Raw genomic sequence first — 144,179 nt, 5'->3', positions numbered from 1 at the left:
AGATGTGATGTAGCCAAATTACTCACTGCGCTGTGCTGCGCTGATCTTTTATTATATTACATTATATTATTTTATATTCCACAAATCTACTTTATTCCTATTTTATTGAAATGCTACACCGTCTCTTGTTGAGAGCACATGGATTTGAGAGATGGCAAATCAGCACTTCTGTTTTAAAATAACAACAGCAAACTCCTTACATTCCTTCCCCTGAGGTAGGATGATTTGGGATTCCTGGACCCCAAGAAGTTTCAATTTTATCTTCTTAAAAGCAGACATTTTCCCCTGCAGTCTCTTTTTTCATTTCTGGCACTTGTACTACAGTAATTGGAATCTTAAATAAACAGGACAGCGGTGAGGGGAACAGTCAAGGCTCAGCTGCCTTTTTTAGCTTCCAGAGTTTAGCTAGTCCCAGCATTTAAACTAAAATCCATAAACTACAAATGTTTGGGAAATTTTCTTTAAATTCACCTGGGGGTTTTATTAATTTTTATTTATTTATTTGGATCATAGATGTCAGGGTTTGGGTTTGGAGCATAACAAGTTAACACAAAGAGCAACAGTTTCAGCTGTTCTCCTTTCTGAAATGGGGAACAGGTATTCTAGTCGAAATCCTCCATCCAAGACAGAAACGCACCCATCTAGAGATTACAGTCAACCTAATCCTCGCATTCCCACCTTTGTGAAAGTGTCCAGCGAGTCTTCTTTGAACACTGATGGGAAAAGCCTTCTTTTCTGTGGAAATTGAAAGAGAACCTCTCAGGTGCATCTCGAGCCTGGGTGCGGCGGGACCACCCGCCTCTTCTGGGTGGGTATAGATGGTTAATGAATGCATGTGATGATGTCCAAAATACCTGCTGCTGCTGATTTTCTTTTCTAAAAACTGACACTGATTATACAGAATCTGAAGACATTGACAAGAGCAAGACAATGAAATGTGTGTAAGAGCAGAAGAGCAGAGAATAGACACGGGGGAACTGAAACAAGCTAATGACAAAAATCATTGAATGTTGCAATTGATGAATAGCACACCCTACTAATGTTTGCACATATTTGCATAACAACTTGCAATGTGTGTGATGTTAGCAGAATAGTTACTGTATAATCCTTATTGTGTAACAAGAAATATTAAATAGAGTCTGATATGGATAAGCTTTGGAAGGACCACCATAACGGCACAGGGTTTGGCCTGCTATATATACAGTATGTACACAGTGACAGGGAAACACACTTTTTAAAACAACAGTTTTTGACTGCTGCTCTTTTATGGCTGCCTTTTGTATTGTTTTGAGGGGGTATGCAAGATTTGTTTTTGGACATTTTATAAAGGAAAATATTAAAGGGTCTGGACCTGAGAAGGATACAGTCTTCAATTGACCATGGACTGTCTGAAGTGGTGGGAATATCTGGATATGTCAGCTATAACAGCAGCCTGTCACAAGCGTGCGCATGGAGGCAGTTTAAGGGTTCAAGTGATGGGAATTCTCCACCAATCCAGGGAGTGGCGCTGTGTGATTATGCTTACTCTTCTCATCTCTCGGCAAACCAGAAGACTAACCACTCTCCGCCAATGATGTCACTTCCTGTGCCCGCCCACTTGGACCCACCTCTTTCAGCCCGACAGCCATTTAACTGGAAGAACTACCATCTTGGCCAGTCTGATTAGGACACTGGTCTGAGATGACTCGATTTTGCATTTACACGCGATTTATTTTGACAACTCATTTCAGTTATATAGGGCTGGCCTGTGGGTGTCCCAACACTCAAATCCTGCTGTTTCTTTTTGGTCTAATTATAAGCCTCATGAGCAGCATGAAGGGGACACAGACATAGTACTTAAAGAGCACTTTGTACTTTTAGGGTACAACAAAGACAACAATCTAACAATAACAACAATAACAATAAGAATTATTTCTAGAACTTACCAAAGTGAGCAATCATGGGAGAAGGGCCATGATAAGAGAGCTGACCAAGAATCCTGATGGTCACTCTGGCTGAACACTATACAAATAATAGACAGATATGAAAGGTACTATATAATAGATAGATAGATAGATAGATAGATAGATAGATAGATAGATAGATAGATAGATAGATAGATAGATAGATAGATAGATAGATAGATAGATAGATAGATAGATAGATAGATAGATGTTTTTTGCCCCCCCTCCAGGGAAAATTAAGACTGAAGCTCAAGTAATATAAAAAACAACAACTTCCCAAATGTCTTTGGACAATGATGAGAGACCTGTAACTGTCTAATAACAGATTAATAGGTGAGAGTAAAATGGAATAGAATGAGCTCAGATCTGCCCAGTTGTGTCGCAAGTTTACATTTAAAGGCATTTAACATTTAAATAAAGCTGGTCTTTATTTGTCTCTAGGAGAAATTTTAACTTAATAACAGAAGCTCATTCAGTATTCAATCAGTATATATATATATATATATATATATATATATATATATATATATATATATATATATATAGAATAAGGCGCTATATAAGCGTCCGACCCGGCACAGATTCACACTGAGGCACGTATAAATTGTACACAAATCTTTTTATTTTCTCTTCAGCCGTGGGGCACGTCTTCCCCGTGTCCCACAGGCCCAACACAGTCCCAAAGTACCTCTTTATAATGACAGCAATCCTTCCGTTGGCACCACCACTCCTCTCAGGCACCTCGTCCTCTTCCTCCCGATTCTGGCCCTGAGTGGTGGTTGCTGGCTTCTTTTATGGCCCTCCTGGGAGTGCTCCTGTTGCTTGCTCACCTGTTCCCAATTGCACTCCCGTGTGGGCCCAATGATTAGACCAGCTGGGCTTAACTATCTCTGCCTTGCCCCCTGGCGGCCATCCCAGGTCCCCACAGGGTTGAGAAGAACTCCATCTCCCATGAAACCCTGTGGGAAACTGAGGCATCATGATTAACCAGGGAGGCTGCCACCAAGCGTCCCGGGGGAGGTATTGAGGAGTCCATGGCTGCTCCCTGGAATACAAGTAGAAGGGACGTCCTGGCCAGGCATGGACCCTGGCCGTCCTCCACAATAAATATATATATATATATATATATATATATATATATATATATATATATATATATATATATATATATATATATTGTAACTGCGTTTTCCCAAAGTTTCCAAAATTCAGCAGCTCCAACTGAAAAAATGGGATTCAACAAAAGCCTGACGTGCAGAAATGATTCCACAGACAAAATATCTTCATTTTTAAAAGTTTAGTTAAGTTTCAAAGTAAAACAGTTCACACAAAAAAGAAAATTAAAATAGCAAAAAAAAGGAAAAATTATAATAAGAAAAAATTTAGTTCTAAGCTTAATCTTGTTACATCTTAAATCGTTACTAGTCACTTATAATTTCTGAACCATTTCAAAGCGGTCAGAAAACTGTATGCTTATCCCATCTCTGAGTAGAAAATGGGTCTTTCAAGTCCCTGTTTACTGGGACCTGTTCTAAACACAACTGAGCTTATTAACTCACAGTTTCTCAGTTATAGTAAGAAGATTCTATATCTTGCTAACTTATGGGGGGAAAAGACTATACCATTGTCTATGACTATAGAAGATATTATATTCTATTCAAATAAAGCAAACATTAATATGAGTTTAACTCAAAACTTTAACTTTCTAAAATTGGCTCTTACATATATATATATATATATATATATATATATATATATATATATATATATATTCACCATGTTCAAAAAAGAAAAGCTGTGATTTGACCATTAACGTCACAGCGAGGCGCTGTACATGTGTATTCATGTTGGTATAAAGGAGCCCCCCCCCCCCCCCCCCAGTATTTCTTGACACACTTCAGTTGAATAATTCATCAGCTGTAAGTCCTCCGAGTTAGTGGATCCCAGAGAGGATGTGTGACATTGCTCCTAATGGCACTCAGTTTTGTTTTAATTCTCTCCTCCACTACTACCTCCAGGGGGTCCAGAGTGTGTCCCATAACTGAAACTGCCCTTTTACATAGCTTGTGGTGGGTCTCTCTTGAAGTGAGTTTACCAGCCCAGCAAAGGAGCAGTCTGCAATTGTCCTTTCGTTAACCCTGGAGCAACACGCATTGTGACCAGGATTCCCATTGATTTCACTGCCCCATCCAGCATGGTCTCCTTCTGGCCAGGCAAGGTGTGACCTTCTATCCCAGCAGGTAGGACAGTCCACCTAACGTAGCAAAATGAGCAAAAATAAAAAAAAAATGTAGGGTTCTGAGCACCATAGGTAGACCTGGATGGTCATCATCATACTGGCTCATTTAGAGATGACAATGAACTTAAGGTTTTTTGTGAAAACTGTATTAGCCGGGGGGGCGGCACGGTGGCGCAGTGGGTAGCGCTGCTGCCTCGCAGTTGGGTGATCTGGGGACCTGGGTTCGCTTCCCGGGTCCTCCCTGCGTGGAGTTTGCATGTTCTCCCCGTGTCTGCGTGGGTTTCCTCCGGGCGCTCCGGTTTCCTCCCACAGTCCAAAGACATGCAGGTTAGGTGGATTGGCGATTCTAAATTGGCCCTAGTGTGTGCTTGGTGTGTGGGTGTGTTTGTGTGTGTCCTGCGGTGGGTTGGCACTCTGCCCAGGATTGTTTCCTGCCTTGTGCCCTGTGTTGGCTGGGATTGGCTCCAGCAGACCCCCGTGACCCTGTGTTCGGATTCAGCGGGTTGGAAAATGGATGGATGGATGGATGTATTAGCCGGGTGTCTCCCTCCAGAACCCAGAATACCTTCAAATTCTGAATGCTTCTCTGAAATTGCCTTTAAAGCACTCCGTGTTTGATGACTGCAGATTTCAGCGAGTTAGCATACATACACATTTTTTTTAACATGGGGGCTAAGTTGCTATTGCATGTATTAGGCATTTCTGTTCTGCGCCTTTGCGATGATCCTCAATATCCGTCCATGGTTTGCCTGGAGTTTATTCTTGTCACACAACACTAGACGAGGTACCAGTCCATTGCAGGGTATAATTACTGGCATATCCAAATCTTCGCGATGCCAGTTTAGAACGGCCGATTAGCCTAACAAGCTGGAGGAATGTAAAGGTCAGTATTTTCAAGAGGAGCCGGTGGAGTCTGTGGCGGCGCTGTTGTCAGACACACGACTGCGGTATCAGCGCTGCTGTGTCTTTAAATCCCACAGGTCACTTCCGGATTTCCTGGTTTTTGTGATGTTTGCAAACAAACAGGCCGAGGTGCTCGTGGCTTGACAGCGTATCTGCCGTTAATGCCAGCGGTCAGCTGGGCAGCTACTCGCTGAAGTGCACTATTTATTTGTCCGGCAAAGTTTTCTTTTTATTTTCTTTTTTTACTGACACTTTTCCCATCGGTGTCATCAGCTTCTTGAAACTAATTACGTTCTCAGTTGTGTTCAGCTTGCTTTGTGTCGGGCCACAATAGATCAGGGTGAGGAGAGCCACTGTGGGCGATCAGACTTCAAAAAAAGTGCCCAAGGAAACGGACGAAATTAAGACGTTTAAAATTGTTTGATACGTAAAGAGATCAAAGAAGCTCCTGTTTTCTAATTGAAAAAAAAAAAAAATATATATATATATATATAGACGTAAGAAGTCAGAAAGAATGGCCCCGAAGAAACGGCTGATCACGGACACTTTCAAAGTGGTCAAAAAGGCGAAAATCAAGGAGGCGAAAGAAGGAAAGGTGGTCAAGCCGGGTGAGGATGCCTTTTTTTTTAATTCCAGCATTATGACATTACTATAAAATACCACAGTCTTACTTTAGTATAGAATATTGCACTCTCTTGTTTTCTGTAGTCTGCGATCCTCAAATTCACAGCGCGACTACGGATTGGCTCACGGATGTGACGTTTGGCTAACACTTTAGTTTAGGGACTGCAAAAATGCATCAATTACTCGTTTACTTTTGTGTGACGAGACCTTAACAATGGCTTCTGTTGGTCTTTATAACACTTAATAACACAATAGTTGATAGATTATTCATGTCTGGGCAGCGTGGACGATGGCAAAATGGCTTAATATGAAGGATTCAGAGATATCATACTAAATATGTGATATGAAGAGGAATGCGTCTCAGTTGAGCCACCTCAGACCACTCCAAGGTGAAGTTTAGATCACATTGCAAAACTGAATAAACATTTTGCTGATGCTTGGTAAGTGTTACGAAGACCCAAAGATGTGTGTGTTAAGGTCTTGTTACATAAAAGTAAATGTGCGGTCGACACGTTTTTGCAATATTTAAACTGATCCCAGAGAGGATGTGCGACATTGCTCATAATGGCACTCAGTTTTGTTTTAAAATAGCAAAATGAGCAAAATAAAAAAAAATGTAGGGTTCTGAGCACCATAGGTAGACCTGGATGGTCATCATCATACTGACTCATTTAGAGATGACAATGAACTTAATGTTACCCATGTTTGAATAATAAACAGCTATTAACTGCCACATCATCGTTATCAACTCTATAATAAAACACTGTGGCGTGTGTGTCCAGTCTCTAGGAGCGTTCTGATTGGTCAGTTTGGCTTTGGCGATGCAATTGAAAGAGGAAGTGCGAGTGTGAGACGCACAAGGAGGCATAAAGACCTAAGATGCATGGCGACAAAGACTGAGAGCCTCTCATTGTAGATCGTTCATCACCTCATCAAATTCTGCACAAGGAATCTAATGTTTAAATTCGGTACAAAACAGTCGGTTAGCACACTAATAAGCTTGGCCTAGGGCGCAAAACCTAGCACTGGCACTGAGTCCGGCAGAAATGCCCTGTTCTAATTTAGCCTCAGAGAAACCCAGAAAATGTCATCACAAATCCATTAAACATCTTATGATAAGGCTTTGACAAATGGCTTCATTAAAGCAGGTTTCATTTGGGTCATTTGATGGCTTTGTGAGGGGTCTGTTATTGTATTACACTGGTCTCTCTATTATAAAAAAAAATCCTGGAGAGAAACAGTAGGGCGTCGAGACGTGATCTTCATGTTAAGATCACGGAAGACAGTTAAAAGACCCGCAAGGACCTTAAACATGAGACATTGTGCCAAGAGATTGACCCAGGACCGTCTCGCAATGACGTAGAACATGAGATTCTTGCAAGACACACCCTACTTATAGTCAATATCAAATAAGACAACAGGGCAGCAAAACATTCAGTCGTGAAGGATTTGAGCACACACAGATCCAGGGTCTCGGCACATATAAAGTGAATAAGGACAATACGTTATAAATGAAATGTCGACGACTAAGCGAAGAAGAAAGCAGCACGGAGAAAAGGGACTCAAAAGTGTTGGAGAGAAAAAAGAGCAAAAAAGAAAAAATAATCTAGGTGCAAATTCAGAAAATAAGGAAAGTAATTATCAACCTGTAACAAGTGGAACTGAAACAAAGCACGTACAGTCGGACTCAGAATTAAAAGACAAAGTAGAACTTTATAAACACGTTCACAAATGTTGGCGCTATACACATGCAGAGCAGATTATGAAAGCAGTGGAATTCTAAAGGCTCCAAAAAAAAAATGTATGCGCGATACAAATGTGGAGAAAGTTAAAGAATATGAAAGTAGGAAAAGTAGAAAGTATGAAAAAAAGAAAGTAAAGATTGCAGTAGTGCAAACAAATGGAAATTATTACTTGAAAAAGGGAAAATAATCACCACGGACCAGGTGTCATTGGAAAAAAAAGCAGGACAAAGCAAGGTCAGAAATAAAAGACAAAGAGTAGAAATAAAGTAAAACGTCATAAAGAGGTTATAAAACAAAGGGGCCAAACACATGCAGAGCAGGTTAGAGATAATGAAACATGGAATTCAAAAGACTCAAAAAAAAACGGAGGCGCGAAACACATGCAGAGCAAGATACAGAATAGGAAAGCAGAAAAAAAAGAAAATAAACATGGCATTAGCGCAAACAAAGAGAAATTATTACTCGGAGAAATAACTAAAAAGCGAATAGAGATCGAATATATGGACACAGGTGATATGTCAGACGTATGTAAATATTGTAAGGCTTTGAAGTTTAAGTCAGAGAATTTCAAAAACGTGTTTTACCTCGCATGCATTTATTGGTTACTTTGCAAAAACAATTATTAACTGCTGATGATGAAGATCGTTTTGTCTGTGCTGAAATTCCAAACAGAGAAACCTATCCTGAAATTATGGTACAAAGTTATTAAGCACATGTCTCATGGACCTCCTTTAAAAGATTCAGCATATTGGGACTCGAAAGATTCCAGATATTGTTTCCGCATACGTTCTGAAATAAAAGTGAAACTAATGAAATAGCAACAATTCAAAGAGAAAAAAAAAATCTTAAAAGTGTGTATCTGGAAAAACAAACACGGGGGTTGGCAAGCGAAGCGAGCGGGGGGCAAAGCCCCCTAGTCTACAAAAAATTATTTTTTGTTTGCCACTGGGAACTGAATTGACAACCAAAAAAATGCATTTTGTGAAAAAATGTTAGATGATAGAGCTTTCATTTTTAAATTCAGTGCACACAGATATACAGTATTAAAATCACATGAAATAATCAAAACATTTTTTTCGGTATATACCTTTGAGGAAGACAGAACATGTGACACATCAGCTATACAGGAGGAACACCCTGGCCATTATCATTACATCATCAGCTATCATAAAATATATTATTATTCCCCCTGGGAAATAAAAAAACGAACATGTATATTCAGTCAGCCATTTTCCAACCTGCTTTAGGCTAACACAGGGTCACGGGGGTCTGCTGGAGCCAATCCCAGGCAGCACAGGGCGCAAGGCACACACACCAAGCACACACTAGTGAGGATTTAGAATTGCCAATGCACCTAACCTGCATGTCTTTGGACTGTGGGAGGAAACCCATGCAGACATGGGAAGAACATGCAAACTCCACGCATGGATGACCCGGGAAGTGAACGCAGGTCTCCTAACTGCGAGGCAGCAGCGCTACCCACTGCACCACCGTGCCGCCCACATGTATATACAGTAGAAAGATAAAAAAGGTAAGTGTTATTGTCACGCTGGAGAAGAATAAATAAAAAAAAATAAGGGTACGCTCCTGAAAATACAGGTTCTCTCATGGCCCTTGTCTGGGTCGTGCAGTTCCTCATAGCTCCATTGCTTGTCAATGAACCATTTCATTCTGGGAATGGTTCTTTACATATAAAATGTTTTTTTTGGGATTTGAAAATGTTCCTAATATATCTCTTTATTATAAAAAAAAATTGTGGAAGATGACGAGACGTGATTTTCTTGGAGAGACACTTATACATCCTGCGAGAAAGAGCTTTAACCACGCAAGGGGCTAGAAATAGAGGACAAAGAGTAGATGACAAAGTAGAATGTCGTAAAGAATTCAAAAATGTTGGCGCGGTACACATGCAGAGCAGGTTAGAGATGAAGGAAGTACGAAAATTCAAAAGCCTCAAAAAAAGGATAGGAAAGATCGCATTAGCGCAAACAAACGGAAATTATTACTCGGTGAAATAACGAAACAGCAAAAAGAGATTGTATATATTGTTCGGATTTAAACTTTAAGTCGGAGACTTGTAGATCGTCTAATTCGTGTTGCCAGTGAAAATGAATGCGGTATGAAGTCCCATGAGACAAAGACTTTTAACATGAGATTCTTTCAAGTGACACCCTACTTACAGCCATTTTCAAACAAGACCACGGTCATCTAACCTCTCAGTCGTGTGAATGCTTTTGGCAGGCACACTTCCTGCGTTCTCAGCTCTTATTAATTTTATCAGGACAATAATTTTATATGTTCCAGATGACAAGTCAACGACAAAGCGAAGAAGAAAGAGCATGGACAAACATTTGAGAAAGTCGTTTTATTTATTAGAGAGAAAGAAACGATATTCACTCACAGGCAGTTATACGTTGCGTTGTCACGATGTAAGTCCAAACACGGAATCAAAATTCAATGCGATCTTCAAGAAAAGTTCTTTCCAAATATTGTTTTTACTAAAGTAAAAGTGAAAATAATGCATATGTAACAATTCCCATGAAAATAACAATCTCTTTAAATTGTATGTGCGGTTAACCAAACCCGGGGGTAGGTGAGCAAAGCGAGCAGGTGGCGGAGCCCCCAGTGGAAAAATAAGAAAAAAAACCTTCAATGTCTTCAATGGCTGCCTAGCAGGGTACTGACAGATCAAGACAGCCTGAGCTTCACCTGTGCTGTTGTGTGCAGCAAGTGTCCATCATGAAGCCATTTGATTATTATTAATCTGTTTTACCTCTTCATGGTTATCTACGGAGCCTGATGTGGAAGTAATTCTGCACCCTTCATGTTGAAGGTTCTTAGGGAACCACAAATGGCTTTGCTCTGAAGGACCAATTTTTTTTTTTTAAATGGTAGAGACCCAGCGTTTTGGCTTTATTGACTCCCTCAGTATCCCAAATATCGTAAAAGACCTGTGAGGCATCCTCTGTATCTGGTTTAAAAGTTGGAGATGTTTATTTTTATGCAGTGTCTTTCAGTTGTTAATATGTTGTCAAGACACTTTACAGATACATAGCTGGAGTTCAGCTGTTTACATACAGTCATATGAAAACGTTTGGGAACCCCTCTTAATTCTTTGGATTTTTGTTTCTCATTGGCTGAGCTTTTAAAGTAGCAACTTCCTTTTAATATCTGACATGCCGTATGGAAACAGTAGTATTTCAGCAGTGACATTAAGTTTATTGGCTTAACAGAAAATATGCAATATGCATCATAACAAAATTAGACAGGTGCATACATTTGGGCACCGCAACAGAGATATGACATCAATACTTAGCTGAGCCTCCTTTTGCCAATCTAACAGCCTCTAGACGCTGTCCTCCTATAGCCTTAGATGAGTGTCTGGATTCTGGATGGAGGTATTTTTGACCATTCTTCATTACAAAATCTCTCCAGTTCAGTTCAATTTGATGGCTGCCAAGCATGGACAGCCTACTTCAAATCATCCCATAGATTTTCAATGATATTCAAGTCAGGGGACTGTGATAGCCATTCCAGAACATTGTACTTCTCCCTCTGCATGAATGCCTTTGTAGATTTCGAACTGTGTTTTGGCTCATTGTCTTGTTGGAATATCCAACCCCTGCGTAACTTCAACTTTGTGACTGATGCTTGAACATTATCCTGAAGAATTAGTTGATATTGGGTTGAATTCATATGACCCTCGACTTTACCAAGGGCCCCAGTCCCTGAACAAGCCACACAGCCCCACAGCATGATGGAACCTCCACCAAATCTTACAGTAGGTAGCAGGTATTTTTCTTGGAATGCGGTGTTCTTCTTCGGCCATGCAAAGCGCTTTTTGTTCTGACCAAATAACTCAATTTTTGTCTCATCAGTCCAAAGCACTTTGTTCCAAAATGAATCTGGCTTGTCTAAATGAGCATTTGCATACAACAAGTGACTCTGTTTGTGGCGTGAGTGCAGAAAGGGCTTCTTTTTCATCACCCTGCCATACAGATGTTCTTTGTGCAAATTGTGCTGAATTGTAGAATGATGTACAGATACACCATCTGCAGCAAGATGTTCTTGCAGGTCTTTGGAGGTGATCTGTGGTTGTCTGTAGCCATTCTCACAATCCTGCACATATGCCGCTCCTGTATTTTTTTTGGCCTGCCAGACCTGCTGGGTTTAACGGCAACTGTGCCTGTGGCCTTCCATTTCCTGATTCCATTCCTTACAGTTGAAACTGACAGTTTAAACCTCTGAGATGGCTTTTTGTAGCCTTCCCCTAAACCAGGAGACTCAACAATCTTTGTTTTCAGATCTTTGGAGAGTTGCTTTGAGGATCCCATGCTGTCCCTCTTCAGAGGAGAGTCAAAGTGAAGGAAGCACAACTTGTAATTGACCACCTTAAATCCCTTTATATCTCCTGATTGGACACACCTGTCTATGAAGTTCAAGCCTTAACGAGCTCATCCAACCAATTTGGTGTTACAAGTAATCAGCATTGAGCAGTGACAGGCATTCAAATCAGCAAAATGACAAAGGGACCCACATTTGTGCACAGCCAGTTTTTCACATTTGATTTAATTTCATACGACTAAATACTGCTTCACTAAAAATCTCTGTTCGGAAAACACCGCAGTACTCAGATGTTCCTAAGAAATGAAAGACATACCACTGTTATCTTTATTGTTGAAAATAAAGTAAATTATTATGCAGGCTGAGAGGGGCTCCCAAACGTTTTCATATGACTGTATTTATAAAAGGTGAAGTGCCGGCAGGTTGTCTGATCTGCTTTGGCTCCCTTCGTGATTTCTGAAGTCGGAGTCAGTAATCATTAGAATGGCAGAATCATTTTGATCACAACAGGCCATTCAGCCCAGGAAAGCTCATCAGTTCTATCCAACTACTTCATCCAAAACAACATCAACTTGAGTTTTGAAGGTCCTTAAAGTTCTAATGTCTACCACATAACTTAGTACCTTATTCCACACGTCTGTGTGGAAAAAAAAAACTTCTAACATTTGAGTGAATTTTACCCTTAACAAGTTTTAATTTGTGTCCCCATGTTTGCGTTGAACTCATTTCAAAGTAACAGCCTCAATCCACTCTACTAATTCCTTTTAATAATTTTAAACACGTCAATCAATCATGTCACCTCTTAATCCCCATTTGCTTAAAAAGGTTCAACTCCTTTAATCTTTCCCCATAACTCATCCCCTGCAGTCCTGGAATCGGCTTAGTCACTCTTCTCTGGACATTTACTAGCGCTGCTCCATCTTTTCTGGAATCTTAACACCTGGCGAAGTTAGAATGCTAAGGCTTAAATTGATAATTTTGCTTAATGGATTTTTGTATGTCAGGAGGCTCAGGAGTACAGTAGTTAACATTGATTTTTTTTTACAGTATTTGTACCTACAGTGGTGTGAAAAACTATTTGCCCCCTTCCTGATTTCTTATTCTTTTGCATGTTTGTCACACAAAGTATTTCTGATCATCAAACACATTTAACCATTAGTCAAATATAACACAAGTAAACACAAAATGCAGTTTGTAAATGGTGGTTTTTATTATTTAGGGAGAAAAAAAAAATCCAAACCTACATGGCCCTGTGTGAAAAAGTAATTGCCCCCTGAACCTAATAACTGGTTGGGCCACCCTTAGCAGCAATAACTGCAATCAAGCGTCTGCGATAACTTGCAATGAGTCTTTTACAGCGCTCTGGAGGAATTTTGGCCCACTCATCTTTGCAAAATTGTTGTAATTCAGCTTTATTTGAGGGTTTTCTAGCATGAACCGCCTTTTTAAGGTCATGCCATAGCATCTCAATTGGATTCAGGTCAGGACTTTGACTAGGCCACTCCAAAGTCTTCAGTTTGTTTTTCTTCAGCCACTCAGAGGTGGATTTGCTGGTGTGTTTTGGGTCATTGTCCTGTTGCAGCACCCAAGATCGCTTCAGCTTGAGTTGACGAACAGATGGCCGGACATTCTCCTTCAGGATTTTTTGGTAGACAGTAGAATTCATGGTTCCATCTATCACAGCAAGCCTTCCAGGTCCTGAAGCAGCAAAACAACCCCAGACCATCACACTACCACCACCATATTTTACTGTTGGTATGATGTTCTTTTTCTGAAATGCTGTGTTCCTTTTACGCCAGATGTAACGGGACATTTGCCTTCCAAAAAGTTCAACTTATGACTCATCAGTCCACAAGGTATTTTCCCAAAAGTCTTGGCAATCATTGAGATGTTTCTTAGCAAAATTGAGACGAGCCCTAATGTTCTTTTTGCTTAACAGTGGTTTGCGTCTTGGAAATCTGCCATGCAGGCCGTTTTTGCCCAGTCTCTTTCTTATGGTGGAGTCGTGAACACTGACCTTAATTGAGGCAAGCGAGGCCTGCAGTTCTTTAGACGTTGTCCTGGGGTCTTTTGTGACCTCTCGGATGAGTCGTCTCTGCGCACTTGGGGTAATTTTGGTCGGCCGGCCACTCCTGGGAAGGTTCACCACTGTTCCATGTTTTTGCCATTTGTGGATAATGGCTCTCACTGTGGTTCGCTGGAGTCCCAAAGCTTTAGAAATGGCTTTATAATCTTTACCAGACTGATAGATCTCAATTACTTCTGTTCTCATTTGTTCCTGAATTTCTTTGGATCTTGGCATGATGTCTAGCTTTTGAGGTGCTTTTGGTCTACTTCTCTGTGTCAGGCAGCTCCTATTTAAGTGATTTCTTGATTGAAACAGGTGTGGCAGTAATCAGGCCTGGGGGTGGCTACGGAAATTGAACTCAGGTGTGATACACCACAGTTAGGTTATTTTTTAACAAGGGGGCAATTACTTTTTCACACAGGGCCGTGTAGGTTTGGATTTTTTTTCTCCCTAAATAATAAAAACCATCATTTAAAAACTGCATTTTGTGTTTACTTGTGTTATATTTGACTAATGGTTAAATGTGTTTGATGATCAGAAACATTTTGTGTGACAAACATGCAAAAGAATAAGAAATCAGGAAGGGGGCAAATAGTTTTTCACACCACTGTATGCTGGATGTTGCGGTTTGTGAAGTTTGGCTGGGCACCATCTTGGGAGTCAGTTTTTCTTTCATTGGTCAGTTCAATAATTGAATGTTAGGTTAATTCATGAGCCGAAAATGAACTACTGTGCGAGTGTCCTTTCATTAGATATTAGATTAGATGTAGTTCATTAAGGAGAAATTAAGATATATACTGCAGCAAAACAATGAAACACAAAGATAACTTAAGTACAATATAAGGCAACATATATAAAAATATATAGTAGTATTAGTGTGCTCTGCCCCCTGCTCGCTTCGCTCACCAACCCCCGGGCGGGTACTATGCACTAGCCAGTTCGCGGCTCTGCTGCTCGCTTATGGGGAAGCGGATGTACAATTTAAACAGTGTCATAGACGGCCCCGCCGGGACGCCTGGAGGAAGGAGGAACCGGGAGAGCAGCACTTCTTTTCCCTGGGCACCCGGCCAGTCCTTGATCCCTGGAGGACAGCACTTCCGGGACGCCAGGAAGTGCTGACAGACCAGGGATGGTTTATGCCCGGAGTGCTTCCGGGTGCAAGGGCAGCACTTCCAACACACTGGGGAATGCTGCCGGAAGTTCATCGCCAGGCACTTGGAACACATCTGAAACAGGATTAAAGGGGCCGCCTCATTCCAATTCAGAGAGCCAGAGTCGGGTGGAAGAAGGACGGAGCTTGCGAGACAGGAGTGGAGGCGGCTAGAAGAACCAAGGACTGTGCAATCGTGTAAATATTGTTGGGAATAAACGTGTGTGTCGTGGACACTGCGTTGTGTCTGTCTGTGGCCGGGCTAGCTTTTACAACAGATTGTTATTTTCATGGGAATTGTTACATATGCATAATAGACCTAACTATTTTACATTACAGCGAGTAATTAACCATAGTAAAAAATAGTAAAATGTAATAAATTGAAGGAAAATTACGTTTCATGTTGCGTTAGAGGTACTCGTTGTGTTACACGTTTTCGTTCTGTTTGGCTTTGAAATTAACATGCAAATACTTTTTAAACTTTGTAGATGCCACATGTGCTGGACAGACATCCCGGCCAGGAAAGGAAGCAGAACCGGAAGGAAAAGATGGACGGACAATCCCTATAGAAGTAGAGAGATCACTAGGGAACTGTTATTCCCCCAGCACGCTAGATGGCAGCAGCCCCGAATATCCCCACCCAGTGGGAAGCCAGCAGGGCATGCCGGGAAATGTAGTCTGACAGGGCAGCCCTACTGGGGTCACGGGGTGCCGCAAGAGGGTGTTCCAGGGAAACAAGTTCTCTACTCTAATAATGGATTTCCGTGTGACCCGGAAGTACTTCCATCGGGCAGTCACCCTGGCACCGGAAGTACTCCTGGGTCTGTAGTAAAAGGGACTGCACTCCCTTATTCAGGCGAGTCGGAGCTGGGTGGTAGAGAGGCAACACTTGACTGGAGGAGGGCAGTGCGGTGGTGAGAGATTTATTGTAGAAAGGGAGAAAGAAGTGTTTTGTGCATATGTAACACTTTTTGGATGTATTATAAAATAAAACTTTTGTTTATTTTGATAAAGGACTGTGTTTTTCTAATCATGTCGGGGTTTGGGCAGGCTGATGCCTGAGTTTCAATCATAACTTTTACTGTAAAACTTCAATAACAACAATATTTGGAATTAACTTTTCATCAATATCGCTTTGAATTTTGATACCGTGTTTGGAGTTACATCTTGGCAACGCAACGTATAATTGCCCGTGAGTGAATAAGTTTCACGTTCGAATGTTTGTCCCTGTGATTTGTTAATTGTCATAGCAAAAGGTATTCTGACGGGAAACTGTAAATGTTTTAATACGAATGGCACATCAAGATCTCATTTGGTGTCGATCCGTGGAAGATGTACTACATTACCTTTCTTATCGCCTGTTAAAATTTTACATGTCAGAATTGTTCAACCGATTTTGAATACAATTAATCTTGTCCTATTGCATACCCCATCACTCAGACATAAATTACGCAACAACATTACGATACTTCCTTCTTTCAACAGTCATTTGTGCGGTGCAAGATGTGAAAACACTAGAGTGGATGAAGATCATTTTCATTTATAAACGACATAGTAGCGTGGATGTAGGCTGGACATAGTAGCGTGGATGTAGGCTGATCTGCTAGGGTATTGTGAGTGTGAATTGGATTTAGTGTGTTTGAAAATGTTATGCATGTCAGATAAGATTTGAATAATCAGACCCTTCTATCCCCTAGTAACAACACATAACCTGTTGCTCTTTGATCTGATTACACTACAGACAGTCACCTCCTTTGATTATTTTGCTGTTGTTTTATTACAGACCCTGAACAGGAGCCAGAGCTGGTTCCTGTTCCTCAAAGACAGTTGGACCTGGACCTCCTCAAGCAGTTCGATTTGAACTGGGAATTTGGACCCTGTATAGGTAATGTTATTGTTCAACCAGGGGTTATTGCCCTGGTTTAAGTTTCTTTTTCTTGCTTGTTTCATGTCTCTGTTATTTCCATTTTTGGATTGCCTTAATGTAAACCAATGTTTTTCTTTTTTTCTTCTTTTTGTGTAATTATTTCATTTGTCAAGTATTGTGTTTTTATTGTCTTTGCATTCATTTCTTGTGTTTTGTGGGTGAAACCCCAGGAGGTGAAGCCACCCAGACCTCACTGCTAAGGAAGCCGGCCTCAGCCTTAATATTACGGGCTGAGGAGTAGGTCCTTCAGTGGTTCATTGTGTGTTGAAAAGTGCATTTATGTGTAAGTATTGTATTTTTCTGTTTTCTGGATTTTCTGCTTTTGTCTTTGGATTTGTTAGCTGTGGATTGCCTTGTTAGCCATCCCCTTTTGTCTGCTTTTTGCCTGTTTGTCTTTTTCTGTTCTTGTTTTTTTAATTCCAATAAATTCCTTCATGTATAAAGATTCTGCATTTGCCTAGTCCTTCCAAGCCAGAAGTTTCGTTGTGTCCTCTCCCTTGAAAGCAATTTTTGCATATTTTTGTGTTTTGGGGAAATTTAAAGTGTATTTTTGAACTTTGAAAGGCAAGCCACATCTTGGGCCTGTTTAGGCCGAAGCCTACCTGTTGTAAGGGGGGAGGCTGCCTGGGGTGAGGCCCGTGTCTAGGCAGGCGAGTAAATGTCCTGACCTACTTTGTGGATATTTTGCAGGTTTTCACCTTTTTTACTATTTGTTTTGCCTGCACATGCTCTCAACATGTAAGGCCTCTGCGCTTATATATACTGTACATCTATTTAAGTGGACCAATAGATCTATTATGATCACTTGGAATTCTGGGCTTTTTGTTTGAAATTAGTGTAAGAGAGTAGTCCCAGAGAGCTTTCTGATACAGCCCCTAAACCTCAAAGACCAATATTTTTTTAGACTACGATTTTTACACATTCTGCCCATGTCCACATGCGTTTTCTCCAGATAGCATGATTTCCATAAACATCTTTAAGATAAAAAATATTTTATGGTATAATACAAGACAATGGTGACCAATGCTGCACAACAGCAAACAATGGGAAAGACATCCATCCATCCATCCATCCATCCTCTTCCGCTTATCCGAGATCGGGTCGCGGGGGCAGCAGCTTGAGCAGAGATGCCCAGACGTCCCTCTCCCTGGCCACTTCTACTAGCTCTTCCGGGGGAATCCCAAGGCGTTCCCAGGCCAGCCGAAAGACATAGTCTCTCCAGCGTGTCCTGGGTCTTCCCTGGGGCCTCCTCCCAGTTATACGTGCCCGAAACACCTCACCAGGGAGGCGTCCAGGAGGCATCCTGGTCAGATGCCCAAGCCACCTCATCTGACTCCTCTCGATACGAAGGAGCAGTGGCTCTACTCTGAGCTCCTCCCGGATGACCGAGCTTCTCACCCCATCTTTAAGGGAAAGCCCAGACACCCTGCGGAGGAAACTCATTTCAGCCGCTTGTATTCGTGATCTTGTTCTTTCGATCACTACCCACAGCTCATGACCATAGGTGAGAGTAGGAGCATAGATCAACCGGTAAATTAAGAGCTTTGCCTTACGTCTCAGCTCCTTTTTCATCATGACAGACCGATGTACACATGCACATCTCTGCGGACGCCACACCGATCTCACACTCCATTCTTCCCTCACTCGTGAACAAGACCCCGAGATACTTGAACTTCTCCACTTGGGGCAGGATCTTGCTCCCAACCCTGAGAGGGCACTGCACCATATTCTGACTGAGGACCATGGTCTCAGATTTGGAGGTGCTGATTTCCATCCCAGCCGCTTCACACTTGTTTGCGAACCGATCCAGAGAGAGATGAAGATCACAGCCTGATGAAGCAAACAGGACAACATCATCTGCAAAAAGCAGTGACCCAATCCTGAGCTCACCAAACCGGACCACTTCAACGCCCTGGCTGCACCTAGAAATTCTGTCCATAAAAGTTATGAACAGAATCAGTGACAAAGGGCAGCCCTGCAGAGTCCAACTCTCACTGGAAATGGGTTCGACTTACTGCCAGCAATGTGGACCAGGCTCTTTTCAAGGAAAAAGAAATCTGGTGTTATTCATGTTGCAAAATCCACATGTTAGTTATCCAGTTTTATGTTCAAAACATGCAATACGCATTCATTTTTTGCTTAAATATCGTTAAATTGATGCTTCCTGAAAAATTGATGCACATGATAAACCGGAAATGCAATTGGCAAGGGATTGACCTTTTGAAATGAAGATAACATTCCTGACCAGTGAATGAGATCTTCAATTGAAAGTCAGTCCTATGTCAATTGTGTTTTCTTTTTATGAATTGCAAATTTTTTCCTGACGTATCTATCTATATGTATAAAATGCTAAGGTCTGTCCATTTGTCACAAGATTACTCATGAACTACTGGAGCTAGAACCTTGATCTTGGTGTTAATCGAAAGCTAATGACCTGATATATTCTGGAATTTCAAAAATTTGAAGTAACAGAAAAGTGACCTGTGCTTATGGGTTAATAATGGCAACGTGACCATTCAGTGAAGTGACATGGTGGAAGGAAAAAGAAGAGTAGTGACATCTGCTGAGCAATAAACAAACTGTAGAGATTGATTATGTGATGAAGATCACCATAATAGAAAAAAGAGATTAACAGCAACGGCATCTGCTGAGCATCAAATGTGAGATAAACAATGCAAGAGCAACAAAGATGGAGAAATGCACACTGACAGTTTATGGTTGTTTATATCTAGCCTTTGGTTCGGTCACACAGCCCCCACTCATAAGAAGACGAGATGCTGAAACACATCGATAAGCAAGGCATAATCCTGAACAAACCACAAAACTCTGGCGTATGAAGACAAGCCAGACTATAATTTTACAATTCGACAGTTTATTTGACAAGAATACAAAAATCTAACAAAATATTCAAAAGATCAACAAGGTTTTGGACAAAAGTGGCAAACAAGTCTCAATTCACAAATTCTAAAGGCAAATCTAGCAAACAAGCAAGAAAATAAAAAAAACAGCAAAACAAGAAATAACAATACTTATTATAAAATTAAATGCAAACTCAAAGCTCCACGGCCGAGTCTCGATTCTGACTGAGAATATAAAGCCAGGAGGAGGGCCCAGCAGCAGTGATGTCAGGGTGGCCCCACCTCCTAGGGCTCCACTCACAAAAGTACAAGAAATTACAGCACATTTAAAGCTACAGTAAATTATAAACAAATGATTAACAAAGCTAATACAAATAATATAAAAAATGTCATTTTGAATTAATTTTCGCCATCCAGGGAAAAACCCTTGGCTATAACACAGCATAGGAAAACATCACCCTCCGATTCTTTATTTATTGGTCAGTCTACATTCCTTTCCTTACATATCGTCACAAGTACTGGGCAGTGACTGAAATGAGGAGACCATAAGTATGATCAGCTGAAGTGAGTTTGGAGTACAGCGTTGCTAGGCTAATACTCCATGGCAGGATGAAGAGCTTTGGTAACACAGAAGGTCTTCAGAATAGAATCACTGCATCTGAGGTTTGAGAGGAGCCAGATGAGGTGATTTGCAATGAGGGGTAAGGTTGCCCCCTGCAACTCCCATGGGATGTGTGTAAGACAAAGCCCCCCACAAAGTAAAGACCAAAGGTGACACCCAGGACACACTATTTCTTGATTGTCCTTGACCTTGGTGTTCATCAGGAATATCTGGGAGAAATTTGCTTGGGATAGGAAGGTCTGAGCAGCCCAGCCCAACTCAGCATTTTGCAACTGTGAACATAAGAATGAACCATGGAAGGAAAATGATGATTATTATGAGATTCCACATTTTACATGAATAAAAGCGTTTAAGAGAATATGAGCAAAGTGAGCTGTATTTGTTTCCTATATCGATTGTCATTTCCATGGGATTTGCTGTCACTCTGACTCTTGATGAATTACTTGTTTCAAGAGTGGCTTTTAATTGACCTTACTAATGAGACAGCTAACATTATAAAGAGGTGACATCGTGTGGAGGTACAGTAGCTCAGAGAGTGATTTCAAGTAAAGAAAAAACAGCAGTTGATGACCATTGTCTGAAAGCACTGTCCTGTCTTCTCACAGGCATCACCCGCCTGCAAAGGTGGGAGCGAGCAGAAGAATTGGGCCTGAACCCACCACTTGAGGTGTATAACCTTCTTCAGAACTATTTGGAGGACCCAAAGTACTTAAACAGGTACTGTATTTATTTTATTTCTTTGGTCTGCCATTTATTTAGAATGCAGTTTGAAAGTTTATATGGTATATAAAGCCTTAACCTGAAAATTGCACCAGAGATGTTGTACAAAAGCTTACCCTGCGCTCTGACCTCCATAGGTTTTGTGAAAAAACAATTTTCTCTCGGGGATTAACAAAGTAATTCAAATCAAAATCAAATAGTAATAATAATAATAAAAAATGTTTATTTTATATACAGGCGCCTTTCAAAGCACACAAGGACACCTTACAGAGCACATTAATAACAACAGTCACAACATAAAATTAATAAGATATTACAGTACAATAAAACCAGAATAAATACAATAATAAAACTGAATTTAAATTTATCAGCTAAAAGTATCAGACAGAATAAGCCATCTTAAAAAGGTAGGAAGAGAGTCGATATTACGAATGTCTTGTGGGAGAGAGTTCCACAGGTGAGGGGCTACTCGACTGAAAGCTCTAGACCTCATGGTTGTCATGCGAGCAGGAGGTACAATAAGATTTATAGAGGAAGAAGATCTAAGGATACGAGAAGGAATGGAGATGTGATCAGAAAGATAAAGAGATGCCAGATTATGAAGGGTCTTTTAAGTAGTAAGAAGAATCTTAAAATCTGTGTGATATTTAATAGGGAGCCATTGAAGCTGCTGAAGGACTGGAGTAATGTGTTCTTTGGAAGGAGTTCTGGTAATAATACAAGCTGCAGCATTATGAACCAATTGAGAACTGAACCAATTGAAGTTTGTAAAGGAGTTTGTGAGGAAGACCAGGCATGAGAAGGGAAGGACCGGGAGAGGGGCAGTGTCTTCCGTGGGATGCAAGAAGGCAGCCCCCTGGATTGTATGTGGGCCACAGAGCTTGGAAGCTCAACTCTGTGGGGGGCTATGGCCAACGCCAGGGGGTGCCTGCATGGTTCCAAAGCCATGGATTGCAGCACTTTTGCCACACCAGGAAGTGCTGCCGGAACAGGAACCAGGTATACAAGGAGTTCTTCCGGGTGCCCATGCAGCACTTCCGCCACACCAGGAAGTGCTGCAGGAAGGTCATCAGAGAGCACCTGGAGCACATCCGGGTGAATTATAAAAGGGGTCGTCTCACTCCATTCGGAGAGCCAGAGTCGGGAGGCAGAGCTTGTGGGAGAGGAGTGGAGGCGGCAGAAGAAAAGAAAGAGATAAGGATTGAGCTTATTGGGGTTTGTGCACTGTGTGTGTGTTGTGCAGGACTTCTGAGTCTGAGTGTCTGTCTGGGTCAGGCTGATCTTCCACACCAGAAAGGATAGAATTACAATAATCAGTACGAGATGTAATGCGCGGGTTGTGCCCTTGGATGATATGCCACTGTTGTAGAGGACCCTGATTGTGAAGGATCTTCCTGTGATAAGAGTCATTCCCTTGAGGTTGGTCCTCCTGAAGTCTTCCAGGCCCATGGAGATTCTGATTACCCACTTAACTATCATGGGTTCTCTCCTCACCTGAAAGATATGATAGGCGTAATACTGCAAATATAATCAAAATGGTTCCAGACTTCATCTGAGATACTGCCAGTCATGTGACGGACATAAATTCAGCTTTTGAGCTGAACATTTCACATGCTACACTCAACCTGATTCCTGAGATGACAAACTAAGAGTGGTGTTTGCTGTATGCCAAAAAATGGAAATTTGTAGATCAGCTGCCCATATTTATCAGGCATCTTAAAGAAGGAAAATGGTCCTGATTGGTTCAAAACCTCAGAGTAGCACAAATTTGATCCAACTCTTAGGAGTAGGAGTAATGGCATTTTATCTGTTTTCCTAGTTTATGAAGCTACTCCTAACTTCACCAAGATTTAGCAGAGCTGTCGTAACTCACGAGGAGCTGTCAGAAGACGTTCAGGCAGAGTTTGGAATGATTGGCAGAATGCTTTGAAAACACCGGACAAAAATGATGTATAAAAAGATGTCAATTTGAAAGAGATGGAATAATACATGTAACATCTCTTGTATGACATGTGGTCACTCCCATCAACATGGACAAGACATGCACTGTTAGCCAAAATGAAACTGCTGGTAACTTTATGTTTTTGACCACAGGGAAATGCAGCTTTGCAATAGTTATGATTTGGGTATTTCACAACCAACCATTTCTTGAATTTTACACCAAGCTTTGAACACCATTACAATACGTGAGGTGATATACAGATTTATACATTTTTCCCAGCATTCCACGTGAGGTAATGTGGAATATTGCAAATCAGCATGCACATAATGCATATGTGAATCGTAAGCATTACCGCAGTATCAACACACAGGTGGTCATGAAAGCAGACTGTACTGTAGCAGCCAGCGTAACGCCCTGACGATATGTGGGGTTAAATGAGTGACTGACGGCGAAAATATCACACAGGTTTGCTGAGCCTTACATTCCATAAACCCCTGGAATATTTATGTTAAAGTTTACATGCCCGGGAAGACTCAAGAAGGCAACCGGACAATCTGGGGTCAGTGGATCAGTATAAAATTACCAGCGTTAAGAATAATTAAATTGGGTTGTTAGGTTAGGTTAGGTTAGGTTTCTTTATTTAGTCATGTTTACACAGGAAAACATGAAATTTGCCTTCTCAGTTGCATCTAATAACAAGTAACAGACAGAATGAAATAATACATACAAATAGAAATAAGGAAGGTTAAGGTAAGGCAGTTAGATAAAACATATCTATACAAATTGCTTTTTGCCTTAGAGTAGCAGATGCACTTCTGGTAGACAGGGAGAATATTATGGATGTGATCATATTTTGCTGGATAAGATTGGCTGGAATTCCTTTGTAGCTGTGACCCGCTACTATTAGTAATAGACTTGGATTCATTGGGCACTGCTTCATTACCAATGTGTAAAGTACAGTCAGGTTTGCTGGATTAAATTAATGCAATTAGGGGTTGCGTTAAAAAATGTAATTATAGAAATCTGTAATGCATTAATCACAATTATCATTGATGAGCAGCCCCGTTAAATAAAAAAAATGAAATATCACATTGACGCAAGTGTTCAGACCTTTAATTGACATCTGAAGTTTTGGCCAAGGTGTATCCCCTTCTATTGATCATCATTGAGATGTTTCTACGCTTTGTGGTCAATTCATTTGATTGGACTGCTTAGGAAAGACACATCCCTGTCTGTAGAAGGGCCCACAGTTGAGGAAAAACCAAGCCATGAGATGAAAGGAACTGCCTGAGACAGAGGATTATGTCCAGGAACAGATCTGGGAAAAGCTACAGAAATATGTGTAGCATTCAAGATTTCCAAAACCACAGTGGTCTCGGTAATTCTTTAATGGATTAAGTTTGGAACCACCATGACTCTTCCTAGAGCTGACGATTAGGCTATACTGAGCAATCGGAGGGAAAAAGAGCCATGGTGAGAGGGGTGACCAGGAACCCAATTGTCACTCTGGCTGAGCTCAAGAGAATCTGTGAGGAAATGGGAGAAACTTCCAGAAGGACATCCATGACTGTGACACTCCACCAAGCGGGTCTTTATGGCAGAGTAGCCAGACAACACATGAATAGCCTGTTTGGACTTTGCAAAAAGGCAACTAAAGGACTCTCAAGACTGTGAGAAACCAGATTCTCTGATCTGATGAATCCAAGTTTGGATTGTTTGGCCTCGATTCTAAGCATCACTTATGAAGAAAACCAGGCACCCTCATCACCTGAGTAATACCATTCCAATGATCATGGAAGGTGGTGGCAGCATCATGTTGCGAGAACTTGGAGACTAGAAGCTGAATGAAACAAGGTACAGAGATAACCTAAAGGAAAAACATCTTCAGACCACCCTGGACTGGTCTAAAGGTCCATCTTCTAACAGGACAGTGACCCTAAGCAAGGCCGTGTTTAGAGCATTATAGGCCCCCGGGCAAAGCAGTGCATCGGGGCCCCCACCAATACAACCACTCAGCAAATCACAACATACATAGGTGAGCATGGGGCCCCTATGCTCGTGGGGCCCCCGGGCAACTGCCCAGCATGCCCATGCGTTAAAGCAGCCCTGGCCCTAAGCACAAAGCAAACACAACAAAGAAGTGGCATAGGGACAACACCATGTATGTTCTTGAGTGGCACAGACTTGAACCTAATCAAACATCTCTAGTGTGACCTATAAATAACTGTCCATTGATGGTCTCCACCCAACCTAACAGAGCTTGCAAGGACTTGAGGGGAAAAATGGAAGAAAATCCCCAAATCTGATTGTGTAACTCTTGTGGCGTCAAACCCAAGAAGACTCCAAGATAGATTCACGCCAAAGGGGCTTCAACAAAGTACTAAGGAAAGGGTTTGAATACTTGTGTCAATGTGATATTTTTGTTTTTTTTTATTATTATTTGAACTAATCTCTTAAATCCCGCTTTCGCTTTGTCATTCTAAGTTATTGAGTGTTGCCTGATGAGACAAAAAATGAATTCAAAAGATTTTAGTACAATACAGCATAATAAAAATGGGCAAAAAGTGGAGGGGTCTGAATACTTTATGAAGGTACTGTATAATGTATTATTATAAATAATACTGATATACATTACATTGTAATATATATATCATAATTACACATTTAAAAAACACATGATTGATGATTTCTCAAGCTGCATGGATCCTGTTCAGATTTGTTTTCAACTGTCTGTTTCATTTTTTGTTTTCACTTCCTACAAATCAAATTGAACAATCTAAAATCAGGAAACATCTGTACTAATATGCCCCTTAAAGAAGCTGCTAAAACGCTTAGCCTTCTCCAGTCTGTGTGAGGTCCTGATGTATCTATCATTCTGTCTCGCTCCGATGCCCGATAGGTTTTGCATGAATTCTTTCGTAATCTTACTGTCTAACACTATTCAGGGCAGCTGGATGACTCATGATCTCAAGGAGCTCATTTATCCATCAGTCAATCAATCTTCATTTTATATAGCACAAGGGGCGGAACAAGACCCTCCGGGGCCTATTCACGTTTGGAACTGTAAAAAAAAAAGAAAGAAAAAAAGGCAAAAAACAAAAATATAAGAATTTTTCCCCTCCACAAAAAAAAAAACAACATAAATTTATACATTTCTCAAATTTAAATTTGACGTATGGACATGGAACTAGTACATGTTTATATCACTGAAAGTTTGTTTTGTGTATGTTGGCTTCATTTCATTCCTGGCACATCGTTGTCCTCTCAGTTTGTATTTATTTATACATATTAGTGTCAGTGAATATTTATATGATTTTTTGAAAGATTGATAAGATATTCTTTGACAGGTACTACAGTAGATGAGGACTGATCGTGGTTATTTTTTCTCTGGTGTTAAGACTTTCTGACTGAAAGATACTGAACACTTTAAATCAGTTTTTATACACCAATAGCCAAAGTACCTGGTATTTATTTGTAGAATGGGATGAGGAAAGAAAGTAAAGGTTTATGTGTTTTTTTTATTAAATGGTGACCCTGTTGTCCCATCCGTCATCCACACTGCCTCTCTATCAATGTCTCTGCTCTCGTGAGTTGAGAATTTGTTCTTTTTGGTTCCAATTGGATTCCAGAATTGCGGTGACTCCATCCTGGGTTGTAACCATGAATGCTGTCACGGCTGACTGGTTCTGTAAGATGAAGGTGGGTAGTACGAAGTGCTTAAATTATGAAGAAAAGCCGACAAGACAGGAGTTAAACAACAACCCTTCTCCTTTCAGTTGCTCTGCACATCCACTCTCAATCAAACCTCACCCAGCAAACCTCTGTAAAAGCGCACCATACACCTGTTTATATTACAGCAGATAGAATCAGCGGGGAAGGCAACCCGGTGACCATTTCCCGGCCGGCGTGGGACGAAAGGTCCGGGCAGGCACCCGGGAGGGTAGTGCCTACCACCCGGGCCTCTCCAAAGCCACGGGTCCAGGCCGCACCCCGGGGAGGACTACCGCCACCCCCACCTCCCGGAGCATGGGATGGAGGCGAACGGGGTCGGGTGCGGAGGGCGGCGTGGGGTGAGAGGGGAAGGACGTCCAGGGAGGAAGCCCCTTCTGCCCCCTCCACCCTGGCCCCCCCTGCCTCTCCGGAGAGAGGGGGGAAGCGTGCCCGAGAGGTCAGGTCTAGCCATCCACGGGGGATGGCATCGGTAATGATCCTTCCGCAGGTTCACCTAAGGAAACCTTATTACGACTTTTATATCCTTTAGATAGTCAAGTTTGATCGTCTTCTTGGCGCTCCGCCAGAGGCCGCAAGTGACCGCTGCAGGGCCGATCTGAGAACCTCACTAAACCATCTAATTGGTAGTAGCAGTGGGAGTCGAGAGTTTGTTCTTTTTTGAGTCTGATTGGATTCCGGAATTGCGGTAAATCCTTGCTGGATTTTCCATGAATGGTGTCATGCCTGACTCATCCTCTTAGTTCAAGGTGGACAGTTCATAGTGCTTAATTTATAAAGAAAAGCCAACAAAGCAAAAGTTAAACAACAACCCTTTGATTCTCCTTTGTGTTGCACTGCACTTCTAATCTCGATCAAACCTCACCCAACACTCCCCTTCAAAAGCTCATGATTCTCCTGTTTATATTACAGTAAATAGAAGCAGCATGGCACGTTGACCAGGTAAGTGATGTTAAGCTCTGGTCATTTTGTCTGTTGGCTTCAGTCTTTTTGGATGTTCCACTTGCTATGAGCCAGCAGGTGGCACTGGTGTGCATACTGTAATGCACATGGAAAAAAAAAAACACTGGGACTCCCCCAGGGTCGAAAATTTGGCTTCCCGAAGTAGTCTATCTTGTCCATATGGTCCTAGAGAGCAACTATGCAGAGTGTGCTTCAGATCGGTCAAAGGGTGTAGGACTGAATAGGGAACAAACAAATAGACATTCTGTTTTTCTTCAGGGCCTGGCAACCCTGACTATCTATATATACAGTATGCATCCATCCATCCATTTTCCAACCTGCTGAATCCGAACACAGGGTCACCGGGGTCTGCTGGAGCCAATCCCAGCCAACACAGGGCACAAGGCAGGAACCAATCCTGGGCAGGGTGCCAACCCACCGCAGGACAATATATACAGTATATTTATAAAATATAGATAGTCAGGGTTGCCATGCCCTAAAGAATTTCCCAGCCCAAGGACAGCTCAGATCCCACAAGAGACCAGCCCAATACCTGACAAATACAAAATGACACACCAAAAAGCAGGGGGTGAGGTCCCCCTAAGACATTTGAGAGTAAAGGATTGGGTGCATACTATTGAAGAGATTCCCCCACAGAGATTGGAGATCGATAAAGTAGGTTATAAAAGACTGAAAAGCACCCCAGTGGGTGAAAAAGGTGCTAACAGAGTGGAGGAGGGGTTGGAAAAAATAGCCCAAAATAGCCAACACTGAAACACATAAAGGACATTTTTTTCCTACAGGCACTGATCAAAAATAGCCCAATTGTGCAGGAAAACTGCAGACCTGGGGCCTCATGTATAATGCAGTGCGTAGAACTCTAACATGGCGTAAGCACAAAAGTGGCAATGTGCGTACGCACAGAAAAATCCAGATGCACAGATCCAGGTATCACAATCCCTCCTAACCCACTAACAGCTGTGTTCGGTGTTCTTCCAGACAGACTTGAAGTGGAGAAGGACAAGCAAACGGTGATTGCATTCACTACACTTTTGGCACGCAGACTTATTTTGTTAAATTGGAAGAATCCTAACTCTCCTCTGATAAGTCAGTGGGAGACCAATGTTTTATATTATTTGAAATTGGAAAAAATCAAATTCTCAGTTAGAGGATCTGTACAGAATTTTTTCAAAACATGGCAGGATCTAATCATTATTATTTTAGAATAAGAGAAATAACTATTACCGCATTTATTTTCCTTCTCCATTTTTTATTTACCTATATATATTTCTTCCTTTCTTTTGTTTATTGTTGCCTTATTAAAAAGCCCTAAGCAATTCTCCTTTGGCTAAGCTCTCCTTCTCAGGGGTGGGGTTTGATTTGTCTTCAATTTTTTTTTCTTTTTGTTATAAATTGATCTATTTGTATGGAATGATTACAATAAAATTAATAAATAAAATTAATAAAAAAAAAAAAAAAAAGAAAAATCCAAATGCAGGAATCTGTGCGTACACAAACTTCCACGTTCTTCCGCTACATAAATCCCGATCAGCGTGAAAAGTAACGCGCGTGCATGTGCCTTCTGTCCCGCCCCAACTCCTCCCAGAATTACACCTCTTTGAATATGCAAATCAATATAAATAACCCTTAAGCTCAGCCTTCTGTGAAAAGACAATGGGAAAAGCACGGAGGAAAATATAAGAATATGAGCGAATACTAAGTGGAGGCAAAGAAAAACGTACTATTTGTTGGTTTAAACAGTGATATAAACAACAAAATAATAATAATAATAATAATTCATTACATTTATATAGCGCTTTTCTCAGTACTCAAAGCACTATACACACAGGGAGGAACCGGGAAGCGAACCCACAATCTAGGAAGTTGATCAAGTGACAGAGTGTCGGAGAAACTCGAAAGCTCAAGTTCACAAATTCGCACAGTGCCCGAAATAAAAAAGAAATCACATATCAAAGTCGCCGTGAAAAGGCGAGTTGTAGTCCACCGTCTGAGTGTCATATGAAAGCTTATTAGGGTACAGACAAAAAAAATAGGCACACAGTGGGAAAAAAGCACGAAATATCAACTTCATTCTCGAAATTTTCACTTTAATCACGTAGTTTACTTTGCCATTAAAGTAGAACATCATAAACTTCATCTTAAAATCGTTTAATTTACTAGTTTCTCAAATCCCATCGTAACTAAAGTAGCACATTAAATGCTTTGTTCTGTATTTGATCTTCTATGTGCTCTATGTGTGTGAATCACTACCTGCTTCTTAAACGGGCTTTCTCTTTCTCCGACAGGACACATAATCCATTACATTCGTGATATTACAGCTCTCTGAATAATTAAAATACTGAGATGTATACGTGATATCTTTTTCATGATGATAGGAATGAAAGCATGTTAATAAACATGGGAACACGGTGGCGCAGTGCTTGTTCATGTCTCACGCAAGAGGCTTGCTGCGCCATGCGTGACCTTCGATGAAATAATTTATTACAGAAGTACTGTCTCTTTCAAACGTACTAACCTCCAATTCCTGTCCTTACTTTTCTTTCTCCAAATACCCAATCACCACACAATCAGCTCTGTAATAGACGTGAAGCCATCTGTAAGTTTAGAACGCAGATTCTTCAAAACTTTTAAGTAACATTGAAATATCTTCGTAGTATGTGTTTAATTATTCTATCCGTCTATCCTTCCAGTGTCACGTCAGTACCAGCAAGAATACAGCGCAAGGCAGGAACAATCCCTGAATGGGCGCAGCTCCTTGCTAGCGCTGCGACACCATGTCCTCACATGTTTAATTATTAACAATATAGATTATTTAAATGATGCTAACATTTTATCTGTATAATGAAATAAACATATTTTGCTGCATTTCATCTTAAAAATAATATTTTCATCATATGTAAATACATGCTTTATAAAGTGGTGCAGGTTGTGCAATATTAGAACTATCGCAAATTTACAGTGAGGTAATTATACTAATAAGTACAAAGTGTTCTGCAAGGAGAACTTGATGGACTGATTGAGTGCGTTTATAGTTCTTGGCGCAGGTTGTGCAATATTATAACTATAGTGCAAGTTTACAGTGAGGTGATTGTACTTATAAGTACAAACAGTTCTACAAGGAGCGCTTGATGGAGTGATTGAGTGTGTTTATAGTTCTTGGGATGAAACTGTTTCTGAACCGCGAGGTCCGTACAGGAAAGGCTTTTCCTTCTTTAGGGCCCCTTTTGCAATGTACACAAAATAGAAACGGTTAGCCGATGCACACAATGTAAGATGAAATGCTTAGAAAAACATATTGTGCTTATTGATAAGTAAGGGGAAGGGGGAGGAAGGAAAATGATAAAAGTCGGGTGAAACAGGGAAACTTTGCTCTTCTGCTTTGCAAAGCATGAATCCATGTACTCATCTGTGACTGAATAAAGACTGACTGATTGATTGAACTACAGTAATCCCTCGCTATATCGCGCTTCGACTTTCGCGGCTTCACTCTATCGTGGATTTTATATGTAAACATATTTAAATATATATCGCAGATTTTTTGCTGGTTCGCGGATTTCTGCGGACAATGGGTCTTTTAATTTCTGGTACATGCTTCCTCAGTTGGTTTGCCCAGTTGATTTCATACAAAGGACGCTATTGGCAGATGGCTGAGAAGCTACCCAACCAGAGCGCGGATTACCTATTAAATAAAACTCCTCAAATATATTGTGGGCACGGGGGCTGTTCGCACCCCTAGAAGATACGGCTGCTCCTCAAAAAACACTGAAAGATTACCTTCACATTGCTCTCTTCCTTGCTGGGCTTAAATGTGGCTGCTTTGTCAAGCGATATGCTCCCTGCATGGTGCTTCGCATACTTAAAAGCTCAACGGCACGTATTGATTTTTAATTGTTTGTTTTTCTCTGTCTCTCTCTCTCTCACTCTCTCTGACATTCTGTGCTCCTGACGGAGGGGGTGTGAGCAGGGGGGGCTGTTACGATACAGACGCTCCTCTAAAAAAATACTGAAAGGCTACCTTTACATTGCTCCCTTCCTAGCAGCTGTATTGTCCGGTGGTGCTTCGCATACTTAAAAGCCCAAACAGCCCTATTGATTTGTTTGCTTTTCTTTCTCTCTCTGACATTATCTGCTCCTGACGCGCACTCCTTTGAAGAGGAAGATATGTTTGCATTCTTTTAATTGTGAGATGGAACTATCATCTCTTTCATGTCATGGAGCACAGTTAAAACTTTTGAAAAATCGACAAATGTTTGTTTGCAGTGTTTGAATAAAGTTCCTGTCTCTCTACAACCTCCTGTGTGTCTGTGCAAATCTGTGACCCAAGCATGACAATATAAAAATAACCATATAAACATATGGTTTCTACTTCGCAGATTTTCACCTTTCGCGGGGGGGTCTGGAACGCAACCCCCACGATAGAGGAGGGATTACTGTATTCCTGTCTTCCACACTGGCAACACTGGCCATAATGGATAAAGTGTCATACTGATGTGCTTATTCTGAAAAGCTCTGTATAATCATTAATTAATACGAGGGACGTTCAAAATGTTTCCGCACTTTTTTTAACTTTATTTATTAAGAATTTCAAAAACAAAGTACATCACTTTTCTACATAGTCACGTTCGTTTGTGATGCAATTTTCCCAGCGTCATACCCACTTTTTAATGCCCAATTACTGCTCCTCCTGCCTTTACCGTTTCCAAAAGTGCAGAAACTTTTTGAACATCCCTCGTACTGATTCATTTCATTAAAATGTGCAGTTTGCATGTTCAGGTAAGTTTTCTCATAGCATTGTCATTTCTTCCGTTTCGTCTGACACGTCAGGTTGGTTGATTTGTATCTTTAAAGTGGCCCAGGATGAGTGTGTATGCTATACCATGAACTGCTGTCTCATCCAAATCTGGTTCCAGCCTTGTGACCATTAGGCCACATCTCATCAGAAAAGCCTGCATTTGAATAAATGCGTTGAGAACACTGGTAGGTGTCATGGAGACTTGTATATGGGTGTGCTTTTGGATGGACTGGCCTCCCTTAATGTGTTGGTCCACGTCATTTAGCAGTTGATTTCTGGAACTCTCCACACAACGTTAACAAAAGCACAGGTTGGATAGATAAATGGGATTTTTTAGTCAGAAGTTATATACACGGGCAGTATGGTGGCGCGGTGCAGTATGGAGACCAGCTTTTCACGTCTTGGGGTCCCCATTGCATGGAGTTTGCACGTTCTCTTCGTGTCTGCGTGGGTTTTTTCTGGGTGTTCTGGCTTCCTCCCACAGTCCAAGGATATGCAGGTTAGGTGAGTTGGCGATGCTAAATCAGTCTCAGTGTGTGTTTGGTGTGTGGATGTACTGGTGTCCATCCAGTGTTTGTTCCTGGCTTGCACTCTGTGCTTGCTGGAATAGGCTCCAGCCCCCCATGACCCTTAAGCAGGTTAGAAAATAACTTGACATGATATATACTGTGACCAGGGAGCGTTGCATCCCCCCAAACACTTGACACACCTTGTTGAGATCTTGTACACTGGGCTTCAAAACACACAAACTAAACAGTCGGCAATCTTTCCACCTCTCCTGTGCTCCTTCAGGTGAGCTTCGTCTCCCTTCTCCCGACTCTGGCTCCCCATATTGTAGCAGGCTGCTCCTTTTATCCAAAACCTGGGAGTCCTTCTGGTTTCCTGAGAGTGTGGCTTAGGAATACTGTTTGAAACCCCACAAAGTAGCGCTCACTAATCCCCATTAGCGCCCCCTGGCAGCATCCATGGAACCCAACACGGCTGACCCAAAGAACTACAGTTCACATTATGACCTGTGTGGGTATTTGTAGCGTAACCCAGGGGGGCTGCCACTTAGTGTGTTGAGGAAGACAATGACCTGAATAACTTGTCTTCCCCTGTCCTTCCATCATATTGGCGTCACGGCCGGGTAAGTATCCTGGTACAGCTCCGGCTGGGATGCCAGTCCCTGTGTGATATCTGTCACAATACACAGCAAATATAATTAACACATACACATAAAAGAAGGATGGTGAGCATGAGGTAAGTAAAAGGTGCGTCAATAAGGGCTGATTGATTGAGTGATTGAGAGTCTTTACTATTTAGAATATTTAATAAAGACTAACATCAGCCGATATCTTTCCTCATTCAGCCATCATATGGTGTCTCTCCAGTCCAGTCACAGTCTGCTTTAAGTCCACCCACCTGCCCATCAGTCTGGTGGGACCACTGCAAGTCTGTTTAAGGCCTTAAATGCACACGCAGGTTCAAAAGGCATGGAGTCTAAAGGATTCCACTCCAAGTTGGAAATGAGTGAAGGCACTCAAGTGCAACTGGCACATTGCCCTGACAGTGTGGGTGGCAGCAGCTTTCAATCTTGGATTTCTGTTGGCAGTGTATGTGGAAAGTGCAGGGGAAGCCATCAGGTTAGTGTGCTCAAATCAGCGGAGCCCCTCATGCTTAAATCTTGCCGTGCCTGCCCACGTCCCCCTGTCCAGGCCAACTTTTGTTATTATTCAGTTTACAGTTGCACGGCTATTCTCTTCCCCCTAAGAAATGATTGAAGAACGTTTGGAGTTTGCTTTAGTGAAATGCGGATCAAGGCCCTAGCCTTAATCTGAATTAAAAAGCATACAATTTAGTGTTTAGTGAGCCATCGGCTAATCTCTATACTCTATATTTCATGCTGAACACCAACAATCACTAGATCAATCAAATTGTTTTCTTTCAAGTCCAGTTCAGGGTTTTAGAAGTGTGGTGACAATCCGAGTAGAATCCATAATAAGAAAGGAACAAACTCTGGACAGGAAACCAGTCCGTCACAGGAATGGCTGGTAAAATTTAATGCCACCAGTTAAGCTGTGTGTCTTGGCGTTGTAAACATGCGCAGACCCAAGGAGAACATGCAAACTTTATATGGCTGGTGGCTTGGCTGAGATTTAAAGCCAGCCTTTTTGAGGCCTCCATTCATCCTCAGTCCTCTTCACTTTGTGGATTTGGTGCTCCAGGTAGCCCCTTACCTTGATTGCATTGTAGGGTCCTGGAAGATATGATCAGTATTTACAGCCGATGTCACATTATCGACTGTAGTTGCTGATGTCATCTCCAGACCATGTCAGTCTAAACGACTGAAAAACGCTTTGCATGTCAAATTATGCAATGGCATGCCGACGTTCAGACTCACTCCTGTTTGTCCATTCTGTCATGGTACCTAAAACACAAAACATCAGACGGACAAGCTTCTCTTCCGTTTGTGAGTTCCAAAACACCTACATGCCTTATTCATTATAGTGGCATTATATGCATTGTACTAACAGATGAGCAGCCAACGGTTGTCAGCTGTCGTGTACACAGAGCCTGCCGCTACGACTAAAGATACATTAAAACTTGTTTGATTTTGTCAGGGTGAGTCTTCAACTAACTGAAGCGAATCACTGGATAAGTCAGACTAGACGACCGGCCTTCACAGGAGCGTGGCTGCCTGCTTCTGACATGCTAAAATTATGGGAAGGAAGGCTACGACTGAAAATCACTGGACAAGTCATCTAATGTGACATGGCCTTATCTTGGAGAACATGGTACCCCAGAAATTCTTCAGAGTCCTCTATCTCTTTCCATAAGTATGACATGTGCAGAGATTTTCAGTTATGTAAACTGACATAGTCTGACAAAATTAGCAACTGACATGTATGACTAAAAGTCCCATAGCCTGACATCGGCTTATGTCAACTTGGATACTTTAATGACAGGGGGTACAGCACAGAGATGTTATGTTACATCATGAAGAAATGTGCATTGCTGCTGGTGAAGGCCATATTCAGCAGTCATTGAAATAGTCAATAACATTTTCTAACAAAAGTAAAATGACAAAATAACTTTTCAAGTGGAAAATAACATTTGTTACCCTTTCATTTCTAATAAAACTTTTCATGACATTAACACTCAGACCGGAATACTTTTTTAAGTGCCACCCTGTATTTATATGTTAACCTCAGTGAATCGGTGCAAGTCAAAATTTTGAATTGAATGAAATATGATGGAGGACACCCTGATATTACGGAGACCTCAATGTTACATACTTTGTCAATGACATCTCTTCATTTTCTTTCTGAATCTCCTTATTCCATTGTAAGTTTTACAAGCAGAGCAAGGAAGGAAATGACATAGATAGATAGATAGATAGATAGATAGATAGATAGATAGATAGATAGATAGATAGATAGATAGATAGATAGATAGATAGATAGATAGATAGATAGATAGATAGATAGATAGATAGATAGATAGATAGATAGATAGATAGATAGATAGATATTGTTTTTTGCCCCCCAAGGGGAAATCAAGACTTAAAAGTATCACATATAATATTATGAAAACTAGAAGGCTTCGCTCGCCAACCCTTGGGCCTGCGCTACGCGCCAGCAACTTCACGTGTCTGTCGCTTGCGTATGTGGATTTCACTTTCACCAAACAACAAATCTTTTAATTATTGTGGATACAACTCTTCATTGGGAAGAAACACTACTTTTCCCCGATGGCAACACGAATTAGACGATCTACAAGTCTCCGACTTAACGTTTAAATCCGAACAATATATTCGATCTCTTTTCGCTGATCAGTTATTTCACCAAGTAATAATTTCTGTTTGTTTGCGCTAATGCGATCTTTACTATCATTTTTTTGAGACTTTCGAATTTTAGTACTTTCATTATCTCTAACCTTCTCTGCTTGTGTATAGCGCCAACATTTTTTAATTCTTTACGCCGTTCTTCTTTGTCATCTACTCTTTGTCTTTTATTTCCGGCCCCAGGTGTGGTTAAATCTCTTGGCACAAAGTCTTGTCTCGTGGGACGTGAAAGTATCTCTCTGAAAAAGTCACGTCTCGTCCCAGGATTTATTTATTACTAGCCAACCCGTGGCGTATGCCGCATAATTATGTATTGATGGGTGAACACTTCCTGAAAGACACAGTTGTCCAAATGGGGTTGGTTTTGAGAATACGACTGTAGGTGAATGAAAAGATGTAACTCTGGAGAGGGCAACATACAATACAGCGTTTTACACGCTGCATACAGCGATTCACATTGAAGTATAGACACTGCTAAGACCATGGAATACCCCTCGCCAACTGTTTTACACGCTGCATACAGCGATTCACATCCGCGACAATCAAATTGTTTTACACGCTGCATACAGCGATTCACATCCGCGACAAATATGATTCTTCTTAGATGGTGCTGTCGCGTCCACCCTCACTCTCGAAGCATACACACTGCCTGGTCATGTACCCGCTCACAAGAGCAACTAACAGAGACCCGCCCACCAACTGTAAAACCATGGGATACCTCTCGCAAATTGTTCTACACGCCGCATACAGTGATTCACATCTGCGACAAACAAACTTTTACACGCTGCATACAGCGATTCACATCCGCGACATGATTTTTCTTAGATGGTCCTGTCGTGTCCACCCTCGCACTTGAAGCATACACACTGCCTGGTCATGTGCCGGTCGCAAGAGCAACTGACAGAGACCCACCCAACTATAAGACCATGGGATACTCCTCAGAAACTGTTTTACACGCTGCATACAGCGATTCACATCCGTGACAAACATGCCTCTTCTTAGATAGTCCTGCCACGTCCACCCTCGTTCTCGAACCATACACACCGCCATCTCATGTGCCCGCTCGCAAGAGAAACTCACGGAGACCCGCCCACCAACTCTAAGACCATGGTGTGTAAAACAGTTTGCGATGGTGGATGCGGTCGTGCGTCATAACCGAAAAGAATACAGTGGAACTTTGGTTCACGACCATAATTCGTTCCAAAACTCTAGTCGTAAACTGATTTGGTCGTGAACCGAAGCAATTTCTCCCATAGGATTGTATGTAAATACAATTAATCAGTTCCAGACTTTACAAACTGTATGTAAATATATATTTTAAGTTTTTAAGCACAAATATACTTAATTAAACCATAGAATGCACAGCGTAATAGTAAACTAAATGTAAAAACATTGAATAACACTGAGAAAACCTTGAACAACAGAGAAAACTAACTGCAATAGTTTGCGCTATAGCGCTACCAACCGCTGGCTAAAAACTTTTTTTTTTAATGAGTTTTAAGCACAGGGAAAAAAATGAACATTTGAAAAAATCCGTAATTTAATAAACCACCAAGAAAAGTAACATTGCAACAATGCACACTACGAACCATTCGCTGTAAACAGAAGTGAAAACAAAATCAAGCCCAGTGCATTCTTTAACTGCCTTCCTACCTTATGAGTCCAGCCCTCTCTCTCTGGCGCTGCCTGTGTGTATGCGCAGCTCTTTCTCTGGCGCTGCCTGTGTCTGCGCGTGGCTCTCTCTCTCGGGCTGCCTGTGTGTGTGCCTCTGTCTCTCTCTGACGCTGCCTGTGTGTGTGCGCAGCTCTCTCTCTCGCGCTGCCTGTGTGTATGCCTCTGTCTCTCTCTCGCGCTGCCTGTCTGTGTGCCTCTGTCTCTCTCTGGCGCTGCCTGTGTCTGCGCGCGGCTCTCTCTCTCGGGCTGCCTGTGTGTGTGCCTCTGTCTCTCTCTGGCGCTGCCTGTGTGTGTGCGCAGCTCTCTCTCTCGCGCTGCCTGTGTGTATGCCTCTGTCTCACTCTCGCGCTGCCTGTCTGTGTGCCTCTGTCTCTCTCTGGCGCTGCCTGTGTCTGCGCACGGCTCTCTCTCTCCGGGCTGCCTGTGTGTGTGCCTCTGTCTCTCTCTGGCGCTGCCTGTGTGTGTGCCTCTGTCTCTCTCTGGTGCTGCCTGTGTGTGCGTGCGGCTCTCTCTCTCACGCTGCCTGTGTGTGTGCGCCTGTCTCTCTCTGGTGCTGCCTGTGTGTGCGCGCGGCTCTCTCTCGCGCTGCCTGTGTGTGTGCCTCTATCTCTCTCTGACACTGCCTGTGTGTGTGTGCGGCTCTCTCTCGTGCTGCCTGTGTGTGTGCCTCTGTCTCTCTCTGGCGCTGCCTTTGTGTGAACCGAGGTTCCACTGAGGTTGACTAATGAAAAGTCAACGTGGCTCAGAAGTGCATGTGGAGTCTAGCAGAGACGAACGTGAATGACGCCCGGTGTTGTGAGTTGCTGCATCCGAGTTGGTGGGCATGGCTCGGTGAGTTGTCGTCGTATCCAATGACGTCGTGTTTTGTGAGTTGCTGCGTCCGAGTTGGTGGGCATGACTCTGCGAGTTTTCGTCGTATCTAATGGTCTTAGAGTTGGTGGGCGTGGCTGTCTTGCGTGCTTTCCATGGGTGGCTACTTGTAGGCGGCTTAGTGAATTATATATATAGATAATAGAGAGATTATTATGTAGCTGTCTAATAACGGGTTTATAGGTGGGAGTAAAATGGATTAAAATGTGCTCAGATCTGCCCAGTTGTGTCATAGATTTACATGAAAAGGCTGTTAATATTTAAATAAAGCAGGTCTGGTTTAATGACAGTAGTTAGTTCACAGTATCTTAAGGAAGTCTACATGGACATGATGATTCAATCATAGAACGTTCAAGATAGAACGAATATCTTTGAGTCAATGTATTGTACAACTGATTGAGGCAGCAGTACATTTCGTTCCTCTTACATCTATTCACGGTGGAGCCAGATTCCTGTTTAATCAAACAATATTCAAAATTCCTTGCATGACAGGAAGGATGGGACAAAAATGTATAAAAATAAATAAAATTCCAGTCGTGCAGTTTTGTGGATAAATGTAAGCAGATACTAAGGTGGTGACCTACTGTCTACATTTTGTCAAACCTGATGACAGCAAACTCAAACCTATGGGGCCGAAACAGCATACACACAAGTTCAAGGCTGGCCACTGAATCATTTCACCTCTGAAAGTGTTGGCCAGAGGACAGGCCACGCTAGAAAGCAGCGCGGCCGCCAGTCCCTCCTTTGTGCTCCAAACAGGGCTAGGCTTCGGGGTGGTATAACCGGCTTTTTGCGAGGGATTAGGTTTTGAACGGCACTGATTTTTCCATCTCAACAAATCAGCCTTGTGTGACGAGGCATGCAATCCAGTTTATTCTAAAGCAAAAGACCATTTTCCCCCTTTATTTTTTTAAACAAATCAGTAAAAGACTGTTTTTTTAAGAAAGGCTTGTTTTCATAGAACGTTTGACAAGTTTTTTTTCCCAATACTGCAATCACATTTTCAGTGCTATTATTTGTCTATAGTACACTTTAGTTATTTAAACGTACAAACATACATAATACTCTTCCACTTGCTTAATATAATTCAGGGTTGTTTGAGGTTGGAGCCTCTCTTAGCAGCATCAGGTGCAGGGCAGGAGAAGACCCTGCACAGTTTATTGGTCTTCTGAGTCTACCAATGCAGCTTCTGGGGTGGTTTGGGTGCCTAAAGCAGTAGAGTACTTCCCAAACCACACACACTAATACTCTCCGGTCTCATCTCTGTAATCCTTCTTGAACCTCTGCTCTCCTCCTTTGTCTTCCCCTTCTCTTTCTTGCCAGACAGTTTTGTCCTGTGCTCCACAGATCAGTGCTTCCCAAACTCAGTCCTGGGGACCCACCGTGGCTGCAGGTTTTTGTTCCAACCAACTTCTACTTTTCATTGGACTCTTAGCCTAATTAAGTGAGTCATTATTTCCCAGTTTCTGTGTTTTGGAGTCAATTTAGAAATTATAAACTAAGTTTGCTAGATTTTTTTAAATGTAATAAGCAGTTGTATGGGGAATGTGTAGGTTTTAACAGTATTTTCAATGTAATTTTCATTCTGCTTGTCCAGGGGCCTCATGCATAACGCCGTGCGCAGAATTCATACTAAAACATGGCGTACGCACAAAAAATCCAGATGCATAAATCTGTGCGTTCGCCAACTTCCACGTTCTTCCGCTCCATAAATCCCCATCAGCGTGAAAAGCAACGCATTTGCACACGCCTGCTGCCACTCCCCAAACTTCTCCCAGAATTATGCCTCTTTGAATATGCAAATCAATATAAAAAGCCCTTAAGCTCAGCATTCTGTGAAAAGGCAATGGGAAAAGCACGGGGAAAAAAAATAGAACAATATCAGCGAATACCAAGTGGAGGCAAGGAAATACGTACTATTTGTTGGTTTAAACAGTGATATAAACAACAAAAGGAAGTTGATCGAGTGACACAGAGTGTTGGAGAAACTTGAAAGATCAAGTTCACAAAGTTGCATAGTGCCTGAAATAAAAAAGGAGTTGTCAGTTATTAAGGTCGTCGTGAAAGGCGAGTCGTAGCCCACCGTCTGAGTGTCATATGAAAGCTTATTAGGGTACACAGAAAAGAAAAAAAAATAGGGACATATCTCAAAATTTCCACTTTAATCACATAGTTTATTTTGTCATTAAAGTAGAACATCATAAACTTCATCTTTAAATCATTTAATTTACTAGTTTCTCAAATACCATCATAACTATAGTAGCACGTTAAATGCTTTGTTTTGTATTTGACCTTCTATGTGCTCTATGTGTGTGAATCACTACGTGCTTCTTAAACCAGCTTTCTCTTCCTCCGACTGGACACAGAATTCATTACATTCATGATATTACAGCTCTCTGCATAATTAAAATACTGAGATGTATACTTGATATCATTTTCATGATGATAAGCGTTAAAGCATGTTATTAAACATGGGAACATGGTGGTGCATTGATAGTGACGAGCTGGCGCCCTGTCCAGAGATTGTTCCTGCCTCATGCAAGATGCTTGTGTGCGCGACCTTCGATGAAATAACTTATTGCAGCAGTACTGTCTCTTTCAAACTTAGTAACTCCCAATTCCTGTCCTTCCTTTTCTTTCTCCAATTGCCACACAATCAGCTCTGTAATAGATGTTAAGTCATCTGTAAGCTTAAAACGCCGATTCTTCAAAACTTTTAAGGAACATTGAAATATCTTCGTAGTACATGTTTAATTATTATATCCTTCTATCCATCCAGTGTCGCGCCAGTCCCAGCAAGAATACAGCGTGAGGCAGGAACAATCCCTGAATGGGCGCAGCTCCTTGCTAGTGCTGCGACGCTGTGTCCTCACATGTTTAATTATTAATAATATAGATTATTTAAATGATGTTAACATTTTATCTGTATAATGTAATAAACATATTTTGCTGCATTTCATCTTAAAAATGATATCTTCATCATATGTAAATACGCGCTGTATAAAGTGGCGCAGGTTGTGCATTATTATAACTGTATCGCAAGTTTACAGTGAGGTGATTGTACTTATAAGTACAAAGCGTTCTGCAAGGAGAACTTCATGGACTGATTGAGTGCATTTATATTTCTTGGGATGAAACTGTTTCTGAACTGTGAGGTCAGCACAGGAAAGACTCTGAAGCGTTTGCCGTATGAGAGCAGTTCAAATAGACAGCATGGCTGAGGCAGCGTGTGTTTGATGCTGTATACCGATAATTCTCTTTCCGATCAGATTGCACACTCAGATACAGTGGGATAAATACTAAAGCAGCTATGGTATTTGGAATAGTTTGGCCATTCCGTGGACGATTATACTGTTACAGGTTAATTACAATGAGGTGCCTTAAACTAATAAGCAATATGTGGTTAATTTCAGTGTATATGATAAAGCCGCATAGGGGTTGTGGATCTAAAAAAGGAAGGGAAACCACACTGGAACAAAAGCACTGCTTTGACGCGGGGTGCCACCAGTTTGCAAAACCGAGTGGAGAACTTGCATACGCCAAGCATTTAGCTAACGTGAAAATGTGCATGGCTTTACGCCAAGTTTTGGTTTTATACATCGCGATTTGAACGTGGAAATGGGAGTACTCAACAATTTTGTACGTACACACCGTTTATACACGAGGCCCCAGGTGTTCTGGTTATTTAATTGATTATTTACTAATTAGCGGGTCTGACACTGAAGTCGTTGCTGATTTCATTATCTCGGGTGTCTGCTATACTGGCTGTTAATTGTCACTTATAGGGATAAAGGAAGGGAGAAAACTACACAGAAAAAAGGGGAAAATAATAGGAAAAGAACAAAAGAGAGTTAAGCATTTATAGCTTTAGAAAAAAAAAGAAATATTTCTAAATGTCTTATAAATGTAAAAACCACACTGTTTTTCTGAATGTAGAATAAGAGAAGAGTAAAAAAGACGAGTTGAGTAAATGAAATGAGTTGTTATCGATTATTATCACCGATTGTGCATCTGGTTGGAACAAAAACCTGCAGCCACAGGGGGTCCCCAGGCCCGAGTTTGGGAACCACTGCCATAGATAACTCCAAGCTCACATTACTGGTGACCGGAATAGACCTTCTGAACCTTCTGGGATAGTTTCCTGACCAAGTCTGGGCCACTTTTGAGGTCCTCTGGCTGCAGCCTAGTCTGGTGGCCCTAGGTGACCTCACTGCCCGCTTTTTATCTTTTTTTTTTTAACAGTTAATCCTAGTAATATTTTGTGCTCAAGGAGTGAGAATGTCCAGGGGAATTAATAAGCTTGGACATAACACCCTCTTTTGACGTTCCCATTTATGGCCTGACTCTTGTCCTACAGGCACCTCATTTGTGCTGCAGTTCCAGTTCGTCTCAAGCCCTCCATTCACACAACATGACCACTAGAGGGTGCTGGGAAAATCACTAGATGGACGGACGGACGGACGGACGGACGGACAGTTAGATAGATAGATAGATAGATAGATAGATAGATAGATAGATAGATAGATAGATAGATAGATAGATAGATAGATAGATAGATAGATAGATAGATAGATAGATAGATAGATAGATAGATGGGCGAGTGGATGGGCGGGCAGGGTAAATAATTTTGAGCAACTCACCACAGGAGCTATGCTATGTTAGATTTAAAGTAACAGCTCCATCACAGGACTGATTCTGGACAATCTAGAGGCTTACTAACTAACTAATGAACTTACTTTGAACAGAACAGCTCTTTCAATAAATAAATAAGTATACCATTTGGTCTGAACTCACTCCAGAAAGACTAAAAGGCAAGAAAATTAAAGAAGAACAAAAATTCTGAATTGGCTGTCACTGTAAGGCATTATACCAACTTATTGATATTGATATAAAGGAGACCTCTTTGAGTTTCTCAGCACATTTCTGCTGAATGATTTGTTGGCTGAGAGACCCCAGTGTTGGTGTGTCAGAGAGATGATATGCAGCATTGTTCATAATGGCACTCAGTTTTGTTTTCATTCCCTCCTTTGCCCTGACCTCCAGTGGGTCCAGAGTGTGCCCCGTAATTGAGCCTGCCCTTTTAATTAGCTTGTTGATTCCGTGGACCTCTCATGAAGTGATGTTATCAGCTCAGCACACTACAGCATAGAAAGTCACACTGGATATCACAGAGTTATAGAAGATGTGAAGGATGTCACTTCCCACATTAAAGAAACACAATCTCCTAAGAAAATGGAGCCTATTCTGCCCTGTCATCTATAGTTCCTCTGTGTTCCAAGACCAGTCCAATCTTTCATTAATGTGGACCCCCATTTACTTGTAGGACTGGAGCACCTCTGCCTATGCTTCATGAACCGTAACTAGACATAGAGGGTCTATAGTGCTGTGAAAGTCAATAACCAGTTCCTTGGTTTTGCTGTTGTTAAGTTGCTGACGATTCTCTTTGCACCAAGAAACAAAGTTCGCCCCCTAACTCCTCTCCTCTATCTCATCCCCTTTATCAATATGCCCCATAAGTGCAAAATCATCTCAAAATTTCTGAAAGTGACATGAGGTGCTGTTTTATTTATAGTCTGAGGTGGTTTACAAAAACACACGGCCTTTGAGTGTAAGCACACCACCGTGAAATGTTTAAAGGGATAAAGTCTTGAAGTATCTTCAATTAATTTAGATTAAGCCCTAAGGAGTCGAATAAGTACCTAAGATCTAGTAGATCAAGTGCAAGAGTGTATAAACATTTGTTATATTTGGCAAATAAATAGTCAAATTTGTAGATATGGTATTTTTTAATTTTGTTCCTTACAGAGGTTAGAACATTTTTAAAAAATCACGTAATATGATCAGGGGTGTCCACACTATTGCACAAAACTCTACATATTAATAAGTAAATGGTGAACAAGGAATGTATTAAGCTAAAGCCAGCTGGCAATGGAGAAGAGAAAAACAAAATTCCAGCCTACTTGAGTTCCAGAGAAAATAAACCTCTGGGCACATATGGTCATCAGGAGAACAAATAGTTTCAAAAATAAAAATGTGACTTGAAGCTAGCGAAAGAAGAAAGTAATGAAAAGAGAAAACTGAAATTGTCAGTAGCGTCTTTGTGCTGCAGTTTAAAGCTTTGTGAGGTGGTCCGACAATCAAAGATGCTAGATGGGAAAAAAGGCAGATTCATTGGCTGTCATTCTCAAAGTCCCATAATCCAGTTCAGGGTCAGAGGGGCCCTGATCCTGTCTCGACAACACTGTGGGCAAGGCAGGAACCAGACTTGGCAGTGTTCAGTTGTTCCCATTGGATCGGCCACTTCACTTAACCAGCGTGTTTTTGGACATGTGGGATGAAATCCAAAGAGCAAACGTGCAACCTACACATGGGCATCAACCAGACATGGAATTCCAACCCAGGCTTCTTGATTCATGAAGCATTATGCTACCTTGCTTCACCAAAATCCCAACATAAATTCTTATTTTAAAGGCTTTCTACACCTTCCTCGTCTTTCTGCATTTACCTCCAGGTGGTGTCCTGTTATCTTCTTCATTTGTATCCCACATTCTCTTTACTTTTCTTGTTTCCTTACTCTCAGTGGATTTGTAAAGTATTCAGACCCCTTCATTTCCTGCACACCTTGTTTTAAGGTTTGCAAATTTATTAAAAATCAGAAAGCATTTATACCCTTACCTCAGTACTTTACAGAATACTTTTTTGCAGTAGTTAGAACTTTGAGTGCTCTTGGTAACTGTACAAGACTTGCACACCTGGTTTTGGGCAGTTTGTCCCATTTTTCCTGGCAGGTCCTTTTAAGTTCTGTTACATTGGATGGGAAGCTGTATGGAGTTTAAGTCTGGGCTGTTCATTGACACTAAAGAAACTTGTCCCAAAGCCACTCCAGTATTGTCTTGGCTTTATGCTTTTTTTGGGTCATTGTTGTGCATGTGAACTGCCACCCCAATCTGAAGTTGCATGCAGCCTGGAACAGGTTTTCTTCAAGGGCCTCTCTGTATTTGGCTGCATTCCTCCTTTCTTCAATTCTGACAGGTCTCCCTATCCTTGCCACTGAGAAGCACCCCCATGGAATGATGCTGCCACCATCATACTTCAGCGTAGGGATGATTTTAGGCAGGTGATGAGCAGTTCCTGGTCTTTACCAGACATAGTGCTTGGAGTTCTGGTTCCGTATATCCGCTAAATTATAAACGTGGAGTGTCACTTTGAGGCCAAAGATCTGCGCTGTTATCTGGAAGGTTGTCGGTTCAGAGCCTACTCTGTTGGGCCCTTTAGCAAGTTCCTTAACCTGATAATTTCTCCAGGGTGCTGTACAATGGCTGACCATGCGCTCTGACCCCAAAAGGTCATGCGAAAAGACAGTTTCCTCTCAGGGATTAATACAGTGGACCAAAAAAATACTCATTGATGGAGTGCTGCTGAGGTGGTTGTCCTTCCAACAGGTTCTTCTGCCTCAGCAGTGAACTGCTGAAGGACTCTTAGAATGAACATTGGGTTCTTGGTCACCCCCCTTAACCCAGCCTATGCTTACCTGGTTACTCAGTTTGGCCAAATGGCTGACTCTAGACAGAATCCTGGTGTTTCCATACTTCTTCAGTTTCACAAATATTCATGGCCACTGTGCAGCTAGGGACACTCAAAGCTTTAGAAATGTTTTTATCCCATTGCCCTTATCTATGCTGCACCACAATCTGATTATGGAGGTCTACAGAGCATTCCTTGGACTTCATAGTTTGTATTTTGTCCTGCCACGCACTATGCATTGTGAGACCTTATATAAACAGGTACATGTGTGTCTTTCTAAGTGATACTCAATGTATTCAGTTTGTCACAGGTGGACTCCAATCACGTTCTAGACACATCAAGGAGAATTAAAGCACACAGGATGCACCTGAGCACAATTTGGAATGCCAAATATTGCTAAGGAGAGATGTCAGTTTTTGATTTTTAATAAATGTGCAAACCTTTCTGTAAACATGTTTTCACTTTGCTATTATGGATTACTGAGTGCAGATAGGTGGGCAAAAATGTCGGTCCATTTAAAATTAAACGTACTGTGGAAGAAAAAGGAAGACAGGAATAGTTCAATTAGATTTTTATTCAGTCACAAATGAGTACCTGGATTCTACGTTGCAAGGCAAAAGAGCAAAGTTGCATTTTTTCTATTGGCTTTTTATAATTTCTTCTTCCTTCCCCTTTCCCTTATTTATAAAAAAAAAAAAAACATAATTTCGTTTACTTAAGCATTTTATTTTATTACGCTAATGGGCCATCTGTTCTTATGTTTTTTTTTACTTGTCAGATAGACCCTAAAGAAGGAAAGGTCATCTTTCCTGTGTCAAATAGATGCGTTCCTAAAGAAACTGGAAATTTTCCTGGGTCAGCTTACTGCACCCTGTCTTATGACAGACGCCTGTGTGAATAACCTGCCATTAGAGAAAAACGCCTTTGTCAGCTATTAACCCTAAGTAGCTTGCAAGCAGTTAATTTTTCTTTCACAGTACCATGCAGTAAAGTGTGCAGAACGTGATGGGGGCTGAATCCACTGTATTACTGCTAAGTTAGCTCTGGTAACCACCTGGAAGACCCCTAAATCTCTTTTGGCCATTCAGGGTGTGGTGCATAGGTGGGTTCAAAATTGGCTCATAGAAAGCAAAGGGTTATGGGGAGGGTAGCTTTTTGAAAATTAGGTGATGTTAAAAGTCGTGTCCCTCAGGGGTCAGTGCTGGGGCTGCTTCTTTCTTTAACATTATCATTATTAACATACATAAATGTTCGGAGCAAGAATATAATCAATAAGATGGTTAAGTCTGTAGATGGTACCAAACTAGGTGCATGGGCAGATAATGTTGAATCGATTAAATTGTTACACAGGGACTGGATCAGCATTCAGATTTGAGCAGATGAAATTTAATGTAGGTAAATGTAAGATGTTACACATAGGAAGTAGAAACGTCAGATTGTAATGCACAATGCGATTTCTGAAACTTGAAAGTACCCCTAATGAGAAGAACCTAGGAGCCATTGTGGGCTCGTCATTATCACCATCCAGACACTGTTCAGAAGCAATCAAAAAAGGTAATGGTTACGTTATATATCCTAATGTGTGGAGAAGGGTTACACAGTATACCGGTACTGGAAAAGTATTGGAAAAACCCAAATTTTAAAATTGTATGGTACCAGTATTCCTCATTTTTCAGAACTGGAAGTAAATGTCTTTCCTATCAATAACCCCTAGAGTAGATGTGGAAGAACCTCCTTTTTGTAGACTTCACAAAACTGTTTTGTCTTGGTAGAGTTCTATATTACTCTACATTCCCCTTTAGTACTCTTTATTGTGTAGACTTTAACAGAATGCCTCAAATCCCATTGACTTACCACTGTTCATAAGGTATTGTACTTTATGAATTCTCCCCACCTTCCCTTCTACATCTATAACCTTAGGAAATTACATAAAGTAAAAGACAAACAGGAGTTAAGTTACAACTTTTAATAATGTATTATTGATAATGTTCATAAAATAACAGTAATAAGGAAGCAGCGTACATACAGTGCATCCGGAAAGTATTCACAGCACATCACTTTTTCCACCTTTTGTTATGTTACAGCCTTATTCCAAAATGGATTAAATTCATTTTTTTCCTCAGAATTCTACACATAACACCCCATAATGACAACGTGAAAAAAGTTTACTTGAGGTTTTTGCAAATTTATTAAAAATAAAAAAACTGAGAAATCCCATGTACATAAGTATTCACAGCCTTTGCTCAATACTTTGTCGATGCATCTTTGGCAGCAATTACAGCCTCAAGTCTTGTTGAATATGATGCCACAAGCTTGGCACACCTATCCTTGGCCAGTTTCGCCCATTCCTCTTTGCAGCACCTCTCAAGCTCCATCAGGTTGGATGGGAAACGTCGGTGCACAGCCATTTTAAGATCTCTCCAGAGATGTTCAATCGGATTCAAGTCTAGGCTCTGGCTAGGCCACTCAAGGACATTCACAGAGTTGTCCTGAAGCCAGGTTTCCTCCAAATGTGACGCCTGGCATTCACACCAAAGAGTTCAATCTTTGTCTCATCAGACCAGAGAATTTTCTTTCTCATGGTCTGAGAGTCCTTCAGGTGCCTTTTGGCAAACTCCAGGCGGGCTGCCATGTGCCTTTTACTAAGGAGTGGCTTCCGTCTATCCACTCTACCATACAGGCCTGATTGGTGGATTGCTGCAGAGATGCTTGTCCTCCTGGAAGGTTCTCCTCTCTCCACAGAGGACCTCTGGAGCTCTGACAGAGTGACCATCGGGTTCTTGGTCACCTCCCTGACTAAGGCCCTTCTCCCCCGATCGCTCAGTTTAGATGGCCGGCCAGCTCTAGGAAGAGTCCTTGTGGTTTCGAACTTCTTCCACTTACGGATGATGGAGGCCACTGTGCTCATTGGGACCTTCAAATGATTAGGGGAAACAGGATGCACCTGAGCTCAATTTTGAGCTTCATAGCAAAGGCTGTGAATACTTATGTACATGTGCTTATTCAATTTTTTTATTTTTAGAAAATTTGCAAAAATCTCAAGTAAACTTTTTTCACGTTGTCATTATGGGGTGTTGTGTGTAGAATTCTGAGGAAAAAAATGAATTTAATCCATTTTGGAATAAGGCTGTAACATAACAAAATGTGGAAAAAGTGATGCGCTGTGAATACTTTCTGGATCCACTGTATCAATATCGGCAAACTATACAATCTGATAATGCTAGATGTGTAGTTTGTGGTGGCACAAAGACTTACAGTTACTCAGATGTCTCTGGTCAAGCCATGATTTCTAGTCAGCTTTCTTCAGGACAGGCCACATCCCTGTCTCAATATGGCTGCTGAGTCGCGCTCCTCACTGTGTACTCTTCATGGCCACGGTATGTGTGTGAGAGAGAGAGAGAGATAGAGGGGTCGAGGAGGTAAAGTGACCAACTTTATATATTCCTGTCCAAATCTTTAGGCCAATAGGACATTGTGGTACAGAATGGCCTCTGATTCAAAACAAATCCCAAATGAGTGCACACACTGCCTTTTCACACCTGCCCTCAAGTACTGGATACCATTTGTTTAGCTGAAGCTTTCCAGCTTCCTGTGTGGGATGTTTCACAGAAAGCCCTGCGCAGAATCCCCTTTCCAAACCTGAGGTTCCTCCCCAAACCCTGCAATAAATTTAACATCCTGTGCCAGTCCTAAAGACTCGAGGGTTGATTAGTTAGACGTGAAAGTAAACCAAGCTTAATTTAACACTAAATTTACAATTGGTATGCTTAGCTTACAAATAAAGACAAAGTATTTATTAACTTATATACAAAACATCAATCCACCACAGAGATGAAACCACGGGCTTTGAAGTGATCAAAACTTCACGGTGGACTCCTCTCCACTGCTTCGACAAAAACTGAACTTCATGGGGGGCACCACACCCTTTGAGACAATCAGGGCATCATGGGTATCAGGATGCAAGTAGCACATAGTGTGTTCCAATGGCAAGGCACACCAGCGAAGCTTGGAGTAATACCGAGGGGGTTTGGAATTAACTTGCATCGGAACTATTTTGGTACCGGTACTGAGCTCTGAAGGCTGCCATCGATACCAAAGTCAAAAGTTTAGTACCAACTCAACACTGGCTTGGAGTACAAGTCAAAGGAGGTTATGCTTAAGTTATATAACACACTAGTGAGGCCTCACCTGGAGAAATCTATACAGTTTTGGTCTCAATATTACAAAAAAAGATAAAGCAGCGGTAGAGAAAGTCCAGAGGAGGACAACTAGACTGAACACAGGCACCCAGTTACAAAACATGTTAAGGGTCAGATTTCACATAAATGTTAGCAAGTTTTTCTTCCAGTGGAAAATCATAGACGTATGGAATAAATTATCAAGCAGTGTGTTGAAGAATTGGACTTTAGGGACCCTCGGATCTTGAACTTGACGTTATCTTGGACAATCTAGATGAATGGGATGGATGAGTTTGTTAGGCTGTCGCCCATTCTTGTTGCAGTTTTGTAAGGATCTAATATACTGCAGTTAAGAGGTACAAGCCTTGAGGAAAAGACTGAACCTTTTCAGCTTAAGCAAATGGAGATTAAAATGTGATGTGATCGAAGCGTTAAATATTATAATTGAAATTAGTACAGTGGGTCCCAGCTGTTGCTTTAAAATTAGTTCTGCAACAAGCAGTACTAGAGAAAGACCAGAGAAGAGCCACTAGGCTGAACATGAGAACATGATTGGAAACTTGTTAGGGGCAGATTTTGTTTTTCTTCACGCAAAGAACCAAAGACACGTGGACTACATCACCGAGTAGCGTGGTGGAGAGCAAGACCTTCAAATCTCGAATGTTAGCAAGTTTTATTTCAAGTGAAAAATCATAGACATATGGAATAAATTATCAAGAAGTGTGTTGAAGAACTGGACGTTAGGAACCCTCGGATCTTGAATTGTTGTTATTTTGGACAATCTAGGTGAATAGGGTGGCTAAGCTTGTTGGGATGAATGACCAGTTCTCATCACAATCTTCTACTATGTAATAAAACACTAAGGTCTGTACGTGTGTATGTGTGATCTGTCCCTTAGAGCAGTCTGATTGGTCAGTTTGACTTTGGTGTGATTGGTCAAGTTGGCTTTGGTGATGCAAGCAAAAGAGGAAGTGTGAGTGTGAGACACATGAGGAGAAGTAAAGGTGTAGGAACCACGCTGAGAGTCGCCTTCAAAGACAGGAACTATAAAAGTGGAGAGGAGGTGAGCAAGACACCTTGAAATGATCCTTTAACCATCTCAGTGATTCTAGTTGTTTAAGTTTTATTTTTCTCTGAACTGTTGCTATTATATCTTTCATTTGCTTGTTATAAGTTGCATTGTATTAATACAGCTGGAGAAATATTTTTTGTGTGTGCCTTCGGTTCAGGCTGCAAAGCAACAAAATGTGAATATTTTGAAGGGGGTGGGTGATTCTTTTCTATACTCACTGTAGGAGTTCCAAAACAAAAGCAATATTTTACTCTATTAAAGAATATTTTTGTATCTTAAAAACAATCAAGGTGAAGAGACAGTGTTTTTAAATACAAAACTCATGCAAGAGTGAAGAACAGAAAGCAAAATTCAAAACAGTTTTGGAACCTGTTTACTCGATTACAGGGTTATGGGGAGATGAAGCCTATCCTTGCAGTGTTGTGCTAATGGGGCCCAGTGGTTAGTACTATTTGTGATAGTTGCCCGGACACCACCAGTCGGAGACCACATCTTTATAAAACACGCACGTTTATTAAACATTAAATAAACAATTCTCACACTGTACACAATGCACTCAGCAATAATCACCACAAAATACTCAGTCCTTTGCCGCCTCTACTCCTCCAGGGAGCTTCGTCCAACTCCCACTCCCGGACTCTGGCTCAATGACTGTAAGGAGTCGGCCCCTTTTATCCCTGCCCGGATGTGCTCCAGGTGGCTGATGACGTCCATCTTGCAGCACTTCCTGGTGTGGCGGAAGTGCTGCCCTTTGACGCGGAAACACTCTGGGCGTCTCTGGCCGATCCCTCCGCCATCTTGCAGAGTGTGGTGGAAGTAACAACATCCGGGTCTCACGAGGTGTGAAGCGCCCCCAGGTGGTGGCCACGGGTCCCAACAAGTCCGACAGTTCGTTCTCCTTTCCCGTGGTCCTCTCCTGCTCCGTGGCAGTTGTGCCCTCGTGGCCCGGAAGTTATTCTTGCCACCTTCCGGTCCTTTTTGGCGTCCCGGCCAGGTAATAATACTGGCCACCTGCGACATATTGTATCACATTTTCAGAGACCTGGTTTCAAATCTCAGCCCGGTCCGTTTTTATGTGGGATTTACAAGTTCTCGCCATCTTCAGATTCACATTCTGTCTGGGTTGTCTGGTTCGCTCCTTCAGTGATATCCCAGTGATTTTGGTAATGAATGACACTAAAGAGGCTTGAAGTGGGATCCTTTGTGAGTGCTACCCATGATTTCAAGAAAAGTGCCACTTCCTTACTCAGGGAAACATGCAGGCATGGAAAATGGATGGACAGATGAAGCATTCTGAGTGAAACATTTTCTAAAGAGTAGCATGTGTGAACTGCGTGGGCCACAAATATGGAAACATCTGTTTAGCCCCAAAAAACTGTCTGTGGCAGTCATGGTCTTCACTACATTATTGCTAAGTCCCAATAGATTGAGAAAATAATAAAAATAAAAAAAAACAAGGACAAAACTGCATTCTCCATGCTGATGGGCGTCCTCACCCAGGTCGCCACAAGCTGGTAAAGGATTAACCAACTCACCTTATCTAAAAAGGAGCCAACAAGTCTCTAGCTGGGCGTCCACAATCTGGGCCAGCCTGTCTCGCTTTTTCTCTGTCTTTGTCTCACATGGGATCAGATCACAAATTCTCACCCAGCCCAATTTCATGCTTAGAGAGCAGGTGGATGTGATCGTGCCCCAGAGCAAGGTGCAGGTTGGGTTGCCTAGTTTGTCTCTGCTGCTAATTTCATTTTTTTTTTTTTTACCTTGCAGCTTATGGCATGAATATCCCCTGTGAAGAGTAAGAAGAAGGAGAAGAAAAAAAATGTTTCTTTGTTTTTGGATGTTCGTTCCCTTTTCTTCTTCACGTTCCTTGGATGGCGCCTGTGGTGTTCTGCCATTCTATTTCCCAGTTTCTCATTAGCAAGTTTTATTAAAGCAATGAATGCAGCTCTTTAGTAAACAAGAAGAAGAAAATGAAGAAGAAAAAAAATTGTCGGCCAATTACAGAGAACTTTATACCGGATTAGCGTCTTGTGTTTGTGAATGTAAGAGAGCTTCTGGTTACAGGGAGATTTCGTGTAAAATTCCAGATACGCTGGTGTGGCATGAGTGCTTTTTTTTTTTTGTATATTAAAATTTGAAACTTATGAGCCTGGAGATTTCAAATGGTGTGTTTGTCACAGGAGCTGACCAAAGGATCGGGTTCATATGTTACTTATATCCTATCTAAGCTTTTATAATGGAATATGCGTCACCTTTCTTTCTTGTACAAATTGATGGTGAGCTGGAATTTTCAGTCTGGCATACACAGTAAGTCTACAATCGATCCTTCTGCCTTGCATATATACGTACAGGGGTAAATCAAAAAGTAAAGGCAATTTAAAAATTACAATTTCAATGGATTCCCGTTTGCAATGACTTATGGGTAGTTCGAACACACAGCGTGAGGTGCGCTGCCGTTAGTCTTGTTTTAGCCCTGATCAAATAAACATGGATGTTCCTGCTTTGGGACAGCAGCATTGTTGAACAATGTGCCATAGTGAGATTTCTTTGGGCAGAGGGGATGAAACCTGCTGAAATTCACCAGCTAGTAATAAGAATCTTTATAAAATAAAAGATTTAATCTTCACAATAAGGATTCCATTCGCCATCAATGCAAAAACTAGACAGAATGGGAATTGTTTTGCTTTTATTTGGCAAAAAAATCTGCTGATGGGGCAAGTAAAATTTGCTTGACCAGATATCTTAAAATAAGCTAAATAATGATAAATGCAATTTTGTTTTGATAAGCCAATGATTCTTACAATAAGGGAAGCAAGATATAATGTCATGATTTAAATACTTTTCACTTGCTTAAATTAAATTTTTTGCAGTGACGAAGCTACATGGAGTGCAAAAGCAAAATGGAATTTTCCAAAACATAAGGCGATCCAAATTGAACAAAATCCCAATACAGAGCAGAAGGTTGAAAAAAAAATACTAAATAATATCAAGGCATAAAAAATTTACAACACACAAGAATTCCCCATTCCAGAGCACATTCAAAATGAGCTGGCGCAAACTGTGGGAGACCCTCCAGGTTTATAGGGCAGAGGGCAGTTCCTGGTGGTGATTGGCAGGTGGCCCCGCCTCTTTGGGGAACACCCACAAAACACATTGGACATATCCAAGGCATTGATACATAGACAAAATGCAAAACCAAGAATACAAATAATAAATACAAGCAAAGTTAATGTACACAAAACAATCATAAGGAGCATTAAACAAAGATATGAACCCCAGCCATGGAAGGAATCCTGGCTGAAATATAACAGATAGAGCCTTCCTTTTTGGGATCAGACTTCTCCAAGCAGGCCTCCCGGGAGCACCCAAGTACCCCAGCAGGGCTGCCCATCAGGCCTACAGCTCACTTGTTGCCCTACAGGTATAGAAACGGAAACTCCGCCAGGAGAATGCTGCCACCCAGAGTGTTGGGACAACACATTGGCCTCCTAGCCAGGAAAAACACCAGCAGTCCCGCCACCCATGTCTATCCATTGTAAAGGCATCCCGGCCTGTTTAAGGAACCATTGATCCTGTCTGGGACACCAGCCGACCTGTGTTCTTATGTTCTAAGAAATGGTTCCATGTTCCTCAGGAATTTTAAGCCTTTTGAAGAAATCTTAAAGCAACATGTGTGTCCCTATGAACCTTCTGTCTGGTGTATAAATGAACATACACTCACTGGTCACTTTATTAGGTACACCTGTTCAACTGCTTGTTAATACAAATATCTAATCAGCCAATCACATTGCAGCTACTCATTGCATTTCACTCTGTAGACATTGTCAAGACGACCTGCTGAAGTTCAAATTGAACATCAGAATGGGGAAGAAAGGGGGCTTAAGTGACTTTGAACGTGGTATTGTTGTTCTTGCCAGATGGGCTAGTGTGAGTATTTCAGAAGCTGCTGATCTCCTGGGATTTTCATACACCACCATCTCTAGAGTTTACAGAGAATAGTCCGAAAAAGGGAAAATATCCAGTGAGCAGCAGTTCTCTGGGTGAAAATGCCTTGTTAATGCCAGAGGTGAGAGGAGACTGGCCAGACTGGTCCGAGATGATAGAAAGGCAGCAGTAACTCAAGCACTCCTTACAACCGAGGTATGCAGAAGAGCATCTCTGAACACACAACACATCATATCTTGAAGCAGCAGCATATCTTGTCAGCTAAGAACAGGCAACTGAGGCTGCAATTCACATGGGCTCGCCAAAATTGGACAGTAGAAGATTGGAAAAATATTGCCAGGTCTGATGAGTCTCAAATTCTGTTGTAACATTCAGAAGGTAGGGTCAGAATTTGGAATCCACAACATGAAAGCATGGATCCATCCTTCCTTGTATCAACAGTTCAGGCTGGTGGTGGTGCTGTAATGGTGTGGGGGATATTTTCTTGGTACACTTTGGGCCCCTTAGTACCAATTAAGCATCATTTAAATGCCTCAGCCTACCTAGATATTGATGCTGACCATGTCCATCCCTTTATGACCACCATCACCTGATGGCAACTTCCAGCAGGATAACGCACCATGTCACAAAGCTAAAATCCTCTCAAACTGGTTTCTTGAACATGACAATGAGTTCAGTGGTCTCAAATGGCCTCCACAGTCACTAGATCTCAATCCAGTAGAGCACCTTTAGGATGTGGTGGAATGGGAGATTCTCATCATGGATGTGCAGCCAACAAATCTGCAGCAACTGTGTGATGCTATCATGTCAATATGGAGCAAAATCCCTGAGGAATGTTTCCAGCACCTTGTTGAATCTTCACCACAAAGGGTTAGGGCAGTTCTGAAGGTAAATGGGGGGTCCAACATGGTACTAGCAAGGTGTACCTAATAATATAAATAAATTTACATGCTTCAGCATGGTATGTCGCAAAGAACATTCACCCCAACACTATTGATCGTGGCATTAAGCACATGAATATGTGACTACAGCATTTCCAGACCAGAACAGAAAGAGTTCCTGTTAGTTTCAGCTTGGCTTGCAGCACTGGCAGGTGTCAAGGCTCCTTAAAGAAGCTTCAATGAAAACTGTCAGCCTGGAATGGAATGGTATCTCATGGTCCCCTGCATCCCTAGATCTGCTGGGGTAACGTGTTAAGACAGGCCTGTCTATTCTGAAGATGTTCTGAGCTGTTGTCACTCCTGGACTCCACCATTTTTCCATGACTGGCACAGCTCATCCGCACTGTTCCATCCCATTTGCTTTCAATGAACAAGTCAGCCCCCCTAAACATACACCCCACACAAGGTGTGTCTACCACCTGTGATGACATCATCCACCTTTTTAACACCATGGAATGGCTTTCGTGTGGAGATGAGCCTAAATTGCCACTTATACCCCAAAAAAGCAACGGCATCTTATATACTGTATGTTAAAACCTGTTGACAGCTAGTTAGAAAAATAAAGATATGGAAAACCTGTAGGGTTTTTTGGGGGAGAATACAGAATTCAAATATTCTTGGTAGATTTCTGGAAGCATTACAGTTTCAGATTATTTCTTTGGAAATGTCACCACCCAGGATGCTCTTACAGAAATCAACTCATTTAAACCAACTGTCAGAAATGTAATGGTTTGGTAAAACTAACACAAATTTGCTTTCTTGAACACTTCAGTGTTTTTCACAGTGTATGTTTTTTTTATTGAATTCATTTATTGTGAATCGCTTCTGTTTGCTGAAGGATCAAACTAATCTTAAGTTTGCAGGTTGCTCCGAATCGCTTTGTTTGAGATTGCAGTGGTTATGAAAAGAGTGTGTGTGTATGTGTTTTAATCACTGACATATTCAGAAAAGGAACGATAGATAGTTTACACACCCCTCCCCCCAAAAGCCGCCACCCCCTTCTCCCTACACTCCGCCCACCCCTGGAGATTTGTAGCCACGCCTTCGCCGCTACAAACGTTCGTCCAGTTACAGCGGCGCATTTTCAGTGAATACCCTCTTTGTAAGGTATGCTACTTAAAAGAATTTAAGCCTATATTGTGTGCAATATGAGTGAGACATAAGTACTTAATTATTACAAAACACTTCAGTGTGGGAGTGAAATGAGACTCTGAAAGACTGGTTATAAAATACAGTATTAACAAAGCTGCAGTCATCAAAGGCTGCCTGCCTTCAATGGGATGAAAAAAAAAAACGCTCCTTCAAAAAAAGTAGAAATGTAAAAACAAGTATGCTGAAATTATGTCTGAGTAAATTCTTTTAATCCTGGTCCAAGAGTATTCTTTACCTTTCTAGATGAGCTCTTAATCCCTCTATCATATATTGAATTAAAATAATGAAGTTCTTTTGTGAAACTTTTTACATCAAGGGCAGAGTTTGTGCTTTAATGGACTAGTAGTGTGATGGATCAGGGATGACCTTATGATCAGCGAGGTAAATTATGATGATTTGACCTAATGGGCAGAAGAATCGTGGCTGATGTTTTATCATGTAATCAGATCATCTGTGATATGCCCTTATGACGAAAGAAGCCTTGTCACGGATGTTCGGGGTCCTAGTCTGGCCGGGACGCCTCTTCACTGAGGGGACTGGGGGAGCAAGCATGGGCAGAACAGTACCTCCACTGGGATGCTAGATGACAGCCCCCATGGGTGGCAGTGGTGCCTCGGAATCCCGCAGGGCTCCATGGGAGATGGAGTTCCCTACAACCGTTTTGGGATCGGGGGGGGGGGGGGAGTGCCAGGGGGGTGCCAGGGGGTGTTGCAGCTGTTCCTGAGCCCGTGTGTGTGGTTCTTCCGCCACATCCGGAAGTGCAGTCGGAAATAGGTCATCAAACATCTGGAACACTTCCGAGTGGGCTATAAAAGGAGCCAGCAGCCACCACTCAGGAAGCCAGAGTCGAGGTGGTACTGGATGAAGCTTGCTGGAGAGGAGTGGTGGAGATAGAGAGAAGAGGAAAGTATTGTGCTTTGGGACTGTGTGTTGTGCACTTGTGGGAACAGGGAGGACGTTCTCAACAAGTGAAGAAAAATAAAAAGCACTTGTGTATTTAGCAATGTGCCTCCCGTGTCTGATTGTACCGGGTTGAGAGTTGGTATAGTGCCAACTACAGTCACAGCCTATATTGTCTCTTAGGTTCACTTCTTAATGTTAGATGAATGTGGAAACCAGCTATATAACTATTATCTGTAACCTCTGACCTGTCACACTGTCCTTATTGTACCCCACGTATTCTGAAAGAACAAGCATCCATCTCCAGTTCAACCTGCCATAGATAGACCTTGTTATCCCAGCTCTCTCTATTAATTAGGCACTGCATTTCTGTTCAGCTTGGCTCATTATCACTAACACCCACCATGTCTGTTGTCATGCATGGGCATCTGCAGATCACCTTCCGGACTCAGCTAAGGTGTGCAATACCACTCTGGGACAAAAGGAGGTGCTGTTGCTGATAGTATCATCTATTTTTCTCTCTGCAGAGCAGAAAAGACACCCAGTGTGGGTAGCCATGGGCACACAACAGAAAATAGGTGCTTCCATTGCTTTTTTTGCCAACTGTAGCTGTGATATCTTTCACTTGGATGTTATACGTTGCATTGAGTAAGTAAAGCTGAGAAGAAATATTTTTTGTGTGTGTTTTCATTTAAGGCTGTAAAGCAAAAAAAAAATGGGAATATTTCGAAAGGGTGTGATTCTTTTCTATACCAACTGTAAGACCTTTAAACGTATCGGTGACATTACGATGGGGAATATGCGATGCTTGTATTGCCTATGTGAGAAATGGATGAAAAAACACCATAAATACATTCACATGTCAGCATTTAAGTCTGATGATTTGCTTCACCATTCATCAAACATCTAAGAACGCAGATTGATCCTTTTAAGGCGCTGCATTGCACCTTACCATCACATGTTGATAGTGAAAAACGATGCTGATGTCACGTACCAAAACTTGAACACACACGCATCACCCATATTTTTGCTGGTACTGCAATGCATGTTGCGTTAATTTCAGATGATATGCTCAGAGGATGCATCAAAACAATGCTGCGAACGCATGGCAGCTGTGATGCGCGTACATACACATTCTGAGTGTGAAGTATAAACTGGCTCTCAGAGATGCCACTGCCCCTACCCCTCCACCCCTCTCACCTAACAACCACCTTATCCTAGCTGAGGATATTCACACTTCCAGTGATTTTTTTTTTTTAAAAAGAAATCCTAATTTAAATTTTAAATGACAGGGAGATGCATGTGGAATTAGTGCATGAAAAACATTTCCAGATTGAAAATAAATGCATTTCTTCTTGTGCAAATGGCACAAACTTTGCTGGAAGTGAAACACAAATTATCTCATGCATTTTTGGAATGCTGCATTTTACTGAAAAATCTTAGTGCTAATCATGTGGCTTAGCTTCATCACTCACTATCTTTTTATCGAGGTGACATGATAAGTGCACATGTCTAGTAATGTATTTTGTAAAACACTGTACATAAAAACATCAAAAACAAATATGGCTCACAAAAATGACCAATCAATGAAATCAAAATAAACAATGACAACCACAGGTATAATTTGAAAAATTAAATAAAACCATACAACACAAATACTGACAAATTCCCAAAGGGCTTATCTTTTTATTCAATACAGATCAGAAAATGAAAGGCCAAAAACAATAGGAAAAGTAGGACAAGGGTCAGTTCAACGGGGAAACACAAGGAAACAAATTGTCAAAGCACCAAACAGAAACTGAAAGCTATTATCCAGTAAACAAAACCTTACATTTGTTAGCCTTTCCCTTGCGAATCCCAAATATTTTATTTTGTTTTTCTACTGTCAATGAAGATAGTGGTCAATACTGTGGGAAACAAGGAGAAAAGGCAAACACGTCCTGTGAAACTGTATCCCTACTTGCAAGCTCACAAGTGTTTTTATTTTTCAAATTGGCACAAAATCACAAGGGAGCCTTGGAAAGGAGTAAAGTCGCTACTCACACTTTGGCCTGATCAGAGTGGTGTATCGACTCCACGTGATTTTTCATGTAAAATCTGACCGCTGTCAGTTTGAGTTTGTCAGGTGTGATCTATCATTTAATACCCATTGACCAATTAGGAAACAACCCCATGTTTATAGTTTTACAAGAATAGCTGTGAAGCACTTCTGGATGCATAAGAAGGATGACAAATTAGTTACTTAGTGGCAAAGAAACCATCAAGTCCGTGATATTCCTTCCAAGAAATAGCATGATCAGAGGCAGTTAACAGAGCACTCGTGTGACCACCAGTGATGTGGTCTGATATCCCCAGCGACTCAGTCCAACTAGTCCACAACTCCAAGTCACAGTCATATGGGGGTGTTCTGTGTGCATGAGAGCTTACAACCAAGGAATGCTCACCTGAGGAACATTGACCAGAATCTACAATATCCTTGGAATAGTTAGGCTTGACTTTTCTTTTTTTTTTTGATTGCAGTCATCCCTCACCTATCACGGGGGGTTACGTTCCAGAGCCCCCCGCGATAGGTGAAAATCCGCGAAGTAGTGAACTTATATTTATTTTATTATTTATGTATATTTTAAGGCTTTATAAACCCTTACAACACTACTATAAGCTTTACCTCCTTATTACGTCCACTTACAACTCATTTTGCGCCCTGGTTAAAGGTCACTGTGGCCGTAGATCTTATATTCTTTTCCTCCTTTTTAAATAAAAAGAATCGTGGACTCATTGATGCCGTAATGGCATCCTACTGCGGTGTAGCTGTTCCCTTCTTTCAACAGATCCAAACCTTTTAACTTTTCGGCAATCGTTAGCATCTTCCATTGGCGCTTGGGCCCCTGAAGCAATAGCAGGAGCAGATCGTTTTGGAGCCATAATGAAGGGCTTGACTATGCACAAAGATAATCACAAAAAAGCACAAAAGTTCTTTACACAGCGAAACATGTTGATGCTGAATGAGCGAGACAAGACTTCCTGGTTAATGCAGCAGAATCGAATTCGGCACACCATCGCTGAGCCAATCAGCACACAGGAACTTAACTGTGTGCTCTGATTGGGTAGCTTCTCAGCCATCCGCCAATAGCATCCCTTGTATGAAATCAATTGGGCAAACCAACTGAGGAAGCATGTACCAGAAGTAAAAAGACCCTTTGTCCGCAGAAACCCACGAAGCAGCGAAAAATCCACGTTATATATTTAGATATGCTTACATATAAAATCCGTGATAGAGTGAAGCTGCGAAAGTCGAAGCGCGATATAGTGAGGGATTACTGTACACTCTAAATTGCTACAGGAGAAAAACACTACTTTCTCCCCTGAATCCATTCTTCACAGTGTCAAATTGCACTGGTACTGTAAACTCTCATCCAGTAGTTTCAACCCACAATTGAAATTATGCAAATGGCCTCCAGTCATTCTTGAGCAGTAGAAAGGAGTCATTAAATGTGTTGTCCTGATGTTGTAAGAAATTTACATAATGAATACTCACCTTAATGTGATGAAAATGTGACATTATGATATTTTCAACTAGTAGTATGGCCATGTGATGAGGAAAGACAATTGATATGTTGGCAATAATAGCAATGGGAATGGAAGTCCGGTGGAAGAGAAAGCAAGAGAGGCCAAAGTGGAGGTGGATGAGTAAAGTAAAAGAATATCTGGAGGGAAAGGGTCTGACAGAGGAGGAGATGCAGGACTGGACCCCACATGGAAATGGGAAATGAAGATAAAGAACAAGAACAAGAAGAAGAAGGTTTAAAGCCAGTGGCATAGCTGGTAGGTTATGATGTGAGTAATAAAGCACAAGAAGGATGCCAAGTTAGTTGCTAACTTACAAGAAAACCATCCAGTACATGAAATTCCTTCCAAGAAATATCATGATCAGATGTCTGAAACAGAAACACTGACGAATGTTGACCAGAAACTACAAAGACCTGGAAAAATGATGTTTAACTTTTTTTTTCTTATTTTTGGTTTACCTCTAAATTTCTGTAAGAAAAACATTGCTTCCTCCTCTGAATACATATTTGACAATGTCAAATTGCAATGAAACTGTAAAGTCTCAAACAGAGGGTTCACTAAACAAGTGAGATTGTTCAGATGGCCGCCGATCATTCTTGAGCAGTACAAATGAGTTGTTAAATGTGTTCTCCTGATGTTGTAACATTTGACAAAATCACATAATGTAAGTTCACCTCAATGTGATGAAAATTTAACATTATGATATTTTCATCTAATAGTATGGACATGTGATAGGAGAGACCATGAATATGTGGGCGAAAGAGTGATGGGAATGGAAGCCTAGTGGAAGAGGTAGTGAAAGTGGCCAAAGTGGAGGTGGGTGAATAAAGTAAAAGAAAATTTGAAGGAAAAGAGGATGATTGGTGAAGCAAACTGTTTGGAGAAGGTTGATCAAGCATATCAACCCCACATAGAAGTGGGAAAAGAAGAAGAAGAAGAATAAAGAAAAAAAGAAAAAAACAAGAAGAAGAAGGGTTAAGGCCAGTGACATGGCTGGTGGGTTATGATGTGTGTGATAAAGCCGATATGAAAATACCAATGGATGGTGAGTAGGACATAGTTCATCATCTTTGCTAGTGTAGCACGGCTCAAATGGATCAAGCCCACTGTAAAGTAGATGTACCTCCATAGTTATCAGCCTGATTAGTCACTTGAGACCATGTATTTAACTCAATTTGCTCCCACGGTTTCTTTCCACATTATGTGTGAGATGCAGGCTCAAATTCATGTCCCAAGAGTCCAGTAGGCTGCCACCTCATGGATTCAGAGTCTGGTTTTGACTCACATGCAGGACCATTGTGTTTGCACGGTTCTTCCTCAGGGTACTTCAGTATTCCCCCTATACCCCCAAGGGAGGCAGGTTGGGTTCACTGGCAATTCCAAATTGCCACCTGTGTGTGAATCTGGGTATATTACTTGTGCCTGATGCTGCAGGAATGGGCTCCAGCACCCTGTGACCTTGAATTGAATCAATCCTTCCAACTACGCCATTCTTTTTCTTGGCCAGCCTTGTAGGGAATTTTAATTATGGCTTAAAATTTGACTCTCATGCCTCATCTACCATTAAAACTTTATCAAAATACTGTATCTATTTAACATTTTCAGTATGTGACTTTATATTTTCATCTCAGATGTAAAAATATTTCTTCCGTTATTACAATCAACCTCTGCTTCAGTCATCACAATTTGATATATTGTGGTTTTCTCACGGTAACTACATACAAACTTCTAAATGCTGCTGCCAGCGTTCTGAAATGAATCAAACTATGTGACCTCCTTACTCCTCAGCAACACCATCTCCAACGGCTTGCTGTCCTTTCTCAGGATAATGTGTAAAATTCTGGCATTCACTTAAAAAGTCCTGAACTCAAGCCCCCCAGAATATACTGTACACCAAAGCTGCAAAATGTGTGTAAATTTGTTTAAAAATGGAAAAGCTATTTAAGCAGCCTTCTTGCTTACCTCTGTGTCTGTTCCAGATTTGAGATTTCCAACTCCTCCATTTAATTTGAAAAAAAAAAAGCATGAAAACATGAAGACAATTGTTTCCATATTACTGCAATTGGATCCCTGTCAATTTAAGGGAATCAGAGTGAATAAGTAGGGAGGATAAAAACAGTGACCTTACTTTTCCAGCACCTTAACCGCAAATTGTTCTGTTTCGTTTTATTTAACTCATTTCTTTTGCTGTCTAGAGTGGCTATTTACACAGTAGTGTAGATCTGTTAATTACTTTGTAAGCAATTTTAAAATTGGTCATGGAAAAGGCTAATTTATAGTTTAATATCAGTGGACCGTTGTGTAGAAAGCAATGCCAATCCAATTTACTAACCTCTAATCCAAGTCTGGGTGGCAGGAAACCAATGTATCTGAGAACCACAGGGCAGAAGGCTGGAGCCTGTCCTGAATGTGAGGCCAGGCAACCACGAGGAACACAACCACACATGACTGGCTGTTTACTAAGGTCAGTGGGGATATGCTTAATAGGCTATATGAGCATGGTAATGCTGACACACTTCCGGTGAAATCTCAGCCAGCTCAGTCTCTTCCGTTGTCCATACTACAGTTGTGATTTTTCCTTAGTGGCGAGAATGTCTGAGAAAAAGAAGTTTAAGTTTCAGAATACAGTTAGCACTACAGCTGAACATTGTTGTGTACCTTTATGTCGAGCGTCCAGTAAGTACAACAAGGTACAGTGGTACCTCTGATCACGACCGTAATTCATTCCAAAACTCTGGATGTGACCCAATTTGGTCACGACCTGAACGTAATTTCCCCATAAGATTGTATGTAAATACAATTAATCTGTTCCAGCCAATACAAACTGTATGTAAATATATTTTTTTAAGATTATTAAGTACAAAAATAGTTCATTATACCATAGAATGTACAGTGTAATAGTAAACTAAATGTAAAAACATTAAATAACACTGAGAAAACCTTGGACAACAGAGAAAACTAACACTGCAAGAGTTCGCGTTACACCCTTACAAGCCGCTCACTATAAACACTTTTTTTATGAGTTTTAAGCACAGGGAGAAAAATTAAAGTTTGTAAAATCCTTAATTTATTCAAAGACTAACAACCATAAACAACCAAGAAAACTAACCTTGCATGAGTCGAGTTCCGCAGTGAAGGATGTGAGGAAGAAATTGAGTGGAGAGGAGGTTACAGTTTTGAGGGGGAGTCCGGCTCCGCGAAGGAAGATTTTGGTTTAGAAATCAATAGATTTCTAGTAGATTTCGACTTTTTGTACTCGGCGGCAAGATCGGTAACATGAACGCCACACTCATACTTTTCAAAGATTTCTTTCTTTAATTGGATTTCAATTTTCTTTGAACCTTTCTTCTCACCAACACTACCACTCTTCACTTGCTTAGAGGCCATGGTTAATTGCAAAATTAATGCAAAAGCACACGAAATAGAGCACAAAGAGTTCACAGCGAATGAACACGCGTCTGACCGAGAACGATGTACAGGGAGAGACTGAACACGTGCGGAAATCATCGGCGCGTACGAACCGGAAGGGAAACTGGCCACCAGTGTTTTTGTTCGCCACCAGAGTGTGTGGTCGTGAACAGATGCAAAGTTTGGCGAACTTTTGGATTGTAACCCGATTTGTATGTGTTCGGAAATGTTTGTGACCAGAGGTTCTACTGTACTGAGTTTTCATACATTTCCCTCTGATGCGGATGGATCTAAATGGATCATTGCTCTCCAGAGAGAGAGCTTTATGGTTAATTCCAAGCATTTTAAAAAAGAGGATTTTCATGAGTCAGGGTCTGAGACAGGGAGGCGACTGTTGAAGAAGAGAGCAGTTTCTGCACTGTTTGAGTGGAACAATTTCTCAATTCCTCTTTCAAGTCTGGGGGTTTTGGGAGAGGAGGAACCAACTGACGGAGGATGACACACCAGGGGCCTCAGGAATAACGCCGTGCATAGAACTCATACTATAACATGGCGTAAGCACAAAAGAGGAAATGTTCGTACACACAAAAAAATCCAGATGCATAAATCTGTGCGAACGCTAACTTCCATGTTCTTCCGCTACATAAATCCCAGTCAGCATGAAAAGTAACGCACATGCACACGCCTGCTGTCCCGCCCCAACTCTTCCCAGAATTCCGCCTCTTTGAATATGCAAATCAATATAAATAGCCCTTAAGCTCAGCGTTCTGTGAAAAGGCAATGGCACGAGGGGAAATAGAAGAATTTCAGCGAATACCAAGTGGAGGCAAGGAAACACATACTATTTGTTGGTTTAAACAGTGGTATAAACAACAAAAAGAAGTTGATCGAGTGACGTAGAGAGTCTGAGAAACTCGAAAGCTCAAGTTCACAAAGTCACACAGTGCCCAAAATAAAAAAGAAGTTGTCAGATATCAAAGTCACTTTGAAAAGGCGAGTCATAGCCCACTGTCTGAGTGTCATATGAAAGCTTATTAGGGTACAGAGAAAAAAAAAATAGGCACACAGTTGGAAAAAAGCACGAAATGTCAACTTTAATCTCTAAATTTCCACTTTAATCACGTAGTTTATTTTGTCATTAAAGTAGAATATTATAAACTTCATCTTAAAATCATTTAATTTACTAGTTTCTCAAATCCCATCGTAACTAAAGAAGCACATTAAATGCTTTGTTTTGTATTTGATCTTCTATGTGCTCTGTGTGTGAATCACTACCTGCTTCTTAAACCAGCTTTCTCTTCCTCCGACAGGACACAGAATCCATTACATTCGTGATATTATAGCTCTCTGAATAATTAAAATACTGAGATGTATACGTGATATCATTTTCATGATGATAGTAGTTAAAGCATGTTATTAAACATGGGAACATGATGGCGCAGTGATTGTTCATGCCTCACGCAGGATGCTTGCTGCGCCGTGTGCGACCATCCATGAAATAATTTATTCTAGCAGTACTGTCTCTCTCAATCGTACTAACTCCCAATTCCTGCCCTTCCTTTTCTTTCTCCAAATACCCAATCGCCACACAATCAGCTCTGTAATAGACGTTAAGCCATCTGTAAGCTCAGAACGCCAGTTCTTCAAAACTTTTAAGGAACATTGAAATATCTTCGTAGTACATGTTAAATTATTCTATCCATCCAGTGTAGCACCAGTCCCAGCAAGAATACAGCGCGAGGCAGGAACAATCCATGAACGGAGCACCAGCTCCTTGCTAGCGCTGTGACACTGTGTCCTCACATGTTTATTTATTAACAATATAGATTATTTAAATTAAGTTAAAGTTTTATCTGTATAATATAATAAACATATTTTGCTGCATTTCATTTTAAAAATGATATTGTCATCATATGTAAATACGTGCTTTATAAAGTGGCTCAGGTTGTGCAATATTATAACTGTATTGCAAGTTTACAGTGAGGTGATTGTACTAATAAGTACAAACAGTTCTACAAGGAGCATTGATGGACTGACTGAGTGCGTTTATAGTTCTTGGGATGAAACGATTTCTGAACCATGAGGAAAGGCTCTGAAGTGTTTGCTGTATGAGAGCAGTTCAATAGACAGCATGGCTGAGGCAGCGTGTGCTTGATGCCGCATACCAATAATTCTCTTTCCAATCAGCTGTTGTGCAGCTGTGATTCCCCACTCAGATACAGTGATATAAATACTCTGAGTGGTGCAGTGAGAGTAATATGGAAAAAGATGGCAACCCCTAACGGGAGCAGCTGAAAGAAGAAGAAGAAGGTGCAGTGAGAGTAACAACGCTAAAGCAGCTATTGTATTTAGCTGTACTGTATTTACAGTGGTGTGAAAAACTATTTGCCCCCTTCCTGATTTCTTATTCTTTTGCATGTTTGTCACACAAAATGTTTCTGATCATCAAACACATTTAACCATTAGTCAAATATAACACAAGTAAACACAAAATGCAGTTTTTAAATGATGGTTTTTATTATTTAGGGAGAAAAAAAATCCAAACCGGCCCTGTGTGAAAAAGTAATTGCCCCCTTGTTAAAAAATAACCTAACTGTGGCGTATCACACCTGAGTTCAATTTCCGTAGCCACCCCCAGGCCTGATTACTGCCACACCTGTTTCAATCAAGAAATCACTTAAATAGGAGCTGCCTGACACAGAGAAGTAGACCAAAAGCACCTCAAAAGCTAGACATCATGCCAAGATCCAAAGAAATTCAGGAACAAATGAGAACAGAAGTAATTGAGATCTATCAGTCTGGTAAAGGTTATAAAGCCATTTCTAAAGCTTTGGGACTCCAGCGAACCACAGTGAGAGCCATTATCCACAAATGGCAAAAACATGGAACAGTGGTGAACCTTCCCAGGAGTGGCCGGCTGACCAAAATTACCCCAAGTGCGCTGAGACGACTCATCCGAGAGGTCACAAAAGATCCCAGGACAACGTCTAAAGAACTGCAGGCCTCACTTGCCTCAATTAAGGTCAGTGTTCACGACTCCACCATAAGAAAGAGACTGGCCAAAAACGGCCTGCATGGCAGATGTCCAAGACGCAAACCACTGTTAAGCAAAAAGAACATTAGGGCTCGTCTCAATTTTGCTAAGAAACATCTCAATGATTGCCAGGACTTTTGGGAAAATACCTTGTGGACTGATGAGACAAAAGTTGAACTTTTTGGAAGGCAAATGTCCCGTTACATCTGGCGTAAAAGGAACACAGCATTTCAGAAAAAGAACATCATACCAACAGTAAAATATGGTGGTGGTAGTGTGATGGTCTGGGGTTGTTTTGCTGCTTCAGGACCTGGAAGGCTTGCTGTGATAGATGGAACCATGAATTCTACTGTCTACCAAAAAATCCTGAAGGAGAATGTCCGGCCATCTGTTCGTCAACTCAAGCTGAAGTGATCTTGGGTGCTGCAACAGGACAATGACCCAAAACACACCAGCAAATCCACCTCTGAATGGCTGAAGAAAAACAAAATGAAGACTTTGGAGTGGCCTAGTCAAAGTCCTGACCTGAATCCAATTGAGATGCTATGGCATGACCTTAAAAAGGCGGTTCATGCTAGAAAACCCTCAAATAAAGCTGAATTACAACAATTTTGCAAAGATGAGTGGGCCAAAATTCCTCCAGAGCGCTGTAAAAGACTCATTGCAAGTTATCGCAAACGCTTGATTGCAGTTATTGCTGCTAAGGGTGGCCCAACCAGTTATTAGGTTCAGGGGGCAATTACTTTTTCACACAGGGCCATGTAGGTTTGGATTTTTTTTTCTCCCTAAATAATTAAAACCACCATTTACAAACTGCATTTTGTGTTTACTTGTGTTATATTTGACTAATGGTTAAATGTGTTTGATGATCAGAAACATTTTGTGTGACAAACATGCAAAAGAATAAGAAATCAGGAAGGGGGCAAATAGTTTTTCACACCACTGTAGTATTTATTTAGTTTGACCATTCTGTGGACCATTATATTGTTACAAGTTAATTACAATCAGATGCATTAAACTAATAAACAATATGCGGTTAATTTCAGAGTATTTATAAAGCTGCGTCAGGGATGTGGATCTAAAAGAGAAAGGGAAACCACACTGGAACAGTAGCACTGCTTTGACGCTGGGTACCGCCAGTCTGCAAAACCGAGCGGAGAACTTACGTATGCCAGGGTATGAGCTACTGTGGAAATGTGCGTTGCTTTACACCAAGTTTAGGTTTTATATATCGTGATTTGAACGTGGAAACGTTCGTACGCAACATTTTTGTGCGTACGCACCATTTATACATGAGGCCCCCGGTGATGAGGAGGATAATAAATCCTTTAGGACTATGACTATGCTTCCGCTACAGATTAAACAGTTTTCGACCTGGTGCTTGATGAAAACATGACTCGCAGAGAGGATATCCTCCAGCTGAGGACACAATTTGAGACCCTTAAAGTGAAACAGCAGTTTGGCATTCACTGTTTTGCTGGCTTAAACAGAGACATTTTCTTTTTTACAATGTAAGACATCCAGTAGACTCATTTTATTATGTATTAAGCTTGCATACATTTTCACCTGTGTCGAAATAAAGATTAATGACTAATTATTGATATTCTGTTTTTTTTTGTTTTGTTAAAGAAGCTTAATGTAATCACATATTTGTTCCATGTTAAGTTCGTAGTAGACACGTGTTTTTAATATGACCGGATATTACCTTCATAATTGTGGATGTAGCGTGAAACATATAGTTTGAAGCCCTTCTCCTTTTTAGCTCCTGACGTTTGGCACAATGTATAAATAACGCAACTTGATGCCATTTACCGTAAATCTGGGCACTTCTTGAAGCAATTGGGTGAAAGACGCCATAGCTTGTCAATTAGGATATCAGTGCCAGAAATGAAGCAGCTGGCTGACATGGAAATCTAGAAGAAAGTGTGCATATAACCTTTTAAAAGTGGAGTGTAGAATGAGGGACACACGCAAGTTCAAAGGTTGGGGGACCAAGCCGATACTCCCTGTTTAAATAACAAAATGTAACTGATACAAACAAAAAGTACCTGGCTACTGCTGCTAACAGTACTATGGTTGCTCAATAAAGTATGTCTCAGCAGCACCCTCACTCTCCCCAGTTTGGTCTTAAACAAAAGACCCTGACATATGTCGGGCAGCCCCTTTTTATAACCCTTAGCCTGGTAGGTGAGGAGCTCAGGAGGATTATGGGATGTATTTAGGCCTCCTCTGACTGTCTTCTTTCGGAACTGTGGCGAGAAAGAAAATGTTGTTAGCAACAGTGCTCCCTGTCTTCCTGTAATGGTATTGCTTGCCTTGTTAGAGCCATGAAGGTGGTCCCTATAAGCATGTGTGTAACAACAGAAAAAAAACTTCTTCTTATATTAAAGAACTATTTTTTTTTTTTTGTTTTTTTTTTTAATCCTCAGGGACATGTTCCCAAACCAACCCTCCGTCTTCTTATTAGGTGATAAGAAATAGGAAATAAGGAAATCTCTTATTAGAAAATAAGGAAATTAAGTATGTATTTTTTATATTGAATTTCAAAAGTTACAAAACCTCAGCATAAATAGAAAGTGAAAAAAATAATTATTGAGAATATATGTGGGTCAGAAGCCTTTATGGTGTTGACCAAAAAAAGTTAATATCTCTGGCTCTATAAGGGGTAGGAACCAGTGACGTACAGTGAGGTTCATGGCTGGTGACTCCTTCAGAGTTAGATTTACAAATATATGAACCTCAAAGAGTAGTTTATTCACTATTCAATTGGCAGCATGCACATTGACTACTGGTTATGTTTCATATCTCATCAGCATTCTTTACACACACTTAGGTAAGTTTCATATTTGGCTAAGAAAGAACGTTACATTTATAGCGGCGAGAGAGAGCGCATTTGCTCCTCACCCTTCATGTGTTCTAAACTTGCCGTTGTGATTCCACAACTCATACTCATTCAATACAAATGAAAGTATAGAGTGGTGTACAAAAAATAGATTTCAATTTTGACCTAACAATATTTAGTTGTTTTTAAAAGCTTTTAATTCTGATGCGTTAATCAATTTTAATACAGACTGCTCAACAAAAGAATAAGAAAAACAAAATAATATTTTACTTAAGGCGAGGTGAATTTATCTGAGTTCGCTCATCATTAATTGGCACCCAGAAAATATTTCTTATAAAACGGTCAGCATTAACTTTCACTGTCTTCCTTTTCGAACTTGTACTTCTAAACAACTAAGCGATTCAAATATCCCCTTCCTTTTGTGTTTTACAGTATACTAAAACGTTTCCTAGATACGTAATTTTAACATTTGCTTTTCATTCTATTATTTTTAAAAGAAAAAAGTAGTTATAGAATACATTTCCTTATTAAAACAGCATTTTTTGATGTAATAAATGATAGGTTATATGCTGTAAACTTGTTTTCTGGATAATTTTAGAAGTAGAATATTAAGGTGTCACGGCTACTCTGTCTGTAGCAGCTACAAAAATACCCGAAACTCGCATTCACAAGCAGGCGACCCTTTTTTGGCCAAGAGACAGAAAAAATTACGTTTTGTGAATACAAGCTTATTGAACCTGTAGGCCGCGAGGGTGCCTGATCCTCGTGCGCCATCTTGTGGTAAAATGAAATATTTAAACAATTGTTCACTTACTTTCGCGCTTTCTAGAATGAATGTTTCGTTGGCAATCGGATAAATTGTTATCGTCATTTCTATTTAATTCTTCAGTAATGGCCATATAGCCTACTGTAATTTCAAATTCTAGCTTTCAGAAATAACTGACATGTACTGTGATCAAGAAATTCATCTCCAGGTAGGCTACATCATTTTCTGGAGCATAACCTAATTCGTCTCAACACTGCTGTTGCAAAGAGCTGTTATTTCTGAATGTGTGCAGCTTCCTCTATTAGTTTGACCAATTCTGGCCGTTTTTCTTTAATTTACAAGGTGTTGTGCCCATGGAGTTATAACTCACTGGATTGTGTGTGCGTGTGTGTGTGTGTGTGTGTGTGTGTGTGTGCGTGTGTGTGTGTGTGTGTGTGTATTACATCCTAGATACTGTAACATGAAATTCTCTGGAAGGTAGCTGCATCTATAACAAAGGTATGGCGGTAAACTCTATCATATTCAAAATTAAACTTTATTATCAGTAATAGTAGAAGATGATCCACTGTGGCAACCCTGATGGGAGCAGCCGAAGAAGAAGATGATCAGCAATAGTGTTAAAATTCAACACATGATTACCTATCCCGTTAGTTAAACCCGTAGTGATTTTTCCTAGGTGGGAGGGAAGGTCAAGGCCTTAAACCTAAAAAAACAGATAGATAGATAGATAGATAGATAGATAGATAGATAGATAGATAGATAGATAGATAGATAGATAGATAGATAGATAGATAGATAGATAGATAGATAGTGTTAAAGGCACTATATAATGATAGATAGATAGATAGATAGATAGATAGATAGATAGATAGATAGATAGATAGATAGATAGATAGATAGATAGATAGATAGATAGATAGATAGATAGATAGATAGATAGATAGTGTTAAAGGCACTATTTAATGATAGATAGATAGATAGATAGATAGATAGATAGATAGATAGATAGATAGATAGATAGATAGATAGATAGTGTTAAAGGCACTATTTAATGATAGATAGATAGATAGATAGATAGATAGATAGATAGATAGATAGATAGATAGATAGATAGATAGATAGATAGATAGATAGATAGATAGTGTTAAAGGCACTATTTAATGATAGATAGATAGATAGATAGATAGATAGATAGATAGATAGATAGATAGATAGATAGATAGATAGATAGATAGTGTTAAAGGCACTATATAATGATAGATAGATAGATAGATAGATAGATAGATAGATAGATAGATAGATAGATAGATAGATAGATAGATGTGAAAGGCACTATATAATGATAGATAGATAGATAGATAGATAGATAGATAGATAGATAGATAGATAGATAGATAGATAGATAGATAGATGATGAAAGGCACTATATAATGATAGATAGATAGATAGATAGATAGATAGATAGATAGATAGATAGATAGATAGATAGATAGATAGATAGATAGATAGATAGATAGATAGATAGATAGATAGATAGATAGACCAATTCTTGGAATTGGTAATTTGATTACAGCTTTGGTTTCTTTCAGTTTAAGAATTGTTTACCTTTTAGGCAAATACTTTATGATAATTTTGCTTGTCTTGTTTCTGTTCAGAATTCAAAGTCAACGTCATCATTATATTTGTGGACTACACTTGAGAACATATATTTCATTTGTTATTTCTTGTTTGCTTTTTCTGTGTATTTTTCTTTTTTTCAATATAAATGACTAAGATGAGCTACCTGTCTTAGACAGGTTGAAATCGAAGTAATCAACGTAGACCTTGGCGTTAATATTTGCAGTGCACCATACCATGCATGTATCTCTGTTATATGCCATTTGGTTTGGTATTTGTAAAAGCAGTGTTCATTTTTGTGAAGCACCATCTGTTGGAGTGACAAATGCAATGCATGGTATTACTAAAATGTTTGTGATGTGTCATATTTTGGAGTGACAGAGAAAGAAACGAAGGGACACACAGGCAAACTTTGGATGGATTATTTCATCTTTAGCTTGCATAGTCTCTACAATCCCATGTTGACCTTACTCTAAATGAGCCACAGCAAGTAATAAAATACCTTATGATTAATAGAGGAAAATGAAGAAGTAACTTAAAAAAATAAAATAAGTTTTATTTTAGGACCATAGGTCCACGTGTTCACACGTATTGTAAAATCTTCCGTTGAATGATTCCCTGAATTGTATCGCTAAAATGAAATTTACATAGAAGTGCTGTGTGGACCAATCCATAGCCATACAGCTCTCAACCATCTGCGCAAGCGCTACTTTCAAATCGGGGTGCGCAGTTAAGGAGGAGTCTGCAGCCAAAGTATGCGAACGACTACACTTCGAACAAACATAATCAATAGTCTGTGCAGCGGTTTGAGCTGATTAACTAAACTCCCTATATCAAGTAATAACAGTAACACGATTCGTCATACTGTGAAAAATATTTAGAACACAAACATTATTTCATAGATAAGGGTTCACTTAAAAATGAGGACAGTTAAAATGTGGTATTTCCGATAAAGATCCCACTACGGAGGTGCACAGCATACGTCACCGCAGTTTTCATTTTCCCGCTTTCCGACTGCTTTGTCACGTGCTGCAGGCGAACACACAGTTTGACTTCTCGGTGGGTTTCCGGTTCCGTGCCGCTCACGCGGGAAAGGTGTCAGCTCTCCGGCGTGATACATGCTGTGTTTATTATTTGTTTGTAAAAGAAGAGTCGGCTGTGGATTAGTACAGAGTACTAAAAAAGAGAGTCAAAGTGCTAAGTGTTCTGCGCCGGCAGCCTTTGTGAGCCAGAAATGGGGGACACATTGGAGTTTAACGACATTTATCAAGAGGTGAAAGGCTCCTGGGTGAGTCCCCGCACTGCTGCTGTTCGAGGCCGAATCGCCGACTTTTTGTCAGGCTCGCAGTTACAGTGCCCGTGTTTTACAGTGTGAATGGCTCTACGTGGAAAAACAGGTTTATTGGTTTAATGTGACGTAAATAGAAAGCACGTGGATGGGGCCCGTGAGAGTACTGATGTAGAGGGAGTTTACAGTGGGGTCACTTGCGGGTTGCTGCGGTAACGAAGCATTTTGTAGGCAGAGTTCAGGGGGCTCAGTGTTAATACAGCGGTAGTGGCCGTTTGGATGGAGATCGTCGTAACATTGGAAAAGATGTGATGAGGTTATCTGTTACAGCTTGAGATACAGTGTTGGATTGTAAGAAGACAGGAGATGATTAAGGGAAAACAGCACTTATGCTGAGATTTGGAGATTTATCGGGCGCTTAATTAACATGGTAGAAGGCAGTGAGTGAGATACACATGGAGATCAGAACTGTGTTGGCAAGTTGGTAAAACTGTCAGATTTTCCCCCAGAAACGACGGAGATGTAATTGCCAGAGAGTACATTATTTATTTCGGCAGCATTTAAAAAAATCAATGCAATTGCTTATTTTGACGTTCAGGTATAACTATTTTTACGTTTAAAACGATGTGTTAACCAAACACAATTAGAAAACTAGGAATGTTATTCTTATTATTGCATGTTTACCCTAAGATGGTCTCAGTATGAAACCGGATCACATCACAGGGGTTAAGTCGGATGTAAACCTATGAGTACACCTTAAATGTTTTATTTGCATGTAAAGCGTTAGTAAGTATTGTATTATGTTCTTTAGTTAAGACCGCTCATTACTTGATTTTCTTCAAGTGTTTTGTAAAAGAGTATTTAAAAAGAGAGCAATATCCTTCTACCTGCCGTGTGTATGCAAATAATTAATGTCTACACTGCTGGATGTCTACACTGCTCTCCCCAGTCACCCTATATTGTCACATTTTGGTAGGAAGTGTGGTGCAGTGACTAAAGAATTGGATTTTATAACCGGACTCATTGTGTGACCCTGAACAATTAACCAAGCAGTGTTGTTTATTATTATTATTATTATTATTTGGCTGACACCTTTAGCCAAAATGATTTACAACGTTTGAGATACAATTAGTTACACTTCCTTAGTTTTTTTCAGTTCGAGCACAGGCAGGTGAATTTACTTGCTCATGGTTACACAATATCAAAAGCAAGATTTAAACCCACAGCCTCAGGTTTTGAATCAAAATCTTTAACCAGAATGCTACATTGCCTTCCAAAAAAAAGTTTATTATAGAGTTTCTTGCAGATTTATCCAGACCCTTGACTAATTCCCTAATTTTACTGAAGTTATTTATAACATCTATAGGACATACTGTATTAGATACGTATATGAAGAAGCTTACTAAGAAACAGTACTTGTAAGGTGCTCTTGGATGTTTGTGTTTTTTTTCTGTAAAAACATGCTTTATAAAATACAGACTTTTCAGTTTGCTGTAACTAAAATGATTGGAGTTTTTATCTCAAGGAGCATATAAAACATAATCTGAAATATTTTGTCAGAAATATTTTTTCCGAATTACACACACATCTGAGATGTGAACTTGGAAGAAAAAATAAGGTTGTTTCATTATTTTTCTACAAAGTTTGAGATACACTTGATATTTAACTTTTCCAGATGAGTGGCAGTAGTATAACTGGGCAAGCATAAATAATGGGTGAACAGAATAGACTATGGAATAAGGATGTAGGAATGTTTTGCAGAAGAAAAAAATCTTCAGATAGTCTTTACTCCTACTAGGCATCGACCTTTGCTCCTAAATTAGAAGTTGGTTACCTTTTGTTTTTAAGGTGCGGCATTGTAAAGGCAGGGTAAATTTTGAATTTCCTATGGAAGGTTTTAGTTTCTGACATACTATATAGCTCACAGTTAAACAAAATTGATTAGTGTTAGCATTATTAAGTAAATAATTTTTGTGTGTTGTCTGTGTTAGTCACTTCATATTCAGCCAAATTAAGAAATAAAAATTTTGGAAGCTGTAAAATATGCATCTCTCATCTAGTGTAACGTAAGTTCTGATGGTAAATAAGGACCGCTTCAGTGCAAGGAACAAAATAAATTGTTTCTTTTTAATTCAAATAAAATGACAAAATATTTCAAGTCTGGTGTCTCAAAGGGTAAGTAAAAATTGGATTTAGGTCAGTATGATAATTTAATTATGTGACATGGGAGAAAATTAAAGAAACCACAGTGCAAATGTAAAAATTAAATAAATGTCATACTTCAAAAGATATTCCCTTATATAGTGAGCATTATATTATTATATATTATATTACTTACCTAAAATCATACAGGTGATAATCTGTAGTTCTTTTGATGTATGGCTTAGAAAATGGATGTGAAGGCTTTTGCTGAGATATATAGATAGGTATAGATGAAGATATACTATAGATAGAATGATGTAGATTATATACAGATATATATATACATAATATATATGTGTGTGTGTGTGTGTGTATATATATATATATATATATATATATATATATATATATATATATATAATATTCTCTTTCATTTAAGTACTTTTTCTGAATGTTCTTCTTTTTATGAATGCCTTTCCCTGATTGTTTATTTACAGAACGATGGTCGTTTGAGACTCAGCAAGCAGGCTGTTGTGTTTAAGAGCAACAAGACTGGCAAAGTTGACAACATTCAGTCGGCTGATCTTTCTGAATGCCTTTGGCGCAGAGTAGCCCTCGGCTATGGGATCAGACTACAAACCAAGGCTGGTCATGTTTACAAATATGATGGCTTCAGGGAGGTGGTAAGTCTGTTTTATGTTCTTTGGAGCGGTTTTTCCGATCATATAGGTCAGGGGTGAGCAAAATCATTCCTGGAGGGCCGCAGTGGCTGCAGGTTTTTGTTCCAGCCCAGTTGCTTCTGTAACATTTCTGCTTCATTTTAGTTGTCTCGTCGTTACAATTTTGAGCCCTTATTGCTTATTTTAGTCTTAAACAGCTGTTTTCTTGGTTATTAATGGCTCCTTATTAGCAAAAAGATGCAAATGACAAAAGAAACTAGCATTTCTCCTTTTTGCTTGTTACCATTTACACCAGTGTGTATTTATTGTGCACTTTTGGGTTTAATTAAATATTTAGAAGGAAAGTGAAGAGAAAAAAGTGAAAGATTGAGTCTATTTTAGACTTCAAATCATTTGGATGATATCCTTGGAAAGGAAAAAAAATGTAGGATATGAGAATGGCCTGACATGGCAGAGTTAAAGCACCAACAAGCCATGAAATGTAATTATTGGCAAGGATTGTTTTCTAATTAAGCAACTGGGTTGGAGCAAAAACCTGCAGCCACTGCAGCCCTCCAGGACTGACTTTGCCCATCCCTGATATAGATCAGTAGCTGATAGACTTGTTAATTGTAGTTTTTTTTTTGTGTTATGGTAATGTTTTATTCAGAGAGGTATAGCATGTGTGTTTCAGATTCACAGCTTAGTTATTCACATGTTTTTGCAGTGTATAAATGGCTTTGAGACCTTCCCCTACAAGCATATTAACCTTGACTGTAATATGCTAAATAGTTTCATTTTTAGTTATAGCAAGTATATTTAAAAGAAATGTACTGGATAATATTATTTTAAAAATGATACATTTACAATGGTTTGTGAGTTTTTCCCTTAATGTAATTCTTTTTCTACAGGACTTTGAGAAGATGGCAGAGTATTTCAAGTCCAATTATCGGGTCACTCTTACTGAGAAGGACTTATGTGTCAAGGGTTGGAACTGGGGTACAGCACGTTTTGGAGGTAAAATGTTTGCACATATGTTCCTCCATACCCGACCAAAGACCTGCTAAACCAAACTGGGGTTTAATGTGCTTAAATAGTAAAAAGGAAGCCGAAAAAAGAATGGTTGATAAATAGAGTTATGTTTTAAGTAGGGTTGTGCCATTAACCAGTACAGTAAAGGTACTGAAAAGTCCAAATTTTAAAACAGTATGCTATTAACGTTTCAGGTTTTACTGCACTGGAAGTAAACTTTGGCTTTTCTCTCAATTACACCCTTCCCTCGATACTCGCTATTGCAGTTATGGAGAACGTCTGTCTCATAGACTTCACAAAACGAAAGTTGTATGCACCAATGCGATCGGAACTTCACGGGGGAAATGCCATCCCTTCATTCTTGAGCTTCTGTAAGAGCTAAATCTCCCCTTGGGACAAGTAATAATCTGTCCATCAATCATTACTTCTGAAAACTGTCTGCCTGTTCATAATTTGAATTGAATCTTTCTACCAGCTGTACTAATGCTTGTTCTACCATATTGTGTCTTTAGTTGTTTTTAACTTCATTGTACAATTTAGGCCGTTCTTTTATACATTTTAGCTTTTACCAACAACATGTTATCAAAAGTTTTTATTTACTGCTTATATTGAATCGGATTTTTTTTTTTTTTTTTGGTTAAATTCCTTATTGTACATCTATGAATGACACAATCTAAAAAAGGATTGGCTAGCTTGTAAAAATTAAGGATGCCCTGTGAGAGTGAAATATTTTACAGCTCCAAACAAGAAGATGTATCTAACTAGAGGTGGGACATTGATGACCAGCTTAATTGTTACTCTCTTTAGTTTCCATTTGTTTACATCTTGGCCCAGTCACAGTTTTTGTGGAGTGTAAATCTACCCATGTCAACATTTTTTTTTCTACTTTTGAATACTTTGGTTTTCCTCCAGTATCTTACAGGTATGCATATGAGAGTAGCTGCCAACTTCTAAACAGGCTTAATGATAGTGATTATGGGCGATTGTGTCATGAAATTGATTGATTGGTGATTAATTGGTTCCTGTTAGCTTGGTTTTGACTCTCCTGGACCCTGAATTACAGCTTTTTATGCCGCAGTAAATTGTTTTTACACACTATTCTCTTTATGACTAAATTTGGTGATTTCCACCTGAGTCTGGCATAAGTGTTGGACCTTTATCAGTTGTGAATTATTTAAAATTCACAATGATCAGTTAAGGACCATGCTGAAACAAAGAAAATAAGGGTATACAGTAAATCAGATGTGACTTGATTGCTTAAATGTAGTTAGTTTGGGCTGCTTTCAGCTGTTTAAAGTACTTACCAGTATGAAACATCTTATGTGATTGCTCTCACATTTAGAAGTATTAATTTTTTATGATTGATTTGCTGTTTTAGGACAACTTCTGTCTTTTGATATAAATGACCAGCCAGCCTTTGAAGTACCCCTTACAAATGTCTCTCAGTGCACTACTGGAAAGAATGAAGTAACGCTGGAATTCCATCAGACTGATGATACAGAGGTCTCCCTGATGGAGGTTCGCTTCTATGTACCACCGTCTTCAACGGATGACGGCATAGACCCAGTGGAGGTAAGTGCTGGGTGTAATTGTTTCATATGGTTTGTTTAGGAGATGCCAAAACATTTTTTTCAGCAGTTTTATCTTAAAATTTTTCTTTTATTATGTTTTTTGTATTAATAGTGGGTTTATGAGTTAACTTTAATAACTCTATGAACTGCTTGTTCCCTAAATGCAAGCAAGATTGCAAAACAGAATCAATTATATAAACTGTACTTAACGAAAAGGATGATTCCTCAATAGTTCATCCACTCACTTGGAGTTATATATGCAGTCATATGAAAAAGTTTGGGAACCCCTCTTAATTCTTTGGATTTTTGTTCATCATTGGCTGAGCTTTCAAAGTAGCAACTTCCTTTTAATATATGACATGCCTTGTCGAAACAGTAGAATTTCAGCAGTGACATTAAGTTTATTGGATTAACACAAAATATGCAATATGCATCATAATAAAATTAGACAGGTGAATGCATTCAAATCGGTTCCATGCATTCAAATCAGCACAATTACAAGGGGCCCCACATTTTTGCACAGCCAGTTTTTCACATTTGATTTTATTTCATACAACTAAATACTGCTTCACTAAAAATCTTTGTTTGGAAAACACCCCAGTACTCGGATGTTCCTAGGAAATGAAAGACATACCACTGTTATCTTTTTGTTGAAAGGAGAGTCAATTAATAATGCAGGCTGAGAGGGGTTTCCAAACTTTTTCATATGACTGTAATTCTCGTCTTTTCATGCAAGTCAAACAGCAGAGAAACAGCAGTTATCTAGATGGTATATAGCCTATTAGTAATTGCTTTATTTAAATGTCTTAAGCCTCCCATATTTGCATTTTTAATCATCATTCAGAAATAGTAAAAGTAACCTTCAAAGGCATGGTTTATTTTCATGGTCATGGGATATCCAGATTTTTTCTTGAACAACATGCCTTTTGAAAACATGGAGATATAAGATGTTGTCTGCCTTGTTTATAATAGCAGGTGAAGGCACAGCAGCAATGACTGATTCTGCACCTGCTAGAGGTTACCAAAGGAGAAAGATACAAGTAAACCATGGAAGAAACATGTAGTTAAGAAATGTGATGGACATTAAACATACAATGATTAATTTTCTTTATTGCCCCTATCCTTGTCTGTACTCCACAAATCAGAAGTTTAATTTTACTTTATTTGGATTGACATTCACCAAAAAATCAAGGATTTTACTAGCCTACAATAAACTAAGGTGAGGGGAGACATAAATATTGTGGGCAGTTTTGTTGCTAAAAAGTAAACATAAGGAGCATAAAATAATATAAATGTAATAAACTATTGACCTAGAAAGCAGAGAAGGTCAATTGTGAGACACAATATGCCTAAAAGAAGGGTACGTTACCAGAGTAATGTTGCTAAGGAACATTATTCTTTTTCCTTTTGATGTTTACAAAAATTTCACATGAAGTCATGGTATTTCTAAGCTTCTTGTTTCTTTGAAAGTTTACCATTTTGAGTATATGCAGTTCTCTGCTCTACATTCATTACTAATTACTCAAATTATTAAGCTTACTAGCCAACCCGCGGCGTATGCCGCATAATAACGCAGCTTTTTTAATGATTTTTAAGCAGAGGGAAAAAATGAACATTTGCAAAATCCGTAATTTAATAAACCACCAAGAAAAGTAACATTGCAACAATGCACGCTACGAACCAACATACAATCATCGTTCAGTACGCACTGCCTGCTCATGTGCCCGCCCCCATCTCCTCACCTGAGTCACTTTCGTCTGTGCACCTCTGAGCCACGTTGTCTTTTCATTGTTCATTGCAAGCGGATGACCCGCACTTACTGAGTATTCCTTGTTCGTGGGGAACAATTGCAAGCTCCATTCCCTATCACGAATGGTGTTCAACGGCTTACCCACGCCTGTTGTTGCTGGGTAGACACACGTTGATCCATTCAGTGTAGTACACGTGCAGTACTGGACATCCAAGGGCATCACAGACCTGTTAATGCTCAATCTCACGTGGCTGAAAGCCACTTGACTGCTTGGGGATCGCGTAACTATTTAGCAGTAGGGAGTCTCATTCGTTTTCAGAATTAACCAGACTAATCGCTCTACCAACTAAGTACGGCCATGCAACACCACGCACAGAATCGAGAAAGAGCTATCAATCTGTCAATCTTCTTTGTGTCCGGGCAGAGTGAGGTTTCCCGTTTGAGTCAAATTAAGCAAAATTTGTGTGTGGTGAGTTGTTGCGTCTGAGTGCATGAGCTGGCACTGTGAATGCCTTGAGAGCGTGGGTGGACGCGTGCTGGGGAATAATGAGTATCTATATATCTTCTTAGATATAGACAGCGTCTGATAGTTGTGATGGTTTTACGCTCCAGTACATTGCGGTGAATGCTGGTAACAGTCAGGCGGGCAGGCGTTCTCGTCCCATGCTCTTAGAGTTGGTGGGCATGTCTCTGTATCGGTTCGAGTTGTTGGGCGGTGCTCTGTCGTTTGTATGCCATGGTCGTACATCTTGGTGGATTATATATAGAAATGCAGCCGAAACCGAAAAGAATAATTAAAAGTCAACGTGGCTCAGTGGTGCATGTGTACTGTAGCAGAGACGAAAGTGAGTTGGTGAGTTGTTGCGTCCGGGCACATGAGCAGGCACTGTGAATGCCTTGAGAGCGTGGGTGGACGTGTGCTCGAGTTGGTGGGCTGGGCTTTGTTAGTTGACTGACATGGCTTTTTTTTGCGTATCCCATGGTTGTCTTCCGGCAGTGTGAATACCCCGAGAGACAGTGTGTCCTTGTTCGGTGAGTTGTTGCAGTTTGTGAGTTAAAAGCTGCGATGGTTTTACACGCTGGAAACAGTCAGTCGGGCATGCGGGCGGGCACGCGTTCTCGTCCCATGGTCTTAGAGTTGGTGGGCGTGGCTCTGTTGTCGGCGGGCGTGGCTCTGTGAGTTGTCAGCGTATCCCATCGTCTTAGCTTTGGTGGGCGGGTCTCTGTGAGTTGGCGGGCGTGGCTATATCGTGCATATCCCATGGTTGTCTTGCCTGTTCTGTCGGCTTAGTGAATTATATATATCGATGCTACACTTAGGCAAGGCTTGATAATGAGGTTTATAGGGGTCATGGAAAATTGAAGAAACGTAGTATAATAATGTGCAAAGTTAGTAATCCACAGTTAGGTAAAATAGTAAAACCTTGTGTTGCAAGAAAAAAAAATACTGGAAAAGAAATAACTGAAGAACTTCTCATAGTTAAAATAGTCTCGACAGATTAAAACGGCAGCACCCTCTTTCATCATTCATTATAGCAGAATCCAACGACAACATGTTATGACGTTGTGTTGACCACACATAAACACACCTATCTTTTTCAAACTTTGATTTTCTTGTTATACAGCTAGTAAATGTTTGCTTTATTACAAACTAGCATACTGAAATAACCATTTATTAAATCGGGCTTAATACAATAGTAAAGTCTGTATGTTTTGATCATATTGTGCATTTAAGAACCTTTGTTTACCTAACATCCTGCTTTCTTTGTACACCTTGTTGCCTTTGTTCACCGGACATTCTAGCCCTTACGACCCTCTTTTTGGTTTTTCTTGTATAATTTCTTTGTCGGCCATTCCAGCTTTGTTGTGGACAGCTGACGGCGTGATGGATGGACATATGCCACATGGCTGATTATCTCATGCTAGCCGCTTGCCTTTGTTCACTGGATATTCCCGTCCTGTTGTGGATGTCATACGACATTATCCCTAGTTAAGGGCATGAACACTGGATGGACGGACATCCTGTCACTTTGTATACATAGAGAGAGATGCTGTAATATTAAAACTACATTATGCTATAATTATAAAATTAAGTTTACAAACAAAGAAAATGTGATATTTGAAAGTATAGCATGCCTGTATGTATCTTTTTACATATTTACTCTAATCTATACTTTTGTTTAATGCTGAAGGAAAGAGAAAAGAACGCAAACAAATGTATCCCAGGTTTTGCTGTAGTTAGAATGTAAAAGGTGGTATTAGTTGATTCAAAAAGTATTCAAACCCCTTCACTTTTTTCACATTTTGATATGTTGCAACCTTGTGCTAAAATAATGTATTTTTTCCCCCACGTCAAGTAACGTTCAATGACTACAGAAAGAAGACTCTAGAATATAATCTCTGTGCTTTAGTTATGTAAAGGGTCTAAATACTTATGTTAGTTATGTTTCAGTTTATTTTTAATTTAAAAATTTCACATTTGGAAACACTTTCACTGACATAAGACACATTTTTAGCAACAGCTACCTTATATTGCTATTATTTGCTCGATGGAAGTTGTACTGTAAAATAACCTCTTATCTTATCCTACCTCTAACAGGCATTTGCACAGAATGTTCTCTCCAAAGCTGATGTTATTCAGGCCACCGGTGATGCTGTATGCATCTTCCGAGAACTGCAGTGCCTCACTCCGAGAGGACGCTATGATATTCGAATCTATCCTACTTTTCTCCACCTACATGGGAAGACATTTGATTATAAGATCCCATACACCACTGTACTTCGGCTATTTTTGCTCCCACATAAGGATCAACGGCAGATGTTCTTTGTTGTAAGTATAAGGCCTGTTTGTGCTGCATCATCATACTGTAAGAATCAAACACAAACAAGTACTCCTTATTTGCTTTCCTTTATGACAACTCTGGAATGCTTTTTAATCTTTTGAAAATTTATTACTGTGCAGTCGAGACAACCTTGTGACTTTTACTTGCTGTGAGTAGTTTCTGATGAGCTCTTCTTCCTGATTGATCATTGTACCATGTTGCACAGTATTTTTATTTCTTAAAAAAATTCCTTAGATTACTAATGCATCTTTTAACACGTCTGACATACACAATGTCTTTGAAAGTGGTAAACAGCTATTAAGTGGTGTAAATTTAAACAGTATAGTAAAGCAAAAATGAATTAGATAGAATCTGGCTAAGACCAAAGTCTTAATCAACAATTGCCTTTAATATTCTTAGATGCACAGAGAATGCTAATATATTTTATAGAGCTCTAGTAATACGTCAAATAAAGTAATGTACAGAAGGAAGTTGGTATCAATGAACTAACATTCACTGAATGGCAGTGTAGCATAAAGCTGCTGTTTCCATGTTTATCTTGTTTTATGCAAAAAGGTGTCTCTTGTATCCCTTTACTACTTCCACTTCAAACTGTACACACTGGCATTTGAAATGGTGCTGGGCATACTAAGTTTTTATTTTCTTATTGTAATTTTCAGAATCTGAACATGCCATATATTTCTTCTAATTGGGATAATGTATTATTTGTTTTAAGTAGAAGTTGAAGCCCTTTTTAGTTCTACCCAAATGTATGAAAGTATAATCTTCTTAGAGTCAATTGAGATTGATGAAAAAGCATCATTAATCTATCACTACTGCTGCATATTGTTTGGAAAATTCAGTCAGTATGTACATAAATACAAAAAAATATACACTGTACTTTGCGGTTTCCTATTCTAGATTAAGACCAGCCAAAAAGGGCAGCTACTATACTTCACGAACAGAATGCGATTATGGGAATAGTTTCTGCAACATTTCTAAAGAGGTTGATATATGTTTTAAATTATACATCATCAAAGCAGGCATGGGTACATTTTTTGTGATCATATTACACATTTGTTATTTGATAATTAGTTCTTCTTTACTTTTTGTTCAGTCAAAGCCAAATAGCTAGTGGGCTTATTACCATGATATACCAAAATGCCTGGCTGTTAACCAACATCAGAGGGTCTGAACATTACCGTCTTGAAAGTTCAATTTTTCTTTTTATGCACATGTGCAGCTTAAATTAAGCAAGCAAAGGTCAAAGTCATTTATCTGTAAAGGAGTTACCTAACCACTCTGATCTGTTTTCACTATTTTGTGGTATTAACATGATGTTAGCTGAGAAACAGGCCATCCTTCCATGCCTACCATTATTATTATTATTATTATTATTTTTATTTATATATTTTTTGCAAATCACAAATAAATAATAGTATTTTTTCCACAAAGACAGATTGAGAAATGTTAAAAATTAAACCGTTAAGACAAATAATACCTGACCTTCTTGGAGTTCTAACCAGCTCAATACAATGCATTGTTATGTGCGATCACACCATCTCTATCACATTATCATGTTTTGAACTTTTCGTCCCTGGCTACTTGCATTGTTACAATTGATTTCTACTGTCTAGATTGTATTCAATTGTATAATTATAGTGGGCCTGCATATTCATTTCTTTTGTGTCCTATATATGTGTTTTACAAGTCCTATTGTTAAATGAGCTTTCTCAGTTTATTGGACATACCTTGTTAGAAGGAGCCTTCTGCTGAAGTGTCTTTCATGTTGTAGAATGCAGCATTTTGTTAAAAAGTTGTTTTTTTTCCTGTTAAATTTTTTTAAAGATTCTTCTTGCATACATTGTTTTGTTTTACAGTGTAAATCTAAAGACTGCATTAAATAATATTTTTGTTCTTTGATTGTTTAAAATCCATAAAATCTTTTACCCTTACATTTGCTACATACTGTTTCCAATAACTTTAAAAGCTGTGATATCCATCACTTAATAAACCAGTATGTTCTAATAACTGACATTTCGTGATATGGTGTGTTACATGATGATGCAGTGCTTTGGTGATGGCTTAGCTTCCTTTTTCTCGCCCTCTAGGGTAATTCCTTTGCTGATGGCATTTCCAGATACTTGGCAATGGCTGTAGCTCTGCTCTCATTGGAGCAGTGTTTCTTTGATATTGCCAGACTGTTTAAGTGAATGCTGCAAGTAATTGATTTTTGAATTGTTCAGTCATTTCCCTCCTTTGACATTGTGTTTTTGTCACTTCTTGTAACCTTTATTATCTCAAAAGGTTTATTTTGTCCTTAGTATTTGATTCTCGCTCACTTCTGTACCCACCCATGCTTGTTCCAAATGTGATTGCTCATTCAGCTGCCATAGGTTCTCACTAATAGGTGACATTTTTGGCTTAAATCTGCATTTACTTAAAGAACAGTGAGAAGGAATTTCTAGCAGCTTCTAAGAGTAATGCTGCTTCTGTTAGTGCTGCTGTTAACTGTTATCTATATATAAAATTCTTTTCACATTTCAAACGGAAATTACGTGTGACCACGCGATATGGAAAATACATATGAAACGGAAATTACGTGTGACAACGCGATATGGAAATTACGTATGACCACAGAACATGTTATAATACAGGAACTAATCACTTCATTTGTGGAAACCATTTTTATATTGTCTTTACGAATTGTTATTATTTGTGTGAGAATTATTTTACTGATATTGAAAAGAAGTAAACACAAACACGGCGATCTATCCCATAGAAGGGCGCCCTGCGTCGCCCTCTCCCAGCCTTCATCTCTGGAGTACAGCGCTGAGCCGTCCACCGCCAGGCGCGTTCTGACAGAGTACTTTTATTTGTTCGTCCACGTGACTCGCGTAAACTGCCACATTGTAACTTTTTTTTAGTTGGCAGTACTTGATAGTAGAAGAGATGAGGAAAACAGCTTTGCGTCTTTCTACTTTTTAACTGCGCCGAGCTGTAAACAATGTGAAGACGAGACCACCTTCAGCGGCGATGGGTCGTAAGAGCAAAGTGGACGCTGGGAGGCACGGAATGTCGGGCTGCTCCGCCGAGTCGAGAGCTTTGCAGTTTCTGCAGCGTCCTCTCTTCTCACACTGTTTCTGACACTTCAAGTGCCCCATAGGCTCCTGGGGAGTGGAAATCTTTGAGAATGAGTGTAATCGGTGCCATTGAGCAGGACTCTGTTTGTAAATTGCCCTGCATGACTATTTACTGTCCTTAAGGTGAGTTTGGGTCACTGAAACCCTGCAACATTCAAGGTTGCTTTTGTGATCAGTTATTTTAAGAAGATGGAGAGTTTACATCTAAGAAGATGTACATACCTCTTCGTGTACAGTTTTGCACTTGGGAATTGTTTGGACCTTCTACCCGTTAAGCACGGAAGGGCAGCGTCCACATTTATCAGAATTATTTTTGTCTTAAATCACAGGCACGTAGTGCAAGGTTGTCAGGCAGAAATTTGGACGATCACACAGAAAATGTAATTTCTATACCACAGCGGTCGTGTACCGCCTTTCAACTACCGAGAGATGATCCAAATACATTTTAACTGCTGTTCGTACTACTTACCTCTTGTGTTATACTGCCTTTAAAATATAGTTTACCCCAAACCATTCCAGTAGTGCTCAATGTATCTTTACTTCTTAAATATTAAGGTTTTCTGTTAATAACTTAAAGACATTTTATTTTTTTCCCTTACAGTCAGTGAGCAAAGCCACTGGGTAATCGGCTAGTTTTTAATAATAATAATAATAATAAATTTTATTTATATTGCACTTTATATTTTAGCAATCCCAAAGTGCTACAGAGTAAAAATAGAATAATAAAATAAAAAAAAAAAATATTTTTACTATATCCAAATGTCACTATTGTTGTGAGTCATTCATATGAAAATGTGGACATCTATGTTTCAGTATCTGTGAGATCTAAATATCCAGTTCTCAGTCATGACTTTTAACTTAATTTTAAAATAGACACAGCACACTATAATTGTCATTGATTTATGTATTCTTAAACCATAGTCTTTCCTCAAAGTTGTAGAAGATGAGCAGTGTTGCCCATTTATAAGATTAACTTGTTTGACTAAATTACCCTGCCAACATTCAATAAAATAGTAAGTATTGAATAGTATTCATGAGTACATCCAGAAGCTGTTAATCTCACTGCCATGGAAGTCGCTAGTTTTTTGACTGGTTGCCAACTTTCCAACATAGTTGTGCTTGCCTATTTTTATGACAGCCAGTAATGTACTACAACATGGATCCTGCACTGTACAAAGGATTAATAGGTAGGATGTGGTCAGCTGCAACCCCTGCCCCCTTTTTTTCCATTCTGTCGTGGTATGTAAAACACAAGACGTCAGACAAGCTTCTTTTTATTTATAATGTCCAAAACACCTGCATTCGTTATTCCTTGTCACTTCCTCCTATGAATTATACATCTGAATAAGCATTCATTGGTTTCAGCTCTCATGCACACACTCTCAGTCCAGCCCCCTAATGGAGTGAGTCTCTGGGCATGTCACATTATACAACTGGCTTCACGGGAGCATGCCACCGACAGCCTCTGACTTGTTATAATTACAGGAATGAAGGCTGCAAATGAAAATTGCTGGAAATGTCGCATACTTTAAAATGGCATTAAAAGATTAAACATACAAGGTGTATCATAAAATTAATGAAAAGGACATTATAGATTTTATTGTAAAGGTTACTACAGGTTAGTGCTATCTTCAAGTAGCTGCCTCTGAAAAATGCATCATCCTCAACAGGGTTTTTATCTCCAGAACCATTCTTGGAAATTTTCTTTTCTGAAAGTAATGTACTGTTTGTAACACATTATAATTTATAATAAATAACTATATAGCATATTTAGTTACTTTTTTTAAAGTAATCCATAATATACTGTAAGTTGCTTTTAAAAGTGATTTTCTTCAACACTTGACTTAATTCCTAGTGAGATGTTATCAGTTTACAAATACTGTAGGCTTTTTAACACAGTAATCCAGAGTTTGTTTATTTTTCTCTTCTCCTGCTTCATAGTGACAACAGAATAAGGCACTTGAAAATGTGTTGACTATGGAACTACTGAGTTAGATACAGGGTCCCTTCCTGTAATTCAGTGTAGTCCAATCCTGATAAACCTCTTGAAGGAGGTGTCTAGGAATGATCTTTATTATAAGCCAAAACCACATCATGTGCTAACTCTGAATGTAGTGATATAGCCATTTTACATGGAGATCCTCCTTTATAGTTAACCATCTCCGCACATCACGAGAGTGCATCAACCTTGCCCTAGGCCTCATTTAGGCTACTAATATAAACTTGACACATTTTGCAAGAAAAGATAATTAAGCCTAACCTAGCCGGTCCTATCCCCATTCCCTTAACTTTGCAAATATCATGAAATTAAGTTTTGAAAGACCCCAAAATATTACTGTTAACCACGCTACTTGGTAACTTATTCAATGTGTCTGTGGATTTCTTTTTTGAAGAGAAAGATTCTAACATTTGTACTACCCTTAAACCTTTTCCACCTTTGCTCCTGTGTCCTTACTGGTGAACACATTTTAAAGTAACCGCTTGAATCCCCATTTGTATTTCCTTCATAATTTAGAATACTTTCATCTTGTCTTCTTTGTATGTTATATAGCTTAAGCATAATCTCTCTGGATTTGTAAGGTGTACAGCTTGAATGGATAGTGACAAGTCCACCATTGATTCCTAACTGCTCCTCATAAGGTGTACTTTCAAGTTTTATTCACACCACTGTATATTCAACAGAAACATTTTTTTACTGTCTACATTCAGTACTTTACATTCAACAACAAAATGTTTTTCTGTAGCACATTTTCATACTAAGAATGTAGCTCAAATTGTTTTACAAGGTGTCAACGAAAAGATTGCCAAAAAAATCAAAACAAATTCGAAATGGATAAGAATAAGAATAAATTAATGCCATACCACATATCTCTATATTATAATAAAAAAATCTTGGGAGACGAGACTTTTTATCCTGCAACGAGACGTGATCTTTTGAAGAGACTTTTTGAAATGAAGTCCCGCGAGACGGAGTCTTTTAACATGAGATTCTTTCAACTCACACTCTACTTACAACGATTTTCAAACAAGACCATGGTCCTCTCACCTCTCAATCGTATGAATAATTTTGTCACAGTTGCTGCGCTCTCAGCTCTTATAAATTTTAACATTTTCCTCACTTTAAGTTCCCAGTTAAAGAAGACGTATTATATCCAAATCTTATTGAAGAATTTCATCACAAAGGGTTTTCAACAGAAGAAATGAGTACTTGGGCAATCCTAGGACCTAGAAACGAGGAAGTCAAACAAATTTACACCAATAATGTCGATCAGTAACACGGCAAAATGGTTAAACGCGTATCAATAGACTAATCTGAAGCAGTTGGTGGTGATCGTGTGGAAGATGAAAACAACAACGTATAGTATCACGAAGGATATCTACAACCGTTAACACCGTCCAGTCTTCCACCGCACAAATTACTGTTGAAAGAAGGATGTATCCAAGAAAGGTAATGTAGTTCATCTCCCGTGGATATCATTTGACACCAAAGGAGATCTTGATATGCCATTTGTATTAAAACGTTAACAGTTTCCCATTAGAATAGCTTTTGCAAAGACAATTAACAAATCTCAAAGCCAAAGATTCAAAAAAGCAATTTTATTTAATAGAGAGAAAGAAACAAAATGCAATCACAGGCAATTATACCGTACATGGCGTGGATGCAAATGTAACATTGCACATGAAAATTAAAATCTGTTTAAATTGTACATTCACATCCCAATACGTAAGCAGCACAATTGCAAAGAGGCTAGCGAGCGAAGTGAGCAGGGGCCAAAACCCCTTAATAGTATATAAAAATAAATCAATGTGCAGTTACATAACACACGTACAAGTAATAGAAAAAGTAGAGTCCTTACATAGATTCATTTTTAAGTCTCTAATGATAAGTCGGATGTTATGGTCAGATAGCTGAAGAGGGCAAAAAAAAAAAAATCCTCTGGAGCAAGATGCTAGAGAAAAATCTTACAATAAATGTCAGCTACCACATATTTGAATTTGGTTGACATCCATTTCTAATGATTCTGCTTACTAAGGGATATTCATTGGTCATTACACCACTCTGCAGTATTTGTTTCTTTCATCAGCAGTTTGTGAAATTGCATCATTGAATCGACCTTCTGCTTGTTGAAGCAATTCAGATATGCACAAATACAAGGCATACTTCCAACCTGATAATCTTTTCAACCGCTTTTCTTTCCTAATTGTTCACCTCTCTCAGACCATTCTCTACAATATTTATATGAACGGAAGTGCCATGGTAGCCAATTAATGAGCTATTACTGGGCAGGACTCCTGACCAGTGATTTTTTTTGGGGCAGGATGTTTCAGTTCAGAAGATCATTCTGGCTTGCATGTGCTTCCTAGCCATTCACATGAGGATCTTTCTGGAAGTGGTTTATTTAATGATATTTTAGCTAGTGTGTTTGGGGTGCTTTAAGTGTACAACTGGATATCTGATATATGAATTATGTGACACGGGTAAATTGGGTTTTCCTTTTTTCATAAATGTTTTGATAGAGCGTTGTACATAGAAGCCTATTGTGTGACAGTTTGGTGTTTCAGTTCTCCATAAAGACATGAGCCATAACATTTTTCCTCAGCTATTACTACAAACAACACAGAACAAGTAACAGATACTAAATATATTTATTTGTGGATGGAATATTCCTCCCTTCGTCAGGCTATTTGTTGGGTTCTGGTGAATCAGGCAATTTTGACTATCAATGAATGGATTAATTAAAAACATTTGTTAAAAAAAAATTAGATGTGCTTCTTGTCAATGGTTATTTTTGCTTCAAGAATATGATAAAGCAGGCGACTGTGCTTTTAAACTCCGATGCCAATATACAATTTTGATTTGTAGTAATTTGAAATCATTGAATGATTTTTATAATCTGGCTCTATAGTATGTAATGAGCTACTAATAAAGGCAAGTTGCCTATGCAGGGATTTTTTTTCAGTCATGAACAACATACAGCATATCTGTTGAAATAATAAGTGAAGAAATCCAGTGTGTCTGAGAATAGTATGAACTTGCTTCACTACATAAAATTGATTAATTACAAATCGATACGGACATAAATATAGATACTGTATAGGTAAGAATACTTTGTGTAATAGTAAATAGTGCTAATAGGATAATGTAACTAAACATTTTGATCACATGTGCCAACCCAGTTTTCAAAAGGGAACATTGGTACCAATTCTCATCATGCCTGTGCTGGATTTACTGGCAAATCTTTCAGGTATGTGACAGATAATCTAACAAGGTGATTAGGACAACATCATGTGCCAACAGACAAGGATTTTTTAAACTAAATTAACACACAATTAAAATTAACTAAATTAATTAAAGTGCCACCTTTTGTTTTCACTCTCTTACATTAACTATTGTAAAGCTCCATTTTCAGTCTGCATCCACTTTATTAAAAAAAATATATATACTGTGGCAAAGAGTTCATCTTTGAATAGTTGTGAAAATGACCTATTATCCCGGGACCCAGCATAGGATTTAAGCCCAGGACTTTTGGCCTGTGAAACAGCAGCATTATTGACTACAATACCACCATTCTTCCTTTACCTAAATAAGGGAGACATTCAATTTAAAACCTTTCATAGACAAAGAAGAGTAGTAAGAAGTTTGCAATTAAAAACAAAAATGCACTTTATGGTTGATTCTTGCTGTTGTAATCTGACAGCTTTCAAAAGCTGTTAAAGACCCTTCTAGCTTTTGCTCAGATGTGTTCAGTTTCTGTTGACGGAAGGTATATTATAAACATGCTTTGTTTCTTTTATCTTTCTCATAGTGTGTAATATCGTGCACAAGCAGCTATTTACCCGCTCCTGAATTTTCCCTTTCAATTTGTTGATTTGCACAATAACGTACATGTTCTGTTATACAGAAGGTGACATTTAAGGAGACTGAGTTGTTATCAGTGTGCCTGACAAACACTATCTAAAATCTGTTTGTGTTATAGTAAAGTATAAAATAAAACGTGTAGGAAACCAAATGGATTTGTTTGCACTTATGCCTAATTGACTTTATCTTCTAGACATTCTTAACTGTTCCTGATCTTGTATTTTAGATAAGCCTGGATCCACCAATAAAGCAAGGACAAACTCGCTATCATTTTTTAATTCTGCTCTTCTCAAAGGACGAAGACATCTCTCTAACTCTAAACATGAACGAGTGAGTTTTCAACCCAATGATCTTATTTTTCATTTATTTCTGAATCACTTCTGGCTAGTAGTGTTCTTGTCTCATAGGCACATATAAGAAGTGCATTACAACTTGTTGTAGGGTGTAGGATCTTTCAGTTTGCATCTCCCAAGATCCTTCAAATTCTGAAAAAAAATGCAAGCATTAGAAACTGATTTTAAGTTTCTTCTTGTTTTGTTAATTTTGATGTCTTGTCTCTCTAGGGAGGATGTGGAGAAAAAATTTGAGGGCAAGCTGACCAAAAACATGTCTGGCTCTCTGTATGAGATGGTCAGTAGGGTAATGAAAGCTTTAGTCAACAGGAAAATAACAGTTCCAGGCAACTTCCAGGGGTGAGTGTTTTATTTATTTATTTATTTATTTATTTTTTTTGCAGTTTGCAGATATTTTACTAGATGATCCCAAATGTAAATGACGAGTTGCAAAATATATGCAAGCTCTTATAGCGAACATGCTGCCTATTTATTTATGTACGTAAGCATGTATGAATGTTCTGGTCCTTCAATTCCATTAACTTCAGATAATTATTTTTGAGGTTTCTTAACTGATCATAGACTCAGAGTATTTGTACTTAGTTACCACTGTAATATAACAAAGTACAAACCTCTGCCTCAAGAATGCACACTTCAATGTAAGTAAGCAGTTAACAAAAATAAGAGTTAATGATTAGTGCAGTCCATTCATTCATCATTCATCAGCCTGTCCCAGCAATTATAGGGCACAATGCAGAAGCAACACTTGGGGCAAGGGTGCTAGTACATCATAAAATAAACACACACACACTAGGACCAATTTAGAAAATCCACCTCACCTAACCTGCATGTCTTTGGACAGTGGGAGTAAAATACATACTATGCAGCCGTAAAGAAGGAATGAATCCCAAGTGTTTTGGACCATGAAAACAGAATGAGGCTTGTCTGTCCTATTTCTTGTATTTGCGAAACCATAGCAGAATGGAGAAAGCAAAAGAATGGGACTAGGCTATGGCTGAACTCTCCATACCTGGAGAACATTTCGACAACCACTGGCACTGTCAAGTTGCATTTCAATCTTGGGTATTAAAAGGTTTCAAACTCGCAATACATTGTAAATTTCAAATTGTACTGAGAGGATATAAGATAGTAATATGATTTGTCATCTCCTGTGATTACTAGTCACATAATCTGACATTCTTAAGGTGATGAGATCCATTAGTTCCAGTCATTAATTTGATGTCCTCTCAAACTACAAGTCACTTAATGTGCTGCTGGCCTTACCGGCATTTCTGCTGTTAAATAAATAAGCCACATGGGGTCTACAGTTAGGCATTATTATGGTTTTGCTGATTTAAGCTAATTGACTGCCCTCTTCTTATTTGTCATTCTATAATTTCATAAGCACATGTTGATGTTTAGTATTGTATAAAATGACAAAAGTAAGATGGCCTGGAGTTTTGACAGTAACATTTGAATCCTAACTTCCCCACTCAACTTGCCATCAACAGCATTAGTACAACCACAAAGCATGATGCTGAGAAAACTAAATAAGAATGTTAGTTCCAAAATGATAAATAATGATAAAAAATAATAAGGTATGGATTAATTTCAGATACCTTCTTATCAAGAAAATTTGTGCCAGCCTTGTTTGATATTAGTGTATACTAGAAATGAATCATAATCTGGAAATGATTTTTGAATTTTTTTTTTTTTCTTTTTAATTTTCTGTTGATGTGATACTAACCTTTTAGTAGAGGAGGATTTTAGTGCTCACTCTGCATTACATTTTGGTAGGTAATAATAGATGTACCTGATGACACATTTAGAGCTTAATTTTTTTTCTCCTTCTTTGGGGTGGGGGTGGCTATAGATCTCTGGAAATATTTTCATCCATGCAGAGAGGAAATACTTATTTTGCGTGTTGCTTAGGAGTGCAGCCAGACGCTGTTCCCAGCATAATGCAGAGCAGATGACGTTCTTTTACTTATTTTCTCATTTAATAACAAATGTGGTGTGCATTTGTTAGTATGCCTTGTGAGTACTCGGATCTGGGAGCCATGAAGTCGCAATAAAGCTAGAAAATCTTTTAAACATCTTTTATTTTTATTTTTCTTAAGCAAGGTAGGAGAAAAAAAAACAATTCCCAGGCATTTAATACATAGGAAACTTCCTTCCCATACATTTTTTTTCCTCTTTGCTAGTATATATGTGAATTTTAATTAGTTTAAAGGACAGCTTGCTTAAAGGACTTGTATGGGTTACTGTCCAAATCTAAAGGTATCTAATTGCTACCAAGTAGAAAAGAAACCATATGTCCCTTTCATTTTTGTATTCTTTCATTTTTATGTGCCCTCATTCCCCTCTTGACCCCTATTACAAAAGCATTTTAATTTTGTTTTAATATAAAATAAGAGAATACAATTTATCTAAATTTGGAATATGAAATTATTTCCCCTTGGAATTAAAAGTTCTCTCACAGCACAGATAATTTTTATTTTTTGAAGTGAAAAATGTGATGGCTGTTTTCAGACTTAGTCTAATCTTCTTTTCAATTGTGAAAAAGTTGTGCATATATTGCAAAACGTTCATCTTTTTTTTTCCCCAAAATGGTAGAATTTCCAAGTAACTTGAGAAAAGCCAAGCAAAATGACACCTTTTATTGGCTAACTAGAAAGATTACAATATGCAAGCTTTCGAGGCAACTCAGGCCCCTTCTTCAGGCAAGATGTAGTACTACAAGTAACTTGATATATTGAACCTCATCATGTTTGTCTGCTTCATGAACACCAACATACTAAATGAAGAATCTGAATAGTGTGTATGTGTGTATATGTACAGTATCTTCAGTTCATAAATAATCTGTTCATTTGCCAGATGGATGTTGCTTATTTGTATCTAAGAGGAAGCTATAGGGTAGACCAATATCTTTTTTGGAGCTTCCGTAAAGTTTTGTCTGTCCACTTTACTACACAACTTTTGTAAAATCAAACACTCCAAACACCATGGAGAGCATGCAAAATTCATAAAGCACCTAACAACACCTCTGCTACCATCTAAGCCAATATCCTAGTATTTTAATTAAAAATCTTGATATTTTATAAATTTCAATGAGTTATTTATTTTTAAGAAAGAACTTGGAGATATCATAAGACAAAAATAATTGCTTTATTCTGTAAAGTTAGTATTTATTAAGTTAGAATTAAAAGAATTTAGTAGCTATTGCAAAAAGTAACCGTTATCAGCTATATTCATATAGGTAAAGTTAATATCCATCCATCCATTGTCTCCCGCTTATCCGAGGTCGGGTCGCGGGGGCAGCAGCTTGAGCAGAGATGCCCAGACTTCCCTCTCCTCGGCCACTTCTTCTAGCTCTTCCAGGAGAATCCCAAGGCGTTCCCAGGCCAGTCGAGAGACATAGTCCCTCCAGCGTGTCCTGGGTCTTCCCCGGGGCCTCCTCCCGGTTAGACGTGCCCGGAACACCTCACCAGGGAGGCGTCCAGGAGGCATCCTGATCAGATGCCCGAGCCACCTCATCTGACTCCTCTCGATGCGGAGGAGCAGCGGCTCTACTCTGAGCCCCTCCTGGATGACTGAGCTTCTCACCCTATCTTTAAGGGAAAGCCCAGACACCCTGCGGAGGAAACTCATTTCAGCCGCTTGTATTCGCGATCTCGTTCTTTCGGTCACTACCCATAGCTCATGACCATAGGTGAGGGTAGGAACATAGATCGACTGGTAAATTGAGAGCTTCGCCTTGCGGCTCAGCTCCTTTTTCACCACGACAGACCAATGCAGCGCCCGCATTACTGCGGATGCCGCACCGATCCGCCTGTCGATCTCGTGCTCCATTCTTCCCTCACTCGTGAACAAGACCCCGAGATACTTGAACTCCTCCACTTGGGGCAGGATCTCGCTACCAACCCTGAGAGGGCACTCCACCCTTTTCCGGCTGAGGACCATGGTCTCAGATTTGGAGGTGCTGATTCTCATCCCAGCCGCTTCACACTCAGCTGCGAACCGATCCAGAGAGAGCTGAAGATCACAGCCTGATGAAGCAAACAGGACAACATCATCTGCAAAAAGCAGTGACCCAATCCTGAGCCCACCAAACCGGACCCCCTCAACACCCTGGCTGCGCCTAGAAATTCTGTCCATAAAAGTTATGAACAGAATCGGTGACAAAGGGCAGCCCTGGCGGAGTCCAACTCTCACTGGAAACGGGTTCGACTTACTGCCGGCAATGCGGACCAAGCTCTGGCACCGATCGTACAGGGACCGAACAGCCCTTATCAGGGGGCCGGTACCCCATACTCTCGGAGTGCCCCCCACAGGATTCCCCGAGGGACACGGTCGAATGCCTTTTCCAAGTCCACAAAGCACATGTAGACTGGTTGGGCAAACTCCCATGCACCCACCAGGACCCTGCTAAGGGTATAGAGCTGGTCCACTGTTCCGCGACCAGGATGAAAACCACACTGTTCCTCCTGAATCCGAGGCTCGACTATCCGACGGACCCTCCTCTCCAGGACCCCTGAATAGACTTTTCCAGGGAGGCTGAGGAGTGTGATCCCTCTGTAGTTGGAACACACCCTCCGATCCCCCTTCTTAAAGAGGGGGACCACCACCCCGGTCTGCCAATCCAGAGGCACTGTCCCTGATGTCCATGCGATGTTGCAGAGGCATGTCAACCAAGACAGTCCTACAACATCCAGAGCCTTGAGGAAAGTTAATATTATTTTTTTAAAATGGCTTTATTAAAGAACTGTCTTTTTAAAATACAAGTCAACTAGAAAAAACTCACTAACATTCTTTAAACTGTCACTTTTTTTAATGTTTTAACAGCAGAAATTACTCTTTTTTTGTGGGCAATTTAAACAAATTGTGGTGTGAAACAATGCATCCACTTTCATATAAATTGCTAGAAAAGAATGGTCCAGTATTGAGCTGATGGAAGAGCTCAAAATCCTAAGAATCAAAGTGTCCACATGAGCGGAGCCTTCCATAGCAAGCCCATTCCCTTACTGCTGCATTGAATCAGTCAAAAAAGTGTAAATCGAACAAGTTCATATTAAAAATATATATTGAAAAACATTGTGCATTTCCAAAATAGAAAAATATTCAGTAATAAACTGCTTGATATCTCATTATGTAATATTTATATTTGCTTATATCTTGCAAATAAGTGAGTTGTTCATTTTCATTTGCCACATATTGACCTCTGATCATATTGTGCTGGTGTTTTGCTGGTACAGATTATGGTTACTAAAATAATTGTGGTTAATTTTCTTCTGACATTTCATTATGCTTTTTATTTGTAATGTTTACCTTACAATAGCAAACTTAACAGTCATTTCCATTTTCAGAATGCAATTCCTGCATTAATAATCAATCCTATTCTGGGAGGCTTTTTGTCTTTCATCATCAAGGTTTATAAAATCTAAATTGAATGTTTCTGAAGTTTTATTAAATGTGGTGTTACTTTTTTGCTTTGTGACTTCGTGCTGTGCTTTTCCTTTGATGTTCCTCATGGGCAAATATGTTGCTGGCCAACTTATGTGATTTATTGTTGGGTAGGGTTCATTAATACAGTATTATTGCGTTGGTATGCAGTTTTAAAAGTTATTAGTTGTTTTTATTACATTTTAAGCATCATTTTTGAATATGTGCTTATTTCTTCTGCAGGGTGCTTGAACTATTCTGTTTACTGACTGTTCCTAGCATAATGGAACAACCATAGTTAAGACTTTCTTTTAAAGCTTTTTTTCAGTAATTGTTTTTTTTTAGAGGTGAAGTAAAAACATTACTAAAAGTCAGCTATTTTGGCCGTGAACATTGAGCAAATTCAGGTTAATATTAAAGTGTATATTGTGTAGTTTTTTTTATTGTGCAAAATTTCTGTTTACACAGTGTTCATTTAATATGTAAGTAGAAAAGCAGAGGTAACTGGATGCCTTTACAGTCTTATTTGTTTATTATTCCTTTAGTCATTTGACACTCTTTGTAGATAGCTGGATGAGTATACTTTTCTGTTAACAGTAGTATAATGTAATTCTTGGAACTGCATTTTTTTGAAATAAAGTGTTCATCTATTAGGCTTTTTTGCTTCTCTCTTTGTTTAATGTTTTAAGAGCATACAATATGTACTTTTCTCTAGTCAATTGATCTAACTCTTTCTGCATTTTGTTAATAAGTAACTTTGGATTGCATAACCTTGTCTGAGTTTGTCAGGTTTCAGAAATGGTGAAGAAACGCTTAGAAAACCCTAAAATGTAATCAAAATGCTGCCTTTGAAGTTAATTTTGAGACCATCTAATAGAAAACATTTATTTCATGTGTATGATAGCCACTAGGAGCCACCAGGAGGCAGCTGTGTAGAAAGCATCAATTGTCATGAATCAATAGAGCACCACCATGTAAATTTGACTTTAGTTATACCACAGAAAATCAGGCAACAGAAAATTTTACAATACAACTGATTGCACTGTACAATGAGTCAAGTACAATAATTGTTACCGTATTTATATAGATATAATACGGAGAAAAATGAACAGGAAATTGAATCAAGTTGACAACTTAAGTAATTTAATTTAGAACTAAACACATTGGATCAAATAAACTAAACAAGCTGTATAGACAGATGAATTATCTGATGTAAAGTAACTGTGCATGTCAGTCTTTAAAATCAACTGTGGGGTGTATATTCATTTTGATTCTGTTCTTCATCCAGTATGTGCTCTGGTAGGGCAAACAAATTGTCAGCTATCATTACTTAAACACTTCTTTGAGTGTGTGAGTGCCTGCGTGTGCCTCTGTGCAGGCGTACATGTAAATTTATTAAGCTATGTATCTCAAACTACTTGTGCCAATAATTTTCATATCAATAGGCCTGGTCCTATGACTAAACTTAACAGAAACAATTTCTACGACAGTTATCGTTAGACATACTCTACTGGGCAGAAGTTTTAGAACACCTAATTTTTTCCAGTTTTTCTTCAAAGCTAATTAGTTGAAATGCAATGAATGACTTAAAATGGTGAAAAGGTAAACCTACCAGATGTTTACGTGTAAAGTTTAGGTTAGCAAAAACAAAAAAAAAAAAAAAATTCAGAATATTACAAATGGGCCTTCTTCAGGAAGCAACTAATAGGTTACAACCTACAGATGTTCTGCTTCAATTAAAGTAAGTTAAGCCTTGCAGGTTGAAGAAAACAGTTTGCACAGGTGTCACAACTTGTGTTGATTATTTACATGCCCTCTGCCTGACTTAAAGCAGAGTTGGAGCAGACTGTGTTACTCCAGCATCTGAAGTACTACTTGGACAATATTCCAGTGATAATGACAAGAAAACATCAATTAACAATTTAAATAAGACAGAACATTATTACCCTTAGAAGTGTAGGCTTTTCATTTAGAGAAATTGCCAAAACAATCCAAGTATCAGTGAGTACAGTGTGCTATACAATCCAAAGGCAAATGGAAACTGGAAAAAACTCTGATAGGAAGAAAGACCTGGCAGCCCCAAAGTCACAACTTAGGTATCGTCCAGTTTTCAGTTGTCCACAGCCAGTATGTCAAGGCCCTATTTTGTCCTTTAAGGAATGGCTTTCTTACTGCCACTTGCCCCTCAAACCCACAGCACAAAGTCTCTTCTTCACAGTTGCTCTTTTTGCACTTTACACTATTAAGCTGTGCTTGAAACTGTTGTTCTGCGAGGTGCATATCATGCAAACGGGTGACCCTCGGAATGTTGTCTTCTGATTGGGTTGTAGACTTTGTGTCTGCCAGATCTCGTCCTATAAGAGTTCAATTTTTCCAATTGCCTTTGGATTCTGTGTGTGTATCTCTATCTCTAAATGAAAGCCCTACACTTTTAAGGTTAATGATGCTCTGTCACATTTCTTTTGTTAATTGCAGTTTTCTTGCCATTATCGCTGCAATATTTTCGAAGTAGTACTTCAGAGAATGTAGTAACACTGTCTGTTTTAACTCTGCTTTAAGACAGGGTTTTTAAGTAGTCAGCACAAGTTGGGACACCTGCGCAAAGTGTTTGCTTCAACTTGCAAGACTTGATTTACTTTAATTGCTGCAGAACATCTGTAGGTTGTAACCTGTTACAGTGGAACCTCGGGTCACGAACGTCTCTGAACACGTACAAATCGAGTTACGACCAAAAAGTTTGCTAAATCTTTTGCATCTGTTCACAACCACACACTTGGGTGATGAGCTAAGCCAGTTTCCCTTCTGGTTTGTACGCGCCGATGATTTCCGCATGTGTTCAGTCTCTCCCTGTACATTGTTCTCGGTCAGATGTGTGTGCATTCGCTGTGAACTCTTTGTGCTCTATTTCGTGTGCTTTTGCATCATTTTTGCAATTAACCATGGCCGCTAAGCAAGTGAAGAGTGGTAGTGTTGGTGAGAAGAAACGTTAGAAGAAAATTGAAATCAAATTAAAGAAAGAAATTATTGAAAAGTATGAGCGTGGTGTTTGTGTTACTGATCTTGCCACCGAGTACAAAAAGTCAAAATCTACAATTTTGACTATTCTAAAGCAGAAAGAGGCCATTAAAGCAGCTGATGTTGCAAAAGGAGTTAGTGTTAACCAAGCAGAGGCCTCAAGTGCTGGAAAATGTGGAAGAACTGTTGCTAGTGTGGTTGAACGAGAAACGACTTGCAGGGGATAGCGTAAGTGAGGCGATGTTATGCGAGAAAGCCAGGAAGATTCATGGCAATTTGCTGCAAAACTGTCCTTCTACGAGTGGCTAGTTCTTCTTCCTCACTTCCTTCATGCCAGAACTCGACTCATTCAAGGTTAGTTTTCTTGGTTGTTTATGGATAAATTAAGGATTTTTTAAATTTTCATATTTTTTCCCTGTGCTTAATACTCATTTTAAAAAAAATGTGTTTACAGCGAGCGGTTCTTAAGGCTGTAGCGTGAACTTGCAATGTTAGTTTTCTCTGTTCAAGGTTTTCTCAGTGTTATTCAATGTTTTTACATTTAGTTTACTATTACACTGTGCATTCTATGGTATATTAACTATTTTTGTGCTTAAAAATCTTTAAAAAATATATATTTACATACAGTTCATACGGTCTGGAACGGATTAATTGTATTTACATACAATCCTATGGGGGAAATTAGTCCGGGTCACGACCAAATCGGGTTGCGACCAGAGTTTTTGAACGAATTACAGTCGTGACCCGAGGTTTCACTGTAGTTGTTCCCTGAAGTAGGCCCATTTGTAATATTGTGAAATTTCCTTTTTTCAGTTTTTGCTAACCTAAACTTTAAATTTAAACCTCTGGCAGTTTACCGCTTACCTTTCCACCATTTTGGGCATTTAATTGCATTTCAACTGATTAAATTTGAAGAAAACCTGAGATTCTAAAACTTTTGACTGTTAGTGTAGTTATTTATGTTCACTGTTAGTTAACTCATGCATTATATTTTGCTGTCATATTGATAATTTAGTAGTGGATGTGTACACCTTTATGAAAATTTGAGCTGTACAATTTACTTGAAAAGAGGGTGTGCCGTTCTGTTAGTTCTCATTCCTATTGATTGTGATCAACCAACTTTGGTGTTTTCTCACTAATGATACAAACGTCCTAAAAATTGCATCACTCAAGCTCATTATTATTCCTGTTTTGTTAGATGGGCAAAATAAATATATTTTTGTCTTATTGTGTTAATTTGAGCACATTCTTTTAGACATCAGGTTTTTTTTTTTTTTTTTTTTTTTTTTTTTGTAAACTGAAAAACTATCATGTGTATCACTGCTGAAGTGAATTACTGCAGTAATTTTTAATTTCAGTCCTGCATCTTCACAATGTGCATTCCAATTACAGCAGGTACAAAACGCAACTGCAACAGTTTTGATATAGACCAAAAAAACACAAACTCCTGCCTTTGAGCTTAAATTTACTGCCTTCCAGCATTACATTATCTGCAAAATTCTGGAAATGATGAGTAATGCTGTTAATTCCAAAAGCCAAGCTTACACTGTCCTCATTGGTTGCCTTGTATTAATCATTTAAATGCTTGGTCAAGTTTTTCATATGTGCTAGTAATATTTACCTCATCATCATGGAGTTCACTTGTATGTATTCTGTCAATTAACCTCAGTATAACATTGTAGTTCTTAAAATCGTCTTTCTTAGCATTTGGACCATAAGTTATGTATTTTAACAATGGCCATTTTTGATGTTATCTTTTTATGGAAATAATGTGAAAAGTACACTTTTATATAATCGTATGAACGAAATTAGACTTTTTAAACATAGAGAGCTATAATGTAGTCTGTGTATAGACTAATAGGTTTGAAAACAGGCTATTGTTTCTTTTATATTCACCCTGAAAGCTGCAACTGATCATATTGTAATTAAATAATTTGTAATGCATTCTACTTCACATGTAAGCCACCCACAATGTTAAATCTTGTAATTATTATTTTTTTTAGTTGAAATACATGAGTTCATACTTGTACTTTTTATTGGTACTTCTGTAATTAATACAAATAAAATCACTACTGTAAAAGACAATTTGGGGAGGTCTTAGAAAAGCAATCAAGTTTATGGAATGGGATATAAAGGTTCTCAACTGGAAGCATATGTGGTACTTGGCAGCATTCAAGCAAATTAAAAGCTGATTTCACTTTGTTTTTGGCCCTCTTCAAAATCTTTTATGAAAGTGTTCTTTGTAGTACTTTTCAATTATAATGAAAATGCTTTGTGATACAGCAAAATGAAGCACATGCTTTCTTCTTTTATTAAGTACATTAGTTAAGTGGTATCTCTCAGTATTGACAAGTATGGTCCTGAAGGTGACAAATATGAAGTACAGCAATGCACACATGATTTTTGTTAGAGGAGTTGGATGGTAGTGATTGCCTGCCTGTGTTTGTTAACAGTTGAAGCCAGATTGAAATGAATCCTTTGGAAATTAGAATCTCCAAATTAGAGTCTCTTCTTTTATTCAGATTTTTAAACATACACCTGAATTAAACTAAAATTTGAAAGGTCATTATGGTAAATTCTAGATGGTTAATGCTAAGATAGCATAGCTTTAGTTTTTTGCCATTAAAATAACAGTTGCTTGGAATTTGATTTTGGTGAAGCTCAATGCAAGTAATACTTGGACACAAATATATGGCACAACTCAATTTGTAATTATTCCTTAAAACAGTGTAACAAAACATTGCAAAAAATCTTCCCTTAAAAGATGCTGTCTTAATGCATCTCTAACTTACTGGCAAGTTGTATTATGAAACCCGATAAATGCAAACTGTGAGTGTACAGTGAATGGGGGTGATTCTGTAATCTGAAAAATACTGCCATTGCATGCAATGAAGAAGTTCATAATACTTCTAATTAAAAAAATAATTTAACTTTCTGGTGACTTTTCCTGTGAAGTCAGTAGATGGTTTGGGAAAGTATATTGGGGTCATGAGGTCGCTGGAAAGGGGTGTGTGGCGCTCCCAATATCTTTGCAAAAGGACGAAGGTCCAAGGCTTTAGAGATGCTATCCAGTGACCTGAGACAAAGACTGGACTCTTTTGGTACTATGTCTCTTCGTAGACATCCTTGGGTACTGCTGGTTTGACTTTGTGTCGAATGAGCGGTTGCTCACAGAGTCCTGACTGAGGTACATTACCTGCCTTGTGAGGAAGCATCAATTATGGCACTACGGCCATGTGGTGTGATTCTCTGAGGGTGATCTGACTTAGGATCCTCATTGTTGAGGGCCCAAGCAGCTGGACCAGGCCAAGGGGAAGCCCATGTAACACCTGGCTGAGGCAGATAGAGGGTCATTTCTGGAGGGTGGGACTGGACTGGTCTGCCTGGGGGGGTAGTTGCAAACCAAGATCCCGAGCTGTTTCATCATGTGGTGAATGTACCAGTGCATGCGCCCTGGCCTGACTTGACCTGGCCTTTCTCAGGAAATAAAGCCTCTGACGTTTTTTTTTTTTTGGAGTGTTAGTCTCCTGTATCAGAGTGTTGGAAGTTGTGATGCCCAGGATGCCAAGGTTGTTGTGTTTTTTTTCTAATGTTCCATGCAAGTTGTTTTGTTTTGTGAATGTATACTTCCAGGTTATTTAGGCTATACTATCTGACTAAACTGTTTACCGTATTTCTTTAAACTGTCTCCTTATAATGTGAGAAAAGTCCCACAAGAAAGAAGTCATGAGTGAATGTACGTGTAATGTGTAAACATTTGTGCAGAAAAAGATCTGTGAGGGGTTTAATGATTATGTTCTTCAGCTTTGCCATGTGCTTCAAATCTGATAGAATATAATACAATAAGTAACTGATATGTCAATCAGTCTGTCAGAGGAATAATTGTGTTACATTTTACTGACTATAACTTAAATTTTATCTGTGTACAGTAATCCCTCACTATATCGCGCTTCGACTTTCGAGGCTTAACTCTATTGCAGATTTTATATGTAAACATATCTAAATATATAATGCAGATTTTTCGGTGCTCCGCGGGTTTCTGCGGACAATGTGTCTTTTTACTTCTGATACATGCTTCCTCAGTTGATTTGCCCAGCTGATTTCATACAAGGGACGCTATTGGCGGATGACTGAGAAGCTACCTAATCAGAGCACACAGTTAAGTTCCTGTGTGCTGATTGGCTCAGCAATGGAGCGCTGAATTCAATTCCGCTGTGTTAACCAGGAAGTCTCGTCTTGCTTCTTCAGCATCAACGTGTTTTGCTGTGTAAAGAGTTAACTTTTGTGCTCATCTTTGTGCATAGTCAAGCCCTTCGTTATGGCTCCAAATTGATCTGCTCCTGCTACTGCTTCAGGGGCCGTGCCCAAGCGCCAACGGAAGATGCTGACGATTGCCGAAAAGGTAAAAGTTTTGGATATGTTGAAGGAAGGGAACAGCTACACCGCTGTAGGACGCCATTACGGCATCAATGAGTCCACGATTCTTTTTATTTAAAAAGGAGGAAAAGAATATAAGATCTATGGCCGCAGTGTCCTTTAACCAGGTTGCAAAACGAGTTGTAAGTGGATGTAATAAGGCGGTAGTCCGGACGGAGTCTGCTTTAGGGATTTGGATTGAAGACTTCCGGAAGAACAACGAAGGCGGTGCTACACAGTCGCCTGAAGAGGCTCCTTTAGAAGAGCTGTAACGCTGTCCTTTGTTGTGCAGTAAAATTAAACTCATCGTTATCGGACAAGTCGTCGTGTCTTTGTTGGTGAGTATCATAATTAATTTTCTACGTACTGTACTTAGTACATGTACATACGTTTAGTGTCACTGTACACACATTTTACTGTATACAATGTTTCTTGCATTGTACGTATTTATTGCTGGTGGCCTGTCTATCATAATGACTGTAACATATATGATATCGGAGACGCTCGATATCTTTAAAGTAATATTTAGGTTTTACTGTATATAAACAGTGTGTTTACATACATAATTGCAACAAATCTTACCTAATAGCTAAGAGAATACAAAGGGTTTATGCTGTATAACTGTACGGGAAATGTTTATAAGAGTGTGGGAGAGTTTATAAGGGCTTAAAATATATAAAAATAACCATATGAATATATGGTTTTTACTTTGCGGATTTTCACCTTTTGCGGGGGGTTCTGGAACGCAACCCTCGTGATCGAGGAGGGATCACTGTATAGTTAAAACTGTAGTACTAGGGTTTTGTACCGTGTTAGCCATTATGGATGTAATGAGAATTCAAGCAAAATGACACCTTTTATTGGCTAACTAGAAAGATTACAATATGCACTATACATTGTTCTTCTCTCTTGCTAAATGAATCTTGGCCTGAAGAGGTCTATTCATTTTTTACATCTAAGATGTCTCACTTAAAGGTCTGTCCTAGTGTCTATATAAACAAAGGGAATTCAGTCTCTGTATTACATCTTGCCTGAAAAAGGGGCCTAAGTTGCCTTGAAAACTTGCATGCTGTAATCTTTTTAGTTAGCCAATATTGTACAAGGTGTCATTTCGCTTGACTTCCAGTTAAAGCTGAAAATTGATGGATCCTCACCCAAAACACTTTTTAAATAAGAAAATTAAGAACTTTCAGTTAACAGGAATGATAATTAAAAAAAAAAAAAAAAAAAATCTTTCAACTAGTGAAATGTTTCCCTGAGGATAAAAGTGTACCACTTTATTTCATTATTTAACAAAGAGGATAATTCTTTTGCAACAACTTTTAATGCAGCAAACGATTTCTATAACTTTTAATATATCTTCTACTCTGGACTATAAGTTGCTTTTATCACATTTCTGTATTACTCTTGTACAATATGTAATTTTAGAGGTAGAATTTTTGTGTTTTGCTTATGATATTTTAACTTTATATCTTTAACTATTCAGAATACTTAGTTCAAACAAGAATATATTTTTTATTCATTTACATCATCTTAGCTCCTGAATGAAAGAAGGCTCAAGGCTACCCTTGGTTAACAGAATGCATCTTTTGCTTTATTTTTATTGCAGCAAACTCGCAGATGAATTAATTTTGTATGTCAGGAAGTAAGGAGTCATAAGCAGGTTTCAGTATAGGTGACTAAAAGATTTTGCCAATGACCTCTCCCTGTCATTGGGAGAAGTTAGAAAATGCCTTTTGAATTAGACCAAATGAAAATAGATAGATAGATAGATACTTTATTAATCCCAATGGGAAATACAGTATATGGTTTGCTGTACCCATTAACATGTAGCAAAAATGCAAAACTTTTATATATGCCTTATGTGGTATGTTAAGTAAATAAAACTGATGCAGAACAACATATCTTTGGAAGTGACGTGTGGAAATTTCATCATCAAGTTAACAGAGCACTAAAATGAAAGCAATGATGCCTGCAGTAACTAAAAGCTTTCTAGGGTAATAGGTAGTTAAACTCAGATGTAATGTAAATGGATCTTTTGGTTATAAATGTAGCAAGTATAGTATCTGACCAAATGATTGTCCCAGTTTTTATTAATTTCTTTGAACTTCTCTTGATTAATTCCCACTTTCTGGTAATGCATGGTTATAAAAGAGCATACTCAGATAGATGTGTACAGGCTATGTTGTTAGAGTCAATTAAGTGTGTGCTTCTGCATTGTTCCAATCTGATTTTTGCAATTTTTACACTGTTTTAGATGGTCTAAAAATGCAAATGCATAATTCTTTGTAGTTGATTGCATGCAATGTGTCAGTGTATCACCTGCACCAAATTATTATACAAAATAATATAACTATCCATCCATCCATTTTCCAACCCGCTGAATCCGAACACAGGGTCACGGGGGTCTGCTGGAGCCAATCCCAGCCAACACAGGGCACAAGGCAGGAACCAATCCCGGGCAGGGTGCCAACCCACCGCAAATAATATAACTAATCAAACCTCAAAAGTATTGATTCGAAAATGTCTTGCTCCAGTATGGAGAATACCATGAATGTTTTCTGTATAATTTCACTCAAGTTGGAGAACACATTAAAGAGGGATTTTTACCTTGGTGCAGGAATTTCATCTTTTCAGATCCTTCTGTTTGCTGCCGTTCTCTGTACAAATTATAGACTTGTGGTAAAAAAAAAAAAATTACTGGTCACATTTTTATATAATCCATTTTTTTTATTGGGGATGAGATGTTAAGTTTAAATGTCCATTGATGACCATATCACCACTGTCATTTAGTATAACCAACCACAATATTTTCAGACTTAATAGCATTTGTCATGACATTGATTTTTTTAAAAAGCACAACAGGGACAAAGACAGGGAACTACTCCCAAAACAGAAGTGATCCTTATTCTTAATATACTCTGGATGTGAGGTTCTTTTTTTTTGTTTGCTTACCTACCTCTTATTTAAAATCTACTTGTTTAATGGCAAGGAGTTCAGGTCTCTTCTCAGATGACCAAAACTTCCACTTCCAATCAAAATCCCAGCTCTGTTTGGCAAACAAAAGCCACTTCATTATTGTTAATCTTCGCCATCAGGCATGTTGGAAGGGTTGCCAGAATAAAGTCTTTATTGAGAAGAAACAATCTTATTGTTGGCTTGAAGATTTAATAACCCTAACATGCAAGCAGAAATTGCAGCTCTCCAACTGTGACCCTTGGAAACTTTTTAAAATTTTGCATCCATCTTACTGCGTTGAAGATGCATCATTTTGCTTGTGTGTTGAATGCTGCTTTATTGAATTTGAACTTTCCAATTATAGTGCTAATCATGCTAAGTGGCATATTTAGTTTTGCATGCTTGTATTCAATGCCTGATCTGTAATTATAAATGACTACCTTATTTGTTTTTTGATTTATCACTTTTTCTTTTATACCCTTTTGAAATGAAAAGTTCAAAAATGTTCATTAGAATTAAATTACATATAAATTAACAGATCTTTTTAGATAATTCATATTGCTGAATTTTTTTGTATGGTGTATACCTCCTTTTTTGTTTTTGGGTGTCCAGATAGTAGCAGTAAGTATAAGTCAGGAATCAGTCCTCGAAACTGCACATCTTTGGGGATGTGAAAGGAAAATACACACAGACAAAGGGAGAACTCCACACACAACAGTTAGGTGAACAATTTGATTTGTAAGACAGCAGTTATAACCACTGTAGTACCATCTTGCATCAACTGTTTTTTTTATTTTATGTGCATATTTTATCAATTCTAAATATTCCTTTTGAAACAATGTGCCTTAAAATTAAGCCTTACAGTAGTTTTTTAAATTTTGAAAATGTAGTCTAGCTCATCTGTGCTGTTGATTTAGGATTTTGTATGTCTTTTATGTTTATCAATAATGCCCACCATGCATACTATGTTTTTTTAATTTTCTCAGAAGTTGTTTATTTAAAATGGATTGAGTATATATTGCAAGCACTGCAGTTGTTAGACTGGTTTATAGTACTTCCTGGCTTTCACTCCCTTAGTTGTTTATAGATAACGGAGAAATGTGGTCATGCAAAAATTATTTAATTTGCAGGAATTTACCGTATAATAGCTACTCTATCCAGGAGCAAAACCATCCAGGCTGCTCTATCTTCTCATTACTTTGCAAAATACCACATAAAAGCAATTGAATAATTGATTTATGGTTTTAATGATTGACAGTTTTGGAGTGGTAATGTATGTTCAGTAGGATTCTGCTCCTTTTAGGTTAATTATTTTAAAATTTGTTTATAGTAGAGCTTGTGCATTTTGGGTTGTTTGGTAATCACAGAGTTTAGAGCTTTTAGAAGTCTGTGTTACAGTGTCCAGTGTTTATTAATTTATACATTTCTTGATACTACATCTTATTTCTGTATCCCACTCCACTTGTGTGCATCACTTTGCCCTTTTCATTTAGTGGAAATCTGTTCAGGGATTGTTTCTGTACCTGCTGCTAAGTGTATGAGCTTGGTTTTTGTTTTCTGATTGCATTGTTTGGTGTGCATTGTAATGATTAAAGAAAGTACAGTATAATGTAATACATTTTAGAGTATGGCTGTCATGCAACAAAATATGTAAAATTTGAAGAGGTTTGAATAGTTTCTGAATGCACTGTACTTTCAAAGCTGTCTGCAAGGCACCAAGTATTTGTGGTTACTATCTAGCGCACCCATTTATTTATTTGATTTACACTATTAGCACACCTGGTTCAACTAATCAGTATTAATGTGTGTTGTCTTTGGATTTTAACAAATACATGAAATAGCTTGGCAGCATCATGGAGAGTTTCAGAAACCAAATTTGTGGTGTTCCGGTCATCTCACAAGGTATCATGATTTCAGTATATTTACAAAACATAATTCATATTGCTTTACATTTTGCCAATGGTTATATTCTATTTTTTCCCAGTAGCAAATAAACACATACTATCCAAAACATTATCTTATATTTAGAGGTAGCAGCACTGCAGCCTCCCATCTTCTGCGATCTGTGCCCCCACAACCTAATCAAAGCACTGTGATGTCCCTACATTGATGGATTAAAGACCGTCATCATCAAGTCCTTCCATGAGAACCCTGAATACAATAAGGACTGATTGATGTCATTTATGTAAGGTAGAATGCCTAGAGGGGGCTGAGTGGTCTCATGGCCTGGAACTCTTTGCAGATTTTATTTTTTCTCCAGCCATCTGAAGTTTTTGTTTTGTCTGTCCTCCCTGGCCATCGGACCTTACTTTTATTCTGTGTTAATTAGTGTTCTCTTATTTTAATTCTTATTTTGTCTTTTTTTTTCTCTTTCTTTCTAAAGCACTTTGAGCTACATTATTTGTATGAAAATGTGCTATATAAATAAATGTTGTTGTTTGGTTCAAATCCTAACATTGTCATTTACATTTACACAACTTAGCAGACATTTTTATCCAAATAAGATTACAAATGAGGTCAACATTATAGAGTACGACATTTTTACGACAGTGTTCAGAAGCCATTAGGTTATATATCACAATGTGTGGAGTACAAGTCCAAGGAGTCTGCTCAACCTTTATAATGCACTGATGAGGCCTCATCTTGAGTACTGTGTGCAGTTTTGGTCACCAAGCTACAAAAAGGACATAGCAGCACTAGAAAAGGTCCAGAGAATAGCGACTAGGCTGATTCCAGGGCTACAGATGTTGAATTATGAGGAAAGATTAAAAGAGCTGAGCCTATACAGTTTAAGCAAAAGAAGATTAAGAGGTGACATGATTGAAGTGTTTAAAATTATGAAGGGAATTAATACAGTGGATCGAGACTGTTATTTTAAAATGAGTTCATCAAGAACACGGGGACACAGTTGGAAACTTGTTAAGGGTAAATTTCGCACAAACATTCGGAGGTTTTTCTTTACACAAAGAATGATAGACACTTGGAATAAGCTACCAAGTAGTGTGGTAGATAGTGAGACGTTGGGGACTTTCAAAACTGGACTTGATGTGTTTTTTTGGAAGAAATAAGTGGATAGGACTGGCGAGCTTTGTTGGTCTAGAGTGTTCTAATGTCAGTGTAAACAATAATCACCATCCCCCACATTATAAAAATATGCAGGTAAGGTTGACTGGTGGTGACTGTAAAGTACCATGGTGGCTGTGTACTGTGGAAGCTACAACACACAATACAATGCTACAATATATGTATTACTAATGTACTGATATTTATATACAGTACTGATATAAGCAATTGACTAATATAAGTGTCCGTGTAAGCAAGGATATTTAAATCAGGGGGATGACAACTGTTAACAAAAGAATGTTTTGTAATTTCCTAAAAGCAACCGTTAGCAAAAGAATGTTCTATGTCTAAGAATAAAAATAAAAATGTGATGACATACAAAAAAAACTTGTAAAAAAGAGGAAACGCTGAAGCAAGTGTAAAAATATTTTTGAAAATGGCACAGAGAGGTAAAAAAAACTATTTAAGCAGCCTGATGATGGGGAAGTTAGTTTTTCTGACTTGCAAGCAGAAAGCTCCACACTACTCAGCTGTTTATTAATTCTTTAACAAACTAACATTGATTAATTGCACTCCTGTCTTCCTTAGCATCCTCCTTCCACAGTACCCAGTGCTGTCATGTTTAAGACGTGATTCACTTTGACATTATAATTAAATAAAAGGATTCAGAAAATCCATGAATGAGTTGCAGTATGCATGCATATTTTAGTCTTTCAATTGTGACAGATATACCCCATATTGCCCCAACCTACTTTCCTGATTTCACCAGACATTTATTTAAATTCTGATATTTAGCTGTTAGAGGCTTTTGAATATACCACTGCAGTGACTCCACTATTAGATAGTGCCCCACTGTTTCATCATCATCTGCACCCCTTCTTCTACATTTTCATTTTTTTTAATCTACTGCAGATCTTAATTTGATTGGTTCAAAAACCAGAAAGGACCAGTCAACCAGAATATTTGCATGTTTTCTGTTGCCATTGCAGATCACAGTCCCATAGTGATTACCTTTTGATTTTGAACTCTGTGTTAGTTTTAGTCACTTCCTTAAACTGTAATGATCTTTGCAATCACAAATTTTGCTACTTGCAGTTTCACCAACCACTTCAAGCACCTACAGTGGGAAATGCAATACCTCTTTTCTACATGGCAATCTTTTTTTGTGAATATCTTAATTTTGCACTAGATGACTTCCTGGCATTATTTAGAGATTTGCTATATATTTTTTCCTCCTCATATGTTGCACATTAGCAATAGTTTGAATCCCGACCGACATCATGGAATTCTAATTGCCAATACTAGAACAGACCTCAACGGTTTTGGTTCATAGAACAGACTTTCTGTTTCACCATACTAGGAATCTTTATTATACATCTAGATCCAGGTTGAGCAGATCATGTGCACTTAGAATCAGGAAGAATGACATTTTTTAGCTATATCCCCCACTCTATAGAAAATGACATTATTTCAGATGACCATCATAATTAATGATGACTTTTTTGTAGATTACAATAATACATTATTTGCTGTCTCCAGCACCCCTTCTGTATCATATAAGATCCTTTCATAGTAATCTTCCTCTTCCCAATCTCATGTTACCAGAGTTTATGGAAGTTTTGTACTCTGAGTGTTAGGAAGGCACAGGGATTGGATGGGGTTGTTAATTTCTTTATTTTGGAAGCAATTACTCTTTCTCATCTGTGACATGATCAAGGAAACCGCTTCATCTGGTCGTTTTAATAGTTAAATTAACAGTTATCACTTTTAAAACAAGGCAAGTGCATTCCTGTATATCAGTGTTACACATCCTATGAATACAAATCTTATGAATACGGATACAAAACTCTTAACCAAGGTCACCTACAGAGAGCCATTTGTTAATTAATCCATATTGACAAGTTTGCCTTTAGTTTCAAAGTTAGCCTTTGGTAGATTATGCATAACATTGCATGTTATTGATTTTGCCTCAGTCATTACATGCTCTGCTGCTGTTTTTTTTTTATGTTTAGGCCAGTAAGGCTTTTGATTATGTGAAGTACCCTTTCTGGCTGAAAGTCATGTACAGAATGGACTTAGGTGTAGGTAAACCCTGACCAATTTTAATATTTCAGTTATCCTCCCTGTTAATAGAGGAGCTATTCAGAACTGCCCCACTCCATCTGTTATGTTTTTAGCTTTATTTCTTGAACTGCTTGCAGTCGCTGCTGAAAATTCACACATGCAGATAATGGCCTTTATATACCATATTCCTCACATTATAGATTTATTCAAGACATTTGAAATCCTGTCCAATTGCAAAATGAATTGTACTAAAACCTCCTTTTTGCTTAATAATAACCTTTGTCACCATGTCTCTCAATACTTCTATCCCGGTGAATAACAGTTCCAGCTATTTTAGAGTTTATCTCTGCCTTAGTCACTAATACATCCCCTAACAACTAAAATTGTATCTTTTGTCTTATAACAACCTCCATTAACAACTGTTGTAATTTTCTTCTGTCCTTTTAGTCTCGTCTTACTGTTTTCAAAATAAACATTGTACCGTGTTTTAAATTTATAAATGTAAAAAATATGAATCTGCTTAATTTTGAGTTTAAGTGGGATTGTTAATTGCCAGGATTTTGTGTAAAATAATAATTTAAAAAAAAAAAAAAAAAAAGGTTAAAGGCTTTTATCTAAAGCACTCCATTGTAGGTCATCTATATATATAAAATCCCTATGTGGGTCCAGGTGTCCGTGTGTGGGTGTCTTCTGGTGAAGTGCGCATGCGCGAGGCACGGTGCGATGCGCGATATTACTGTCAGAGAAAGTTAGAGGCGTTTTACGGAAATACAAACCAGTATTACTGCGAGAGGAAATTAAAGGTACACAATACAGTGACGCATATTACAGCCACATACAAGCCAGTATTACTGTCAGAGGAGATTAAAGGTATATTACCGACGCGCACGCCTGTATTACCGCCAGAGAAAATTAAAGGTATATTACGGACGTACAAGCCAGCGGACGTACAAGACGGTATCCTTCAATAAGGGTGCGCACAGGCATCCTTCAATAACGGCGCGCACAAAAAGCCGAGCTTCAAAAGGGCGACCTCAATTGAGCGCGGCGAATAAAGGCGTTCGTAGATAATTTAGTTCAAATGGCTCTGGAATATGTGAAGAGCAACAAAGGTGCAGATCTTTACGCGCGCCTTTATTCGCTGCGCCCAATTGAGGTCGCCCCTTTGAGGCTCGCCTTTTTGTGCGATTTTATTCAATATTACCTTATTGAATAGAGCCGTACAAGACAGTATTACTGTCACAGAAAATTAAAGACACACAATACACGGCAGCAGCCCACGAAGAACGGTCAGCTCAGCAAGTAAACATCAACAAAAGAAAGGCTGAAAGAAAGAAAAATATGACCAACAAAAAGAATGAGGTCAAAGTCCCTTGCCATTTAATATAGACTGTTCCTACTAATGTTTATGCACTACTGTTCTAGTGCCCGTTATTGTAATGGGCTAAATGACTAGTATTATATAATGAATTGCATGCTTTTTAAATCCAGCTAAACTGCATTATTTGTATTTGTAGTTTTCCTTGCAATCTGACACAAACATTTACCATCATTTTTGCATCTTTTGCAAATACAGGGTGTCCTTGGGTTACGACACAGTTCCGTTCCTACAACAGTGATGTAACCCGAATTTTGGTGTAAGTCGAAACTCACCCTAGCCTAAGTCATTTACCTATCCTAACACATTTGCAAAATCATAATCTTGAACATAAAAACACAACTAAGCCAAAGGAAAAGGACATAAATATACTGTACTGTAGTAATAGAAAAAATAGTATAAAAAAAAAAAAATAACTACTTACCTTTATTCCTTCTCACATCTCAATTTTTTTAAGTTTTTATGGGAGTGAGCGTTGTAAACTCGAAACGTCGTATGTCATGACGTTGTAACCCAAGGACCCCCTGTATTTTACTAGTAGTGCTTACAATTATCCAACTGGCTAGAATATATTTATTACAAAATCAATTCTGTGCATACAACATTATTTTGCATGTTATTGGTGAGTGGATAATTGTAGTTCCTGAGCTCAGTTCTAGTGGAAATCTATCTCATAAGTATTACAAATAGCAGTCTTTTCTTTTTTTAACCTAATAATATAAGTAAGCACAAAATAACATGACTTATTTCACTCCCTAGTTTTACCTAAAATTATTTTATGAATGGATCTCACCTTGAACAAGGAAGTAGTAATCTAGGAAAAAAAATTATAAGTGGGGAGTTCATCACTGTAATACATATTTCTGAAATTAAGATCAAGATTATTACATAAACTTTAGAAAGGCAACATTCTGCAGGCACAATTTTAAATTCTGCAGATACAATTCTACATTAATTAAAAATAAATAACACATTACTCTTATTTTGTATTGCTTTTATGTCATTGAATGACCTAGCTCCTATGATTCTTATTGATCTTGTATAACTTTTCATGCCTGAGAGTAGCATCAAAGGGTCCAAACAAATTTTAAGAAGCCTTTTGGTGGACATGACATGTAGTATTAAAGGTGAGGCTTATGTGTGGTGTAGCTGCCGTCATTTGTTGAACTTAATGTGCATTCTGACACAATGAAAGGAAACTTTCAGAGTTTGGTGGCAGTGAATTCTGAACATCCGATTATAATTTGGTTCATAAATTATAATGCCATTTCTTTCTCATTCCCTTAATATTACTGTATCTGCAAGTTCCTACACCAGTAGAGAGAAATGTTATAAACCGTATATAGATCAGCGTGCTTTTTTCATTTTCACCCCTGAAGAGAATGTTTAATCCAAAAGTGTTCTTAGAAGTATGGATCTGCTGGGTGATTTGAAAAATAGATTAATTTTGTATGTTCATAAGTGATTTGGGGGAATGTTGAATGGATTTACTGTTTCCTTGGTTAGCTTTAATTCAAGTTAATGATATCAGAGATAGAAAGTGGTTTTGGCTGTATCACACTTTAGGAAGAAAAAGAATGGCCTATTTAATAATATTGGCACTGATTATATTTTAGTGGTGCTGTCCCTACATTGATGGATTGAAGGTCAGAGGTCCACATGACCATCATCATCAAATTCTTCCACGTGAAGCCTGAAAACCATGAGGACTGATTGAGATCATTTATGTTAGGTAGAATGCCTAGAGGGGGCTGTGCGGTCTCATGGCTTGGTACCCCTGCAGATTTTGTTTTTTTTTCTTCAGCAGCCTGAAGTTTTTTTTGTTTTTTTCTGTCCTCCCTGGCCATCGGACCTTACTTTTATTCTATGTTAATTAGTATTGCCTAATTTAATTTTTTATTTTGTTTTTTTTCCTCTTTCTTTATCTTGTAAAGCACTTTGAGCTATATCATTTGTATGAAAATATGCTATATAAATAAACTTTGTTGTTGTTAGACATAAACATAATTACTTACAGGGCATGCTATTTTATTAGTAAGTAAACTATTGTCAGTGTTTCAGTTTAGAATGGTGAACGGTAAGCGTTAGTATATACAACACGTTGAGGGTGGTTGATGTACTCCAAACAAGAGTATTTTACTCATTTTCAGTGTGTAGTAATTTTCAGCTCTTCTCTGATTTTGCACTGTTTAGCTGTCCCAAGTATTCTGCTTAAACTTCAAAGTAGTTCACTTTCACTCATTACAGGTAACACTTCTTTGTCTTTCCTTGCTTACACTGTAGTTGCAAAAGACTGCAAGGCCAGATTTACAGAAGAAGTAGATTGTTTTACAAAGAATAACTCATTTTTAAGAAGAGTTTAATTATGTTCTGTTTATATAGTGTAGCATTTTCAAGATAACATCTTTTTAGACCGTGCTTTACTATTTCTGACTGTGAATCTTCAACATTTATGTTTTAGTTAATGGATGTGTGGGCTACATTATTCTCTGTCTACTAAAATGTTCTTTCTCCTCGTTGTCTTCACAGGCATTCTGGGGCCCAGTGTATCACCTGTTCTTATAAAGCCAGCTCAGGACTTCTTTATCCACTAGAGCGAGGTTTCATCTATGTCCATAAGCCTCCAGTTCATATTCGATTTGATGAGATCTCCTGTGTAAATTTTGCTCGTGGTACAACAACAACAAGATCCTTTGATTTTGAGATTGAAACAAAGCAGGGTAACCAGTATACCTTCAGCAGTATTGAAAGGTAAGTTTCTAATTCCTTGCTGCTTTACCCATCTGTTGTTTTACTTGCTTAACTGCCTGTGCAATGTGTCATAAATCAGAAAATAGTGTAGTTTGTCATAGTTCATTACAACAGACAGACTGCCTACATTTGATGAAGGTTTAAACATACAAATAGTCAATTTCTCAACTTTGGGTAGGCTACTCAATATTCTGCTTCTGTTACATATTAAATGCTATCAACACTAGCATTGGTAAAAACGTAAATTATAATGTGTCATGACTTTGAATGGTCAGTGATCTCAGTGTGGTTCTTTTAATTGTCTTTCTTTGCTTGCTGTATATAAAGTATGTATATATACATGTAGGTATGTATTTATATACATGTTTATATATTAATTTACATTTGTTTTTGCAGGGAAGAATATGGCAAGCTGTTTGACTTTGTAAACAGTAAGAAGCTGAATATTAAGAATAGAGGACTTAAAGAGGTTAGAAAAACTTTATTTAATATTTTCAAATTGTTACCAATACTGCACTCCCAATAGTATATTAAAACTAAACACCTTTGCATTTTAGTCCTTTAAGGTTTTCTCAAATTGGTTAGCATCATGAGGTTTATTGAATTAAATCTATTTCAAACTGTCATCGAAATATGTGCGATTGTTCATTTTCGAACTTGGATATGAATTTCTTGAAGAGCTGAACTTGGCAGTATCTTGTTTGCTATTTATTGTGTCATCTTCATGGTAGATTTTCTTATTATGAAAACCAGAGTCTGTGAAGATGTATCACTTGAAGAACTGTCTCTTCATATTTCCCTTACTTTGATTATTCTTCCAAGATGTTGATTACTGAAATGCTGGGTTTATCAGCTATATTCAGTTGTATGTACTCTGCATTTCAAAATTGTATTGAGCCCTGCTTCATTGCAGACTGATACCCTACACCTTCAAAAGCCTATAGCAATATTTTATGCTGTACAGTTCCACGTTTTGTCAGCTTTACTTAAGATAACTACTCCAGAGGTCTGAAATCAATATGTTAATAGATCATTGTCTGGTGGTATTTAAAGGCAAACTTAATGACAAAACACTTTTTTGTGTTTGAGTTTGGCCACATGACATCCAGGTGTGTAATCTGAGGGAGCTGCAGTATAACTTTGGTTTTGGCCACCACACTTAAGCTCAACCATTTTGCATAAGTGCGTCTTTGGGGGTGGATGTCTGTGGTCTTTGTTCTTTATTCATCTCCAAAGGCTTGTTTTGAACCTACGATGTATATCAGTTTATAGTATAAGTTGTGAAACATTCAAATCTTTAATCTGTTTTGTTCTGACTTCTTGTTAAAGTATAAAATCTCAAGCTGCCATGGTATTTCTGAGTCTCTGATTTCCCAGAGAGCAAGCAAAATTCTGAAATGGTTGCACTTTGCAGGAGGAAAAATAACCATAGGGCATAAGTATACTGCTTCTGACATGCTTTACGGTCTGAAACGTAACGTTATTAAACTTACTAAGTTCAATCCAGTGTCTATGGGAGTCAAAGCCTGTCTCTACACATTAGGTGCAAGTCAAACAGTCCTAGACAGCGCACCAAAGCCAGGCCTCAAACAGGTTCTGGAAAATGTTTTTTTTTTTGCTTTTGCTTTATTTTCTTTGGACCTTTTTAATGTATTTTTGTTTTGTAAACGTTTTTCTTTTTGGTTTTTATCTTCAGAAAGATAAGGTGAGCCATTGGTCAATGTGATGGTGAGATGTTGACCTCTGTTGCATGCTTTTTGGTGTGGGGCTCTTATTAGCCATTGCAGATTGATTAATTCAAGTTTGATCACAGTGCATGCAAAGTGTGTGGGGGGAAAAAATCTTAAAATATTAATCATGCTTGAGGTTTGGACAGAGTTGCACCTGGGTATGCTGTTTACGGTGCTTCTTAGATCATTGCTTGTAATCACAGCTTATGTTAATCAGTCGCCCTCATTTCTTTATGGTTAGAGGGGATCTAAGAAAGAAAACTTGAAGTGGTATTTCACCTCTTTGTTCCCCACCCTGAATGTTTCCAATGGGTAGCCATATTTCAAAAATAACACCTCCAAATGCTACTGACCACTTAAAAATGTCTAACTTCCCCTTGGAGCATGACAACTTGTTAATCACAATATTAATTTCAGATTAACATTTATGAAAACTCAACAGTTAAGGTGGGTTTGTGCACTTTAATTTTCAATTGACTTTAGACATACTGCTCTACTTATATGGTTTCATTTGTGCTGAATTATGTCATGCAGAAGTTGTAACAAATATTGTGTTATTACTCAAGCTAAAATGAGCCTCATAGAGTAGTCAAAGAATAAATCTGTTTTTTTTAAATAGAATCTTTTATCACAGAGACAAGATGTTTACAGGTGAAAGTAAAAGGTGGCGTTATGTCCATTGTTAACGGAAATCTAAACTGCAGAAGTGAAAAATCAATGGTCTATGAGCTGTTAAGATCAATGCAAAATTTTAAATCCTAGAGCAGCGTTCAGTTTTTGATATATAAGTGTATTTTAAATCTACCTCATTGAATTAAACTATATCCTATTTCTTTGCATCACAATTCATATATGACCAATCGTAGTGTGTTCACCCCTGTGTCTTTGGATTAGAATAAGGTCCCTGCCGCTGTTGTGTGTCCTAATGGCTGACTGAATGAGTTTAGTGTCAAGCACGACATCTAGCCTTAAACATTTTCTGCTTGAATACCTCCATTCAATTGATTTTTAAAGCATGGGTTAGTTGCAGCCCCTTCCCCCTACATTTAAGAGGAAATAGCGAATCCCAGCCAAATCACAGACCGCAAAACTCGATTTATAATTGCCTTAGACCTGATGCACCATGACGAGGCTGGAAAAGTGGGTTATGACGGTGTTTGAGCCTGTCATATTTGTTGAAATAATTTGTTGGTAGACAACATATGAATATAATCTTATTATAATGCCCCATTGGTGCACATGATGAAGAGAAAAATATTTTTGCGACAAGTTGATAGTAGTAATGCCTGGTGTGTGTAAGGATTAGGTGATTGCACATGGTGGTAACCTGAAGGGGCATGTTCAAGCCACTTGTGATGGTTATGAGGAAATTCATAATGGCATTGGTATGAAGAGTGTTAAGGGTGAAAGGAAACTTACCTCCTCTTAATCTTGTTTATTTAAAGCCAAGTATGTTCCAAGTCTGAAGAACTGGGGGTTGATAGAGGATAACGAGAAATGTTTTCTGTGAAATGCAATAAAGAATGACTGGCTGAAAGCAAAAGAAGTCATCTGTCATTGAGCGAAGGTTCTGCAGGCACATCAGGAGACATGGAGGTGGAATGCCCATGTAGAGAAGGCAACAATGGATGTGATCTTTGTTGTTAGGCAATGCATTATGTGTTTCTCTGTCTGAAACAAAGTGTTTTAATTGGATACCACAAGAGGATATGAAAAGTGGGCTTTGAAAAAAAATAGGTGTGATTGAATGGTTATTGTCTGAGATGTGGTGTTTTTGGATAGGATATGGTAAAACTGGCGCTGAACCAGTTATCCTCTCTTTGTCTGTTACTTTTTATAATAATGGTAGTTGCACTTCTTATGTCATTAACTCTGTAAAGATTATACCTTAGGAGTTGTATGCTAAAGATCTCATGTTGATAAGCAAAAGAGAAGGTGAAATTTAACAAGATGATTTTGACGTAGAAAACTAATTTGGATGTAAAGAACTTCAAGATTAAATGCAGGAAAGACTATGGAGACTTGCTAAAGGTGGATGTGTGGCCAGGCGACATGTGCAGCAGAGGTTTTTGGAGAAAACTCATTTCTCAGTGGTCTGCAGGAAGTGAATACAACCTTTATTCATAGCAAGTGTATGAGAGAGGTTCAGGATGCTGATGGAAGGGTAAATTTAGATATTGGCAGTAGAGTTGTTTTGAAGAAAACAGGAACGTTTTGCTTTTTGGGTGCAATGCAGTTTGCAAATGGAGGTGTGGACATGGACTTGGTAGCAAGAATAAGAGGGGTGTAGAAGATATTACAGGAGCTATCCCCTATTCTGACTTATACAGGAGATATTCGTCATTGCAGGGACCCCTGAGTTTGGCAACTACTTTTCACCTTAATCTGAGAAGTCTGAGTATATATTGCTTGGACACAATGTTCTGAGATTTTTATGGTAATGAAAACGAAGATTTTGAGGAAAGGTAGTAAGCGCTATTTATGGTCCTGAAGAGTGATAATGTGTTGTATATTTATTAGCACATGCAAGTTGGAATTTCACTCTACTCTGTACACATGAGAGTAATGACCATATACAACCCAGGATAAAAGCTTTTGAAAGCTTTGGTAGTAGTAGTATGACATATGGGAGTGAGACATGGTTGATGTAACAAAGGAAAGTTGGAAAGAACAGAGATAATAATGATCATGTAGATGTGTGGAGTGTCACAGAGTAAGATGACTAATCCAGTGTTGAAAGAGAAACTTAGGAGAAACAGACACACAGTGAAATGAGCGTGTTGAGATAATTGATAGAGATGGAGTGGATGAGGCCTAGAAGGATGCTGACGAAGACGTGTTTGGCAGTAGTACCAGGTGACAAAAAAAATGGGTCTTAATCCAAGGAACGCCCAGGACTGTGGAGAGTAGAGGAAAAAAACATATATGGGGCAACCAGCTAACTTGTAAAATGGCAGCTAAACCAGTGATTGTTGTGATGATTAATCCTTTCGTATTGTAAAATGCATAGCGATTTGTCAGTACTGTAGGTTAAACTCTTGTCTCTTTATTATAAAAGGAAATCTTGAGACGAGACTTTTTCAAAGAGATTTTTTTCAAGTCCCGCACTCCTCTCAACCATATTCAACCACGCACACGGTCCAAACCCCTCTCATTCGTGTGAATGCTTTTGTCAGACACACTACCTGCGCTCTGAAGCTCTTATAAATTTTTATGTTTTCCTCATTTTAAGTTGTTTATGAAAAGTCCTCCGTTTCATTCTTTAAAGAAGCTTTTTTGGACAGTATTGTTATACATACAATCTGTCCATTTCATTCGTAATAGTCCATTTCTGGGCAATAATTCTATATGTTCTACATGACACGTCAATGACTAAGCGAAGAAGAAAAGGCAGTGCGTCGAAAAGAGGCCCAAAAGCGTTGGAGAGAAAAGAATTCAAAAAAGAACAATAATAATCGAAGTGCAAATTCGGAAAATAAGGAAAGTAATAATCAGCCCAGACCAAGTGGAATTGAAAACCTAGCAGGTCCAAGCGGGGACGGAAATTAAAGACAGAGTAGAAGACAAAGAAGAATGTTGTAAAGAGGTTAAAACATGTTAGTGCGATACACATACAGAGCAGGTTAAAGATTATGAAAGTAGTAAAATTCGAAAGGCACGAAAAACTGATAGTAAAAATCACTTTAGCGTTAACAAATGGAAATTATTACTCGGTGAAATAATGGAACAGCGAAAAGAGATTGAATATATGGACATAGGTGATATGACAGAAGTATGTAGATATTGTTGGGCTTTAAAGTTTAAGTCAGAAACTTGTAGATCGTCTAATTCATGTTGCCATCAAGGAAAATAGTGTTTCTTCCCAATGAAGAGGCGTATCCATGAGAATTAAAAGATTTGTTGTTTGGCTTATGTTTTTACTGAAGTGTTACAGTAAAAGTGTAAGTTTGAAAAGTATTTACGCGTTAGTTTCAAAGCCAAACAGAATGAAAACACATAACTCAACAAATACCTCTAACGCAACATGAAACATAATTTTCTTTCAATTTATTACATTTTACTATTTTTACAATGGTTGATTACTCGCTGTAATGTAAAATTCGGTTTATTTATTGGAGAGAAAGAAACGATATTCACTCACGGGCAGTTATACGTTGTGTTGTCACAATGGAAGTCCAAACGCGGAATCAAAGTTCAATGCGATATTGACGAAAAATTAATTCTAAATGTTGTTTTTACTGAAGTGTTACAGTAAAAGTGTAAGTTTAAAAAAATATTTGCTTGTTAATTTCAAAGCCAAACAGAACGAAAACGTTGAACTCAACAAATATCACTAATGCAACATGAAACATAAATTTCTTTCCATATATTACGTTTTACTATTTTTAACTATGGTTAATTACTCAATGTAATGTAAAATAGTTAGTTCTATTATGCATATGTAACAGTTCCCATAAAAATAACAATCGCTTTAAATTGTACATCCTGTTACCCATACCTGGGGGTTGGTGAGCTAAGCAAGCAGGGGACAGAGCCCCCTAGTATATTCAAAAGTAGAAGAAAATGTGAACTAATACCTCATAAATGATGCAAGTCCCTGGATTGTCGTGGTTTTCACTATGGTAATAGTGCCAGCAACCAGAGGTTTTTTTTCCATCAAGGCACTGAATTAAAAATTAGAGATGATTCAAACAGTAATGTGTATTTTGTATTTTAATGTTATTTTTTAATGTAAATTAATATGTTAATAATAATAATAATAATAATTTTTATCCTAGTTCCTTGTTGCATTTTCTGGGTTGTACATTTGGTCAGACAGTTGTATTATTCCTTTTGCATTGTAGTGTTTGGTTTGCCGTATTACTATATAATGAAACACACATGAAATTATGAATATTTAAACAGACATGCCAAACACCTGGTCTGAAATGGAAAAATCCGTTCTATTATTTGTTGCCTCTGGGAATTGCATATTACCTTGAGGCCAGTGAATATTCCAAGTGTGGCTGTTAAGGACTCAGCATTTTAAGAGCTATGGTTTTTCAGTAAGTATCTTATTGAGGGAACCTTTAGCTCTGGTAGGCAGTATTAAATTTCAAGTTTTTAGACATGCAGGTAAATTTCTTACTTTTACATAGTTTTTTTTTCTTTTCTAGGGACGTTTTGATAGGTGTTATAAAATGATTTGTTAATCCGTGCTTACCAAAATCTAGAAGCTGTCATATATATAATGTGGTTGGGGTTTGTAAACATTATGAAATCTGATACAATTTCTTATACATATTGTTTGCTCCAGCATCCAAGTATCTAAATTTGAAGCAGTCAGCAGTAAACATCTTACTGCTTTTTAATTCAGTTACTTGCCTGTGTGATTTAAAATTAGAACATTATGCCACACACACACTTGATAGTTTATTTAGTCAGACTTTATTTTCTGTAGAATATTACCAGCATGAACCATTGCAAAGACTTTTCTGATTAAATTACATTATCAAAAAAGGGAAAAAAATGAACTCAAAAGATTTAAGTTTAAAATTTTCAGTTCACTTTAGCAACTCCCAAGTTAGGCAAAAGAAATTACATTTAAATGGCAGGTATTGAAAGTGGAGTAAAAGTGCATCTTTACATGCTAACTTGAATACAAATAAAGGTCAGGATAAAGCCTTGCTAATACTTGGGGAGGAGAAGAAAGTGCATTTATCATGATTGAAACATGCAAAATAGTCCATTTGGCATTAGATATACCATGGTCTAGTGCACATGTATCATAAATCTGACACTTTTACCTTCTTGCCAGTGGTTGTTCTTGCACTACTTCTTAATACAGGCACTTACCTTTGTAGATACATTAAATAGGCACGATGATTTTTTTCTGACGGTAAACAAAACAACTAAAACAAAAATTAACCCTGCACTTAATGTCTTAAATAATATGCAAATTCCACTTCTGACTTATAATACTGTTGGTTTCCATGCAGGGAATTAAGGGTAATGACAATGCCTATTCAGATTCTGATGAAGATCAGCATGATGCTTACCTAGAGAGGATGAAGGAGGAAGGAAAGATACGGGAGGAGGCAGCGAATGACAGCAGTGATGAATCTGGTAATGAGACTGGTAAGTGCATTGAGAGAGAAACTAACAACCCCTGATGTCTCAGGATTTCCTACGCATCCTTCAATCCAAAATCACATGTACTCATTTGCACATCAAAAGAGGTTAGAATTACGTCTATCGGGTACATTTTGTGCTTGTAATACTTTTCTAAAATGAAAATATAAAAGCAATAATAGTAAGAGAAAGTGTTTTATAAAAAAGCATGTTTTCCAAGCAAAGAAATTGGAAATCCTTGCCACCAAATTTGAATATGCACTGTCTATATAAATCATTGCTTCCTGCATATTCCAGGAAATTGATGGCAAGAATATATTACAACAGAAAAATATGCTTCTAAAAGTATTTGTGCATCATTACATTGTGTTTCTATATAAGGATTTTTTTAGGAAGTGTACTGAATTCTGCTATTAAACAATACATTGACACCTTGGGCTTTCATCGTGAGCAGCTTTTTCAAAAACAATATTAGTAAGAAAATCTACAAATTTGCTTTGTAAATTAAATGTTCATTAAATAAATTGGATAGTCATTTTTAAATACTTTTGTTTGTAGTTCACAGAAATAAATACTGAAATGAATATAAAAAGACTAATTTTGTAGATCTGAGAGTATTGGCTATATCAGAAGTCTATAAACTAATTCCGTGATACTTAATGCTGATACATTCTAGAAGTTGCATCACGTGTGAGCTCTGCGAACACTGTAACCCTCTGTAGAATTACTACAATGGAGTATTTATCCGATAATGCCACAAGATGGCGCACTTGTTCCAATGCTGGTTCCTTTTTATCATCATTGAGTTTTCTTCTTCTTTCGGCTGCTCCCATTAGGAGTTGCCACAGCGGATCTTCTTTTTACATATCTTCCTGTCCTCTACATCATGCTCTTTTACACCCATCACCTGCTTGTCTTGTCTCACTACATCTATAAACCTTCTGTTTTCCTTTTGCCTGGTACTTGACACTTTTCTGTAACCTTTGTTTAGAATACTTTGAAGTATATAGTGTTTTTTTTTTTTTTTTTTGGTGTTTGGTTAGGTCTCTCTTTACATATCCGATGAGATTTAATATTATTCTGCATGATTTTCTTAATCATCAGTGAGCTTTAAAGAGTGGGTTAGGTCATTTCATTTTAATTTAACAAATGTCTTTTAGCATCACCATTTTTGATTTTGATGACATTTTGCATATGAATTGCATCTTTCTTCCAGAGAGCAGAAGTATTTTTTGTTAAATAAGTTACTCTGAAGATATAGGCATGAAAAACGTTAATATTATAATTTAGAATGATTTCTTAATGAGCTATTTCTTTTTTCCTATTGAATCTACAAGGCTCAACTGTAGCTCATTGCAAGGTTCACAAAGAGTGCTTTTTAATGGCAATTAAACTTTTGAATAAGTCTAGGTTTGTTTTTTCAAGATCAAAGTTCACCTTGCAAACTGTGTTTTCCATTTTTATTACTTTTTCTTATGAAAAACAAAAGCATTTAAAGACTTGGTGTAATAAGTCAGTTTTTCTATACTGAAATACAAATGCATGTGTACTTCTTGTATTTAAAAAATTTGTTCAGTTACGTGGTTCCCTTCATAAGGTATCCACCCCCAAAGTGTTCAGGTATGAAAAAAGCAGTTTTCAGACATGTGGGGGGAGTGTCAAAATTTCTGAATTTTTATGGAAAAACCGTCACTAAAATGAAACACTAAATCTCTCTCTTTTTTTTTTATTCCTCTTATTTCATAAAACCACTGTAAATTGTAAATATATGTTATTGTTGAGTGGTTACAGATACTGGCTTATATATGTAAATATGTATTTATATTATAAACATTAAGACTGTGTGTTTGTTACTTTGGTGGGGGTGGAGTGTTTAGAAAAAAATGGCATTGTTAGTTACAAGATGGGTTTAGATAATGTGTGCTTTGCCTCACCATCCCATAGTCTTTGAATTTCAGTTTAATATCTGTAGTTCTGCACAGTCAGATCTTTTTCTTTCATTGACCTAAAGCTAGTTCTTTATATTTTTTTCTTCTTTTGCATTATGAGCAAAAGTAAAATGTGTTAAAATTATTTTGCTTGTTTTTCTAGATGAATCTTTTAACCCAGGAGAGGAAGATGATGATGTTGCTGAAGAGTAAGTCATTTTAATGCTCATAGCACCTTAACTCATTTTTTGTAACAACGACATTTATTTATATAGCACATTTTCATACAAAGAATGTAGCCCAAAGTGCTTTACAAGTTGTCAAAGAGAAAGTAATGAGAAAATAAAAAACACATAAGATTAGGTAACAATTTTAATGAATAAGTAAAAAAGATAAAGTTATTAAATAAATCTATACGATATGTAAGTAGTAGAAGGGTAGTGTCCGTATGTACAATATCATAATGTAAAACTTAAATACAACTTTTGCTTACTGGATGAAAAGAAGCTTTTGTGTTTAATTGTACGATTTTAATTTGCTGTAATAAAGTTTTAATGTTGCTTGTGTTTTTATTATATTTTAAGTTATTGCATGGTTACAGATTTGTGCACTTTTCAGTGATCAAATTATTATGCACTGTAGCCAGGCTTAGAATGCTGGGAAGTGCCATCTCTCTTACTGTGTACTATGGCCACTAATGTGCGGTCTCAAAATTTAGTCAAGTCATACAGTGTTTGTTTAGAGCTTTCAAGAATGTTACCAGCAACCTGTATGAATGTTGTCATTTCTGTGCACAATTCTCAGTGCCAACAGCAATTACATTTTATGTTGCTGTATAAAAAGGTTGTTTTTAAAACGAGAAAATGTTAATTGGATATGACATACATACAGCAGGAAAAAGCTATAAAATGACTCCTGAGGTTATTGCATAAACAAGTTTTTCCCATAGTTTAGAGAGAGTCTTTAAGCATTTGTCTTTTAAGTCTTTTGTCCATTTGTGTTTAAACTAAATGAAATGTCATTTGTCACCCAAGTTTTCTATTAGAAGAAGTTGTGTCTTTTATGATCTTAATTGAAATGTCTCATGTCTCCATGAGAACCCTAAATACAAAGAGGACAATTTCATTTATGTTAGGTAGAATGCCCAGAGGGGACTGGGCGGTCTCGTGGCCTGGAACCCCTACAGATTTTATTTTGTTCTCCAGCCGTCTGGAGTTTTTTTGTTTTTTCTGTCTCCCCTGGCCATCCGACCTTACTCTTTTTCTATGTTAACTAATGTCTTATTTTAATTTCTTATTTTGTCTTTTATTTTTCTTCATTATGTAAAGCACTTTGAGCTACTTTTTTGTATGAAAATGTGCTATATAAATAAATGCTGTTGTTGTTGTTGTCATGTTTCTAACTTGCATCAGTTTTACTATTTGTTTGAGTTTGGTGTCACAAAATATAAAGGACATCAGTTTATTTTCTTGTTCCCATTATCCTTGTAAATAGTTCCAGTTGCTTATTATACATACCCCCCCTATTAAAAGACACTTATTTTCATTAGTCTGATTGATTTCATAATAAATAATAATTCTTTACATTTATATAGCACATTTCTCACTATTCAAAGCACTTCTCCATAGTGAGTGGGGAATCACTTCAACCACCACTAATGTGTAGCAACCACCTGGATGACGCGACGGCAGCCATTTTTGCGCCAGTACATTTCACCACACTTAAGCTATTAGGTGATGAAGTGGTGTGAGAGACAGAGACAAGGGATGAGTATGGGGCTAGAATGACTAGGCCATTTAGGGCAATTTAGCCTGGATACGGAGATACTCCCTATTCTGTATGAAGGATACCCGGGGATCTTGTACAGAGAGTCAGGCCGTCTGTTTTATATCTTATTCTAATGGCAGCACCATTTTTACAGCACACGTCCCTGTCACTGCACTGGGGTATTGGGATTCACACTCAGATCATGGGGTGAACGCCCCCTACTGGCCTCACCAACACCACTTCTTGAGGGTTTATGTAGTCTTTAACACTACTGCTTCAGCCATTACAAACCTGAATTTGATGCTTAGGCTTTATACTGTTGCATTTTCTTCCTGCATTAAAGTTTCTTCTGTAACTTCAATTCCGTTTTAATATCCAAATAAATATGTGGGTGTCAGTTTACTTATTATTTTTGTATTGACCCAGTTTAAGACAATGCGTTCAGTGTACTGTTCAGAACTGGCCCTTGTGTTTGTCCTAATACTTCAATGATATTCCTAAGCTCCTCTTGGGTCTGTAATAGATTCATTTGTTTAAACAAATCTTTCTTTTTAGATACGACAGCAATGCAACAGGGAGCGATTCCAGTGCTGAGGAAGGAGATAGTGATGATAACAAGAAGAAACCACCAAAAAAAGCTAAAGTAGTAAAGGAAAAACCAGAAAAAAAATCACACAAGAAAGCTGAGGTACTGGAGTAAGCATACATTGTACTTGTCTTTCCCTTTTTAAAATATCCTCCTTGTAAAATGGTTCCACTCTTTACATCTGACTCAGGGTAAAAAAGGAAAGGATCCTGGTGCTCCCAAGAGGCCAATGAGTGCCTACATGTTGTGGCTGAATGCAAACCGGGAAAAGATCAAGTCTGACTTCCCAGGAATCAGTGTAACAGAGATTTCCAAGAAAGCTGGAGAAATGTGGAAGGGAATGAGTAAAGAGAAGAAGGAGGTTTGTGGTAGTTTTTTAATTCCGTTGTTCCATACTGGAATCCCATCTGGCAGTAAGGGGAATATGCAGCAGCATTTAGTGATAAAGTTATTTATTTATTTTTTAATCACTCAGATTAGCCCTGTGCAAAATAGTAATAACAATCAAAACGATGAAGCAGTTAATTTAATAATATGATTGATTTAATCACAAAGAATGTAATTGTAAACAATAAAATAGGATGTAAATGATCATATGGCGGCTAAGACAGTGTTATTTTCCCAGAGAAGAGACCCCCAGTGCTATCAGATTTCTTTAGAAAATATTGCATCCCCATATTTCATTTTTTTAACTGTAATTGCTTTATTTTACCTTTAAATGTTATCAGTATGTCATACATATTAATTTTATGAATGCTTGCTTTATCCACATTACTAACCGAGAATGTTAAACCGGATGGACGCAGGGACATCTGGCCATGGGCCATAGCCGCAAAAAGATGTACTGCGCAGGCGCCCCAAGAAATGAGGCGCTGCAAGAGGCGGCCGCGACCACAGAAAAAAGGAGTGAGCACAGAAAAAAGGAGTCAAAGAAATGAGGCGCCGCGACCACAGAAAAAAGGAGTCAAACGCAGGCGACACACACAGCGTCGCACGAAAGCCATTGCACACGAAACTGGCACACAAAAAAAAAAAAAGCCGCTCGCGCCCCACAAATCCCACACCCACCTCCAAGCACAACCCCCCCCCCCCCCCCACAAGCAGCGGACGGGACACACACAAAGAGGACAATTCAACAAGCCTCTGCCACACAAAAAAAAGAACCCGCAACCCCCCCCCCCAAAGCAACGGACGGGACACACACAAAGAGGAGGATTCAACAAGCCCCTGGCACACAAAAAGAAAGAAGACGCTCGCGCCCCACCAATCCCACCACCCCCTCCAAGCAACATCCCCTCCAGACGCCGGCAAAGCACACAGCGCCGCACGAATCCCATTGCACACGAAACGGGACGCACACAAAGAGAAGGATTCAACAAGCTCCTACCACACCAAAAAAAAGAAGCCGTGACCGCCACACCAAGCCCATTAGAGACGAAACGGGACAGACTACGGACATGGCACACGAAACGTTCACAACAACGACGATTCAGACCCACAAACACACTAACATCAATAAGAAGTGACACCCAAAGCCCCATTTCTAAAGGAACCGTCCGCAGACACCTGCTAAACGATTGCGCCACTTAGCTGACAACGCGTTCAATAATGAGTCCACTATTGAGGAAAATTCATTGGGATTAATGAATGTCATTTGCAATCATTGTCATTCACTTAACTTCCCTGAAGAAACAACTGGCAATACAAGTAATGAATTTACACGTTGTTGTCAAAAGGGTCAGATTAGACTGCCTCCTTTACATTCATATCCTGAATATCTACAGAAGCTTCTAACTAACGATGTACCTGAAAGTAAAAACTTTATGAACTGCATTAGATCCTACAATAGTTCATTTGCTTTTGCATCTACCGCAGTAAATATCAGACCACCAAAAGGCAATGGCCCATACTGCTTTCGCATATGTGGACAAATATTGCATCGCATTGGAACGGTGCACCCTGAAACAAATCAACAACGCAAATATGCACAAATCTACACACAAAGACCCATTTCTAAATGAACCGTCCGTATTAATCATACGTCATCTCAACACGTTCACACTATGCAGCATAGGTGGATCTCATTACAATAAGGCACTATTAACCGTTCAACCGCAGAAAAGGCTCCATATTAACAGTGAGTGTGATCCTCCTTATTACTTATCCATATTTATCACGCTCAAGAACAAACAAGTCATAAATTCACGATCATGGGTACAAAACGATAAGGCTCGGATAACGGGACCAAACACAATTCACACTATGCAGCATAGGTGGATCTCATTATAATGAGGCACTATTAACCGTTCAACCGCAGAAAAGGCTCCATATTAACAGTGAGTGCCCGTCCGTATTAAACATACGTCATCTCAACACCTTCACACTATGCAGCATAGGTGGATCTCCTTACACTGAAGCACTATTAACCGTTCAACTGCAGAAAAGGCTCCATATTAACAGTGAGTGCGATCCTCCTTATTACTTACCCATATTTCTCACGCTGAAGAACAAACAGGTCATAAATACACGATCACAGGTACAAAACGATACGGCTCGGATAACGGGACCAAACACACGAACCCGCATGAAAAAAGAAAATACATGGCGGCGCTTACAACGCGCTTCTGAACCTCCGGAAGAAAAAATGTCACGGCTCCAAAAACGCAAAGCTCAACTAACACATTATCAGAAACGAGCGCATATGGACAGACACACTGAACGTAGACGCATACAGCGCGCGTCTCAAAGTGCTGCATCGAAACAGGCACGGATTCAAAACGAAACACCTCCCGCCTCAGACATACAGAAACGGCAGCGAAGGGACAAAATAAATAAACGTGGCTGACAACGCGTTCAATAATGAGTCCACTATTCAGGAAAATTCATTGGGATTAATGAATGTCATTTGCAATCATTGTCATTCACTTAACTTCCCTGAAGAAACAACTGGCAATACAAGTAATGAATTTACACGTTGTTATCAAAACGGTCAAATTAGACTGCCTCCTTTACATTCATATCCTGAATATCTACAGAAGCTTCTAACTAACGATGTACCTGAAAGTGAAATCTTTATGAACTGCATTAGATATTACAAATCGATATCCACTATGAACATTAACAGTGGCACTGCACATGAAATCCGTCTTGCAAAACTGTTAATTATTGATGAATGTACAATGGCATCCACTCACTTACTCAACACCATTCATAAACTTCTACAAACGTTTATGAATAATGATCTTCCCTTTGGAGGAAAGGTACTTTTATTAGGAGGAGATTTTAGACAGTGCTTAGCTATTCTTCCACATTCCATGCGCTCAGCTATTGTTCAGTGCACCTTAAAATATGCAGACAATTGGCATTGCTTTCAAAAGATACAGTTAGTACAAAACATGCGATGTCCACATCCAGATCATAACAATTGGTTATTACAATTGGGAGATGGTACACTCACCAATACAGATAGACTTCTCCCAGATATTATTACAATTCCTCAAGCCTTTATCTGCACCGACTTAGTTACAGACAGATTTGGAACAGCAATCTCATTAGACCAAATGCCCCTTTTAACACTACGCACTATATTATGTCCAAAAAATATTAATGTGGAAAACATAAATACTCAAGTCATTGCATTACTTCCTGGAGAGACACAACTCTTTCTAAGCTCTGACAAACTTGACTCTGATCACGACAATAACCATCTTCATTGACCTTACAAGTTCTGACCTGGAATTACCGTTTACACTTAAACGGCGTGTGCAAAGACATTTTCCAATAAACCTTTACACTTTATTGTTTGCTTTCTATTTGCATCATCTACACCTTCACACTATTCTATATCTCATTCATACATCACGCTCTTTCTCATTCCCAACACCAGGGGTTGGCGAGCGGGGGGCGGAGCCCCCTAGTATATACTAGATTGAAGATTTTCAATTAAAAAAATAAAGGAATGGATATAAAATCAGAAGGTTTCAGCCAGTCTTGAATGTTATTTTAAACAAACCGAGAACACACATTAATAAAAAAGATTGACAACAAAATTGCTGTGATATTCAAATGCTTACATCATTACCCTTAGTATTGTTTAAACTTATGTTTACTATGAATATGCTGTATACTATGCAGGCAAACTTGGATATAAAGTGTGATTATTTGAAGAAAAAAAAAATTATAATTACATATAATGTTTCATTATCAAATAGAGCTTAGTTTGTTCAAGTTAAAAAAAAAAAAAATCATGTTTATAAACGACTTCTGACTTTATCATCACACCGTGACAACACAAATTGTGTCTTTGTCATTGATTTGTTTAACTTCTACTTTTTCAGTGTTTATTTTCTGATTATCTTATTGTCTCAGAATATTAATTAGCCTCCCATTAAAACTACCCACTAAGCATTTATCCTTTTCTTATGTTGTCTGCTAGCCAGACTGCTAGCAAAACCAGTTACAACATATTAGCCCTTCATTTCTTTGTCTCTGACTTGGCTGTGGCAAATGTGGATAATGCTTAAATGATGAATTGCAGTCTTCTAGCTCTAGCTATATGTGAACATTTTCATGGCATATTATTTCTATGTAAAGAAGAGGGTGCTTGACTAAACATCTTCAACCCCCAGTTGCTGCTTACATCAAAGTAACTGTTATTATATTCAAATTTGCAGTTTTGGTGGGTGTGCCAGTAGTGAGCCTGTCATGCCAGAATCTCTACTGAGATGAATGAGAAATTGCATGTTAATGCAATGCAGTAGATCAAAAACACATTAAAACGAGTCAAAGTTTCTTTGCTCAATATAAGAGAGAAAACCAATGCCAATTGCTGACTGTAATATCACTTTAAAACTTTTGCATACCGTAAACTTTAAATTGCATATTTCAAGTCTAAGATGTAACACGTCCCTGTTTTTGGCAAACAAAGTGCTGAGTGTCCTAAAATGTGTTTGAGTGTGTATATGTAAAATACACGGTAGGATATATGTGTATACACAGTATTGTGGGGGGGGTGGTGGTGTTCAGTTTACGTTAAGCATCAGAAATGTATGCTAGGTAGTCAACCTAGTTTGTATCTTTAAACAAAGCCACAATTTAGTGAAGGAGAGACAGAAAAGAAGCATTTACTTTATTGATCACCAAAGGGAAGTTCACTTGCAGGGAGTAGAGTTGGTGAAGATGGATGAGTTTAAATACTTGGGATCAACAGTACAGAGTGATGGGGATTGTGGAAGAGAGGTGAAAAGAGAGTGCAGGCAAGGTGGAGTGGGTGGAGAAGAGTGTCAGGAGTGATTTGTGACAGATGGGTATCAGCAAGAGTGAAAGGGAAGGTCTACAGGACACTAGTGAGACCAGCTATGTTATATGGGTTAATATTATAATTATTAATCCGTAGTGAAAGTAGACAGCAGGTTGAGATGAACCTAGAAAGGTGGAGGTACATACTGGAGAGAAGAGGAATGAAAGTCAGTAGGAGTAAGAAGGGGTACATGTGAGTAAATGAGAAGGAAGGTGGTGGAAGAGTGTGAATGTGAGGAGCAGAGATGGTGAAGGTCTACGAATTTAATTACTTGGGTTCAACATTCTAAAGCAACAAAAGGTGCGGTAGAGAGGTGAAGAAGAGAGTGCAGGCTGATTGGACTGGGTGGAGAAGAGTGGCAGGAGAGATTTGTGATAGAAGAGCACCTGCAAGAGTGAAACGGAAGGTCTACAGGACGGTAGTGAGACCAGCTATGTTATATGGGTTGGAGACGGTGGCACAGGAGACAGAGCTGGAGGTGGCAGAGTTAAAGATGCTAAGATTTGCACTGGGTTTGACGAGGATGGATAAGATTAGAAATGAGCTGACCCTCTAATGTACTCAAGTTGGATGGTTGGGAGACAAAGTCAGAGAGGCGAGATTGCATTGGTTTGGACATGTGCAGAGGAGAGATGATGTGTATATTGGGAGAAGGATGCTAAGGATAGAGCGGCCAGGAAAGAGGAAGGCCTAAGCGAAGGTTTATGGATATGGTGAGAGAGGACATGCAGGTGATGGGTGTAACAGAACAAGATGCAGAGGACAGAAATATATGGAAGAAGATGATCCGCTGTGGCAACCCCTAACGGGAGCAGCCGAAAGAAGAAGCAAAGAACATAAAACGTCTTGCATAATGGTGTGCCTACTAAAATGGAATGGGATCAACATGGTATGCAGTCTCAAGCAGGGCTGTGGAGTCGGAGTTGAAGGATTTATCTACCGACTCCACAGCCCTGGTCTCAAGGCTACCGGCAAAAGTCCCAGTAGTGCCTCCTAACACCTAGTGGAAGCCTGTGTCCAAAGGTGCATATCATGAAGAGGATTTGGTAGTATTAGCTATAGTGGTCTCTTAATTGTGCCATCATGCCCATTTCTGCCACTGTTAGAAAAAAGCAAATTTGTTTACTTTGTTATTAATTTTGTTTTGAGGTTGAAAGTTAACACCGAATGTATTGTAAGTAGACTTTTACGTGATGTAAAGGACTGCCTGATTTGAATGTCTAGCTTAATCTTCATCACTTATTTTTAGTTAGCAAATCCATGAGTGCTGGCAGCAGTTGGCATAAATTAAGATCTAGATTAGTGCTGTTAGTCAAGATTTCTTTACATTTTTGCCAAACACATTGTAGTAACATTTTTCAGATAGGATTTCCTGAATGAATTAGAATTGCTCCAGTACTGAATGTAAACAGCTGCTTCCTTCATCAATAGCAGCATGTGCAGTGTGTTGATTAACTCAGTTTTTGTAATCCTGTTTACAATTTGGGTAGGATTGGGACAGAAAGGCTGAAGAAGCCAAGAAAGATTATGAGAAAGCAATGAAAGATTACAAGGAATCAGGAGGAGGTTCTGCTTCTGCCTCTTCTAAAAAGTAAGATGGATTTTTATTTTTTATTTATTTTTTCTAAATATGATTTATTCAATATGAGTAGTGATCATATGATGGAATATTGGCATTATCAGATTCAGCTAAAGACTTCCAGTAATTTGTACATTTCAATCATCTTTTTACTCTTTTGTTACATTTTCATTTTATTCCACCTCTTCATCTCTACCTTGGTAATGTCATGCCTGCTCAAGGTTTAAGTTTAATGCGTGGCTTGTGTAATGTGCCATAGGTGATATCTACACTTTTGTTTGACGATCCCAAAAACTAGCTGAACATCTTACCCAACAAAACTGAACTGAAATAAATCCATGCAAATCACACAAATTATAATTAATATAATTGAATGATAATTTCAGACAAGTGTGTGAAAGGAAGAAAAGCAGAGCTTTAGCAGATGTTTGGTTCTGACATTGTTGTGTCAGTGTTTATCTAGTTCTTGGTCAGCTTAATCATCGATAAAATTCATGTCTGGTAAAGGGTCACAGTACCACTTTGGAGGGTCCACTTGACTACAAAGGTTTTGGCTACTTCCCTTAATTTGGCGCATTGAGCTTCTACCTTGACTTCAAGCTTGTGTATTTCTACGAGAAGATGAAAGTTGACAATTGGCGACAATCTGAGAAAGCAGTCTGTCATCTGTCTGCCTCCTGCTGGTTATTGTAGTAGAAGAGCTGTAAAACTCTACCCATCTTTGACTAAAAAATCATCCCTCCCCTTTAAACATTTTGTTAAATCACACACTCTTAAACCTGTGAATAAAGTAATAAACACTGTACAGAACTTTTCGTATGACTTACTATTTAAAGATATTATCTAATAGTTGTATAAGTACAGGTCAAAATGTGTCCATATCTGCAAGTAATGTTATAAATTTGCAGCATGATTTATTTTTTGGTCATTTTCTTCCAAGGCTTGTAAATGCATCTTGATCATTGCTTAACTGTAATCACTTTTTAAAATTATCCTGCACAGTGATAAATGTAGAATATTAAGAACTCTGTCTACGATTAGCATTACTGATTGCAGGGATGTATAATCATGAAAACAGCCCATCCCGTAGTATAACTGTTAATGCTATTATACATCCCAAAATCATGAATTAAAGTGGGACATTGCAGATTACAAAAACCTTTCAAATTAACCAAATACATCCAATGTACTGTTATTTGTTACACTTTCTAAGTTTAACATTACAGAGTTATTAATGGTAATCCCACTAACAGCCTTGAAGGTTAAAAATAATTAGGAAAATGTATTTTTCTGTATATTCTTTATTTTCTAGATGCACTTAAACATTATTTATGCTTTTTCAAATACAGTGGAACCTCGGTTTGCGAGCATAATTCGTTCCGGAAACGTGTAGTCCAAAGCACTCGTATATCAAAGTGAATTTCCCCATAAGAAATAATGGAAACTCGGATGATTTGTTCCACAACCCAAAACTATTCATATAAAAATGATTAATACAAAATATAAAGTAAAAATACATAAAACAAATTAACTTGCACTTTACCTTTGAAAAGAATCATGGCCGGTGTGAGTTTCTAAACTCTTGTGGGATTGCACCCAACGGGACGACACGCAGAAGAGCATCCCAAAGCAATCGCAGTCTCCCAGCGCTGTAGCAGTTCACCGTAAAAGCGAATCTGAAAAGATCGCGGCCATGCTATGAGCGCCTGCCATCGATGGGTGATACAAGGAACATTATAAATGTGCAGGGCCCTGCCTGACTGCTGTGTCTGTGTATAAATAACCGCGCTGTTGCTGTTTCAAGCTGAATAAAGCTGGTGTTGCTAAAGTACTGAGACTCAGCTTTGTGTTTTAGGGTGCAAGATGGGGACTCGCACGTCACAGCACACACACACACACACACAGTCACAATGCTAATGCTGTAGTAAACTGTATACGAATGTTGACTATATGAGTGAGGCACGCTGACTCAGACGGAGAATAGGAGATGATTGCCCACAATCCCACAGCGAAAGAGAAAAACCATCAGCTCAGTTGTGATCACATGACACTCAGCAGACAAAGCGTATACATACTACTCGTACTGCAAGACCTTGCTCGTTTATCAAGTCAAAATTTATTAAAAACTAGCAAAATACTCGCGCTTCGCAGCGGAGAAGTAGTGTTTTAAAGAGGTTATGAAAAAGAAAAGGAAACATTTTAAAAATAACGTATCATGATTGGTTCCTGCCTTGTGCCCTGTGTTGGCTGGGATTGGCTCCAGCAGACCCCCGTGACCCTGTGTTCGGATTCAGCGGGTTGGAAAATGGATGGATGGATGGATATTACAATTGTTATAGTTCTCTTTGTATACCACGTTGTCAGTTCAGCACTCCGGTTGTAATATGACCAAGCCGTGCAAGCACACTCTTGAGAATGCAACGTATAGTTGTACAGGAGAAAAGCAATCTTGCCTCAAATCAATGACAACCTTTTGTAGGTCTATGAACTTAATTTAAACTTTAGGTTTACACGGTGCTTTGTTTCCGACGTGCTGCGTTCAGTCAGTTCACGTGAGCCGCTCTCTTGTGTGATGTTGCGATGTCCACGGCTTTATTTAATGTTAGTTAAGACAGGGCACTTCAAAGTTTCTCGCTACAGCAATTTTAAATCCGTTACACAGTGATCCAAATCTCGTTTATACCTCGTGTCTTCTCATTAAACTTGTATCTCGCAAATATGGTATTGCAAACGGCAGCGGGAGCGTTTCTATAAACTTAATTTAAACTTACGGTTTACACCATGCTTCGCTTCTTATTGTTTCGCTGCCTTCTCAATTGTGTAATGAATGTTTTCTTCAGCGCTCTTTGGGTACGTACTGCGTTCACAGTCAGTTCACGTGATTACGTGGGAGGCGTGATGACGCGATACGCAACTCCGCCTCCCACAGCCAGCAAGCTGCAGTCCATTACAGTATATGGACAAAAAAGAGGTTCCAGTTATGACCGTTACGCTTTGAATTTCGAAATGAAACCTGCCTAACTTTTGTAAGTAAGCTGTAAGGAATGAGCCTGCCAAATTTCAGCCTTCCACCTACACGGGAAGTTGGAGAATTAGTGATGAGTCAGTCAGTCAGTCAGTGAGGGCTTTGCCTTTTATTAGTATAGATTTTTGCTCGTCTTGCAAAACACTCGTAAACCAAGTTACTCGCAAACCGAGGTTCCACTGTAGTTCATTTTATGTCTTTTACAATTTTTTATATTAATTTTTCTTTTCTTCCACTCTTTATCTTCCTCCAACAGAGAGAGTAAAAAACAGAGCAAAGGAAAAGGAGACAATAAAAAGGCAAAGCCGCCTTCTAAAAGTCCAGTGAAGGTGCCAGCTTCTGTCGGTAATGAGAGCTTCAAGAGTAAAGAGTTCGTATCGAGTGATGAGAGTTCTTCAGATTCAGAAAAGGACAAAAAGAGTGAGGTACGGTACTCTGCTTGCATTTACATTTATAATGAACAAAGCGATTTAATCGTTTATTCTTTTTTTTATTAGCACATCTTTTACAAAGAGCAATTGCTTTGTTTACAGTTTTAGGGTGTGCAAAAATCTCTTCAGGACAGTTTTGTTTTAATTTGCATTCAAATGTTTCTCATACAATAGAAATCAGTCTTGTGTGAAAATTCCCAAAAGTGTTTTATAAATATTCAAGATTCATTATGCATAGGTAAACACATTCTGTCAGATATCTATTTTCATAACTTTAGGTGTCTGCTTTGACTCCAAGCCACTTCTATTATCAGACATATGACTTTCTATTGATGAAAAATAACCTTGATTTCAATCTTTGACAGGGTTCAGAGGAAGAGGAAGTGGCTACCACACCACCAAGCTCTGAAGAATCAGGCTCAGATGAGGAATGAGTAAAAACAATAATATAGTCTCCAGTTTCACCCATCAGATAGCCATCTGCTGCTAACTCACATAAAAAAAGAAACTGCCAAGGGCTGGCACCCTTTCTCGGGGATGTAGGAGCCCAACCACTGCGAAGCAAAATGCTAAAGATAATGTGGTTTCATTTTGTATATAGGGGTAAAAATAAACACCAGCAGGCTTTTGAGAGATGTCAAAGGTAAATGTTTAGACTCTACATTCACCTCTTGTACTGGTTGTTTAAAGTTAGTGTCTGGTTATTATAGCAAGGTTTATAGTCAGAAGAAAAAAATAAAGAATTATATGCTCATCACACAAAGAATGACTGATGGGTAAAATATTTTTTTTCCTTGTGATGTATTGGTTATCTTCGCCTACAGTAATGCTGTATTATTAATCGTGTGCATTTCACCAGGCACACTGAAATGTTTATTTTGTGTATTTGCTTAATATTTTTTGTACTTAAACATTAAAAATTACATGCTCTAATAATTGTTATTAGCATTATTTGTTGGGCCAGTACCACATAAGAGGTGAGATACAAAAAATAACCGGTAAAAAAATATATATGTATTAATGAATTACAGTATCCTAAACATTGTCACCTTCTATATACTCCTCCTCCCGATCTCTACGCCGCTCCATATGTATCTTCCATTGTATGAAACAGTGCTGGAAGTCTTCTTGTTTGAGTCTCTTCAACAGGTTTGCTGTTTCTGTCTTCACTTTATCCATTGAAGAAAAACGTGTTCCCTTCAGGTCATTTTTGATTTTCGGGAACAAGTAAAAATCACAGGGAGCTAAACTGGGCGAATAGGTAGGATGATCGAGGACAGGAATGTTTTTGTTAGTCAAAAACTGCTTTATGGGAAAAGCAGTACGATCATTTCGAACAATCACATTCACCGTTTTGATGTTCATCCGTCCGAGACGAGCGTGGGCGACCTGGGCGTTGAACGTCATCTACATTTTCTTGTCCTTCCTTGAAACGTTTGTGCCACTCAAAAACGTGTGTGCGAGACAAACTGTTATCACCATACACTGTTTTTATCATTTCATAAGTTTCTGTAGCTGTTTTGTTCAATATCGTGAGATATTTGATGTTGATCCGTTGTTCGATGTTTTTTAACCCGATATTATAGCGGCAACTCATGTAGCAATTGTTGTGCAAATACTGACTGGGCTATTCACATGATATACAGTGGTGTGAAAAACTATTTGCCCCCTTCCTGATTTCTTATTCTTTTGCATGTTTGTCACACAAAATGTTTCTGATCATCAAACACATTTAACCATTAGTCAAATATAACACAAGTAAACACAAAATGCAGTTTTTAAATGATGGTTTTTATTATTTAGGGAGAAAAAAAATCCAAACCTACATGGCCCTGTGTGAAAAAGTAATTGCCCCCTTGTTAAAACATAACCTAACTGTGGTGTATCACACCTGAGTTCAATTTCCGTAGCCACCCCCAGGCCTGATTACTGCCACACCTGTTTCAATCAAGAAATCACTTAAATAGGAGCTGCCTGACACAGAGAAGTAGACCAAAAGCACCTCAAAAGCTAGACATCATGCCAAGATCCAAAGAAATTCAGGAACAAATGAGAACAGCAGTAATTGAGATCTATCAGTCTGGTAAAGGTTATAAAGCCATTTCTAAAGCTTTGGGACTCCATCGAACCACAGTGAGAGCCATTATCCACA

General features: G+C 38.8%; 2 protein-coding genes across 2 annotated transcripts; both read left to right on the top strand.

Annotated features, from left to right (window-relative positions):
* Positions 1 to 5,184: 5,184 nt before the first annotated feature.
* pold4 (DNA polymerase delta 4, accessory subunit) lies at positions 5,185 to 53,857 on the top strand. Its single transcript, XM_028812268.2, has 5 exons — positions 5,185 to 5,478; positions 5,581 to 5,693; positions 16,800 to 16,901; positions 21,029 to 21,140; positions 53,481 to 53,857. The coding sequence occupies exons 2-5, from the start codon at positions 5,600 to 5,602 to the stop codon at positions 53,503 to 53,505; spliced, it is 333 nt and encodes a 110-aa protein (XP_028668101.1). The 5' UTR covers positions 5,185 to 5,478; positions 5,581 to 5,599; the 3' UTR covers positions 53,506 to 53,857.
* Positions 53,858 to 74,954: 21,097 nt separating this feature from the next.
* LOC114659666 (FACT complex subunit SSRP1-like) lies at positions 74,955 to 142,535 on the top strand. Its single transcript, XM_028812267.2, has 16 exons — positions 74,955 to 75,173; positions 77,813 to 77,998; positions 78,886 to 78,991; positions 80,385 to 80,578; positions 84,927 to 85,157; positions 94,379 to 94,482; positions 94,716 to 94,844; positions 119,350 to 119,571; positions 119,968 to 120,040; positions 127,280 to 127,418; positions 129,504 to 129,549; positions 131,663 to 131,795; positions 131,884 to 132,054; positions 138,483 to 138,583; positions 141,853 to 142,021; positions 142,393 to 142,535. Exons 1-16 carry the CDS (start codon positions 75,120 to 75,122, stop codon positions 142,459 to 142,461), a joined length of 2,127 nt encoding a protein of 708 aa, XP_028668100.1. The 5' UTR covers positions 74,955 to 75,119; the 3' UTR covers positions 142,462 to 142,535.
* The last annotated feature ends 1,644 nt before the right edge of the window (positions 142,536 to 144,179 follow it).

Source organism: Erpetoichthys calabaricus, chromosome 10 (genome assembly GCF_900747795.2).
Source record: "Erpetoichthys calabaricus chromosome 10, fErpCal1.3, whole genome shotgun sequence".
NCBI lineage: Eukaryota > Metazoa > Chordata > Cladistia > Polypteriformes > Polypteridae > Erpetoichthys > Erpetoichthys calabaricus.
Note: the sequence above shows the minus strand (reverse complement) of the source record. Positions and strands in the feature narration are given on the sequence as shown.

Excerpts from the sequence above, each read along its gene's own strand:
- LOC114659666 (XM_028812267.2), top strand. The coding sequence starts at position 75,120 with ATGGGGGACACATTGGAGTTTAACGACATTTATCAAGAGGTGAAAGGC. Across the intron at positions 85,158-94,378 it reads AACGGCAGATGTTCTTTGTT|ATAAGCCTGGATCCACCAAT; the intron begins GTAAGTATAAGG and ends CTTGTATTTTAG. Across the intron at positions 119,572-119,967 it reads ACCTTCAGCAGTATTGAAAG|GGAAGAATATGGCAAGCTGT; the intron begins GTAAGTTTCTAA and ends TTGTTTTTGCAG.
- pold4 (XM_028812268.2), top strand. The coding sequence starts at position 5,600 with ATGGCCCCGAAGAAACGGCTGATCACGGACACTTTCAAAGTGGTCAAA. Across the intron at positions 5,694-16,799 it reads AGGAAAGGTGGTCAAGCCGG|ACCCTGAACAGGAGCCAGAG; the intron begins GTGAGGATGCCT and ends GTTTTATTACAG. Across the intron at positions 16,902-21,028 it reads GGAATTTGGACCCTGTATAG|GCATCACCCGCCTGCAAAGG; the intron begins GTAATGTTATTG and ends GTCTTCTCACAG.